Raw genomic sequence first — 140,808 nt, 5'->3', positions numbered from 1 at the left:
TAGGAGCTTATATCAGCAGCTACAAAGATTATCTTAGGGCTTCAAAAGTGTGGATGAGTATTTCAAATGGAGATGTCCATGATACGAGCTAATGTAGATGAAGATCGGGAAGCTACCATGGCTAGGTTCTTGCATGGTTTAAACCCAGAAAATGCTGATATTGTTGAATTGCAGTATTATGTTAAGTTGTTAGACATGGTCCACCAATCACTAAAGTGGAGGAACAACTCAAGAGGAAAGGATTGGCTAGGAGGGGACAACCAATGACAACTAATAGCACATGAAGGGCAACTCCAAGATAGGAGGAACAACTACAAAATAAGCCAAAGTTTGAACCCTTTAAGAAGCCCAAACCAACAACATCCGCTACTCAAGGTAATAACAAGTCTACTTCTTCCAAATCCCATGATATCAAGTGTTTTAAATGTTAGGGGTGTGGTCACAAAGCTAGCCAATGTGTGAGAAAAAGGATGATGGTGATAAACACCGAAGGTGAACTTGAGTTGGGAGACGAGGATGAAGTAGCTGATGAAATGCCACAAAAGGAGAATGACTGGAGACTGATTGGTGGTCAGACGAGTTCTCAATCTACAAGCTAAGGAGGAAGAAGACAACCAAAGGGAGAACTTGTTTCATACTCATTGTTTTGTGAATAACAAAGTTTGCAGCGTTATTATTGATTGAGGGAGTTGCACCAATGTCACCAGTAAAATAACTTCTATGTAAAAAAAGTGATATTAAAAGAGCTTTGTTTTCAAATCATCTGCCTCTTATACTTTTGTATAAGGAGGCACTCATGAACGATCTTAATGTTTCTTTGCCAAGTGTTATTGGTTTTCTCTTATAGAAATTTGAGGATGTTTTTCCTGAAGAGGTTTCACATGTTTTGCCTCTGACTTGAGGAATTGAACATCAAATTGACTTCATACCTGGTGTATCCATCCCAAATCGACTAGCTATTAGAAGCAATCCGGACGAAATAAAGGAACTTCAAAGGCAAGTTATTGAATTGCTAGAGAAGGGGTATGTTTGGAAAGCATGAGCCCTTATGCAGTTCCTATGTTATTAGTTCCTAAGAAGGATGACATGTGGAGGATGTGTGTGGATTGTTGAGTTATCAACAATATAACAGTAAAGTATTGCCATCCAATTCCTAGGCTTGATGACATACTTAATGAGCTATATGGTTCTTGTGTGTTTACAAAGATTGATCTTAGGAATGGATATCATCATATTAGGATGAAGGAAGGTGATGAATGAAAGACTCGTTTTAAGACCAAGCATGGCTTATATGAGTGGTTAGTAATGCCTTTTGATTTAACTAAGCTTCAACCACTTTTATGTGTTTGATGAATTATGTTTTACGTGCTTTCTTAGGAATATTTGTAGTTGTGAATTTCGATGATATTTTGATTTATAGCAAAAGCTTGTGAATTTTGATGATATTCATTCAAGTGGGGAGAGGAGCAAGAGAGAGCATTCAATACTTTGAAAGAAAAGCTAAGTTCCATTTCTTTACTAGTTCTACCAAATTTTTCTAAAATATTTGAAATCGAATGTGATGCTTCTTGGTATTGGTATAGGTGTTGTACCTACGTAGGAGATTAGACTCATTGCTTACTTCAGTGAGAAGTTGAGTGGAGCAACTCTCAACTATCCCACATATGACAAGGAGATGTACCAGTTGGTAAGGGCATTAGAGACATGATAGCACTTACGACCGAAAGAATTTGTGATTCACACATATCATCAATCTCTAAGACATTTGAAGGACTAGCATAAGTTGAACCGATGTCATGCTAAATAGGTGAAGTTCATGGAGATATTTTCTTATGTGATCAGATACAAGCAAGACAAAGAGAATGTAGTCGCTGATGCCTTATCTTGGAGGTATGCTTTACTTCCACTTTAGATGCAAAATTACTTGGATTTGAATATATCAAGGATTTATATGCTAACGATGCTGATTTTTCTGATGTGTTCAAAGTATGTGAAAAGGTTGCATTTGGTAAGTTTTATAGGCATGATGGATTTTTAGGTTGCCTATGTGTTCGTTATGTGAATTATTTACTAGGGAAGCCCATGGTGGTGGCTTGATGGGGCAGTTTGGTGTTACTAAAACTTTAGGAATTTTGCAAGATCACTTATTTTGGTTTCATATGAAACATGACGCAGAGAAAATTTGTGACAAGTGTATCACTTATAAACAAGCTAAATCTATGTTGAAACCATATGACTTGTATACCATTTGCCTATACCTAATGAACCTTGAATTGATATTTCAATGGACTTTGTTTTGGAATTACCCTGGACTAAGAGGGGGAGAGACTCGATTTTTGTTGTGGTAAATAGGTTTTCCAAGATGTCCCATTTCATTCCATGTCATAAAACCAATGATGCCTCGCATGTAGTTGACTTGTTCTTTAGGTTGTTAGGTTGCATAGCATGCCTAGAACCATTGTCTCTGATAGGAATACAAAATTTTTGAGTTATTTTTGAAAGATTTTATGGGAAAACTAGGAACTAAATTGTTGTTCTCTACTATTTGTCATCCCCAAACCGATGGTCAAATTGAAGTTGTTAATTGAATTTTATCTTTCTTACTTCGTGCTGTCATTAACAAGAATAAGAAAACATGGAAAGATTGTCTACGCATGTTGAATTTGCCTAGTATAGAAGCATATATTTTACAACTCAGTTTTTTCCATTTGAAGTTGTTTATGGATTCAATCCTTTGTTACCATTGAATTTAATTCCTTTGGCTGTAAGTAAGCATGTAAACTTAGATGGTAAATAGAAGGTTGAATTCATGAAGAAGATTCATGAATAAGCACAACTAAATATTGAGAGAAAAATCCAACAATGTGTTCATCAAACTAACAAGAAGCGCAAGAAAGTTATGTTTGAACCAGAAGAGTGGGGGTCTGGTTGCACCTACAGAAGGAGCGATTTCTAGAGAAACGACGTTCTAGACTTTTATTTCGAGGTGATGGTCCATTTCAAGTGATGGAGCACATCAATGATAATGCCTACAAACTTGAGTTGCTAGGCAAGTATGGTGCACATTATACTTTTAATGTTGCTGATTTGTCCCCATTTGATGTAGGTGATAATCTGATGGCAAATCTTTTTCAAGAGGGGGAGAATGATACACATCAAGGAGTTGTTCTCAATGATGCACATCAAGGGAGTATTTATCAGCTTAAAGCTGAAGCTATGAGAAATCATTTGCCACTTTTAGAAATTCCAATTACAAGACTTTGGGCAAAGCATTTCAAGGAAGCACTAAATGGCCTAATCGAAGAACATTGGGTTGATTATGGGAAACGAAAGACCAAGATAAACCCAAGTGCAGATAAAGACTTCATCCATGTGATCAGGCTTATCCATCCATGACTCAGCTTTGCATCTCATTTGGGAAAATGCTAAATAAATATGGGGGATTGTGTATCTTGGGTTGTTAAGTTGTTTAATTGTTTGCACTAGGCCTAATCCTCAACCTTGAGTTCCTTTACCTGAGATGGCCGAGTCTCCCATGATCTGAAACCATAGGTTAGACTCAACCATTTGCTCTTCTGAACTTGGTTAAGGTTCTCTAATCCTTGGAATTCATTTGCTAGGGTTAGATCATTACTCAACCCCAATTATTTGAGGTTGGCCGAACCCTTCATGGGCTTGGAACCAATGAGTTGGTTGATGTCTAACCACTTGGGACCTTAACCCATTATAAGGGTTCATTAGTTAGCCTTTCTTTTTAAACATTAAGTTATGTACTTCATGAATAGACGGCTCCCCGGGGCTCAATCTACTCATCAAGCATTTAACATATTTTCCTTTCATAACAAATTGATTCCCTACGTGAGTTAGCCTTTATACATTTGGTTTGTGACTTAACCCATGTGACCCTAGCAACATGTTAAGTTATCTCATGGCATGTTCAACATTTTCTAAGTATTGGAACACAAGTACAATTTTCCAAAACAACCTGATCATCATAATTTCTTAGCCAATTAACATGCTTGACAAAACATTACTTGGGGTTCTAATGATTAATCACAAGATAACAACTAATTTCTTTAGGACATTCTCATGAATCATCTATTCCAAAACTTATCAAAACATGCTTAGGGGTCCTTGATAGGTTTTCATGGCCGAATCTAGGTTTACATGGTGGAGCCTTAAATTCGCCCATATGGTAACCAAGCAAGTTAACATTTACATGCATTACATAAAGCAATTTCATTCAAGCATGTATTAACATCTAGTTTATCTCATGTACGAATCTTCCATCCTATAATTTTATGCTTTCTCAATCCCTACTTTAAGACACCAAAGAGTCATGGAACCTTCAAGAAACAATTACGTTGCAGGGGAGGGGAAACTTACTTTGATTTGGGGCCTTTTTACCCGTAAGGAAAAAAACAAGAAGAAACTATAGTTTCTTAGAGCCTTTAGCCTCTCTTGGTGCTCCTTCTAGACCTCTAGAAGAGCTCTCCCTTTGCACTTCCTTTTTGCTCGGTGAAGAGAAGGAGAAAGAAGCTTTCTTCTCCTTGAAACTTTCGGTCACTCAAGAGGTGGAGGTGTCTCCTTTCCTTTCTTCAAATTCCGGCCACCAAGACAAGGAGAAGGAGAGGAGAACTTGGTCTTCTTCCTTTGAAGTTCCGGCCACCAAGACTAGGCTTCTCCCTTTGAAGTTCCGGCCACCACTCTTCTCCCCTTTTGAAGTTCCGGCCACCAACACCAAGGAAGAAGAGAAGAAGAGAGGAAGGGACCTTGTGACTTCCTCCTCTTGCAAGCTCCGGCCACCCAATGGAGAAGGGGGTTTCGGTGGAGAAGAGAGGAAGGGGGAGGAGTGCTCGGTGAGGAGAGGAGCTCTAGGGGGAGTCTCGGCCAAATGAGGGAAAGGAGAGAAAGAAAGAAGGGAGAGGTGTTTTATAGGGCTAAAGGGGGAGAGGGAATGGGAGTAGTGGGAGGTAGTGGGGATAACTACCCAATAACTACTCCCTCCAAAATTTCCCATTTGAATTATCACTCCCTAACACTTAGCTAGATGGTTCCCCATCCTTGTTTCATCAATTCATTCTATCTCCCTTGGTTAGTCTTGGCTTGCTTCATGTGGGAGGTCCAAGGATCAATCCCTAGCACCTCCACATATTCATTTATTTTTTTTTTTTCTTTCTTTTTCCTTCTCTTTATTGCCAAGTCTCTAACCCATCATGCTCCCTTATTTGAGCATGGTTAATCCCTATTTTTATTTTAAATTTATCCCTTATAAGGGTAGCCCTTAACAAGGCCTTTAAACCATAGGGTCATTAGAGAAACTAGCTTACTCATGGTCCCTTAAAGTTAAGGGTCCTCTTGTCATCAAGGGCCGTTTAGAAAATATTCTAAATCCCTTGTTCAAACAATCATTCTTTATTTTCCAGAATTATGGAAGAAAATTTACGGGTATTACAGTCCTCTTCTAAAAAACTCCCGCCTTCCAAGTCCTTGCGCAGCCGACGTCTCTCGATTCCTCGATGCCGATCATGGAGGCAACGCCCTCGCGAGTCCCGAATGATGAGATCGCTGACTTCCCCTTTTCGCCTCGATGCGCGAAACCCAAGTCCTTTGTACGCGGCCACCGACTCCCCTTACTACTATCGAATTCTTGAGTCGCTGTCGACTCCTTCGAACGCGACACACCGGCTTCCTGAGTCCACCACGCGATATGCGTGCACTGCTCTGGTCGCTACTAACCTCTCGAACTTGTCGTCTACCCTTGCCGACTGCTCAAACCGCGTGACCGAGTCTATCACCGCCTTTGGCCGAGGCTACCATTTGCTGAACCGCCTTGGCCGCGCCGCAAGGAAGATCTCCCTGACGTCAACTCAGCCAAAACCTTGCCGAGTGCTTCCTGCCGAGTATGAGTCTGTCGTGCTTCTGCTCAACTCCAACTGCGTCGACTCAGCTGCAATCGGCAGCTGCTTCACTCGCGCCTGGCGCATGCTGGCAAAGCCCGACCACCCTCGGTTGCCGACACCGAGCACCCCTGGCGGCTGAGTGCTTAGCGGACCGCCCAACGCAAGCTGTTTCTTCCATCGCCTATCGCTTTAGCCGGCTGATCGGTGCCCAACATGCCATGGCCGACCTCCCGCGTGCTCATCGCCATACCGCGCAACTGACGTGGCGAAAGGTACAAGGTCACGTGTCCTTCGCTGATCGCTACTTCTCCACTCATCATGATTACCCAGCTATTCGAGTCACTAAACCGGACTTTGATACGGATCAGACTCGAGCAATGACTCGGTCTAGTCAGTCCGACTTATGCTCCCTTCGACTAGACTAGCGGGGAGGCTTATGTTCCGGGAATAACCCATGGGGGCCCCTGGTTTGACTCGAGTCCGATCCTGGTCCCTCCCGCAAGTCCGGTCAGCCACAACCACAGTCTCGATTGACCCGGTTCTCTTCCCCTACTTCAAAAGAGCCGAATCACCCCTCCGTCTCCTTCATGGCCGAATAGCCCACTCGGCCATTCGGCCATTCGGCCATGTCCCCATTCGGCCACCATTAGGCCATTCGGCCACTTGGCCATTCGGCCACTTGGCCATTCGGCCACTCGGCCATTCGGCCATGTCCCATTCGGCCATTCGGCCATTCGGCCATTCATTCGGCCACTTGGCCATTCGGCCACTCGGCCATTCGGCCATGTGCCCATTCGGCCATGTCCTCATTCGGCCACTCGGCCATTCCCATTCGGCCATGTGCCCATTCGGCCATGTCCTCATTCGGCCGAATCTGCCACTCGGCCATTCCTGCCCAGGCTCGGCAGCACAGCCTGCCCATTCAGCTCGGCAGCACAGCCTGCCCATTCGGCTCGGGCTCGCACAGTCTGCCCATTCGGCTCGGCAGCACAGCCTGCCCATTCGGCTCGGCAGCACAGCCTGCCCATTCGGCTCGGCAGCACAGCCTGCCCATTCGGCTCGGCAGCACAGCCTGTCCATTCGGCTCGGCAGCACAGCCTGCCCATTCGGTTCGGCAGCCCTACTCAGCCCACTCAGCAGCTCAGCCCTATCACAGCCCACTCGGCAGCTCAGCTCTGCTACAGCCCACTCGGCAGTTCAGCTCCTCAGTCACAAGTCAGTCTCGCTACATCCCTCTGCACTCATACCTCCGACTGTCAAAGGAGAATAATCAGATTTAACAAGTCTTAACTTGGATGTGACTTGTTAGAAGCGACCTTCTCTCTCTATTAAATGACTTTGTCAAACATTAAATGAGGACATGATTTGTCAATATCAAGATCTTTTGGAGGACTGTGTCTTGGTCTTATCAAGATCTTCTCAAGACCATATCTTGTCATATCAAGATCTTCCCAAAGACCATGTCTTGTCAGCATAGATCTCATCAAGATCTTCTCAAGGTTATAAAAGAGGCCATAGAAGGTATTCGGGGCTCTCTCTCTCTCTCTCTCTCTCTCTCATTCTCTTTTTTGGGCTGAGCATTTCATTACAGTATTTTGATTTTACTGTACTTCTTCTTCCTCCGTCCGTGGGCTGACTTGAGCGTCGGAGTGGCCGTCCGGGGGCTCCCCGGCGCTAGGATGACCTCTGTTTTCCGATGATGGTTCAGGACTCTCTCCGGTGGCTGATCGGCGTGGTGGCCCTTTCTGGTGGATGCACCCTCCTCTCTTCCCCTGCATGCTGACGGGTCCGGTGACGCGTCCGGAAGCCGATCTCGACAGGAACATCACCTCTATTATTTCCATTCATAATGGAGTCTATTTCCTTTTCATCTCTATTATTTTCATTAACAAAAAAGGAAGGGAAGGGAAGGGAAAGAGAGAGAAAGTAAAATATTTATGTTCTCCTTGTTTGGAAGGGATGGAAGATTCATTAACAAAATATATGTTATGTTGTTTGAGAGGAAAGGAAGGAGAATGAAGGTTAAATATATAAAGTTACAAAAATACCCTCCTTTCTTAAAATAAATCTGCATGTAAAAAAAATATGTATAGCTCATTAAACTTATGGATATAAGATTTTTTTTAAAAAAAAATCTATCAATATTGCACGTAGAAGTTGAAATATAGAAGGTCCTAAAAAAGATAATGCATGTTGTTTGGGTAAGTCCCTATTCCTATCCTCAGAGAAGGATAAGAAAAAAAATTAGGGTTACCTATTTCTATTCTCTTGAGTCCTATCTTCAGAAAAATATGTGGTGAGGGCTGACGCCGACGTCGTGGAGTGTAAGCTATTGAACACTGGGCGGTGACAACGCACGTTGTATGAGGAGCTACGATGGAAAGACGAGATACTTAAACAGACAAGTTAATTTAAAAATTAATATTTTAAAATAGGGATAAAATTAAAATAAAATATTTTTGAATTCCATTTCTCCTTTCTTAGTAAGAAATTATATCGAATTGTGAGTATGCAAGGGTGAAACTTATCTTTCTCTCCCCTTTCCCTCCTTAACTCACTTCATCCCAAACAAAAGTCAAAATTCTCCTTCCCCTTCCCCCACCTTCCGACACCGCCTCCCAAACAAAATTCATTTGAATAGAATTCCCCTCCGTTATCTGTCTGTAAAATCTTGATTTTTCTACACAATTCCCCTTCCATAGTTTCCTTGAATTCAAGAAATCTTGAAAATACCTTTGATTTGTGTTTCACAAAATAAACCCATGTGAACCGCGTATAATCATCCACAAACAACAACATATAGTGAAATCCAGAATAAGAAGCAGTTTGAGTAGGACCCATCAAATCACTATGGATTCATTCCAAAGGAGTTGTGCATCGTGAATTTGAGCTTTTAAAAGGAAGTCTATGCGCCTTTCCAAACTAACAGCCTTCACAAATTTTTCCATCCTCAATCTTTGATAGATCGGGCAAACCATCAACTAATTTCTTTTGAACCATAACCTTCAACTTAGTCATGTTTAGATGACCAACTCTTGCATGCCATAAGGAGGAATTATCATTGCTACTCATCTTTTCAATGTATGAATTTGATATAGATAGAACAAATAAATCATTCACACACATACCAGTATGAACAACGTCAGCTTTAATTTCTTTGATGTTTCAAAGAAACTTCACATCTCACGGTTCGAAGAGCATGAAATTTCCAGCATCCATCGCATTTGCAACAGAGAAAAGATTCTTTTGTATCCCCGACACATGATATACACTTTTTAGTGTTATTGATTCTCCACGATTGTTGTTAATAATAACGGTGCCTTCTTTCTGAATTTTATGAATTGTATTATTAGCGGTGATAATACCCTTACCGCTATCATGTAACTGAGAGCATGAAAAAGTCAATTCATCTCCTGTAAGATGATGACCACAACTGGAATCTACAATCCATTCATTATTGATTGGATGCTTTGTATGAGAAGTTCCTTCTGCTATTAAGCATGCTCCCCGTTGAGTATCAACAATATCAGTAAGAAAACAATTCTTTCAATCATCTTATTTTTCAGACTTTTTTTCCACATCGGCCAAATTTGCATAATTTTCTGAGCATAATTTTCTAACTTTCATTTAACTCGATAATTTTTTCTAATATGACCGAGTTTGCCGCACCTGTAACATTTGAACGTCTTCTTAGGTGCATTTGAATGGTCTGGAGTACCTTTTTCTGTCTTACCTTTAACTTTATAAAAATTGTCTTTTTTAACAAACAAGGCACTCTTTGACTCCTTCTTAATACTCATTGTAGTCATTTGCTTGGCCAACGATTCCTGCGACGAGAGAAGATTTTCAAGTTCTTCTAGTGATGATTGTTGAGCTCATCCTTGAATTGAAGTGATAAATGAGGTATACTCAGGTTGAAGACCACGAATAATGTATCACTTTTTTCTTGCTTCTGAGATTCGTTCTTTAGGATTTAGAAGAGAAATTTCTGAACATAAATTTTTTACTTTGAGAAAATATTCAGAAATAAAGAAACCTTCTTGCTTTGCAACCGCCAACTCATTTTCGAGCATTTGCAACCAAGCCTCATTCATTTTATTGAATAATCGATCGAGAGTTTGCCAAATTTCACGAGCAGACTCACATCCGATTATATGCTCAAATATTCCATCAGAAATGGATCTCTTCAAAACAATTTTTGCCTTAGCATTTTGTTACTTCCATTTCTTAAACGCTTCTACGTTCTCGATGATATTTGCCGGAGCGACAACTCCATTAGTGAAACGACATCCCACAAATCTTCACCGACTAGATATGACTCTATACACGTCTTCCAGATCCGGTAGTTGGACTGATTCAACAATTCCAAACCAAGTCCCGCTACACGACCAGTGCATTTCATATCGAGAGAGCAATAACCTTCTTCACGAAAATAACCGGAGCTCTGATACCATGTAGAGAAAACCAAAATCGATGAATCTCCTGTCACTCCAAGAATATTGAAGTGACTAACCATGAAGAAAACTCTTGATATGAAGAAATTTGAAGAGATTACAGAAAACAAATATCTGGAAGATGGAATAATAAAAACTCTCTTACATTATTACGAGAAAGAAAGAGCCTATAAATATGCTTTACAAAATCTATCACTAGATTCTATAAAATAGGATCATGTAAGATCAAATCCTATAAATTAGGATCACACAAGATAACGTAAGACCAAATCCTATAAATTAGGATCACACAAGATAAGTTCTAAACACCTAAAAACTTGGACAAAAATATCCTAAAGACTCGGACAATGATTAAACTTTCAAATTATAAAATAAAACATTAAAAAAATGAACCCAAAAAAAAACATCACTTTATAATTCAACAAAACTATCCACCAACCTCACACAACATTTACAAACATCACAAAATGACATAGTGTATATCTTTTATTGCAAAGCCGCACTTCTCATGTACTTGTTGTTAGTACCGATGGAATCAAAATATCTCCACAATGGTATGATATTGTCCACTTTGGGCCTAAGCCCTCATGACTTTGTTCTTGGGCTCTCTCATGGAGATACTTTCCATCCTTTTAACCCCATGATCTTTTCTATGTACTTTAGATGTGGGACTATGTTTGCACCCTTGCAACCCAACAATCCCCCCCCCTCAAATAAAGGACCACAAGCCCCCCAACATCGTTTTGATGTCTGAATCCTCGATCCATCAAGACTTTTTGCCCTTCGGTCCACCCGACCTACTAAGACTTCCCACCTAACCGCAGCTAGAACTTTTTGCCCCTCGGTCCACCCGACCTACTATGACTTCCCACCTAGTCGCAACTAGGACTTTTTGCCCCTCGATCCACCCGACCTGCTAGGACTTCTCACTTGGTATCTGGTCCTCTTGATTCAGACACGGGAGTACCCACTTCCTTTGTTTAAGGTTCAAATCACATGGTTAGATCTGGATCATGCCTCATCCGGCGGTTAGTCCGGTGAAGAGCGGTCTTGCTCTGATACCACTTGTTAGTACCGATGGAATCAAAATATCTCCACAATGGTATGATATTGTCCACTTTGGGCCTAAGTCCTCATGACTTTGTTCTTGGGCTCTCCCAAAAGGCCTCATACCAATGGAGATACTTTCCATCCTTTTAACCTCATGATCTTTTCCATGTACTTTAGATGTGAGACTATGTTTGCACCCTTGCAACCCAACACTTGTCACCAGAAGACTCTTCTTCATTAGATAAAGACATACAAGGAGGTAAAATGCTAGTTACTGTGTTACAGTGTTGTTCAGTCTCCATCTCTCCCTCTGAGATGCTGCAGATGGCATCACTATCAGTTTCATCTGAGTCCACTGAAATAATATCAAAATCTTCCGGCAAGTCCAGCTCTTCCAACATTGCTATTCTTTCCTTATTTCCCATTTTGCTTCTGCATTCCCTAGCAAAATGGCATTCCTCATTACAAATATAACACTTGCATTTTCTGACTCTTGCTTGGTCATTTTGATATTTCTTCTTTATTACCCGCACATGGGACTTATGCGGCTTTCTTTTGTAGTTATGAGTTTTTCTTAGCCCAAACTTCTTCCTGCTCTAGTAGTATCTTGGAATAGGAATTTGAGAGCAAAACTGTAGATCCTTCAGACTCCTCTGGAGAGTGGTCTGCTTGCACATCTACTAGCTCCTTGTATGCATGATGGATTCTTGGGAGGACTCCAATTGTATTTCTAGGGAACCTAGCTAAAATTTTTTGCTCCAGATAACTACCAATTAAAGGAGGCATTTTTCGATAGAACTTACTTGATAGTTCCTCGTTTATGAACATCCTTCTGGTCTTTGCAGCGAGCTCCTTATATTGGTTCATATAGTTGATCAGGTCCTTGGTGCTTTCACATGTCAGCCTTTCAAGATCAAGGTATGCCTGATTCTGCTCTGTAGTTGATTCTGCTGCTGGATCCTCCAAGGTTATTATTCTTCTAATCTGGGATAGTACATTCTGAGTTTCATCCGCAGAATTTATGAGTTTGTCATATTGATCAGGATACATCATTCTCCATTGGATGAAAGTTTTCTTTTCTATTTCTCCCAGTAGATTTTCAATGAACTGTACCTTGATTCTGTATGTTTCATCTTCATCAGAAGACTCTTCTTCATCAGATGGAACTTCAACATCCACCTGTTTGCTTACTCACGGCCATGGGATAATGTAAGTTCTCAATTAACATTTTCAAAAGCTATATATATCTAGACAAATACTCCACGTAAATCTAACAAGTAAAGAAAGACACATAAGAGCTAATTATGATATAACTAATAAAAATAATAATAAATCTTTCTATCGGAATCCACCATGCCATAGAATTATGTGAAAATTAGTATGAAATTCACTAAGCAAAACTGAAACATAGAATTTAAATAAATACATGTTAAATACAAAATCTGCAAATTGTGTGAAAAAATTATGGTAAGTTGAGAATATAGTCACCTCTTCTTCTTTCTTCTCCCAATCTAAAAACTCAGCATGAGCTCTCTCTCTGCCAACATTGCCTGCAACATTTTACCAAAGACAAGATGAGAAGGCTGAACTGAAGTATCCTAAGGAAAACATCTCCAAAGATTCAAATAAATGTATTCACAAAAAATTGAGAATTTGAACAAACCATTTCTTCCTCACGTTGTGCCTTTTCAATTGCCCTTTCTTCCCTCCTTTTCTTGACTTTTTCAATCTCAGCCTGCATCAAAACTATATATTAGTATGCAACAAACAAACTTTGGAGATGAAGCAAATAAAAAGAACTAAGTAAATTAGACAAAATTCTAACTCCTGTGCAATTTTAATAAGTTCTTTATCAAAAAGAGAACATAGAAGATTAAACTGAATTACTTAACAGAGACAAATCCAAGAAAATCTACTTAGGTATATGAAATGACATTACCAGATTAGAAAGATTTATCTTTAAAAATCAACAATAACCATCATTTATTTCCCTTGAGCACATATCTCAGGCCAGAAATGAAAAATCATGCTCCAAATTATAAATTCAGCAAATATAGACAAACGAACGGTCTTAGAAGTTACGATGTAGTAAAATTATATGCAGATGGAATTAAAAGTGTATATTATCTAACAGGAAACAACTCTGCATTTGATGCAACCATCTTAGTAATAGGTGGAGCAAACCTTAAACGCCACTATGAGTTTTAAGTCACATACTCATGAGTATCCAAACAAGGAATAGGCTTGGTGGACTAGGAAATTATACTTCTTTAGTTGCTAAAGCCATATGAAGATCATGAGATCTTCCTTGATCAATCCAAGCAAAATGAAATATACGATATAAAAAAATCTAACTATGCAAATTATACCACTATATATGATAATTACATACCATTTTTTCTCTTTGCCTCTTCTTTTCAGCCTCGTTTGCCTTGAGTTTCTTCGCGACCTTCAAAGCCTAAAAGAAGCAACCAACAATTTATCCAACTGAAAACGTCCACAAACCCTAATAAATGCCCACAAAAGAAATAAGACAATACCTTCTTTTGCACCTTCTTCACCATGTAATCTATGATCTTCCTCCTTGATATCCTGCTTAGCCCTCTTACCCTTACGTCGGTCTTCCTCGGAGTCTGAGTACTCACTTTCATCGAGCGGCGACGGCGTCGATCGCTTCTCTTACTCCCCTTCCTCTCGGTCATGGTGCTGGGAATATCTCCAAGTTTTGAATTCATCATCGTAGTGCGATCTCTGCCGACGATCGCCCATGCTTGTGTTCACGCTCAGCAGAAAGGTACGCACCAAAGGAGGAGAAAAGGAGGGATAAAGAGCAAGATCACGAGAGAGGAGAGATGATTTCTCCGGCGTCGCAAAGAGAGGATAGATGGGAAAGAACCCGGTGGTTTCTCCGGCGTCGCCGGAGAGAGGATAGATGGAAGGCTGTTCTCCGCGTAGCGAGATTAGAGGAGTGAAATCGGGGTTAGTAGCCGCATTTTCACATTTTTCATTTCCAAGCGGTTTATTTTCCACCTAAAATAATATTTTTATTATTTTTTATTATTTTAAAAAATAATTTTTTATTTTCTAAATAATGAGATTGAAAAACATAAATTAAATAATAATTTTTAAAAAAAAAAATATAAAAAGATCAAACCAAACATCCACTTATCTTTCTCTCCCCTTTCCTTCTTTAACTCATTTCTACCTCTACATCATATTTTAATTTATTTATTGGCAGTTTACCTAACTATTTTACTTTTTAAATTAATAAATTATGCACTAAATTTTTTAAATGCCCTTTTCTTTCTTCATCTTCTGTCCAATCGACAACTTGTTGAATTAGCAACAGAAATCATTTGACTAGTTCTATCTCAAATTTATGGGCGCCTCAACTGACGATGAAGACAAAGGATAATTTAGAAATTCGATTCATGTTTTTATAATCTAAAAAGATAAAATAGATATTTAGAAAATATAAGTATATGGTCTAATAAATTACCATTTTCAAATTAACAAACAAGCATTTCACTATAAATAATGGGTAATTTTTTTAAAAAAAATCCTTTATTTATTATAATTAAAATAGTGTCGTAATTTTAAAAAATATTAAATTATCTATTTTATTTTTAAAATATTCTTATTTTATTACCGTTGTAGCAATTTTGATAAAAGCATTACAATATAAAGTCAAATTACTTCTACTTAATTTTAAAAAATGATAAACTTTTATAATAATTTTTGAACTCAATCCTTGAGATGATTAAATCCAACTCAATACTAATCTAGTAATTTTTCACCGACCACCAGGGGCAATACTGTCCTACTTAATTTAAACTATTACACTTGTAGCACTTTTATATTATTTTTTTAGAATTAAACAAAAATCGATGCAAAGTGATTAAATCCAACTCAATACTAATTTTTTTAGTAATTTTATTTAAAACTATTAAAATATGTAGCGATTTTTTTAAAACTGCTACAATTCTTATTTTTTTAAAAATAAAATTATTACAGTTACTGAATAAATTATTTTTAGGAAAGATGAGGTGCTATGTTGATATTTTAGAAATTAAGATGTTTTTTTTATCAAAAAATTGATAGTAAACGTTTTTTTATTTTTGCCCAATATAAATTACATAAAAATTGCAACACATAATAAAAAAATGAAGTAAATAAATATGACATGAACTATAATAAAGATATTTTAGGTATATATTTTAATCCAACATTACTCATGTAATTTTAGATAAATTAGTAATATTTATAAAAGAGTTACATATTTACATATTAGCCACTTTGTTTTTTTTTGCCCTCCAACCCTTTTACTTCAATAAATTTGCACGGAGGACCCTCGACCTCCGACAACGCCGTATTCCCCTCTCCATCCTCGCAATCTTCTGGTTTTTTTTCCTCCCCTTTCGAGAGCCTCCTGGTGCGGTGCCGAGGATAGCGAAATCTTGAGATCACGGTGGTTTGCTATCTCCCCTCCCCTTCCCGAACCCTGCGACCTTCTCTGCGTGGCGCTGCGCCAAGGGTGACAGCGAGAGGGTTTCCTGTGTGGTGCGGCGCCGAGGACGAGGGAGCGAGTGCGGTAAAGGGCGGTGACGAAGAGGAAGATTGGAAAAAGGCAGCGGCGTAGGTTTGTCTTTCCCTTTCAACGTGAGATCTACGGTCTTCTCTCCTTTGCATGCATGTCGATTTCTATGTTGCTAGGGTTTCTCATTTCCTGTCATTTTTTTTTTCATTATGTGTTCTATACTATGACATTATACCGCTTAGTATCGTGATCATTCATAGGCAACAACTATGTCACTTCGACATAGCGTGTAAGTGGATAAGAACACTTCAGTAACAGCTGGATTCTGGTTCTTCTATAATTTTTTTTTTAAGAAAGAACAGGTTTTGTTTGAAGGTGTAAAAGACATCACAATAATGTATGAAATATATAGAATGCTTAATGCTTGTACATAGGAAACCTGACTTAGTCGTTATAGTCGAATCAAACTCCTTATTTAGGCTCATTTGTTAAACCGCACCATGCAATTGGTAGATTTTTCATGATTCATGGCGAATAAGAAAACAGTTTGAATCTGAACATAGATGCTCAATCTCTGAGCAATATAATCCCTTGCATAAAATGTAGGTGGGACTTACAGTTTCTTACTCATTCCAGTTTGAAGTAACTTATTTGTCAATTATGTGGATCAAGCAACTTACTCCAATGAGTCAAGTTTGGATAGGCACACACTCCAAATTGAAGTAATCTACTTGTGCTCATGCATCAATCATCGTTCTCCTTATCTGTCTCTTTTGTTCATTTTGTCCTCTCTCAGACACAAACTTTAATATTTTCCCATCCTTGCTCCCTCCAATTCATCATATGATCACTTCTAAGATCGTATGGTATTGGTCGATCAGAACCCTCCTCACCATTACATTGCTTCATAGTTTCCTTCATCAAATTGATATTTTCATTTACCTTTTTTTGTTTTAAAAATTCTTTTACTTCATGATCCTGATATGGCCGTAGATTTAGCCTTTTTTCCAAGCTGCATGAGAAAGGAGAACCACAAAATTGAACCTTGTCCTGTTTTTGGTTTTTACATTCCCTGCCAGTTTTTGTTTTGAGATTTTCTAAGTAAGAACAACCTAGTGACTCATCTCCTGTCTTCTTTTTCAGGTGGCAGGATCTTCTTGCCAACTACAGGAGCTTCATCGAGGTTACTATCAAAGAAGGAAGGTAATAATCTTCCAACTCATTTTAGTTTATTTCCAGCTTTAGTAGACAGGATATGGCCTAACTTACCCTAGTTTTGATGAGTTGTTGTTGACCAAAGGGCAATAAATTGATTTACCTGAAAAATTTTCCTTTCTCTTCCAGTAAAAAACTCTCTATGGCATGAAGCATTTGTTAATGAGTATTGGTACCATATATGACTTAAAGTGAGGGCGAGCATATGAGCAATATTATGGTTTCTTTGTAGGGGACCTGGTTGTCATGATTCTTAGTAAGGAAGGCAACCTCATTGCTGTGAACATTTTAGAGAAATCTCATTATCAAGGGTTCCTTTCATTGGCTTTGTTTCCTAACATGAATAACTTATCTCGTCCTGCATATGGACCTAGAGGTGTGTCCAATCCTTTCTTATCTTTCCTATGTGATTGATGAGAACACCAAACTTCTTCGGGTGAGGCTGAGTATGCCGACCCTCCCCAACCCTCACATTGGCAAGAACCTCATGTACAGAGGATTCCTTTTTTTTACCATATGAAGCCTAGGATGCTGGTCAAACTGTACATTATAGTTGTCAGAGGGTTCTTAGTGATAGTATATGAATGTGTATCTACATGTTGTCAATTGAAGTGTTACAGAAAATTATTGCCGTGAAAGCTATAATTGACTAGAGAATATAGTTTATATTAATATACTATTTCCCCCTCTTTCCGTCTCTCGGATAACATTAGTTTAATGAGATAATCATATTCAAGATCCATGCTGAAGATGTGGAACAACAACTTTATCCATATTTCATTGCCTTTTTTTCAAGGTTTAAGGGGGTTAAGAAGCATTATTTTTTTTGGAACCCCCTTAATATTGTACCTGTGGGTGTTCAAAATTTCAAATAAATAACTGCACTTTGTGTTTTGCTTTTGTTATTTTTTTTTTGTACTGCTACATTCATGTGACTGGAGCTGAGTTTAATAAACATTTCTTGTTCCATCGTCTTAGAACCCAAGGTTGAGAATGAATTCTCAACAAGGTAGGGTATCTACTAATGGGTATAGCCGCGGAAGAGTTGATACAGTTACAGGATCTAGGATGGAGAATAATATGCAATCAAGGAAGTCAGCCTCTCCTAACTTTGGTAATGTGAATTAAGTGTAGATGCCATACTTGTTAAATTCTTCAGTCCTAAAAGCTTATGACGATTTGCAAATGGTGTAATAGCAGGAAAGATTACAACCCCATCACGTGATCGGCTAATATATGTTTTGTCCTTACTGATTGGTCGCCATGTTGAAGTCCATGTGAAAAATGGATCTATAATTTCAGGGATCTTTCATGCAACAAATGCTGATAGAGATTTTGGTACTTTCCATACTTGATTTGTCTTGAATTGTGATATGCTTATGTACCACCATACCCTCTTATTCTAGATTTACATGTCTGGATTTGATAACAGAAATTGTTCTGAAAATGGCTCAAGTGGTTAAGGATGGCTCCGTGAGAGAGCAGAAGTCTTTTCGTGATAGTATCACATCTTCTCGGCTAATGATTGTACCTGCACGAGAACTTGTTCAACTTCTTGCAAAGGTTTATTGGATTTGAACTAAATTAGCTTCCATTCAATGTGTTAGCAAGCCTTTGCATGTATTGATTTATCATACACTGGGTCTCTTATAGATCATGGCTGGCATGAACATATTTTGCCATGTAATTTCTCTCATGCCAGAATCAATCTGCATGTTTGTTGTCCCTGAATCAAACTCATCCATGCTACTGCATGTTTTATGATGCTACTGTTAAATATTAAATAAATATATACAAGAATGCCATGCAGAATGTATTGACTCTTTATCTTGTTGTCTGTTATCATGCATGGTGTAGATAGCGCCAGGAAAATGTTCCTTATGTTTTACTTCTTTGTCAGATTTACATTCTTTGACATACTCCTGAATTGCTTGAGATTTATCCTTTATTTTTCTTGTTTTGCTCTTATATTATGAAAAAAAATCCAGGGTCTTGATAGTTTGTGTATATAGGATTTATTCTGTTTCTTTTCTCCCAAAATATCAGGATGTGTCACTTGATGAATTCACCAGTGGGCACTCAAATGAGAAGGGCAAAGACCTCTTGATTGATTCAGTTATTTCTCATTCACATCCAGAGACAGAAAGAGAGCTGACGCCTTGGATCCCAGATGAAGATGATCCTGAATGTCCTGAACTGGAGAATATATTTGATGGAACACTGGATAGGTATCTGTTATAACATTAACATTCTATTTGTTTATTAGGGTTGAGTGGATTGCATTGCCATATGCAACATGTATTTTGGCTCATATTTCCTTTATTTTATTCTGGAATCATTTTATCTTCTTTATTTTTTCAGTCATTTCTTCTTCAGTGCTTATATTCTGGAGTCTTGAATTTCTTATAATTAAAACTCCTTATTTCAGTTATTTACTAGGTATTAGTTCATTTCAATAACATCAAATGCACACACACACACACACACATATAAGTTTTAGTGATAGTTTTGATAGCGTGATCTTTCTGATTTTTTTTTTTTAATTTAAATTGTTCATCTTCTTTTTTCATATTTGTGTTTTGTTTAGATTTATATTCTGTGACTAAGCTGTTAGGATGGATTTTCTATTTAGGAACTGGGATCAGTTTGAAACAAATGCTGCATTGTTTGGAGTAAAGAGCACATTTAATGAGGAACTCTATACTACTAAACTTGAAAGAGGTCCTCAAATGAAAGAGCTTGAAAAAGAGGCTTCAAGAATAGCTAGAGAAATAGAGGGACAGGAAGCCCATGATTTTCATCAGGCTGAGGTTCTCTCTTTTTGAAATTATATGTAGTGATACATTCTAATGGGCTATAACTCATAAAAATAACAAATTCTAACAGGAAAGAGGCTTCAACTTCCATGATGATCTTGGCCTTGATGAGGAGAGTAGATATTCGGCTGTACGTAGGGAAAACAATGACACCAGATTCAGAGAAACTGAGAACACCTACAAACGTAGGGAAAACAATGACACCAGATTCCGAGAAACTGAGAACACCTACAATTCTGAAATTTTTTCAGGATCAGCAGGCGGTGTGACTTCTAGATCATCACATGAACCTTCAAGCACTAAAGTCAGTAATGAAGTGCAGGCAATACAGAATGAAACTTTGGCATCATCCAAAAGTTCATCACTGGTAACTACTAACATTTCTGTCCAGGAGTATCTTAGAATAACATGACAAATGTCAGGAGCAGTAAAATGATTTCACAATATGCTAATTATTGACTATTTGACAATTTTTCCATGTTGAGTATTGCTATTTCTAGATATCGCATCCAGAAAGCAACAGCGGAGCTACAATTTTTGATTGATCTGAAAAAGATGAAAAGATGTTTGCCTGAACATTCTTTTTACCATTCATAAATTGTGCAGGATGAGGATAAATACTTGCATGCTGACAAGGATTCAGGTCTCTATCCTATTAGTCATGATAGTCACCAAGCATCTGACTGCATTACCCAGAGTTCCCCACCCTTGGATGGTGAGAGCAGGTTTGTGCGCTGTATGAGCTGATTAATCATTTTTTGTTCCTTCAAAGTGGAATTGTTTGAAGGCTTGGTCATATGATGGCTAAGGAATCTTTGTCCAAGTATCTTGATTCATGTCTGTGGTATGCCTAGGTTTGCCTTAAATCAGCTGAAAGATCAAAGTGACAAGACTGAGAATACAGTGAGATAATTTTAAATATTTTATATGACTACTATTCTGTTTCTACTCGCTTCTGACATGATCTTTTCTACAGGTTCAGGAATCTCGAGCATCTGAAGGTCAGTATTGACTTTGTGATATGAACTGACTAAACTTTCTTGACTTACCTTGAATGTTTCTTTTCATTGATGTCCACTTTTCAGGAGAGTTGGAAGGATTATCTACAAATGGAACATTGTGTAGTCCTTCATCTTCTAGTCAAGGAGATCTAATTACTGAACCTTCAGATTCTCAAGTCCTTGTCGATGTGTCTACTTCTATCAAATCAATTAGTTCTAGGACAAGACAAGGTAGTTCTCCAAACAATGTGCCTGCTGACACATCAAATCGTCTTAGTGTATCCCCAAGGTCCTGCGGATCACTTTCTTCTGAAAAATCGACTCTTAACCCGAATGCTAAGGTGATTTCCTGACAGAAGTAGATTCCCCCCCCCCCCCCCCCCCCCCCCCCCCCCCCCCCCCCTCCTTTTTTTAAAATCATTGTGGTTTTGACTTTTGATTAACAGGCTAGTTAATTTTTCATGTGCAAGTTAGTATTTATCCTAGTCCCTTCTGCTGTTATAATCAGGAATTTAAACTGAATCCAAATGCAAAGAGTTTTACTCCTTCAACCTCTGAAAGGCCACATGCAGAAGTATCCGATGGCCCTTTCTATTATCCTAATAATGTAGCTTCTTTTCAGCATATGCATGGTCTACCTGTGGGAATGGGGGTAAGATTTAAAACTTGCTTTCCTGCTTTTCTTTTTTGGGTTTCTGTTGGAACATTGGTGAATGGATTCTGCAGTTAGCTCTACTTTAGTTTCCTTTTATAATTTATCATGTTCGATTCTCCATAATGATGCTGCAATTCTATGCTTGATTCTTAAGGTTAAATGGCTACTTGTGTTAAGTTAGTTTTCTGTTTTATTTCGTACTGGTGTAAGTGCATTATTAATCTGCATATACATACAGCTGTGATATGCCTATATTTAGTATGTGATCCACTGTTCTAGGAATACTGACAAACACTTAGAACCAATATTCAACCTCTTTCTTCTGACTAAGGAGATATTGTAATTCATAACAGTTTTAATAAACTGCATATTTGTTCTTTCAAACTAGTCTATGTATTGCCTTTTTTTTTAAGTAATTAGCTTGGTGCTCATGCATCAGAAATGTTCAAACTGTTCCGAATCATAATGTTGTGCTAGAATTTGCTAGTAGGATTAAAAGTTTAGAGTAGTTATATCAGCCTTCCATTTATATCTCTGCTATCCTGTTGCATTAATTTTTTCAGTTAAGTTGGAATTGCAAACTTGATAAAATCTACAGCAAAGTATTGATACTTTGGAAATTGCCTTTTAAAATTTGTCCAATGTATTGCAAGTCAACTTTAGTTGGGAATCACTAGAAAAAAAATTCATTCAGATGTGCAGAGATTTTTTTTTATCCTTCATGGCTACTGAACTTCTAGGAAAAGAACCCCTTGGATTAATTGATTAACTAGTGGTGTGAAAGTGACTTTACCTGATTTGCTCTACATTTTTATTTTCACCTTCTTGATTATAAACTTTACTTACTATCAGTATATACTGACTTGTGAATACAGGCTGCTCCATTTGGCCATCACCCTGTTTTTTACAATCCTCACGCTCCACCAATGCAATCCTCCCAAGCATATATTCACCCTAATGGGTCAATGGTATGTGATTTTCCTAAATTTACTTTCATGGACTATTCAAGAGTAATTTTGTTGTGTGTGTGCTCACAATTTTTCTCATGTCATATATTTCAGTATGGACAACAAATGATTGTTGGACAGCCTCCACAATTTTATTATGTGCAAGGCTATCCACCTGTAAGTTAATCTGTCTTGAGTTTTAGTCTATGCTATATAATTCTGCTTTTTTAATGTATATATTTTTTATTTTGTAAGCATGTTAGTTTTTTGGAGCTGGTTTAATTATAAGTTCTATTTGAAAATGTTCTCATTGAACTAGCATTCACTTGCCTTTTCAGGTTAATCCCAAAAAAATGTATTGTATTACATATGTTAAGTTCCAATAATCTCCTTGCCTTTCTGAATTGCTACTGTTGCAGACTGTTCAAACTGCTACTTGATAAATCAATGCTGTATAAGTTGCTAAAGTTTTATTCTACTTTATAATTCACTCTATACTCTTTGGCTCATGTATCTTGTGTGATTTGTCTTTATTGCTAGGAGTTGCAATCATTCTGGTTTCAAATATAAAATACTTTTTAATCTGGTCAACCCTACATTTCACACATTAATATATGTACTTTGAAAATACTAATACTAGAAGTACTTTTTTGTGTTTTCTTTTAAAATTTTCCTATAACTTGCAACTGCCTACCTGCGGTATTTGATGCATTCACCCACCCTGTTTTTGCTTGCATTCCACATTGAAGGATGGTAATGCAAATCTGCATGTGTATTGCTCAGTCTGAGAGGGTGGTAGGAAGCACAGTCACTGCATACCTCTGTAGATATTGCTAGAGACTGACTATTGTTAAGTGGTGGTTCTTGTTATAGTACACTACTCAAGCTGGAATCTGTAATGAATTTTTAAAAGATTTTGACTGTTCCTGTCTGACTTGTTGGAATCCGGCTAATTCTAAACCCGGAACAATTTTGATTATTCTGATCATTTCCTTGTTGGGGTCTTTCCATCAATCTCAGTCAATTCTTTCTGACTGAAAATTTCCTCATTGGTCTTTTGACGGTCTTGATTTATTTGATTGCTAGCTAGTTGTTTTGGAAGGAATTGTTTGTGAACCATGCAATTTTCTTTCATTTGTAACGTGTTTAGCATGGTCCTTTGCCATATCAATGCATCATGTCGTTACCTGGATTCTAGTGGCGAATGGTTTATTGACCATTAATAAACCATTCGAACATGGAGAAATGATATTCTTTCTGATTGCTTTATGTATTGGTTGTGCTTCTCCCTCTTGTTTTACTCTACTGATTGTTTTGCTTTCTATCTTAACTCTCAGGAGATGCCACACAAAGGGAGGAAATATTAAAGCGTTCTAAATCAGTGGTAACCACCTAACCTTCAGTGGATTTCACCTAATCTGCATTTGCTGAAAGACGAACCATCATTATGGCGTGTGATTTCTTACTGGCCAGCGCCGCATGGCGGGCATTATAACCATTTTAAATTGCAACAGGTCGCAGATGCTTCCATGAGTTGGAAATGGAGTTTGTATGTAAAGAATGAATATGACTTAGGCAGCAGAACAATCTTCTCTTCTGAGATGCACTGCTGTTTTGTGTACTGGTTACGTTGTTGGCTGTGCTGATCTAAATAAACCTAACAAAAAAAGGGGCTTAAATATGTATTTGATCGAACACATTTGTCAGATGTATTGCTGACCTTAGTTGGATTGCTGCCCTGCTAAATTACAAGTACCTGTGTTTTCTAACTCCAATTGCCCAAACACAGGGAGAGGCGGTTCCAGCAATGATTTTCGAATGTTTCTTAGGGGAGTGAGTTCCTCATTGTGGAACCTTGGAAGGAGCTCATTCTTGTGAAGCTGACCAAAGTATTCAAAGACGGTGCTCATATACAGCGATGTCAGGTGGTTCTACCCACATTTTCTTCCCTCTTACTTAATATTAACTGAAAGAAACCATTTGAGATGAGATGAGTGCAGTAACTTTTTTTTTTCCTATTTTTTTGAAAATATATATAGTGAACTAGTGAGGTTTTAGAGACACGTGTGCACAATTGGACGGGCGGGTCTAGCACCAGTTGATAAATTGAATGAGTTGGGTCTGGTAGATACGTCCGATGGACTGTGAGCTGTGGATTGAGGGAGAGATGAGACTGGCCAAATAGACGGATTGACGGGTGAGGTGGGTTTAGGAAAGAAAATTTGACACACACAGATATATATATTTAAAAAATATTTGAAATGATATTATCCCTGATAAATAAATTATGCAGGTAAAAAAACAACTACAAGAAGGGTTATTAATAAATCAAGTCGAATTAAATTTTATAATATTTAAATTTATTTTATTTGATAAGATTAGTGAGTCAAATTAAATTAAATCATTAAAATAAAATTAAATTTATTTTTTATAAATTTGAATATGATTTATTTAGATGTAATTGAGTTTTTAATTTAAATTTATTTGTGTAATGTTAATAAATATAATTTATAAAATTTTTTAAAATATTATGTATAAATATTATTCATCAACACTTTATAATTTTCATTCATTAACATTAATAAATTAAACATATTTGAATATATATATATATATTCATATTTATTCATTTAATTTAATAAATTATTTAATATTTATTTAATTAACTTTATATATTAAACACATATAAATAAATTCTTACTAATCTAATATCCAACTTACTTATAAATATTTAATTCATTTAAATCCTATCTTGAAATTTTGAAATAGATGCCTTAAATGATTAAATCCAAAAAAGATAAAAAGAAAATTTATATTTCAACATTCCATAGAGTATTCACTAACATTTAACCGGCTGTATATATTTGAACATAACTTATTCATTCAATTTAATTTAAATTTATTTATTTAATTGATCTACATTGAAAAAAATAAATTTTTATGAAATGGAATATAAAACTTACTCATAAATATTTAATTCATTTACAGGCTATCTAGAAGTTTTGATTCAGAGTGTCAATTCTCATTTTAGTTTCTTACCAGCTTCTGCGCATGGCACAGAGTTATTCATCTACGGATAGTGTAGCGATGAACCCATAGACAAAAATAACCTAAACCTGTAAGGACTGACTTACATTTAATAATTTACATATCCAGCCTCCATGCTATGGATGGTTAAACAGCTAAGAAAAAAAAACATCTACCAGATCTCAACTCAGACCCCGCATGCATATTTGAGGAAATAAACCACTTAACTGTCGAGATGCCTATTGAGAAGTTCATATCTTCACCTCGCGAACATCATTCTGTCCAAATGCGGTGCCACACCCAGGGCATTTGCGATGACGAATTTCCAGATTCCTCTGGATGCATGGATAGCAAAATAGATGAAAGCATTTGGTGATCACAACCTACCAAAGGAGGAAGATAAAGCCCTGTTATCAAGAGTTCAAGGAGCGTAATTATGAATAGAGGCATTGGATAACTACCTCCTTTGGTCTGTCAAAACATACACCGCATTTGAGAATCGCCTTGCACTCCTTGATCTCATCCTGGAGCTTTTGGATTGTGACTTCCTCACTTTCAGAACTCATTTCCAAGACTTCAGCTTTCACCTCAGTGAGTTCTTCCTCTAGCTTTTTCCTCTCTTTTCTGAGTAAGAATTCAAATGTTGAATAATGAGTGTGATACATAGGACAGCTATCAGCATTATCTACACCAATTCAATAAAGGAAAACACCACCTTTCCTTCTCTAATTCAATTCTCAAATCAGTTATCTTTTTTGGTTCCGTTCGTATTCTTTCTCAACGGAACTAACTGTAGATCGAAGCCACTTCAGCTCTTTCTCAGCATCAATCAACTCCAACTTATTTTTTTCCATATTTATATTAATGTGCCTACTTTCTGTGGAAGCTTTAACAGCTTGTGCGACGTGTGCTTTCATCTGTTCAATTCAACCAGTGAACAAAGAAGCCTTGCACATAGTGAAAATTGCCATACGAGGAGCCATAGAGGAAAAATCATTGAAATAAAAAGAGCACCTGCTCTTCACCATTAGTTACTTTTGTCTTCAAGAACTCTAACGAGCTGTTTACTTGTTGCAGTTGCTTTGATATGGTTTGCTTTTCAGAAAGAAGTGAACTATGGGTTTGCTTCATCTTCACACTATCTGAAACTAGCTGGCATATATAAAAAGAGTCATATAAAGATACCAAATTTCCACTTGTTGGGGATAGAACAACAAATCTTCCAACTGCTAAAATGGTATTGGTTAACCACTGTTTCATACTAGAGACTAAAAAGCACATGCACACAGCATAACCACCTTAATCTACATATATGATAAAAAACCAGAAGACAATCCAATCTGTAAGTGAATTTTGTATGCTTATGCCGCTTTAGAGTACTAATAGTTAATGCTGTGTAATGCATAGCAGACGGCATTTATAACTCTAATAATAACAAAAGGCCTAGTCACAGCATTGAATAATAAAAAAAGTTTAATGCATATTGACAACTTTTTGCAATAGAAAAACTCTATATAACGGTGGAAAAACCTTGATATTGTAGGCATCTCTATCAGCCACTAGTTGAAGCAAATGCTGGTTCTGTGTTTGCATGTCTTCATATGCTTGGCCAATTGTCTATTAGCAAAATAGTAGAAAACGAAGAATATTTAGTACACACACATAAACAAATTAAAGAGCAAATTTTACAAACCATGAGGATTATATGACCTCTATTTCAGAAATATAAGCCTCGCCTTCAGCTTCTTTTATTCTTATGGTCTCTTGAAGCTCTAAGACGTCTCTGGACAAAAAATACAAGTCAAACGACTGCAATATTCACATTTTAGTGTATCAACTCAAAGGTAATGGAATCTATCCGACAAACAAATATGCTATTCAAGAACCATGAAAAATTACCAAAAAGAACACATTTCTTTATCTTTTTTTTTTAAAAAAAAATCTGTAAAGTAAAACACGTCATTATTTAACAACAATATGCTACATCAGAAGTTAGTTGTTCTTCGTAAACAAACTGTTGGCATAGAGAATATTTCACATTATATTCATATTCAGAAACTTAGAAAATCAAACTTCATGAAAACTTTGCAGCATAGTAAAAGCTGAATATAACAATGATCATATTTCAGAACTGTTATTGGTGAATAACAGCAGACAAGATTCAGTTGGACCATGACAACTATCAAACCTCTTAGCGGCATCTAATCTGGCCCTTAGTTCTGGTGTTTCAGCTTCTGCAACAGAATGTCTTTGATTGTAAGTTGCCTCAGCATCATTTGCTGCTTTCACTCGTAACTCAAGACTGTTCTCAGCTAAGGTAGCTTTTAAGAGATCAGCTTGTACACGAGCTCTTTGTTCTGATTCCTTGATTTCGGATATTGTCCTGTGCAAAATCAGAGTTTCAAATGTAAAACCAAAATTTGATAATTAAATCTACATAAAGAATACCATACCAAGACCAGATAATTTAGAATACTAAAGATACTACCCATATCATTCAGGTTCACTATGATAATACAACCTAACAATATGCTCCTAACATGATGTCAGAACAAGACCATGCCATGGAAATGTAGACAGTGTCAGCTACCACAGAAACCATATTGGTAGGTACAGACCTATGCTAACCCAAACAACTATGGTACAAGAGTAATCTGGAAAGATGCAATTTTTTTTACAGCATTTGATATCATTGGCATGAGCAAAGGTTCTATACTTTAGTTTATTAAATGCAATTAATGGTTGCCCAACTCATTGAATGGGTTGGGTAGAAGATCCTTAAAAGAAAAATACTAGCGCTGTAATCATAACATGTATAAGGTTAAATCATTGGCATGAGCAAAGGTTATACTTTAGTTTATTAAATGCAGTTAATGGTTGCTCAACTCATTTAATGGGTTGGGTAGAAGATCCTTAAAAAAAAATACTAGAGCTGTAGTCATAACATGTATAAGGCTAAATCCCAGTTAGCATGTACCATACAACCATGATGAGGCCATGCCAAGGAAATGCAGACATAAAATCAGTTACCACTTACCACAGAAACCAGTTAGTGTGTACCATACAATCATGGTATCAGAATGAGGCCATGCAAAGGAAATGCAGACATAAAATCAGTTGCCACTTACCACAGAAACCATAGACAAAGATCCATGCTAACCCACTCTACTATGATACAACACTAAATCTTGAAAGGTACACTTTCTTTTTCCATTAGATATCACTAGTATGAATGAAGATCAAGAAGAAAAATTATTAGTCCTAAAACAAAATATTGATTTCCCTAAGAAAAAATGTGTTAACTTTTAAAAGGACATGTTCTTAGACTTAACCAAGAAGGGGCATAGATGCACATTTACATACTGGACAATGAACAAGGAGAAATGTAATATGAAGAAATCATTTTTCTCACTCTGCAAATACATACCGAGTGTCATGATATTCTTTTCCATGCATATCTAAAATGATTTGCAACTCCTGTTTTTCTTTTTCCAAATTCTCAACCTGAAGTATGTTTCAAGCAAAATTGATAAATCATAGCTGGAGTTAATCAATTATAAACATCCTTAATCATGTACTGGGAGGCATACCAGTTCTTTAAGCAATTTTCTCTCAACCATTTCTTTGGCATATTTATCGGACAGAGTTTTGTGTTCAAGAATCTAGAAAAATTGAGACTCAATAAATCAATAATAGAACATTGCTATATGATAAAATCTAGGAAGACATACAACCAAACACAAAAAAGATTCTGAACTTGATGACTACGAATGATTCAAACCATACAAAATCCACCATTCCAAGCAAATTTACAAACATAAAGGGTGGGTTGGTTCTCAATGGTATTACTGACTAATAAAGCTTCAATGATATCTAGATGAAAGAGCAGCTTGGTGCACAAGTCTCCAGGAAATGCAAGGTATAGGAGAGGTCCATATGTTAAAAATTAAACTTGCACGTGCATGCTGCTTCTATGCCCAATTCATGAAGAAAGAACATGTACCACAGAGCCGATGTCTCCCTATCATTTTTTTTCTCTGTATATGTAGAATAACTACTCAAAACAAGGATGCCATTTGCGAAAAGCATGCTGTTGTATGGAAGATCATTGACTACCAGAAATAGCATATTGGTATACAGAAAAAAAAAAGGCTCGAAGATCAAGACCTTCCTATTGAACAGGGACCTCAATGACTCAGCTTCTTCACGCAATGCAAGTGCTTCAGAAGCTGCTTCTTTTGACCTATTTAACTGGCTTTCCATCATTTCCATTTCCTTAGTCAAAGCGGAAGCCATGACATGAATTTCATCCTTGATATCTTTCCTACCTGTTGAAATAAAACACTAAGTATAGATTGTTTAAACAGTATCCACACTATTGAAGAATATGGGAAAGCCCACCTAAATCCTGCTCAGCTTCTTCAAGTTTACTTTCAAGATTATTTTTTTCGGCAATAAAATTCTGAATCTGAATCTCGAATTCTGCAATTTTTGCCTCATGATTTCTAATAGAAACCTTAATAGAATCAGCTGAATCTGCTTTAACATTTAATTCATTCTCTCTTAGCAAGTAGTTGGTCCTATCAGCCTGAATATAGATATACTTGTAAGAGGGAATCATTCATAAATTGTAGAAATTACTACCAAATCCAAAATTACCTGCAAGGATTCAATCAGACTCTTGTAACGAGCAAGTTCTGCATTCAGATGCTGAAGTTGATCATTTATCAGAGAGTACTGTTTTGATGAGATAACATAATTCTCATCCTTCAATTGGCTCTGCATTAACACAGTTGAAAGAATGTGCAATTAAGGAAACAAAAAGAGTTATCTAAGAGCACAAGGACAAATTGTAGTGAAAATAAGAATATAACTTGAAGATCTTCCAATTGCTTTGAAACAATCAGGAAATCTTCCTGGGCTTCCTGAAGCTCCAAAAGACGGCTAGCAGCCAATGTCTGCCATATTTTAGGAAATAAAAAAGAGTGACACATTCACATGAGAATGAATAAAGGATGATTCCTAAAGACCGAATCTCAAGTTACCATGTGTGCCTTAATTATACCTTAGCCTCCTCGATTGACTCTTTCAAATCCTTCAATCCCATGGTTCTACCTACACATTTATCTGGCGAACTACTTCCATTTGCAATTAAAGCATGTGTCGTAGATGCTCCATGAATATGCATTTGCATAATTGCCAACTTGCGTCGCGTTTCCTCGAGCTCTGCCATGCTCTCCTCTAATTCACCTACATAAATGACGGAAATTTATTTTAGCTTTAAAATAAAGATACTAAATATGAACAAAAGCAACTGAAGGAAACATAAATATCTTGTTCACTCTTGTATAATTGCAAGATTGTGATTTTACAATCTCTATTCAGTCTAAAAATTAACTTAAATCCCAGGTATGTCCACACTGGCTAACTTCAAACACTTGTTATCAACCGTAGTGCAAACAGGTGTACACAGGGTAAAATGAAAATCTCATTTAGTTGGCGCTATGCATCCACACTTCAAAACAATATGCTATTTTCTTGTCAGTAATGATCACATAAGGTATACACATTAGCATTCTTGATTTCAACATATTCCATTAGTAAATATTGTGTCAGTGAAGTCTGTCAGTTTAGTTAGTATAGAAATAATCTCTAAATTTATTCTTATTTCTTCATTCAAAAGAACATGACACATAATCAACACCAGTAGAAAACAAACAACTCTGAACTGTACTAGTTTTTGGTTCCTCAAGCACTTTTTCCATCTTAAGGTCTTCCTATAAATCCCATGATTCACCATAATGGCACATTGAGTTCGTTTTACCATAATATTTAACCATATCCATTACTCAACAATAAATTTTAACATTCTAGTAAACCTTGGTGCCAATTTTGATACTATACTTTTCCACCTCCGGGAACATTGATCATTTCTGGTAAGCATTACTAGTCATCCTTGTCTTAACATTCTGTATCCACCTCAACATCCTCATTCCTTAGTATCACACTTAACACCATCTACTCCTTTATGCCACTTCAATCAAACACCTTCATCACCATTCATGATGTAACAGTAGTGTGAAAAAACAGATTCGTAGCATCTATGAGAAAAAATGATTCAGTACCTGAAATGCGTTTAATCTCGGATTCTGTAGTTGAAAAGTTGATTTTGCAAATGTTTATTTCTTCTGTAATCTGTTTGTGTTTCTGAGAGAGAACATCAGCAGCTTGGTGCATGTTATTAACAACCTCTCTCAAGGATTCATCAAACTTCTGAAGTTGAGAAACAGCATCTGCAGATCATTATAGTAGAGAAAGGAATAGATTGAACCTCTAGCAACAAGCAAAATATAAGCATGAAAGTAAGAGTAGTGTGCTATTGTAACCTTCCGAGGATAAATTCCCTTGTAAGGCAAAAACTAAGCATTCATTTTTGGCCCGGCGTGAAGTAATCATATCCAAAACATATTTCATCAGATTGATAGTGGCTGAACGGCGTGAAGCAAGTGCTTCTTCAACAACATTTGCAAATAAATTCTCAAATTTTTTTTCTGTAGGGTTTAATCTCGTAAGCCTGAAAAGAAAAACCTCCTCTGGAGAACATGATTCAAGGGCATCTAGTGAAAGAGAAATCAACAAACCGGAGACAATTTTCAACTTCAAAAGCCCAGCACAAGAATAACTATTAAGATAAAATAAAAACATAAAGATCCATAGATAACCTTTGGAGTGATCTTCATAGTCCAGCATTTGCATGGAATGCAGGTCACCACCAGCTCGAATACAAAGAAGAATTAAATCCTCAACTAGCTATGATTTTAAGAAGAGAAGAAAGCAAACATATGAAATCAGCAACAGGAAAGGAAAGAAGATGAAGTAAAATAATCATAAGATAACCTGATTCCACATCTTGTGTAGTGTCATCAAAGATTTGTTGTAAGAACTTTGTTTCTCCCTCAACTCTTTAAACTTTCCTTCTAGTGTGTGCATGTCAGCCTTTTGGGCCTCCAACTGCTGGACAAGCCTTTGATTCTGGTAATGAAGAACAGCAGCATCCACCTGGATACAGAAAACTATAAGGTACTCACCAATTGCTAAACACAATATCTAGGCTAGAATAGTCAGCAAACTCCAAAAAAGACAGACTCTTAGACACTAAATGATCCTGATAACAAGCAACTAAAAAATACAGAAGAAATTATATACCATTTGAAACAATAGGCACAATACCCTATTGGGTAAATGATGTTGCCCTTGTGGTTGAGTTTAACCATGGGGTTTTAATATGTTGACAACACAACTTAAGCTGCGTAAATATTTGATGTTATATTGAGTGTGTGTAGGTTAGTCGTGCCTGAATGACATTGGAGCTCGAGGACAAGTAAACCCGAATCGAGTGGAGATGGACTTGAAAGCAAGTAGACCAAATCAACTAGAGATGGACTCAAGGGCAAGAGGCCCAAATTGAGTAAAGATGGATTTGAGGCAGAAGGCTCAAATCATGTGGAGATGGACTCAAGAGCAGGAGGCCCACATTGCGTAGAGATGAACTTGAGGATCGGAAGCTCAAATTGCATGGATATGGACTCATGAGCAGGGAGCCTTGTCGAGTGGTGCTTGGAGTATTCGAGGACGGGAAGTCCATATCAAGGTAGAGCATGGATTTAAGGGCAAGAGGTCTAGGTCGAAGGGATGCTCATAATACTTGAGGGTGGAGAGCTTGGGTTGAGGAAATGCTTGATGGACTTGAGGACAAGAGACCAAGATCGAGGAGATGCTCAGAGTACTGAAGACATGAATCCTGTTATGTGGTTACAATAATGTAATTTTTATTTTTAGGCATGCAAAATATATGGATGTATGATTGCCTAAGTAGTGAGTGAGCTATCTATAGTTTGATTGTTGAATCCTTTCAAATTTGGAAGGTACTCAAGTCATCTTTGTTGACTGACTCAAGTCTCGGATAAAAGCTTACTACAATTTATGTGGGTAAGGAGGATTGTCCAACCATTCCAATCGATTGTAACAAGGAATTCCAATAGATTGGATGAAGACACTGAGCAACAAAATCTTCTTGTTTGAGATTCAATCAACTAGAAAGGTTTCTAGTAGACTAAAGATATACGTGTTAGAATTCAACATTAATATTAGAGTTGTCCAGTTGACGAGATTGTTGTTCTAGTAGACTGAAGGTGCCAAGATCAGCTCTCTAAGTGAGCATTGTAATATATAAGCTCTTGGAGAGATTTTGGGTGCTAAGAACACATGAAAATATCTCTAAAACTCTTATGCTCAAAAATAAAGTTGCCAAAGAAATCCAATGAAGGTTGAAGGCTTTATCTCAAGTTTTTGGTAATTTGCCTCTTCTCCAATCTTTCATTTTCATCTTTAGCAAGAGGTTAGTTTTAATCTGTTTGTGAGTAAATTCTTGAATAGGCTAAGCTCAGAAAGAGCTTGTAAAATCCCCATTTCTAGGTCAAGTTGTCTCCTCAAAAGTTGTGAATCTCGATTTGTAGAGACTTACCCCATATTTCTCGTATTAAGTGGTGGATTAATGAATTTGCAGGAGAAACACACAAGATACGTTGTAGGTCGTGGAATAGGGGCAGAGCTCTAAACCACACTATATTTCATGTTTTAACATTATTTGTTTAATCTTTGGCCTTCAAGCACATAGTTTTATTGGCTTCGACTATCAATATAGATTGTAACTTGTGCTTTTTATTGTGTGCAAGAATTTGATGTCACCAATTCACCCCCTCTAGTCAGTTATAGACGGTCCTATATATCCATCATGAGATCCACACAAAGATTCTTATTCAAGACAAAATTTTGCTCATTGGTTTTAAGATATCATAAAATCTAGGAAACATATCCATGAAAATGACCAAATGCTAATTCAAAAGAGATTCTTATTCAAGACAAAAGCTTGCTCATTAGTTTTAGAATATCATAAAATCCAAAAGGCATAACCATTAAAATAACTAAATTCGAAATTACTCCCAATTTCCACCTTTCTCAAAGTCAAGACAAGCATTTCAAGCCCACGGCTCCTCTCCAAAATCTTTATTAAGGCAATCAATAAACAAATAAGTCAAATCATATCATGAATAGCTCCCATTCTCCAAGTCATTTAATGTCACTGACAATTTTTAAGCTCTTTAACCACTAAAAGAATAAAGACTGTGATCTTCTGTCTAGTAAAAACCCCATCTGCAGTTATGTGATGCAAGGAGAATCTATAAAATTATGTTAGTCACCATTATGGACTATTGATGATGGTAAGATTGAATAATTTTTTAGTAGGCCAAAAAATATATTTGAATAAGAGGGAAGCACATAGGTCATATCATTCATGGACCAAGACAATAACAATTGCATCATTTCACAGCCAACACAAAAGGTCCACACCAAACTGAAAACAAATTGGCATTTTAGAATTCTTGACCAACAATAACAAATCATGATTCTCAACTATTGTGGTCAATTACATGGATCCTACCAGCAAATGAATGCATTATTGCACTCTATGTATAGACTAGATTCACTATTGCATTCTATAAATTACGTTACTTCTATTTACACAATGTATAATTTTCTTTGGGCTCCCTCTACCCCCCAGAAATTTGACACCAAGCAACTCGATTTGTTTAACTAGCCTATTGATAATCTTTGAAAATGATTATACCCATCTTAAACTATTCTCTTATTTTGTCTCTGCTCGTAATTTCTCCCAAATAATATTATTTTCAATTTTATCAACTGGTAGAAGTTTTTCTTATGAATGGGAACAAAAAGAATTAAGAAGCTCAATCAATCAGAAGCAAAGACGTCTTTTGAAAATAAGAAAATTTTGAGCAACCATGAAAAATAATAGTCAATTACTTTCCTAAAACAAAAGCCCCAAGATATAGGTTAGTTTAATTGAAGGTTTTTCCCCCTCTCATTGTCATTTAGTATTATTTGAATATAGGACCTCGTGCTCGCATACCATATTAAGTTTGGAAGGGTGCCCATTTATGCCTACACTAACTATACTTTTATCTTCACTGAATGAAGAAGCAAAATACTTGACACTGATTAAACTTGACATAGAATAAAAAATACGAAAAAACGCAATACTAAATAGCCTAAACTCCAAGCACTTCCCTCATTCTTCCCTAAATGGGCAAGCCATAGAACCAAATAATTTCAAGTACAATTGCCCCTCCAAGTACCAAACGACTTATGTAATAACAAAGCCATCCAGAAGGGATAAGTTCAGGATGAAAAAAGGGCATCAAGTGAAAAAGTTAGGGCATGAACAGATACATACAAGGGCATTGCTAACACCTAGACTATAGAGAAAATTAGGGGAAAGGAAAAGAGTAATGGACTAGGCAGGATCATGAAAGAAGTCTTATCGGTAATATCTACAAGAAATTTCAAGTCCGAGAGGTTCTGCAATGAGAGGCAACTTTCAAAAGAGTAGCGTGAGGAACCTGCTGCCTGTCGATGGCGGACGCGGGGGCGTCTTCATCGCCTCCAGCGGCGGATCCGATCCTCGCCGCCTCTTCCTTTTCCATGCTCCTTCGCCGGTGCGTACAAACAACGCGGTCCTCCGGCCGGAATTCGCACCCCTGCCCTCGTTACGGTCTCAGCAAAGGGGCCAAAGGAAATAAAAAATAAAAAAAGGGGGAAAATATGAAAAATCCCCCCTCAACTTTCAAAGAATCTTTTAAAATTAGACGAGTAATAAGAATTTTAACATATTCGTTAATCATTAGCAAAATTACAAAATAGTATGACATTATTTAAAAATTAAATGAATATATATTTTAAAAAATTCAAAACATATTTCTCCTCTAATAATACTGTTATTTCAGCACATACCAACTAATATACCTTTAAATATACATACATTTTTTTAAAAATTAATTTAATCAAAATCATTATATATGGAAATTATTATATTAAAATAATCTTTATCAATTCAATTAAAATTATTTAAACTTAATCTAAATTAATCATTTTAAAACTTTATTATAATTGACTAATTGCTATAATAATACTAAAATAAAAAAATACTAGAGTGTTGTTTTGATAATTTTTTTAAAAGGTGTATCATTTTAATGAACAAATAATAAAAGTCGCTTTTTTATTTTTGTCAAGAAAAAAAAACCGAGTGTGTGTGATAAATTAGTAGCAATGGAGTTAAAATATTACTTGAACTTATCTTCTTTTTGGATTAAATAAATTTCAATCCATAAATATGATATAGTGGTAAAGTACTTAGAAGAACAAATAAAAGGATCAAAATTTGAATCTCATATGAATATTTTAGAGGTCAACCTTTAAATATATATAAATTATGTTTAAGACATCTAAAGCAAATACTTCATTCTTACATGAGAAAGGAATTGAAGATATACATGAGAAATAAGTATAACAACAGGTTTTCCATTTCCATTATGTATATATGTTTTTTTGTTAAAGTGAATTTCATCGTGTGATTTAGATATCTAATCAATAACACAATGCAAAAAAGAAAGGAAATTAAAAAAAAGGAAGATTTAATTATAGTTTGGTATCATGCCACTGTTTTCCACAAATTAATCAAACTAGCAAGCTTTCATAAGGTTGGAAGTTGCTCTCTAAGACAATACTTAAGCTCCTTGCCATGATTAACTTCCAAAGACAGAAACCTCAAAAGGTATTGAGTTCTTTCACCATGTTTAAGAATGAGAAATGAAAAGCACATGCACATTGATCATATGAATTGTTCTATTCAAGACACATTAAAAGCAATAATCTTTCTAAACGAGATGCTTGATATTTATGAAGATATCCTTCATTTGAATGAAAGAAGCAATTGTGGTGGTTTGTTATTTGTATTGATCAATGTCAATATAAATGTAAATGAAGGAAACAAATGAGAGCTAGTTTATTAATAAATCATCCTTTTAAACTTTTAAATCACATCTTAATTATTTTCACAATTAGATTATTAGGATGAGTAAAGTTGTAGTTAGAGAGTAATCAAAGTGGACTTCATTTAATTTGTGAAGAAAATAAGTTATCTTTTATTTGAATGTGATACTAAAATAATTTTATATATTCGATGAAAATGCCTTAGATCATCCAACTTGCATGGTCCGCTTAGATTGAATGATCCATTTGACTAGACTAGACTGTTTGACTCACCGGGCCCACTCGAGCTAGCATATTGGCTTGCTTGGATCAATCAGATAACCAAAATGAGGGAAAAGACCAAGGAAGGAGAGTGCTTCTATTCTTTCTCAAAAGAAGTTACTTTTCTTTTTTATCAACCAAACATGCTTATTTTGGCACTTAATCGAATTTCTATTAAGTTGCTTGGTTATAATTTTTGTTAAAAATTAATAACTTTTCTAATTGCTCTTTAATTTTGTAATTAAGCCTCATTAAGGATATATAGTTTTGATCACAATGTTCTATGAAAATATTTTGATCTAATTAAAAATTATGGTTACTTAGTAAGTCAACAAGATTCATTATATTGCTTGCAGCACCATGTTCCTCATCTTTATGTCCTTATCGCTTAATTGAGATGTACATATATATACTACTAATTGCAATAACAAGGCTGAGTCAACTTAATTAATCCTCTCTAAAGGCAATGTTGAGTGCTAGCTGTCCCAACTGTGTAGGATCGTTGGAGTGACGGATTTCAATTTTTGCGCTAGAAGAGTGTAGGACTTGAGTCAAAAACATACACCCAATTCTGTCAAAATAACACTCACCTTCAAGGTATAACTATCAACAAAGAGGATTTCCCTTTAATATGAAATGACTTCGTTCTTATCAACAATTAATCTCAACAATAATATATTATCCAGTCGTGAACGCTATAAATTTTGTTAGATATAAATTAAATGACTTGCAAATTAAACACTGTGCATGAAACTGATTAACTGTAGGTATTGATCTCCATATATATAGACAGGTATGCAAACCTAATTACATGTATTTAGTTTCTAAATTGTTCAGAGAACATGAAGAACTTCTAATTCTCAAGAAGTCAATGAAGGGAAGTCCACCATGTTTCCTCCACTGTTCATCTTCCTCCTCTTCCTGGTCTACACTTGAGCTGCACTTGGTTGCTTCTTCAGACTCTTCGGTGCTACTTTTTACACGAAGGAAATCATAGAACTCCACTGAATTCTCTGTATCTGAAATCGTACAAAAAGTATATATAAATATGTGAAAATGAGTAAACTTGGCGATTGGAACTACTCCACTGATGATCACCTGCATTAATACCATGTGTGTTTGGCATAGTAAACCCCCTTGTGGCCGGGTTATCAATATCCAGTGCTGCTTTTCTTGTGGTGATTGTCAAGCCAAGAGGCTTCTTTCGTCGCGCCGTGACGACATGCCAGTGGTTCTTGATGGCGTTGTCGGTGCGGCCGGGGAACAGCCTGGCGATGGCCGACCACCTGTTGCCGTGAAGGCGGTGCAAGGCCAGGAGCCGGGCTTCTTCCTCCTCCGAGAACGGGCTGCGGTTGATCCTCGGGTCCAACTGATTGAACCATCTCAACCTACAGCTCTTGCCTGTACATGTACACGCACACGCAAATTAAACAAACATGCATAGCAAAGGATGGATTCATGGAAGAAATTAAACTGAACCGCACCAATCCTTCACAAAATTATAACAGCTCACCTGTCCTTCCTTGAATGTTTTCTGCGATGGCGTTCCAGTTGTGAGGGCCAAACCTAGTGACCAGGTCCTTGAGCTTCTCGTCCTCCTCTGGCCTCCAGTGGCCCCGGCTCATGCTCATGCTCATGCTCCCTTGGAAACAGTCCGAGAAACAAAGAGATGAAACGGATAACTTAAATAGATAGATAGATGGAGAAAGAATTATATCGAAACTGATTCTGGTGCAACTATATGTTGACATCTATATGCCCTGAGAAGATCATGGATACTTACGCTTTCACCACACAGATTGATGCTACGTCTCACCTAACTCTGGTGTTATATTTTAATTAAGGAAGAGAGAGAGAGAGGGGAGGGAGAAGGAAGATTTGTGGGGTTTGCTTGGTGAGGAGAGTTCCGTACGTTCTCATCTCACCATCCATTTCTAATATTTCCAACCTATAACATCTACTTATAAAACCAAATAACTTGCATGGAATTAATTAATGCCGAGTTCCTGCAGGAAAAAGAAAGCTTATGCATGCAGGTTCTTGTTATCCACAGGTAGTTAACTGATTAGGGAATAACCTATGTATACTGTTCAACATCTACCTTAACCTATCAGTTAGCCTCTCAGGCCTTGGCCTAGAATAATTGTGCGTATTAGGTCAACTATATGGATTGTCAAACATCATAGAACCACCTTCGACTTCATGATTTTTATTTTTATTTTCCTTTTTGATGGAGGTGTAGGCATGAAGGTAGACATGCATTTTGTTGGTGGCATGGCCTTATTTCTCGAGCAAACACTTGTTCTGTTGGCCTAACTTACTCCGAGAAGGTAGAGAGGAATAAATATATACTTCTAAACTAAGCAATATTCAGGTTAGGTTCCTTCCATGTGTTCAGAGGTGTGAGAGGTACTTGAGACTTGTATCCATCTCTATATCTTACGTTGACCTCTGATGATATCTCTCACCTTGTATATGAAGATTTAAAGAATATCTGATTCAAGACATGAAAAATCTCATATAGAAATGGCAGAGGCTTCTATGACTGAAATAATGAAGCCCAACCAAAATGCCAACTTAATTGCATTGCACTACAGGAGAACTGAAATGAAGATTTTCATTTCATTTCATGGCCAGTGAGGGTGGTGGAGGTCATAAATTTATGCACCTAAATTTTCAACTGGCACTGTTAACCATTACAACTCTGCTGAGCTGACATTATAATCTTCATTGCATGCATTGACTGCTTCATTCAGTAGAATACAACAGTCACTGACTGACTCAACCACCTATTGCTTGTCTACAGCCTGTAGATATAAACATTAAGTTCCTAAAATCAAATTCCAGCATTTATGGCATTTGTGCTTCTCTTATAAATACTGCAAATAGTTTCTGATGAATTAGTTGTCAGCTCAGTATCCAATTTAATTACCTTTAGAGAGAGAGAGAGAGAGAGTGTGTGTGTGTGTGTGTTAAATTTACATATGGAGCAATTACAGCTAGGTCATCAGAAACTATTTGCACTATTTATGTGAAACTGAAACTAGCATTTAAAGTGTTTGTGCTGCTCTCTTTCTCTCACAGACTCACTGTTCTTCATCCAAAAGCTAAAAGCATTCACTTAATTTTAAGCTTGAGAATAATTTAATATTTATCCTTAAATTCATCACAGCTATTGATGTGATATTACATGATTTGAAAAGTCAGTGTACGAAAATCTTAAAAATCATGTAAAAAAAATATTAGTACAATATATATGCATGTTCAACTTCATCTTCATGTAAAAAAAAAACATGTAATTTATGTTATCTTTTGAAGGACTAACGGCATGATTCAACATGCATGCTTTCTCCTTTAATCTTTCCAAACATGATTCAACATTAATTTATAGTTGGCATCTGATTATGTTAGATTTTGGATTATGAATATAATTTATAAAGTTCAAAAGTAATATAATTAGAAAAATTATCAAAATGCATTTATCTTTAATGTTAAAATACCTAATTTTAACATTTTTTATTTTGTTGTCAAATGCTCTATGTTAGATTACTTATTTCATCTTTCACTTATTATTCTTAGGGACATTAATTTGACATAATAAGGCATCTATTTTTAAAAATATTAAATAATGAATATTTTTGAAAAAATGGAAATATTTTCCATAAACAGGAGCAAAGTTCAAGCCTCAATGAAAATTTATAAGTGCTGTATGAGATCAATTTTTTTAAAAATATTTATTTAGATAGTTTTAAAAATATGTTAGACACAATGTTTTAGAATATCTTATAAAATTTTTTATTAGTATCAAAATGTCTTTAATGCTTCTATTTTAATATTAAAATGTCTCTTTTAATTTATATATATATATATATATATATATATATATATATATATATATATATATATATATATATATATATATACATGCCTTAAAACATGCGACTGTGCACGATATCAAAATTGGAGCGTCCGAAAAAATTTTAGACGCTTGGAACAGTAAATATATATTTTTATTTTCATTTTAAAACTTTTTATGTTTAATACTATAACCCAACCTCTAAACTTTAAAAGGAAAATCTTAAATAACTTAATCATAAATCAAAAAAATAAATAAAAAATAATTTTTATTTTTATTTTTTTATGTTTAATATTATAATTCAACCCCTAAACCAAGAAAAAATCTTAAATATCTTAATCATAAATCAAAGAAAATAAATAAAAAATAAAAAATATAAAATGATACTATTTACTGTCCGGCACTCGGAATTCTTTCAGGCACTCCAATTCTGATGTTGTACATAGTCGTGTGTTTTAAGGCGCACAAATATCAATTATATATATATATATATATATATATATATATATATATATATATATAGTAAATTAAAATTATTAAGGGTAAATTAATATTAAAAATGAAATGTTAAGGGTTTTTTTAAAAACTACTAAATGTTGGGGATGTGTTAATAATTTTTCTATTTATTGCAGAGGGATAAATGTTAACATAAATGCGATGTAGCAATCTATCAGAAAAACATCGTTAAAAACCCTGGCGTTTGAAATCCCGTCGGTTATTGCAGAGAGAGAGAGAGAGAGAGAGAGAGAGCGAGAGAGATTGCGGAGTGAGCGCATCCACTCGAGTCGCAGGCAAGCGGTTGAAAGCGCTCATCGCCGCTTTCCTCATTTGGTTCACGTCCCAACGCCGAGAAGAAGTAGCGCAGTGGCCGGTGAGGAGAAAAGACGAAGAAAGGTTCCACCTTTAGTGTCAAAGTCGACGAGAACCTCGACATGAACTGGTTCCCTCGCGTCTTTTGCAGAGACTGGTAGGACTCAAGGGGTTCAGGCGTCGTTAAAGGTGCGACGGATGGATTCCGGCGACGACCAAGATGTTCCCGACCCACGCGGGAGGAAGAAGCGCTACCACCGGCATACGCCGAGGCAGATTCAAGCACTCGAATCGTATGATCTCTCTCTCTCTCTCTCTCTCTCTCTCTAATAGGTTCTAATGGGTTTCGAGATTGCTGTTTAGGATGTTCAAGGCGTGTCCGCACCCGGACGAGAAGCAGAGGATGCAGTTGAGTCGTGACTTGGGGCTTGAACCGCGCCAGATCAAGTTCTGGTTCCAGAACCGGCGAACGCAGACGAAGGCAAACCCCCGCTAATTCTTCTTCTTTCTGTCTTTGATTTCTTGTCTTTTGTGTTAAAAGTTGGATTTTGATGCGAGTGGAAGCCAAAAGGTGCCACCTTTTTGAGGAAATCCGCTTGCTTTTGATCGATTCCTCCTGTTGCTTAATTTGCATGCAGGCACAGCAAGATAGGTCCGACAACTGCTTGCTGCGCTCCGAGAACGACAAGATCCGGTGCGAGAACATCGCCATGCGGGAGGCCCTCAAGAACGTCATCTGTCCTTCTTGTGGCAGCTCCTCCTGCACTGAGGACTCCTACTTCGACGAATCGAAGCTTCGAATGGAGAATACGAGGTTGAAGGAGCAGGTGAGTTTATTTGAGCATGGCTTTCTTATTGCTTGAAGTAATTAAGTTCTTGGATGTGATCACAGTTGCCATTGCTAACGAAGGTTTACATTGTGTTACCACTTGAAGCTTGATAGGGTCTCTAGTCTTGCATCAAGGTACCTCGGAAGGCCAATGACCCAGCTTCCCCCAGTTCTTCCAGTATCGATCTCATCGTTGGACTTGTCGGTTGGGGGTTACAATAATCCAGGGATAAGCACTTCCCTCGATCTCAATCTTCTATTACAGAACTCTTCTTCTTCTTCTTCCTCTTCTTTTCCATATGCAAGCATATCCGAACTCGAGAAGCCTATTATGGTGGAGATGGCCAGTAATGCAATGGAGGAAGTTATCAGGCTCGTGCAGACTGATGAACCCCTGTGGATGAAGTCAGTAAGTGATGGAAGGGACATACTTCAACTCGAAACGTATGACAGAATGTTTAAACGATCAGGCCATCGACTCAAGTTCCCCGACGTTCGAATTGAGGCATCGAGGGATTCAGCGGTGGTTGCTATGAATGCTACGACACTGATCGATCTGCTCATGGATGCAGTAAGTTGGAACCCTGTTTTCCTAAGGAAATAACTTCCTGTTGATGGCATTTCAACTGTCTCACATTTTGTGGCAGAGCAAGTGGTGTGAGCTATTTCCGACGATTGTTTCTAAAGCAAGGACCATCGAAGTCCTTGGATCGGGAACTGTCGGCGGCATAAGTGGATCCTTGGCACTGGTAATGGCTCTCCTTAAGCTCCTTTGGTTGATTTGCTGATATCAACTTCGTCTCCTCGGTACTAACACACTCAAGAACTTGCAGATGTATGAGGAGCTACAGGTTCTTTCGCCGGTTGTTCCTACTCGCGAATTCAGCTTTTTAAGGTGTTGCCAGCCAATTCAACAAGGTGTGTGGGTGGTAGCTGATATTTCCGTGGATTTCCCTCGAGCTAATCAGTTCGCGCTGGCTTCTCAATCCAAAAAGCTTCCTTCTGGTTGTTTAGTTGAGGAAATGGCTGATGGCTATGCTAAGGTGATTCAAATATTGCCATAGTTGTTCAGTTATTTTTCTTCAACGTATTTTGTTGTTACATTGATGATCGATGTTGATGTAGGTAACTTGGGTTGAACATGTGGAGATTGAAGAAAACCATCTAATCCCTGCCCTGTTCAAGGATCTCATGGACAGTGGATTGGCATTTGGAGCACAACGCTGGCTCGCCACTCTCCAGAGAATGTGCGAGAGATTTTCTTGTTTAACACTAACTGGATTTCCAGCGAAGGAGCTCGGAGGTAAAACAAGATCTCTCACAAGTTTCAGCTTTGTACAAGAATGAATCTTTAGCTAGGTAGGTTGCCATTTGACCATGATCCCAACTGTCTTATACCAGTTTCTGTCTCGCACGACGGCAAGAGGAGCATGATGAAGCTCGCGCAGCGAATGGTGAACAATTTCTGCGCCAACATCGGCGCATCGAATGACCACAAGTGGATCACCCTCTCAGGGTTGAATGACGTTGGAGTCAGGGTTACACTTCACAAAAGCACAGACGCCGGACAGCCGAGCGGCGTCCTGCTCAGCGCGGCAACCACCATATGGCTCCCCATATCGCCGGAGAGCGTCTTCGCTTTCTTCAAGGATGAACGGACTCGAACTCAGGTGACACTTCTCGCCTTCCATTGTCAGTAACTCTAAGAACCTACTTACATCTCTGCATTCCCTTCCAAACTTCCAGTGGGACGTTTTATCGAACGGCAACAGTGTGCAAGAAGTGACTCACATCTCGAATGGTTCTCATCCAGGGAACTGCATTTCTCTTCTTCGCGTATGCTTACGTTCTCTTTTCTATATTTTAGATTGCCGGTAGCTTGTCAGAAAGTTTTAATTGTCAGATTTAATGTGAATGAATGAATGAATGAACAGGGACTCAATTCGGGCCAGAACACCATGCTGATACTCCAAGAATGCTGCACTGACGCATCAGGTTCGGTCGTGGTATATTCTCCGATCGACATTCCGGCCATCAACGTGGTCATGAGCGGCGAGGACCCATCCTTCATTCCCCTCCTGCCCTCAGGCTTCACCATACTGCCGGACGGTCGGGCAGCAGGGGCCTCGTCCAGCTCAAACCCACTGGCAGGCTCGTCGGGCTCACTGGTGACCATCGCGTTTCAAATACTCATGAGCAGTTTACCGTCCGCAAAGCTCAACTTGGAGTCGGTGACGACGGTTAATAGCTTGATCGGCACCACGGTTCAGCAAATAAAGGCGGCCTTGAACTGTCCTGATATCTGAGGCAGGGAGTGAAGAGAATTGAAAGCCCACATTTCACTCCTCACCAGCTCCCTCAACTGCTTCAGATCTGAGGCATTCAAGGTGGGATTTAAGGGGTGTGTGTGCTTTTGTTGGTTGGCCTTGAATGCTTCCATTGTTGGCTTCAATTCAGACTTTAAGATGATGATGCTGCTGCTGCTGCCGCCATTGCCAGCCTCAGGACGACACAATTTTTCTTACTGGAATCTTTCAGGCTTTACAGTTACAGGAACTTAATGAAGTCAAGAACGCACCATACCTGCTCTCTTCCTCTGCCATTACTGCTCTTCCTCTATCTTTCCTTCCCTTCCTCCCTCACTCAACTCCATTCTTTCGCTTCCTGGAATGGTTCGGGCATTGACTTCCGTGTTCCTTAGCTTTCACCAATTAGGATTTGCTTTAGACAATAGGCGGTTTTTGACTGTTTCTAGGATGATGAACGCATTGAGCTTGCAGCTTGATGTTGGGCTTAAAACGCTTCATCGTCCTTCCGTAGCTCAGAGACTGTGCCCTCTGTTTCGACTCTGCATTAGTTTTTTTGTTAACGATTCTAATTCTCCCTTAACTGTGTTTTTAACTGTGCGATTGTGCCTGCTGTGGTGTTTGCCCTTTTCCCATAATCGTCTATTTATAAGTGACTTCAATTGCAAAGACCTTTTCTCTGCATTCTTGTGATTTTATAGCTTCTCGCCAGTGATAAAGAAGGTTAAGTACTTTATTGATTTATCAAGTATTAGTAGAATTATAAAACAGATCAACTTACGGTGTTAAAATTTGACTCATCAATTTAATGGGTTGAAAAAAATCTAATCCAATTCAATCCAAGATGAATTGCGGATTCGATGAATCAATTCATAGGTCTATTAAAAAATAAAAAATAATAAAAATTTTAAATTTAGATTATAATTTAAATTGATCAAGTTGAAAATTTTAATCTTAAATTATGATTTAGATGGATAAGTTTAATTTATTGAGTATTTTACTTTAATTTTAATTTTTTTAAAAAAATCCAAGTATCTTCATGAGTCATGGGTCTAAATGGGTCAGTCCATTTGAATCCATTTTAAAATAGATTGATAAAATTTCAATCAATCTATCTAAATTATTTGCATCTATCTTGTTCCTGGGGCTATGGTGCCGCGGTAGGATATCCAGATTGTCACCCAGGTACCCGCGGTCTGATCCTTAGTTACGGCGTATTTACAGGAATTTTTTTCCAAATGAGGATCGCAATCAAAGGATGCTGGACATCTAGGTTGGTCGCTGCGTGCGCTTCCTGATTTATTCGGGTGGTCGATGAGTCTGAAAATTAAATATATTGTTTTTTACTTTTTTTTTTATTCTTATCGGATGAGTCAATGACTCCTGATTCAACTACTACACGGGCACTTGGGTACATGGGAGTATTAACTGATTTGGTACTTGTCAATTTTCTCAAGCATGTTCAGTTGTACAATTTTAATTGCATCTTCTGACAATAATAATATAATCCATATAAATAATAAAAAATACATGTTCTTAATTAAGAGATAAGATAAATAATAATAATAATAATAATAATAATAATAATAATAATAATAATAAGCTACTCGTTGTGCTTTGGATTATTCCGTAGAAAAAGGCTGAGCTAACTTTCTCCATCCATGTTCTCAATCTCCATGTTTAGTCCGGCAAAGCTCGGGCATCTAATTTTTTTAAAAATAATACTCTAGGGGTTGCTTATTTCTTAATAAATTACTATAAAAAGTAGTCTTGAAATCCATCACCTCAGCGGCCTCACACGATCGACCTTACGATTATCTGTGAAGAGGTAAATCGAGAAGCTACAGTTGGTCACGACGGATGAGAGCATTGCCTCGGCTTCGTCGAAATTCAATCTTTATCCACTTCAACTAACAATTTTATTCCGTCGTAACCAATTTAACTATGCCTCGGGACTATAAAAAAATAGTCTTAATATTTAATCTAATATATCATATAAAACTAATTGTATCCTTTAGCCACCAAAACCTTCTTTAGACGGTCATCACTGCCATTATGGGAATATTTAATCGTGGATATTTATTTACAACCTATTGAAACTTTCCTATAGGAAGTATAGGGTAAACGAGTCAAGTCGAATTCAGTTTTGTATTGTTCAAGCTTATTTAATAAGGTAACTGTACCAAATTGAGCCGTCTAAAATGAACTAAATCGTTGAAATGATTGTTTAAACTTGATATGCATTTTTTTATGAGTTTAAGCTTGGTTCAAGCATGGAACTTGGTTTGTTTAAAAGTTATTGAGCTCTTAATTCAAAATTATTTCAAACATTTACATTTAATCTTGTTTGATTTATTATTGAGCTTGATATTATAAATTTATTTATTTATTTTAAAAATTTATTTATTTATTTAATATGTTACGTTCCGATCAAATATCGTGGATGATCAAATCACCAGCTAATGAATTACTAATGTGTACGCTCCTCGGAGATAGTTATCGGAAAAGGCATAGAGATTTGAAAAATACTAAAAAAGAGAGTTAGAATGACACTGAGGATGAATCCCGACAAGCAACATCAATGCTCAAGTTAGGATTTTTGCGTGAGGAAGGATATTAGAGAGTTAAAATGATAGTGATCACCAATTCTTCCTTTAAAGGATGTAATCATCCTTTCTAGGTATATAACTCTGTGAATAATTATTCCACTAATAAATGCAAGAACAACAACGACTTTAGTCGGCCTTTAAATATTGCTTGGATATTATGCATTAGTCTATTACAATGCAAATTTTTTTCTTTTGGTAATAAAATTTACCAAAATAGATGAAGATGCTTCCTTAATGTAGCTCCATAAGAATGCTTCAATATGGGGAATACGGATACTGGGGCTTGAAGAATAACTGACCAGAAAAATTGACAATTGTAGATATGCACACCCTCTAAGTATGCCTGAACATCTTTGATAATATAAACTAGATCGGTCCCTGCCCAAGGGTTAGTAAAAATTGAAGGAATATATATATAGTTTGTCCAATTATGTCAAGCTTGTACTATATGATATATAGATATTAACCTCATCAACATTTTGGACATCAAGAGCAGGGGTGCTTTTGTAAATAGATGAATGACCAGAATAATACCACCTCTTTTAATAATGTAGTAATAGTAGGTAAGATCAACTCTTAGTGGAAAGAATAATCCATCTATTAAATATATAGACTGCCAGCTTACCGGTGAATTCAGGGCTTGAAGCATTGACAACTCCACTTGAAGCAAAATACTTTCTGAATCACAACTTGATAGATATAAAATACAGGGGTTGTATGTCCTCTAAGTACAATAGTAACTCCTGGAATGAGATTCTGAGTTATCTTCTCACCAAGAAAACTTGCTCACCAATCAATTTCCTTGTGTCATTCTTTTGCCATAAGCCATTCTTGCTATAAAAGATAAATTACCTTAACAGATTTGAGTGTGGAGGAATAGAAGATTACCAATGATATTTTATATTCAACCATCTGACTTTGTGAATCAGAATAGTAGTTAGAATTTGGCATGCTCTATTTTCTAGTACTTGTGTTAACATATCTCGAGGATCTAACAACATCCTTTGCATAGCTGCATCAGCATCTATGTTGACCTCAGACGCACTAACTGATAGTAAGTCTTCTTCCTCGACCAACTTTCCCTCCCCCTTATTTTCGTGCTATGCATTTTCTATTGTTTGATTCACTTTCCTAGCTTGATGTTCCGCAGGAATAGCCTCTATCAATATTCCCTTCTCTATCAATAATTGAGAGGAGAACCTTTCTTCCTCAACTTTCTTCTCCAAATTCTCTGCAAGCATGTTGACATCAACTCCATTTGAAAAGCCTTCATGAACACACTGAAGACCTGAGGAACATGTACTTTCCCCCAACAGAACCATCAAAATCTTTTCTCTTATTGTTTAAGTAAAGAAGGCCCCTCAGGAACTATCGTCGGAGCCTCCACTTCAACCCTCATTTTTGAGATGCTAGAAAGGGAGTTCTTCCTGACACCATGATTGGTCACAGCAGGTGCATTGGTCACGAGGGAAGCATTGGACATCGATGCGAGGCGGAGGCTCCGCCCTAGGAGAGGTGTCGCTCCAGAGCGATCCATCTTAGGGCTCGATTGATGGACCAAGGAGGATGTTGCAGGAGAGGGCATGGAAGAGTGGTTCTCATCGACGGAAGCTTCTATGGAAGACGACAGAGTGGTTTCTAGGGTTTTGGGAGTAGAACCCAAAGAAGCGATAAGAGACCTTAGGATCGGCATTGACACAGGAGATGCAACTGCCTGAGTGCGGAGGGAAGAAAAGAGAAATAAAACGGTAGCAAGATGAGAGGTTAAGCTACAAGGGGCGACGATAGGATTAGGGTTTTTTTTTTGATGGAGGAGGCTTTTCGACGTGACTTTTTCCTTCAGTGGAGTCATGATTGTCATTAGTTTTTTCAGGTTTAACCATCGCATCATCTTAGCTCAGATTTTCCATAGACAATGTCAATTTATTCTGATCAAATACTGTGGATGATCAAACCATCAACCAATGAACTATTGACGAGTACACTCATCAAAGATAGTCATCGGAAAAGGCAAAGAGGCTTGAAAAACACTCAAAAAGAGAGTTAAAATGATATCGAGGATAGATCCAGGCAAGTTACTCTAACGCTGAAGTTAGAATTTTTGCATGAAAAAAGGAGATTAAAGACTTAGAGAAATTAAGATTTTGTGTCTGCATATTTGTGCTCATGGGTATGGACAACCTTTTATAGAGTTAATCTCTTAAACATAAATGTCTGTTTAAAAAATATTCCGAGATGCATACTTCTTTTTCGATATATGCATTTCAATTGTCCATGTCTTCTGAGATATTTTTCTTGTTCTCTGGGTGAAATAGTCTTAGGATTTCCTAATCTTAAGGATGAATCGATTTTATAGGCCTTGCCTGAGATTGAGTAGAGGTTAACATTGGTGCCTCTTTGACTGACAGGTCATCATGACTTTACTCTCGCGTGACATGTGGAGGTAACAAATTTTCGCCACATCACAAGTAGACCCATGGTGGGGTGGAAAGAGAAGAGAAAAAAAAGTGTATTTGTCACCTCAGACGCATGGTGGGGTGAATGACAGGTCATGAGTTCTCGCTGATGGGAACTTGAAATTTTGCTCCGTTGAATTCTTGCCGGACAAAAATTTTTTGGAAACGAAATCTGATCAAGTAGCCTTCATATTCGATCAACTAGGAGCTTGATCGATGCATTAAGATCATTGGACTCTTATGTTTGGTATTCAGGGTCCATACAAAGAAAAATAATTTATGCAGTGGAATAAATAAATTGTACCTTTCCCCTTTGAGATGTGAAGGGGACTTTTACCCAAAGACCTCTTGATCTTCTACTGTATTCCTCTCCTCTTCTCGAACGTTGTGTGAGCAACGAACCTTCGAGATTACTCCACCAAATCTCTTCTATTCGATGACAAGCAAACACAAAGCCTTCTCTTCCTTTCCTTGTTCTTCCTCTTCCTTCTTCTTCTTCTTCTTGTCCGCCGGCCTTAGGAAGGAGGAGCTTGGTTAACCGCCGGCTCTAGCACAAGGAGATAAGGAAGTGGCTTGGGCGAACAAAGGAGGAGGCTTCTCAAGGGGGGAGCGTCGGCCCTAACTTATGGAAGGGAGGAAGAGAAGGGGCGCCGACTTCTAAGAGCAAGGGGAGGGGCTTATTAAATTGTATATTTTCCCCTTTCCAAGCCTCCTTTTTATAGCTAAGCCATCTTAGAAATTTAGAAAGATTCTAACAAATTTTCTTATCCAGATTTAGTTAGAAAAAATCTAATAAAATCTTTAAGAAGAATTGTTAGGAAAAATCTAATAACCTTATCTTATCTAGATTTATTTAGAAATAAATCTCTTGATAAGATTTTATTAGAAAAAATCTAACAATCTTATCTTATCTAGATTTATTTAGAAATAAATCTCTTGATAAGATTTTATTAGAAAAAATCTAATAACCTTATCTTATCTAGATTTATTTAGAAATAAATCTCTTGATAAGATTTTATTAGAAAAAATCTAACAACCTTATCTCATCTAGATTTATTTAGAAATAAATCTTTTGATAAGATTTTGTTAGTTTCTTAATAAATTTTCTTGTTTAAATTTTATCTTTATCTTAATAAAATCTCTTAATAAAATTTCATTAATTTCTTAACAAAATATCTTAATTAAGAAACTTTATTTTCTAATAAAACTAGTATTTCACCCGTGCAATGCACGGGATGTTATTTTATATAATTAACAATTAAAATTAGTAAGTATGAGTGTTTGAATAAATAATTAAAATACAAATAAGTTAAATTGTACAATTAGAAAAAAAATTTATAAATTTTGAAAAACTTCCTTAAATACAACGTTTGTTGTTGAATTTTTTTGTTTGCTGTCACTATCACATATTAAAATTTTTAGACCCATAGGATTCGTAACTCTGGATACAGCGACATACAACTGACCATGACTAAAAACGGGATTCTTTAAAATAAGTTCTATATGAGACAATGATTGACCTTGACTTTTGTTGATTGTCATTGCGTATGATACAATCAAAGGATACTGTCTTCGTTGGAATTTAAAAGGAAGTCTTGGATCAGAAGGAGTCAATGACATTCTTGGAATAAGTACTTTATGATCGGCATTACTTCCAGTAAGAATTTGTCCTTCTAAAACATGGTTTCCGAGCCTCGTCATGATCAATCTAGTGCCATTGCATAATCCAAGAGAATGATCTATGTTCCGCAGCAGCATAACCGGAGTTCCAACGTTCAAGTTTAACTCGTGATTTGGTACTCCAGAACATCTTATTCCATTTAAGAATTTAGGGGTATGCAGATGTTCCTAAAACAATCCTTTGCAATCGAAAGTTCTTCCAAGATTGTTTGTGCAGATGGCGCTGAAATAGTGCTGATTGAATTTGGGGTATTGCAATCAGCAGTAATCCTTAAAATGAACATTGCAATAATATTTAGTTATATATATAAAATGAATATATATTAATACAAAATTGAATAATCAAAATTACCTATTACGGAATTCTATAATTTCATCCAAATTTCCATTTACTATCATCTTGCTAACATGGAAAGTATTTGAAACACGTACTTCACCCCTAAATTTTTTTGCTCGACACATTTGTAGAACGATAACAACAGATTCTTCATCTACTTTTTCCAAGTATGCCATGATGTCATTGACAAAGTCTCCCCACAAGGTACATGATAGCTTATTGTTCCTAAAAATAGTAAAATAACTGATTATTAAAAAATATTAAAATAATAGATGTAAGATATCATGATGTCATTGACAAAGTCTCTCCACAAATTAAAAGAAAAATAAAACAATACTTACTCCGAATCTTCTAAGACAAAATCAAGAAGCTTTGTAAGACGACCACCAAATTCTTTACTTTGAGGAGAGTCTCGTGCAACCATTTTGCCAATGACATCTTGAGAAAAAAAAAATTTTAAGCTATAAGATAAAATGTTCGATCAATTAATCATGAAACAAAAAAATAAATTAACCTACCAAAAAGTATGTTCTCATCAACAGAATCTGTCTTCTTCAATTCACTAAAAGACTTGAATTCATATATCATCGATGGAAATGTATCATCAAAAATTTCGCATACATGAGTTTTTGCAATAAAATTAATCTTGTATTTATTTGTTGTTGTCTTATACTTCATTCGATTCTCTACAACAATGATATTTTTTATGGCAAATACATGACCTTCTTTGAGAATGAGTTTCACTCTCTCTATGATCGGGCGTTTTATTGTTCCATGGATGCGTTCACCCTACAAATATATAGAAAGAGTAAATATTTAATTTATATTTTCTAACAGTAATCAGATATATACGTAAAAAAAAATATACAACCTCTTTATCATGAAAGACACACTCCAAGCTAAAATCTCCGTTGTTTCCATATGCAGGTAGATCGTAACAACGAACTAATCGGAGTTTCAACGCCCATTGCATTTTCGAAGGGTTAACCTCTCGGATGAGATTAAACAGAGGAGCCATTTTTTTATTTCAGCCTAAAGTGAGTGAATGAATATATTGCAATCCTAATTTATAGAGTGTATGCAACCTCATCCTCATTTGTAACATGTGGTATTTTTTACCATTAAAGTTATTCAATATATTAGGAATCTATGTTTTACCATTTAATAATAATAATTTGAGCATTAAAGTTTATGCTTAATATGGATTAAAATGCATTTAAAAATCTGTGGTATTAATATGGATGAAAAGTTATATTTTTACCATTAAAGTTATTCAATATATTAGGAATCTGTATTTTATTATTTAATAATAATAATTCGAGCATTAAAGTTTATGCTTAATATGAATTAAAATACATTTAAAAATCTATGGTATTAATATGGATGAAAAATTTTATTTTTACCATTAAAGTTATTCAATATATTAGGAATCTGTATTTTATTATTTAATAATAATAATTTGAGCATTAAAGTTTATGCTTAATATGAATTAAAATGCATTTAAAAATCTGTGGTATTAATATGGATGAAAAGTTGTATTATCAATCAATTATAGCTGTGTAAGTTTGTTTCCATATAGATAAATATGTCTATTTATTGAAATGATGTTTAGGCGGGAAATTTTTAGACAGACAACTCTGTTTTTATATATAGTTATGGCCTCCTGATGGGCTTGGGCTTCCTGTGTTTTCCCTGAACACCCAACTCAAGTCCATCAATAATAACTCATACCACTAAAGGGTTATTATTGAACTACTGCACCAATCTCATATTATAGTATGGACTCCTTCTTACTATGAGTGCATTAATCTCCCTGTGTTTAAGATATCGTATGTCCGTTAATTAATCGAATTACTGACAACTCAATTAATTAACTTTCTGATTCCGAGAGTAGTACCACTCAACCTTATTATCATGCGGAACTAAGTCCACCTGTTGGATTTACATGATAATCCTTATGAGCTCCTCAAGGGGACATCATCAACCTAGATTATAGGACACAGTTTCCTTCTATAATCAACAACACACCATATACATAGCATTATCTCCCAACTCATCGGGCCTCTTGATTTAACGAGATAAATCTCACCCTTTGATGAATCAAAGAAATACATACTAAGTATATGTGCTTATTATTATATCGGGATTAAGAGCATGCACATCCATAGCAACAGAGATCTAGTTCGATTATATAGTCAGTATAAATCGAACGACCTCAAGCGGTCCTGCTCAATACACACAAAGTGTACTAGTGTAATTTAATAGTCAAGATAGACTAATACCAATTACACTACAACCACTTCAATGGTTTGTTCCTATCCATTTTGGTTGTGAGCTACTGTTTATAATTTATAAGGAACCTGATAACATGATCTTCTGTGTGACACAACCCACCATGTTATCTACAATATAAATTAAGTGGACAACTGCATTACATAAGAAATGCAAACATTCTGACCAAGGTGAATTCTCATTTCAATATTATTGCAAAATGGATGTTTATACAAAAAGCAAGACTTTATAGTATACATCCCAACACTCACAAGATTTGATCCCTAGCTATTATATCCGAAATGTCATACGCCCATTGTTTACACTACACCATGGGGGTATTACATGCAAAGGAGAGAGAAAGAGAAGAGAGAGAAAGCTAGATGCAAAAGAGAGAGAGGAAAAAAAGAGAAAAAAGTTATAAGTTATCAAAGAGCTAAAATGTGAATCAGATACACCTTTTGGGAAAAATGAAAGTTAGGTGCGCCTTTTGGGCATTCCCAAACTTTAGGTGTGCCCTTTGAAAATTTATCAAAAAAATAAGCAATTTGAAAATTAAACATATTTGCATAACACTTATAACTTGATCTATATCTTCTAGCTTCAAGCTTCTAATTTAACAAAAATACATATTAAACATGAAGCTATGAGGTTCTTGATGGACACAAGGTAGAATTAAAGCCATTAAAGACTAGAAAATATCTGCCATATTAGAATAAATTAACCAAAATACTTACAAAATATCAAACTAAGAAGTCTTTATTCACTCGTCTGTCATGAGATTGTCCAGCTCAACAGAAGAACATAGAATTAGAGATATTCTCATGTGATCATGATTGTTCGAGCATTGGAATTGCTTTAGGTACAGTATGCTACTGCCCTAATTTTGTGTAATAATTTATCTATCATAAAAAATACATGTATCTCTGCGAGCAAATATATATCTTTTAAAGAATCATTAATCATGTCGACTGCAATCGCTTATAATAGTTGTGATTTATAGAAAGAAAACTCATAAGCAATCATGAAGCGGAATAGTGACAGAAGAGTATGAAGAATCGGGTGGTCGAGCAAGTGAGGAGAAAGAAGAAATTGTTGGTGCAGGGAGCGTCAGATGATCAAACTTTAGTTTTGATAATGACAAAAGGTTCAAGTTAAATGTGTGATATTTATTGATGAGTTGATCTAAGTGTGCAAGTAACACAGGAAAGTCATAATTAAGACTAGGCACAGAAAAGTTCTAGTGGAGGCTAGGCATAGAAAAGTCCTAGTGGAGACTAGGCAGTGGAAGTCTTGGCTGGAGGCTCGGCAAACGTAATATGGAGGGTTAGGTGGGAAGATCTAGTCTGAAGGATTAGGCAAGGAAGTCCTGGTCAAGAGGACTAAGTAGGAAGACTTGGCAGATCAAGTGCACCAGGTGGAAGACTAGACAGGTCAGGTGGACTAGATGTCTAGCGGTGAAAATTCTGGGAGTCAAGGATCGAGGCTAAGCAGAAGTCCAACAAGTCTGGAGGACTTGGTTAACAACTAGTAAATTCTCCCGAGTGGAATGGGTGAGGGCGCGTTCTCGATAAGGGGAACAGTAGGCATCAGTCTAACACAAGATTTCACTAGAAATCTAAAATCAATACCAAAATAGTTGGTTAAATTGTTACACTTTTCTGTTAGATTTTGTTCTGTGCTAACTTGTAATGCAGGAAAGGAGGGGTTGTTACTTTTTATTCTGGACGCCCTTATCTGAATTCAAGCGATTGAACTCCAAGCGCCTGGATTGATTTTAGGCGACTGGATGTCAGCGGAACGGGGCCAGTGAAGCAGTGAGGTGACAGAGTCCCAGTGGTTAGGACACCTCAACTTTCAGGCATCCGGAGTGGTTCCAGGAGCCCCGATCTGGATAAGGCGTTGCAGAGTCAAGGTTTGATCCGAAACCTCCACGTCAGCATAGAGGTGCTCGGAAGGGATGCAGGTGCTCGAAAATGCCGAGTCAGCAGTGTCGATGGTGGATCGACGAACAGCGTGGAGGCGCCCAGAAAAACTTCTAGGTGCCCGAATACCCTAATAAAAGAGTCTCAAGGGAGAGCCCTTGGTGCATCATTCTACAAACAAGCGACGATCGTTTGCACGCGAAGCACACCGAAGAGCTGCACCAGAATTCTAGATCATCACTCTGTCGGTAATTTTAATTTGTACTTAATTTTTATTAGGTCAGTATAGTTGTTACTGGTCCTATATTATATTTTTGTAAATCGCTAACTCACTTTCGTAAGAAGGGAGTTATATAGTTGATTGTCCATCGGAAATGATCTTTTGATCATGCGCCTTGGAGTAGCAATCTGTGGTTGTGAACCAAGTAAATCCTTATGTCTATTTTCCTTTTCCGCTACATTCTCTATTTCTATTAACGTAAGGATTTATGAGTTTTATATGAACTGTGAAAATGCAATGAAAGTGATATTCACCCCCCCTCTAGCGCTCTCAATGATCCTACAATTGGTATCAGAGCGAGGGGTGCTCGAACACACTGTAACCACTGATCGAGCAAGTTTTTTAATTTTTAATTTTTTAATTCATTTTACTTTCTTCCACACTACTAATCCAAGACCAAGTCTTAGTACCTTTCATAAAATTTTGTGTGTGTGTGCAAGATTTCATTGGCCCATCAGGAAGAATATAGCACTGCACGGCCACCTCTGTTCTTTGGGGAGGATTTAATCTACTGAAAGAGTAGAATGGAGTACCACCTAAAGACTCAGGTGGACATGTGGATCATCATCCAAATCGGGTTCACGATCCCGAGCGATAACGACGGTCTTCCACAAACATGCGAAAAATGGAAGGTGGCCACCAAAAGAAAAATCAAAGCCGATGCTATGGCAACTCAAACACTACAATGTTGGTTGATCAAAGAAGAACTAAACAGAGTCAACCCATTCATCAACGCAAAAGATTTATGGGACAAGCTTATAAAACTCCATGAAGGAACGTCTGACATGAAGGTCAGCAAGCATGATCTTCTTCTCAACAAATTGTACAACATCAAGATGATGGAAGGTGAATCCACTAGTGGACAGCACACGTGCATATAAGATCTACTAAATGAGCTCTATGCAATCGACCAACACGTTGAAAATCAGGATGTAATCAGGTATGCACTGAAAGCGTTACCTATGAACACTTTGTAGGCATCCATGGTTGATGCTTACAAGGTCTCTAGGGACCTTTCAAAAATTAAGCTTGACGAACTATTTTCAGAATTTGAATTACATGAGCAGACTAACGCTATTCCGGACGAGAAAAGTATAACTCTTATAGAAGGACCAACCAAGGAGAAAAAGTTAAGAAAATTAATTGAAGATGAATCCAATGAATCGTCAGGATCTGAAAGCAACGACGAAGTCACAATCGAATTAGTAAATCTAGTTCGGAAGATGCTAAGAAAGAAGAGTGGACTTAGAAGGTCAGAAATGAAAAAGGCGGTACAGAAATCCAACTCTAACAAACCACCTACAAACAAGATGGAACTCACTTACTATGGATGCAAGGAGAAAGGACACTTCAAGTCTGAATGCCTTAACTAGAAGAAAAAGCACAAGTCCAAGAAGAAGGCGCTTAAAGCAACTTTGGACTAGTTATCTTCAGAGGACTCAGAAGAAGAAGCCAACATAAATTTTCTAGCACTCCCAACTTGAGACGAACCAACTGGAACAGAAAATGAATTAGACAGCGACTCAAGTACAAGCCATGAATCTGTATCCATTTCAGAAGGACCATCAACCTCTGTAAGTATTGAAAAATTATATTCAATTATTTACAGCTTATTAAAAAGGTGGGCTAAATTCAACACTCAAGTTGAATCACTTCAAAAGGAGGTAGCACTCCTTAAGGAGAGAGTCAACTCCAGATCGCCAACTGAAAATGTTTAAGTTGGAAACTCAACTCAAGTCAAACTTGAGAAAGAGAATTTCAGGTTGAAACTTCAAATGACGATTTGAAAAGATCATTGAAAAAGTTTACTTTTGGCTTTAAGTATATATCTTAACATGATGCTTGAAACTCAAAGGGCTGAATACAACATATCTGGGCTTGGGTACAAAGTCAAACACAAGTCATATATCTTTGTTAAATCAACCCAAGAAACCAAGAATTCAAGCATGGGTTCCTAAGTCCAACCTGACCAATCCAGTTGGACTGAACCAGTACTAGGTCCCCAAGGATTAAATACATTATTTGATCAGACCTAATAGGGATCATAATTTAGAAAATCTAAAATCTTGCATGTTAGATAAACTTATGTGTTTTATTTTTTATTTAGAATAACCTAGCCTAAGTAAGGGATCAAATTTGAATAATACTTTATCAACATAGTGCCAAGGTGAGTTGAGACATTAGTACGTTAGAAAATTTTAATCTAAGTGGTCAAGTGGAATAAGGAGTACCCTAATTGATTTACTTAGAATATAATAACCTAAGACCTATGAATTATAAAATATAATAACTATAACTCTTCCTTCCCTTCATTCCTTTCCCTCCTTTAACCCTGTCCTTTGGTTTGGATACTCAAAAACCCCAATTAAAAAGTAGAGGAGCCGGTGGCCACCATTTGATTTGGATTGGGCTAGTGAGTTCACGGGTTTTTGGGCGTTTCCGCCGCATGCACGTGATCTCCGCCTCCTACGACGTCCTCCTTCCTTCTCCTCCCTCTGCCATTCCAATGAGCCGTACAATGCCATGCTGCCCTGCATGAGCATCATTCCATTGCCAACTCAGCCACCACCATCGTCATTTAGAATAAGATCGGGAGATCTGCTCCAGTAACTGGATCTTACTGTTAGAAAGTAGTTAATCTAATGAGCAAGGGAGGCGAACTCTTCCTCGTTCTAACAGGTGGCAACATGCGTCGAGCAGGCCTCTGTATTAGTAGATTGAAACTGTTTCATTAACAACAAATTATTATTGAATTGACAAGGATATTTAATTGGATAAATTTTCATCGTAGCAGAAGCTATTCTTTAGACATGGCAATACCATGCACGAGGCCATGACAAGACAAAGAATTCCTGTTAAGGAAAAAAAACCCGTTAATGCAGTACGAGGTCAAGACGAGGAAACCAAATTTTTTACCTTCACCTAAATGTGATGAGTTCAGGGACTTTCATCACTATCTTTTTAAACAAGAACTTGCTGCTGTTGTTCTGCTGCAGCTCTGGGTCAACTTATTTTTCAATCGAACCAATCAAAAATCTAATTCATTCATAAGTTTCTATCACACTGATCGTATCGATCTAGTCTCCAAATCACATATAAATCAGCTGAAGCCGCCAGTTCAGTCCGATCTAGCTGTAATTACGTTACATGTTGCTGAGCAAAAAAATGATGCATTTTTGCGAAGTTCCACGTTGGCGCGAGTGCCTGAAATATATTTTGTACATGCACCAGATGTCAGTTAGGTTTGCATCAGCATCATGTCATCATCACTGATATTAAGCAAAATGAAATATCTTAGTTTTGGAATTTTGATCCATCCTGTACATAAATACCATGTTATAACTATGAAGAAGAGTTTGCTTTAACGGTATAAAGACAATTTTATACTGTACAAGAGGGAGGCACATCAGCAGCATCTGAATTCTACTTTGCAAATAAATAGAACTCAATCTCAACTTGTTAAACACCGGATCAAGAAGCTGACAAACCATGAAGATACGATCCAAGTAGTAACTACTGGAAAGGCCATCATCATACAAGCCTGGGAAGTAAGAAGCAAGATATATCTAAACTTGGGGACAGTATGATTTTAACTTGTAGGAAACAAAATCTTTGATGCAAAGGGAGAACTGAATATTTGAGACTACACACCAGAAAAAAAACAACAAAGTTGTTGCCAAGATCAGCAGTGAACTCATTCATTTTCAATTCATGCCTAATTGAATCTTGGAGCTGCAAGAAATGAAGTGATACTAGGTCTAGTTAGTGAGCGGCGAGAAATAGTTGTATAAAGGGAAATTGATAGCACGTGAGTAATGGCAATTTGATCTTATAGATTTCACAAGGCATGTATGTGTATCACGTTGCAACCAAATCAGGCCTACAGTTTGCATCGGCCAAATGCATTTCAACACATAAATCATGCAACAGAAATAGCACTTATATCATTCCCTAAGGCAGCACCTTCTAGACCTGGTCAAGGTATTCAACCTTCTACAGAGCTATCTAAGCTAACAACTAAAGGGTATTGTTAAGAGCTCTGATAGTGGTAGCTCACCTGAAAAATCTTCTTAGACCTGATTAAGGTATTCAACCATCTACAGAGTAATCTTAGTCAACAATTAAGGGTACTGTTAAGTACACATTTTGCTCCTATTATTTAGACATGGTTTATAGATTTTTTTAATACATGAAAAGGATCAAGAGTTCAGTTCAAAAAGGGCATGGTATTTGTTCTGCTTTATTGTTCAACTGCTTAAATTAATTCAGCAGCATTTATCATTAGATTCGTCTTGCAACAACATTTTCAATTTACAGTTTTGTAGGAATTAAGTTTTGTTACAGAAACTCTAATTCCAATTCACTACCTCCTTTTGTCTGGCCTCAAACACTTCCTGAGTAAAATTCAATTCTACCACAATAGGTTAGCATGTAAAGTACTCAAATTACCTAAGATAACTTCCTAAGCATTCACTCTTACCACAAAGTGCTTCACTCTAGCTGAATGTACCAGCAAATATTCCAACTAAAAATAATTAACAACCAATTATAGCTGTGGTGAAAATACATTAAATTGAAGATGTAATATGAAGTCTTAGAAACTAATATGAAGCAGAAATAGCAGCAAGAGAACTCTCAATCAGTTGCCCCATCTCTCAAAATTTTGGATATTTGTCCAATTCAACACAGAATATGAAAATTCCTTACAGAAGATGCCTTTAAAAGGTGCCAAGACAAACAAAAATTAGCATACATATTACATACTAGGAAACCATCATATATTGTGAAAATATTAATATTGTACAAACAAGCTCATAAGAATATTGTCTTAGTAAGAAAGAAGATAAATTCTAAAAACTTACTGATTTGCACACCTTTCTAACAAAGATTAGCAATTGAAGGATATAATTAACAATCAAAAGATAACAGGAACAGTATGATAAAAGTAACTCATGCAGATCACCTACCAAGGTAACTGAAAATATGAGAACAATCGAAAAGATTAGCACCTCATAGTGACATTTTTTGACAAATGACATAAAGACTTTGAGCTGTTTATATGCTTCAGGTATGGCTGATTTTGAGAAAGAAGCCCTTAAAAAGAATGAATCAGCTAGGATAACTTCTGAAGCATGGTGACCGATACTCCTGATAAACTGGAAAGCCTAGCATTAAAATACACAAATCAAAGATAATAAATTCACTGAATGTCAATTGCATCCATAAGCTTCAGATCAATCATATTAGACATAATAATTTAAGTACCTACTTAGCTAAAATTATGTGGACATAATGGCTGGATTCTAATACCTTGCTCACAGTTTCTTTGAAAGGAATTTGATTCTTGTGCTCTTCTTTTTGTCTATTTCTTTTGAGAACTTTCTTTGTTGTCATCTATAAAACACAACACAAAAGTAAAGTGGTTATAAAGGTGTTTAACAACTAAAAATATTAGTATGTATCTTCACCATATCGTGGCAGTTAGTACAGCAAAGTTATAGTAAATATTGGTAAGCCCCCTGTATTGTACCTTGGTTGATTGAAATGCCTGCTCGAGTTGGCGTATTTGAATCGACTGTTCAGTAACTATATTCTCCATCTGGCCACAGAATCACAAATCTCAAATTTGTTTCAAGTAAAACAAGCTTTTGACTCGATTAAAATTCAGTCTAGGAAGAAGTATGGATTTTTTGAGAGGTTCAATGGTAGCTTAAAATCTCTTGTAGAGGAACCAGGTGTTCTAGTAGCTAGGTCAAACTTTTTACTACTTTGGCTGTTGAACTTGTTGATTTAATATTTCTTTGGTTAAGAAACAAATCAATAAGCTTTGAGATTGAGAGCTAAATGGGAAGGATCAAACAGTTAATGAAGCAATCCTTCCTTCTAACACATCTTTATATCCACTTGATCATTGTTTTTAACTATCATGTAAGAACAAACTTGTATGACAATAGAATTGACCTTTTGAACTTCAGAAGCTGCAATCTCCATCTTTTCTTTTGCTTTGTTCACGTATGATTCTAAACTCCGAATGCTATCTGTGTTCATCATTGACTGCTCGAATAACAACTGGATCTATAAAAAATATCAAATCCACTTATTAAATCAAAATGTAGCTCAAAGACAACAGTAAAGAACTGAATCACCAATCCTTAGCGGAAAGAGTAAAATAAAATTAGAGGTCCAATATGTGGAGCGAGAGACTACATCTTTTTCCAGAGCACGAACCCAATCTTCAGTGTCCAATGAGTCACTACTCGAACCCTGTAAGAAGTAACAATACACATCAAAGGAAGAAGCAAGAAAATGCATGAGTTCTATCTTCAGTCCATTTGCCAAATAGGTAGGCAATCAGCTCCTGCATTTTACTGTGTGATACAAATGACAGTGTCTTAACAGAAGCATATTTTGTGTCACCATCACCACTACAGAGGGAATCAAAATTATAGGCGGTATCACAATATATTCCACAGTCATTCTGGCGCTAAGTTTTATGAGTTAATGATCAATGAGATAAACTGTCATGCAAAACTGCACCGTACATTGCTATTTTCTAGTGATGATGTCATTACCACATTCAGAATGTTGCCTACTAGCTTTTCATTGTAATATATATATTGTTACAGTGAGAACGATCAATCTGATAATCACAACTGCCTTCAAGTAATGTTGAAAGCATTCTCTGCCACTTTTATCACAATAATAACTAAAATTTGACAGTGATTGTGAACGAATACAAATTAGCTAGATTCCTAAAGCAGAACAAGAAACAACAAAAATAAAATCTGATGCTCAAATAAAAAATGTGGATACTTCATCCTACAAAGATTGAAAATATATATATATATATATATATATATTGAATTTTTTATGTATAATATAATGTTGAACATAGTGCAATAGGCTTATAAAGAGGATATTGGACACCATACTTTCAAATGCTCACCTTAACTTCATATATGGCATTCTCCATTAGTTGGATCTTCTTTTCCATCTCCTCAACAAGCTTGTCTCTTTGTTCTAGAAGAAAGGTTGTGGAACTCAAGGTTTTGGTCCTGTCCTCTAGAATAAATTCTGCAATAATTAACTGTTACTAATTTATCCAAATGTTAAAAAAAATTATCCAAAGATAATGACCCTCACTTTGTGATTACAGATACCATTTGAAACCACTATACATCATTATGATAAACTTAAGTAAACAAGCGTTCTCAGAATGTACATAAGTCACAACATTGATATGCTTTGCTAAATTTCTTTTGAGTAAAGCTAGGAGTGTGCTAACATGTCCAAAATCAATTTTATTTAAAGCTCAGCGGTAGAACATTACATCAAGCACCAGAAACAATCATAATCCTTGGGATATACTCCATAATGTCCCTACCATATCACCATGTCATACACCACAAAGCCCCAAAATATACAGTTTCCTTTCAGCAACAGACATAACCCAGCATAAGAGCTGGAAGCCTGGTTCATCCCTAGATCAGCGAGTATAGAGCTCTTCTTGCCTCCAGGTACCTTTAAGTCTCCAAAGCTTATTGATCCATCTTCGAAGTAAATTGTTTCTGTTTCAGTTTAACTTGATACGATCCCTAGATAGACTTATTCAAATAAGTCCTTCAAAATATTATCTTTTAGAATATGTTATTAGATTTGTTATTAATTTAGATAAGGTAATTAGATTTATTAATAATTATCCTTTGAATAGGTTATTAAATTTATTAATAATTTTTATATTGACTCATTATGTAATCTTTTGGGAACAAGCAATGAAGTAATTTCTTTTGATTAATCAATTCCATTTGATTATCGGAGGTTGATCCCCTCAAAGTGATTATCCTATCCCCGTTCTTATTTTTTTCTCCGATTTTCTGCGAGATAGGACACGAGTTCCTATCATAACCTCTGAAATCGAAGAAACTTTTTCTCTGTTTCAGTTTCCTCAGAAAATTTTCTGACATCTTGCCCTTCTAGATAGCCAAGAACCACCCTTGTATAGCTACATTCCCAAATGATATGTTTCACTTAAATAGAGATTTAATTATACTATTTTCACGATATTGTAGCATGATACCATGGTCATTCATTGCACCAAGATTGGCAACATCGAAGGCTCAAGGAGTTACTCCAAGCAACATAAGAATCCTACTAGAGACACCATGCTATGCTAAAAGAATTCCTTTGTTTCTATCTTCATGAAAATAAAAACCTCATCAAGTATCATGCAATTGGTTACCACGATGGACAAGTGTGGCTGGAAAATGCTCAATAAAAAGGAAGGCCCCCTCCTAACACTGTTTCATATAAGGAAACGCCGCTCCCTAATACAACTTGAACCCTTGAATTAAAGAACAGTAAATTTTTTTACAGATACAGTCCTTCCTACCAACTATATAACTTCCAACACCATGAATAAATATTATTAGTTTCCTTTACCTCTCAGTTTACTTAGGAAAAGTATCCACTTGACCCTTTCTAATATCCCGAAGGAGCAGGTTGACAATATAGTGGTGCTTGTGAATATCGAAGATTTCCATGAAATCCCCAAACAATACGAAACTTTCGAGTAAGAAGCCTAACATTGCACAAAAACTTATATACACCGGAAAGAAACAACCATTCCATTCAAGTCAAATAATTATACTTGTATAATAAGCATATATTAAAAAAACGAGAACAATCTAGCCTCAAAAAGGTCAACCTAATCGAGCGGTCTTGAGCCTCAAATCCTCCGTTTCCGCGATCAGGGCGCTCCTTTCCGAGGGATAGGTATCGGAGAGGGAGAAGATGGATGCAAGCAGGACGACGACAGAGACAAGGAGGACAACCGATCGGGCCGCTCTGAGCCGTCCACGCACAGTCCCTCCTCGAAGAAGACGGGAGCCGAGGTAGAAAATCCGGAGCGGGAGTAGGATCTCGACGAGAAAGAGAAGAGCTCTGTCCAAGGTAGGCGAGGCCATCGGCGGCGAGAGATCGGAAACGAGACACAAGACTCGTAACTCGGGAGAAGCTCCGGCGACCGAGATTTATGAATAAAAATAATTTACGAGTGGAAGCGTATATGACATATCTGAATACCCATTTTTTCAAGGGTAAACAAGGACACGAAAAGTTCTCAAGGAAAATAATTGTCCTAATTAAAATGGTCAAAACTTTTAAATTTTAAAGGTTAATATAAAATAAAATAAAATCTGAGGGACAGAGTGACAATTTTAATAAAAAAAAATCCTAACAAATATTTTTTAAATAAAATATTATTAGTTTTTTTACAAGGCAAAATAATAAGAATTAAAAAAACTAAAAATTCAGTTTACAAGGCTTTAAGGGAAAGGGGAAAAAAAAGTAAATGATAATAATAATACTAATAAATGCATTTGAATACTGTCTCAATTCAAAATTGAATCAATTGAAACAACATATTCAGTTTATTTAGCACTCAAAACTACACAAACACTTCATAGAAATCAGGAATCAAGCCATCAATCAAACATTTGGTGGATTAGAAAAGCATTAGAATTACTAATTAAATAATTGGACACTGTTAGGGAATTAATTTTTGTAATCAATTAATTAAGTAGAGTCATTTGCGCATTAATTGTTGGTTTAGTATACTTTGAAGTTAGATAATAATTAACAGATAGTTGATTTAAATGTCTAAAGACACTTAGACACAAAATCATTGTCAAATCGTGTTATCAAGGGTGCAAATGCTCCATGGTACAACACCCACCTTTCATATATTTTTAAATATTATTAAGACCCTTGCTAATCAACTTTTTAAATATTATTAATATTTTTTAAAAATATTTTTGATATTTATTTTACATTATATTTTATTTAAATAAAAAAATGGCCATTCTTCAATCGATCAGTTCAAATTGGCACATCAATCGGGTGGGTCTAACAAGCCTCTGAATCCGCCCGTTTGATTCCAAGAAAATAATTTGTAATTTTTAGAATTAATCTAAATAATAAACAATACTTTACTTTTCAAAAGAATAATGTTTACAAATAAATAGTTTCCTAATGAATAAATAAACAGAGTAGAATGAATATTTTTTAAATAAAAGAGTTATTTAAGGTACGCCACGTCAACATCAGTTAAGGAAAATAATTTAGAAGGATACGAAGTATGTGCATCCAATAAAATTATACAAATTTTTCTCAACCGATTAAATGTTGTTAGATTTGATGGAAATTTTAATAAAGGTAACGTTTTTCCTAATATAATTCGGAATCCCAATTCCCGATAGATTAGGACTGCAGATTATTTCCTAATTCGACTCAACTAATTAGTAAATCCAATTGTATAAATAACTACTTCGATGTCTGAGGAGACGCAACACACAAGATCGAACATAGAGCGATTGCTTGCAGAGATGAAGATCATCGACGTGTGGGAAGCCAACTTCCTGGAGCAGATGGAGTCGATCGCTGTTCTTCGCCGCTGCTTCCCGATCGTCGCCATCGACACCGAGTTCTCCGGCTTCCTCCGCTCCACGCCTCGCGACGCCGCCGAGGAGCACAGATACCGCGACCTCAAGTACAACGTCGACAACCTCCGCATGATCCAGCTCGGCATCACTCTCCTCGACGTCGCCGGCAACCCCCGCATGGCTTGGCAGATCAATTTCTCGGACTTCGACCCCGACGTCGACCCCTACTCGCCGGCGTCCATGAACCTGCTGAAAGACAGCGGCATCGACGTCCAGAGAAACCGGCGCGAGGGTATTTCTTCTGTTCGCTGCGCCGCTCTGCTATGGGAGAAACTGTTCAGTCACCACGGAGGTGCGTTCGTGACGTTCCACGGGCTGTACGATGTTGGGTATTTGATAAAGATGTTGTCCGGCGGAAGGCCTCTGCCGGAGACACCGAGGGAGTTTATAACCATGGCGAGTGGCATCTTTAACGGAAAACTCTACGACATCAAGTACATGGCGCGATTCTGCCCAGGGCTCCACGGCGGAGAAGTTGGCCTGATGAAGCTCGCGAATATGCTGAACGTGAAGGCCGACGGCGTGGCACATCAGGCGGGATTCGATTGCTTGGTCATCGGACTGTCCTTCCGCGAGATGAATAAGAGGTGGGCAGTCATGGGCGATCGAGACTCCATGATCCTCTATGGCTTGGAGAGTGTTTGCCATGAAAGCAAGAGAGCTTCTTCTTCTTCTAGTCCTCTTCGGCGCTGCTCATGGACTTTACCACCTGGGAGGTTCATGATTCCGCCGCCAATGACGCGTCCACCTTTGGCTTTCCCGTCTCCATGCTTTGTCGGCGGCCATGGCCCAGTTCCTCTGCTGCCGCCAGCGACAACGTGCGTCAGATGGTTCCAGCCGGTTCCGCTTCAATGGTCTTTTCCTGGTCCCTGTGTTGTCGTTCTTCAGAGTAGTTTTTAGTTATCGTGTTGGTTATAGTTCATCCTCCTGTTATTGTGGTGTGGGTCAACTATACCTTCTGTTCTGCAGTGTAGAAATTGATTTTATGATTTGAAAAGTTTAATATCTACAATTGATTTTATCATTCTGTCATTTAATATTTTAGTTTTATAATTTTTAAATTAACAAAATTTAAATTATGAGTCGTGAAGTGTTTTCTTAAAGTCTAAAGGAATGTTGATAGCTAAAGAGGACAAATAAATACAATAATTTAAAATATTCAAAGAATTTATTCAATGGAAAATATTTTAACGATGGCTTATGAATTTTCCAAGTATAAATATATATAAAAAAGATTTCAATTTAATTTCAGAAAATTTTATTTAAATTCATTAAATTTTTATATGCAAATTCTTCAATCTCTCTTTATCGCTTGAATAAAGTCTAGGATTCAGCTGCGTGAACGAACTTGAGCAACAGATCACAAGCCCATCTGGCCATGGATCGGGGCGCGACCGCCGCCCCAACCTCTTTCTAAACCCCACAACCTCTCTCTTATCGGCAGCCACCGCCCTCCTCCGCTTCCTCCCGACCTCCGCCATTCCACCTTTCTGCTAGACGAGGAGAGAGCGAGAGTCGTCTTCTCGCCGCCCGCTATGGCCTCCGATTCCGCTGCCGATGCCGATGCCGATGCGGCTGAAGTCGAGAGGCTCTACGAGTTCGGGGAGCGTCTCAACGAGGCCAAAGACAAGACTCTGGTGCCCCTCTTTTGTCCGCTCCATTTATTCCGTTGTCCGTCCAAGAAGAAGTGTCATCTCTTCGCTAGGGTTTGCGTTCTTAGCTGAATCTCTGTTTGTCGTGCGTTTTCGCAGCATGAGGGTGACTATCAAGGTATCATAGCGGCAGTGAAGGGGCAGAGCGTGAAGGCGAAGCAGCTGGCCGCGCAGCTCATCCCGCGGTTTTTTAAGTTCTTCCCCAGCCTCGCTACCGATGCCATGACTGCGCAGTTTGATTTAATTGAAGAGGATGAACTCGGGGTTAGTTTCCATTCTTTTCTTTAGACTTTATTCTTGCATAGTGGCAGATGGAGTGTTTTTGATTTCTGTTAGTGATTAAATAGAGGTAATTGTGGGTACGGTTGCTTTTATGGTTACGTGCTTCATAATTGACTGGAAAAATACAATGAGTTCTCGTTTGTGGTTACTCTGCCACTTACTCATGTAGCGTGTACATAATCTCCACTTGAACGCACTAAACCAAAAGTGGAGAAAATGTCTATTTGTTGTTGGTAGTAAAATAATATTTTTCCCTTTGCGGTTCTCTGTGTATGGCTTGTGCTTCTTTGTATAGGATCAGTTATTAAACATACACAAAAGAAGCTTGTCTCTAATGTGATCATCCATCATGGACTTATCTTTTTTGTAATTCATAGTTAGGAGAAAGTAGCTATATGCATATCATGGATTCTATTCAAATTTGGTGTTATCATTGATGGCTGTGTACAGTGGCTCATTGTCTATATTTTTGCAATATTTGATTTTCATGTCTAGATTTTCAAAAATCATCTGCGTATTCTTTGTCCTATTGTAATAAGTTAATATTGTTATCCCTTGACAACTTACACACACACACACACAAACACAAAATTTTTTGTGAGCTCATGTTGTTTTCTTTGAATGATACAATGACACAGATATCCTATCTTATACTATTCTCATGGTTGCCATATTGAGAAATGGAACACATTTTTATTGATTCTCTACCTTTAACCAGCAATTGCAAAGCCTCTGTAGTTTCATCTTGTTTATTGTGGCATTTACTTTTTAAGTATTTTCTTCTTCATATGCTTACTACTGTGTATATTTTAACAGATCAGAATACAAGCTATTCGAGGTCTTCCTCTTTTGTGCAAAGATACCCCTGAATATGTATCTAAAATTGTCGATGTTCTTGGACAACTCTTAATATATGGTACATATTTGTATTTGCTCACCAATTTGTGGCATTCAATACCTAATATTCAATTTGGACAACTCTTAATGTTGTTTTTTTATTTTATAACTTCAGAGGAAAATGTGGAGCGTGATGCGGTGCAAAAAGCCTTGATGACCCTTCTAAGGCATGATGTAAAAGGTAAAGTCACAATGCTCAAATCAATGACAATTACTGTGTATAATCTCATCATGTTTCTAAAATTACTGACTGATTTCTAATACTATTCATTATTTCCCTTTTTCTCATTGCTTCATGTTAGTCCACGACTATGATATATATGTTCCTGTGTTCCCTGTGTTTATAAAGGGATAAACAATAAAATTTTATAACATTTCTCTTCAATTCAAATTTGCTTCACCTGTGATACAGATAGGTCCAATTATTTTCTCCTCACCTTAATATATTCAAATAGCCATTTTCTCTCAATTTCTAGGCCAACAATAGTTTACTAGAATAGGAAAGAAGCGGGGATGCACCCACACAGTGAATTTATAAATGTAGATAGATAATCTCCTCATTTTTCCAATACCATTCTTCTTGCCCTGATATAATTCAGTTTACAAAAATAAACAGAAAGCAGGGACGATCCTACCTTTCCCGCTGTGTCCTTGCCCCTCACCAAGATCTAGGCTTACACGAGGAGAGGGAGCTTATTAAGATAAGTTCTGGGTTTTGTAGGAAGCAGAGACATGTACAATTTTCTTTCACTTATTGTTGGGCCTTAGAAGATCCCAATGGTGTAGAAAGATCCATATTGCCGACCTCACTTAGTGGGATAAGGCATAGTTGTTGTATTGTTTGGCCTTAGAATTTAAAGTACATGATGGTTGCTGCAGCTTGAACCGTCAAAACACCGCCTGTGGACCTCATTCCAATCCAGTGCAATTGACAATCTGGTAACAGATTTGTTGAGCCCCCAATTATTCACATTCTTTCCCTCGTGTATTCAGATTGGTGGCTTTTCCAGCTGAAGGCTGTAAACAGGGACACAATACCAAGCATACCACTGCCCTCTTAGAAGCTACATTGGCAAAGTTAGAACCATCATAAGTGGCCAAGAGGCCTGACTATCTGGTTATAACTACGCTGTTGTTATGCCAATTTCAATTATATTTTAGTTTGTCCTCATATGCTTTCGTCAAGTTTGTAACTTCCACAGCCATATTTAAGAAACTCTTGATTTATTTTTTCATGTCGAGTTAGTCTTTTGAGCATATGGTATTTGAGTTGAGTTTCAGATTGATTTTGGAAGTGATGTAAAATTAGGTAAATCATGACCTAGAGGCTAAGTAATTAATGCAAATTTTAATGTGGTTTTTGAAATTCCATTCAATGTGATGTCTAAATGAAGAAATGAAGGTTCTATACCAAACCAAGTCCCAAATGATTTAACTGATCTGATATCAGGAATTAATGAATGAGAATATAGATCTGTTCATAACTTTTTCTGCAAGGTATTTTTTGGTTACTTAGTGCAAGATAGAAATGCTGCCAGTTAAGGCTAACATGAAGTTTCTGTGTGGCTTTACTGGCTGTCCTCCTTTTTTCTGCAATATGAATTTATTAAGAGCCTTTTGACAAGGAAATCTATTCTTCTTTGGTCCATTAATGTTTTTAATTATCTGATTGATGGTTCTGGGTTTTCAGCTTCTTTAACAGCTTTGTTTAAGCATATTGAGATAGGAGCAGAGAATGTTCGTGAGAAGGTTATTTGTTTTCTTAAGGACAAGGTAAACTTGTATTGACCTTTGGATCTTGCTTGTAAATATATGTTTTTTTTGTTAATTGTAAAGGTGCATTGCCAGGTGTTTCCTCTCAAAGCTGAACTTCTAAGGCCGCAAGGGGACATGGAAAGATATGTTACTGATTTGGTGAAAAAGGTTCATCTCTATTCCCTTTTTGGGGTTTCCCTGTGTCTTTTCTAGATTTTAACTACCAACTTTTACATGATATGATTTCTTATTATTTTTTCCAGAGCTTACAAGATGTAACTGGTGCTGAGTTTAAGTTATTTATGGATTTTCTGAGGAGTTTTAGCATTTTTGGTGATGGCGTGCCTCCAGAAAATATGCAAGAACTAATTGAGATTATTGAAGGACAGGCTGACCTAGATGCTCAATTCAATGTAAGTAGTAGACATCAAACGTGAAAATAGATTGTGCATGACAAGAATCAAAATAATTGTATATCATTGCTGTCAAGTTAGGCTCCTTTTCTTTTTCTAAATGAAATTGCAGTAGTTAAGTTCTTTTTTTTCCAAATGCATAGATATGTACAATAACAGAGTTTGTTTCTTTTCATGTGGTAATATGTCAGGCCTTGTACGAGCTAGGCTTGTCGTGAAGTTAGTTTCGCTCTCTGCACGTGAATTGAATAATGTCAGAGCAAAATATAAACTAAAGCTAACTAAAGCAACTAAATGCATACCTCAAAAGAAACTCCACTAGTGTTATGTACCCATTCCAGCCATATAATTTGGAGGTCAAAAACTATAGAGCATGGAATACAAAATGGATGTAAGAAGGAAGTGCATGATATAAACATCTTATAAAAGAATCCAACGAATAACAAATAATTAAAGTTATCATTCATATCCCATTAATCTATTAACATAAATTTTCTTAAAATTTACTCTTAGCCTGTTTCGTGTTTCCACTTTTACACTTTTACAATTATTTCCCTTTTAAATTTCTTAAGGAATCAAACACGTAGATATGCACATTATATAGGAGCAAACGATCCGCAATGTCCCTAATGAAGGATGCCTTGTATATATGGATGATTGACCTGCAATCCGTCTAGAACAAAGTGCATCCTAAACATAAACAAATATATATATATATAGGATGAATAATCTACAATCCACCTAGTAAAAATGTATCATATATACATGGGGTGAATGATCCTCAATTCATCCAATACAAAATACATCATATATAAATAAAACATAAGGGTGAATGACCCGGTATTCATCCAAGAAAGATGCATCGTATATCAATCCACTTGTAATGAAATACATCATATGTATGCACATATACATATATATAGAGGGTGAACGATCCACAATTCATCTGAAATACATCTCACAAGGATAGGGTGAATGACTTGCGATCCACCCAGTGAGTAATACATCTTCTGTAATATGGTTGAAGCCTAGGAACATGCAAAAGGACTCGAGAATCCTTGTTGAGTGCAGAGCTAATGCTCCGTAATTATGAGAATTATTAGATTTCTATTCTAGCACAAATAGTCATGCCCCTTATAAAGCGTTGAGCTGAAGCTCCATGATGTTTGAGTTGGCATTCATTTTCTAGTTAACTTAGTTTGATAATTCACACGACTTCTTCGGATGGTAGAGCAGTAGTTCTCCTCATACAATTTATCTATCATTTGGCTAGTTTAGCATAATTGATTATTTAATTCAATTTACTAAAATTCTCATGGTATTTCCAATTCCTTAAAGGGACTACCCTATGTAGTAGTCTAATTGATAAGTTTCGACAAAGAATAGGTTAATATAAAGGTAACAAGCAATTTAGGAGAAATTTATCAAGCAGCAAGGGTAGTAACAATTATACCTAATTTCTTTTTGCTAAACTAAAAATCATAGATAATCTATAGCCTCTATTTTATCATGCACAAAATAATTTTCATAGAGAATCAAGTAGGAAAAATCCACTTGATAGATCGAATTGGCTAAATTACTTCAGTTGAGGTTTTTCCTTCGATATATCCTAACGCAAAGCAACACGGGACACTGGCGTCCCAAGATTGCAGTGTTGTGGGATTGCTGCGACAATGACATTGGCGTGCAACAACGACAACAATCACAATGATGATGGTGACAACAGTGTGCAGCTGTGGCAATGACGGCGGTGTGTGGCGGTGGCAGCGATGGTGGCGGCAGCGACGATGATGACGGCGATGGCATGTGGTGGTGGTCGTGTCAACGGCAGTGTGTGCAACAGTGGCGTGAGGAAAAGGAGTTAGGGTTAGAAGGAGAATAGGAAGGCTTGGAAAGAAGAGAGTAGGATTCTGTTTATTATATTGTATTTTTGCAGAAAAGTTCAACTATTTTCTAAAATCGGAAGTAGGCCCTACTGAAACCTTCAATAATATAGCATAATATGCAGTCTCTTGTTCTATCAAACTTCTTATGATGTTTGCACGTAAATTAACATAGCTAAATAACTTAATGTTTTTTTCTTTATGTCTCATGTTGTGCCTTGTTCTTTATGCTTTTTTGACTGTATGATTTTTTTCCTTCTTCTATCATACCTGTACTGACAATTTGAAGATCAAGTAGGGGCTGAAAGACATGAACTTTTTGTTGATTCCTTAAATATCTTTTCTAATATTTCACATAGACTTAGTATTGGATATAGAAAACTTCACCTTAGTGCTTATATAATTCTCTTTTCAAAGGGGTTGTGGTGGGGGTGGGCAAGAGCCCAGACCACGTTTTCCCTATTTTTTTCTTCTCATGGGGCTAGGTTTTCTATTTTGGAGATTCCACTTTTAGGTTTTGATTGTAAAAATTATTGGTGCCCTGATTAGTTTTGATGTGATCAACCAAGTTAGGTTAGGTTTTGTGTTGTTCTAATCCCTCTGTTAAGTATGCAGGAACTTAGGTATGGAGGAAGTCGAGTGTAAGACCTAGCGGACGAGAAGGGTTGTGCGGGGAAGTGAGCCGACGGACTCGGTGCAATTCGAGGGACGCGGAAGCTACGGAAGAGTACACCGGTGGAGCGAGAAGGACGTGCGCGAAGTTCGAGGGACGAGAAGTCGGGAGGAAGCACGCTCGAGAGGCAAAAGGCCGGAGTCGGATTCGGATGAGCCTAACTCCGGTTGGCTAGAAATCACTCAACTGAAAATTCTACAAAAAGTCAACAAAAGTCAAATTGTTGGCTTTGACCGTTGACTTTGACTAGAGAAGAAGATTTGGACCTTTTTGACATGGCGGTTGAAAAAAAAGGAAAAAAAAAATATGATTTATCTTTTATTATATAAAAGATAAATACTTAATTTTTATTAAAGATAAATCTCTTTATCTTTTATTAAAGATAAAATTTATCTTTATTTAATCAACGGCTATGATTAAAGTCTATATCTGATCAACAGTTAGGATTGTATTAACGGATCAACAGCCAAGAGAAAACTCATCTACGATCAACGATCCAGATATATTCTCTTATGCTATAAATAAGCTTAGAAGTTAGAAGAAAACTTAACACTGAAATTGTATTCTCTTCTAGCTTCTGTCTTGTGCTTCAAAGTTCTATAAAAGGCTTTTTCGCCAGAAGGAGATTTTCATAGTCGAGCTTCAACCGCCTTGGCTTACAACCACCTAGGTTGTAACCAAGTACATCTATGTGTATTTGTCTTTTATCATTTGTTTAATTTAATTAATGTTTGTTTATTTAATTGATTGTTGCTAACTTCTATCCTTGTAAGGAAAAGCAAGAGATTCGTGTTTTATTTTCGGGGGCAATTCACCCCCCTCTTGCCGGTCCACCTCGATTCAACAAAAATAAATTAGAAACCTACATGATTTGAGTTTTATTCAAAGAATAGTTATGAAGATATTCAACTCTCTTACTATATTACAAAATATTGTAACAGTTTTAGGAATAAAACAACACAACCTAGTTTGACTTAACCTATTAGGTTTGACTCAATAGGACCCAGATTTGTTTTAAAGGTCATTTCAAAGTTATATATACAAACATGGAAAATCTTTAAAAATTGTGAAAATACAATACAAACTTTGATTCCAATTTAAGGAAATCCAAATGTGGAAACAATCTAACTCAACTGCATCCATCCAGATCTTTTCCCTAAAATTTGACACAATGAAGAACTAAATGAAAGAATGGTTGAAACAAAGAAATAAAATAGTTAAAACTCTATGCATATGGATTTATAAAACTTATAAGATCAGTAAAAACTAAAAATGAGAAAAATTGATGGTTTTGCAATGCTCCATCTAGATCTTTTGAGCATGGCCTCCTAAACATTTACTTGATGATTCTTCTAAAGTTCACATGTGTAGCTAGAGATGTCACAATCCTCCTAGGTGAGACAACTAAATCATTAACCTGTTAAACCTAAAATTTTTCAAGTTCAAGTTAATAGTAGCTCTTTCATTTAAGCTTATAAAAATTGCTCCATTATTCCACAACTTATAATGTGAGACTAAACTAGCGTGTTATAATCTCACTCATTTAAGACATAACATCCTTTGTCAGATCCAAAGTTCAACAGTAGCCCTAAATTCTTCCTAGTTGGTGGCATGTGAAGCCCAACTCCACAAATCCAGCACTTTTCAAATATACCACATCACAGCATATCATGTGGGAATTAACTAGGGTGCAACAGAACCTATAAGGCTCCAATAGAAACACATTTGGTTTGTCCATGATTAATTTACCAAAATACACCCCTCGTCTCCTTCGATTTATCGAGACACACCCCTTTTCCTTTTTTTTTTCACTAAAATCACTTTGGCCTAAACATGTTGATTTCATTACCAGCTTGCTTGGCATGGGGAAAATTTGCAGAGAGTGGTCAGCAGGCTGATTTGAAATCGACTACGACAATAATTTTTATTTGAAATCTTATTTGTGTGTTTATTTGTACTTGACAAATACATTTTGAGAATTGCTGCACTGTAGTGGTGCCTACTTGCATTCGTTTAAACAAGCAAATTTTTTAATCAACTTGCTTGGGGAAAATTGAACAGAATGGTCAACAAGATGTATTTAGAATCAACTTTTGACAACATTTTCACTTTGAACCTTATGTGCAAGTTCTTTTCCATCTAAAATTTGCATTCTGAGGATACTCACATCCTAATGATGCCTAAATAATCCACTTTTGTCCAAACAGGCTGATTTCAGGATCAATCTGCAAGCTGATTTCAGAATTAACTGGTAAGAGGGAAATTTCAAATGGAAGTGTATAATGAGAAAAATGGGCCAGGGCACATTTTGGGGGAAAAAATGGAAACATGGGGTGTTTTGAATAATCTGAAAACTAAGTGCATGTTCTGGTAGATTGCCTTTGATTTTTTGTGCATATGGCTGTTGTGCCACCACTTTGTGTGTGTGGCAATACTATTGTGGATGCATATGGCCCCATTCAAGACACCAACTTAATCAAAGCTCAATCTCTACTCATGGGCACGTTAGGATCAGTTCCTCTAGGTTGCTGCTTTGTCTTATCATTGTATATTTGGCTTCAGGGTTGTGTAAAACTGTATATTTGATATGCCAACCCAAACCTTCACTGAGATCTCTTTCAAACCCTTGGTCTCATTGATCACTTAGGGCTCATCCTTGGCGTGAATGGCATTGTGCCATTCACTGTTTCCTTTGTTGGCTACTTTTGATGAGTTTAGAAAGCTCATGTCTTGAGGTATGCCGAAGCACAAGCAGTTAGTAAAGAAAGTTGGGAAAGATTCATACCGACTGAAAGGAATGAACGTACACTTTGGCAAATTCTATTTTTCAGGCTAATGCTTTTACCAAATAAATTATTGTTGAGGAGTTTGCATTACCCAATGCTGCATCCCAAGACACATTTCTCATTTCATCCTTTATATGATCTTTAGTGTTTAGCTGATCTTTTTGCTATGCCAGCTGGCTTAAACACCATTGGAAACAGCAAAGTTGGATCTCATGTGCGTTCTATGACCACAAAGTTCTGTCCACAAAGAGAAGCTTCATATTGGCTTATTATTTTCCCCTCACTCTATCTCTGTCTTTTTCAATTTCTGTAGTTTGAATTTCGAGCATGTCAAAAAGAACATTGGATTATTTTTCTGTCCCTCGCTTTCTTCATAAAATTATAGAATTTACTTGTCATAATTATTTAATTTTACTTTTGGAGCTGACAACTTTGTTTATCCAGATAATTAGTTATGAAAGCTTACTGGAATCTCTGTTGCTTCAGGTTGAAGATGTTGATCATATTGATAGATTGATTTCTTGCATGTGTATGGCTCTTCCTTTTTTTGTGGTAAGTGGCAAGATTGCGTGTAAGTTTATCACAGTTGGCAATGAAGTGTTACATTTGACTGCTTTTATTGTATCAGAGAGGTGCCTCAAGCAGCAAGTTCCTCAATTATGTCAACAAACACATATTACCTTTATTTGATAAGGTAACCTTTGTATGCATGTCTACATTTTACTTATTCCTGTTGCTGTACAATCTTCTAATGGTAAATTTTGCATACCTTGCTTTTCTAGTCTAAATTGTTCATCAAATTTTCACCAAGGATGTTGTGTAATGTCTTAATCCAAACTGTCTTGATGTTTTTGTTTAGTCAAGTTATTGCAATTTTCTGGTAGCATAGTTAATTCTCTGTACCCGTTTAGATGAATTCATGATGGTCCGTGAACAAAATGGTGCCATTTGCTTTTTGTCTTTCAGGCTAACTCTCTCTATAAATTGCATACATCCTCGCATTGACCTCTAGTACTACAATTATCCATTCTTTGTGGCATGTTTTGATCTGTGTGATGGATGCTGATCTGATCTTCTCAGCTTCCTGAAGAGAGGAAATTAGATTTGCTCAAGAATCTTGCTGGAACTTCACCTCATGCAAGTGCTCAGGATTCACGTCAACTTCTTCCATCCATTGTAACACTATTAAAGGTACTGTGTCTTGCACCAACAGTTCCTCAAAAGCACATAGCATTATATCCCTTGCTCCCACCTTGCAGTCTTGATCATCACTTTTTCGATTATCCTGTTTTCTCAGTAGGGTGATATGGGATGTATTCACCCTTTCATGCCATATTTATTGCTGCAGTCACCCTTTCTTTATTTTTTCTTCTCGAAAGTTGTATTTGCTTTGCTTCTAAAGTAATTTCTTTGTGCTTTTTATATGAATATTTATTTATTTGACAGTTTTATTCATCTGTTACTAGTTTATTTCCTTTCCTATTTATCTAGGGAGTCCCTTTTTGATGGAGATTTGTTATTCATTCACTCTCTCTCCCTCTCTGCAGAAGTACATGCCTCTGAGAAAGACGGAAGAACCTAAATATAATTATCTTGAGTGTTTACTATACTCATTTCACCATTTAGCACATAAGGTTATCAACTAGATTTTTTGTTTCAGTCTACCTTCATATGTTTTTCTTTACTGTTAACAAATATTTTTATGTTGTCCGATATCTTGATTATGCAGACCCCAAACACTACCAATAGCCTTTGTGGGTACAAGATTGTTACCGGTCAGCCTTCAGACCGGCTGGGAGAGGACTTTTCAGAGAATTACAGAGATTTCGCTGAGAGGTGAGATAAGCTTACCATTTCCTTTCTTTTCTGAATCAGTTGACCTGGAAAATGATATCATACAGGAGTTATATTTTCATGCATATAAAAAATTGTTATAAATTTGGTAAACATGTTAATGCTTATGATAAAAATTTTAAAAATACAAAAATTTATATATTAATAAATATCAAAATATAAAATTACATTAAGATTTTATATTCAAATCAACTGCCTATTCGGACAATTAATTAAGGAAAAGGTTGGCATGAGGTCTGGCATCAGTGGATGCAATCCCAAACACAACACCGGCAGCTTCGTTGCTTATATTTTGGTTTGAAAGTATATTTAAAGTGTCAAAGTTGATTGACCAATCACTGATCCCCCAAAACTGGAGTTGCTAGGAAAGAAATCTTTATATATTTACATTGCTAAAACTCCATAAATGGGTGAGTATATTTCACCATCATCATCATGGGTTGTATCCCTACATTCACCTGAGTGCAAGGCTATATCAGCATATCCCCTTGCCCTCACCTCTGATTCTAAAATCATAGCATATGCTACTGTTCCTCTCAAACTGGAACAATGCATATTGCCGAGCACATTATCAGATGATTCTCTATTGTTTATCCCTTAAATCCCGTGACAACATAGAGATCATACATAGGTTTGTATCTTTTTATTTAGTGGTGGTAATTTGGAATTTTTTGCATTGCCATTGGGGAGTTCTATTAATCCCATGAAAACACACATCATTCATAGCGTTGAGTGGGTTGTTCAATCTAGCATTACATTTAATTCCTATATTTGATTTGTTGATGTGTTACAGGCATATTGTGATTCTAAAGCTTTGTGCAAATCATCCTTGGTGCCAAATGTTTCTCTCAGTGTGATTTCACTTACTAATTCAAAAACTCCTGTTGTATGATCATCCATCATCATCGTGTTTGGTGCACATTGAAACTACTTCCGCCTCCTTTGAGTTTGAGGGGTGTTAATCTCCTACCTGAGTCACATTGATTCATATCCAATTCTTTCCTTATTCGTGCTAAGATTCCTTCCTGATTCAACTTGTTACCATGCCATCTCAACATCTACCTCCCTTTACGTTTCCTTCCATTATTGTCATGTTGCCACCCTGATAAAATATTGGTTTTGTGTCATTGTTTCATAAGAAAGAATTGCTCCAATGTTAAATGTTTACATAAACAGTCTGGTTCTACTGGTTTTTTGTTTTTTATTTTTCTTAATTTTCATTCTATGCATCAAAATGGAGTGGATTGACCTTGTGTACTTTGTACTCCATTTGAGCTGACTGGTCCATACTGACAATTATCTTGGAATAAAATATATATTTTTAGGTAGTGAAATAGATTATGTCTATGCATTTCTTAGTTTGATATATAGAATAGCAATACATAAAAAGAATATTTGTTCTTGGGATTCATAGAAGGAATACTAATTTAGTGAGAAGAACAATTCAGTTAAAATTACTATTCCAGTTTCCTTTTGTAACCTAAGAATAACTATTCCATCAACATTCATCAGGAATATATTGCTATTCCTGCTTCCCAACATGTTAGGTTTCACATAAACATATCTAATAACAAAAAATAATACTCAATAACATTCTGAGTAAGCGCAAACCCTCCATTGACTGATTCCAAGCATAGTGAACTAGAATTTCCTTTAAAATGTTACCTCGAGCTCGATTGCTGGTGCAGCATGCTAATTCCAAGAAAATGTGGAACCTTGCAGCCATTATTATGGTGGAATTGATTTTGCCTAAAGCTTGTGCTTCTTAAAGTCATGCATTTGACATCTTACTGGCAACCTTCATGAAGCAGATTGAAATCCACGGAGGAATTTGTGAAGAATTCCATGAAGAAATTAAACCAAGCAATGAATAATCACAACAAAGCAATGTCTTCAGCAAAGACACAAGAGGCAAAGGCTAAGATAGTGAGTTTTTCCTCATCATTGGCAATTCAAAATAATTTTTCAGTGAGACTTAGGTTCACTTGAATCCACTGTATACTGTGCAGAAAACCGAGCAGCAACAAAGTACATCAGCATTACGCATCTGCAACAATATACTGGCAATGACCCAGGTTCGCTAGGAGGTTCATCATAAGAAGGTGTCGAACCGTTCTCAACTAAATATAATATTATAATCTTTTTCTTTCAGCCATTACACGCAAAAGCACCTTCATTTATCGGAGATGAAAAAATAAACCTATCATGGAAAGAATCAGTGAAACAATCATCAACTTCAACTGCTACAGGGTGCGTAAGAAGCTCTTCAACCTTCTCAGTGCTCTACTGTTTTTGTCTCCTCTTCCTTTCTAAAAACTACTTGATGCCCAGGGGTAAGAGGAATGCACCTGTCAATGGGTCAAATGCAAGCACTGGAACCGACAAAAAGGCACGTGGTGAGGGAATTGTGCAAAACCAGCTCGTCGACAGAGCATTGCAAGGTTTGTCCCAGGGTGGTGGTAGGAGAAATGGAAGAGCAGGAAGAAGTTGGGGAGGTCGAGGTGGAAGAGCAAGAGGTTTTCGTTAAGTTTCCTAGGAAATCAATCAATAGGATAGCTCCAGAAGGAAATGCCTCATCACGCTTTTTTTATCAAGATGGATACCAGGCAAAAACACTGATGTTTATTCCGCTGTTTGTATGGTTGTAGCAGGAGACAGCACACGCTTCACTAAACGATTTGAGACGAGTAAAAACGTGTTGTAACATTTGTTTATTCATCGTAGTTCTCTTTTATAGTGTGATTTGAAAACTTTCTGCTGTCATCTGTTTTGCTTTTGTATTCCTAGACCGCTATGTATACTATTGCCCATATTTTTGCTTTCAAAATGATGTAATTGTCCAAAACCAAGTTTACTTCGATTGACATTTTTTCAGTTGACCATCTGCATTTGTCATTGCCAAGCCAGAACACTCTTCTTACACAACTATTCATAAAGGTTCCATATCATTTCTATCAAGATGTATATATTTCTATCTGCAATTTTTTTTCAGATCCCTGGAAGAACCAAAAGTTGGGAGTTCTGATGCGATCGAATGCGGGGTGCTGAAACTGCAAGTTTGACTCAACAAATACAACAACTAAAGCTAGAGGCACAAGAGAGAACAGAGGAGGCAAGAGTTGCTGGCCTAAAGGCAGAAGCTCTCAAGAAACAATCCTAACACTTGCTTATCGACCAGAATCTATCAACTCTCCGAGGGCAAGAAATTGAGAGAGAGAGAGAGAGAGAGAGTAAGCAAGGAGTTGCTGAGGGGGAAATGCCTTTGCATTGTGTTGATTGGATATTTGGTGTGTGGAAATAATTAATCTTGTCTATGTTCTAACGAACAATCAAAGAATACGATGATCAAAAGTTGTTGAGCTGAAAGTAAGTCAAATGACACCATTTTAGTTTGCTCAGTTTTTTTCTAAAATGATCCTAGAACAGCATAAAAAATATATCTTCATCATGGAACTATAATTCATCTTAATTGGAAGTTAGTCCACCATAAGCAAGATTATTACAAGTAATATATTGTATAATTGCTATTTTATTAAAGGTGGTACAAATAATAATAGGCAAAAGAGTTGGTGAAAAAAAATACAAAGGATCTCACACAATTACCATCACTAGTGTGTGCGGGTTTAACCTTGCATGAGCGGTGGCTTTGGTTGTGGCGTTGACGGAGTTACAATTGTAGCTCTGAAGAGAAGCATCAAGGAGGGAAAGTAGGAAGTGTGCATTGAGGAAAAGGATGATAGAAGGATAACCGAAAAGAGAGATCGAAACATATCCTAGTTACTCTTACATACAGGAGTTTTATACCTTGAACTGTCGTTTTATTAATTTTAATCAGTTTTTAACTTGTCAAAAAACACATCAAGATTTTTTACTTTGAAGAAAAAAAAAAATCTTATTTTGATGAAAAATTATAGGCTAGCTCATTTGTGCAAGCGTGTCTCAATTTTATACTAATTTTAATGGTACAAGGTGCTAATGCCACTGAGTTTAATCTAAAAAAATTAAATTATTTTGATTAAAAATGTTAATTCTGTGCCAATTTTGATCGCACAGACTAATTTAAAGATTAACTTATGGTCTAATAATTAAATACTATAACCACTTAGCAATATTATTAGAATCAAGGCTCATTTTCAGAAGAAAATAATCTCTTCTTATACGTTTAACATCTGTGTATTTGAATGAATCTTTCTTCATATCCATAGGACTAACTCTAGGGGACCATTGAGAATTGATCCACCATCTATGCTCAATATTCTTTTGGAATGAAACTTGAACACTTGAATTATCAAAAAAAAATCCCAAAAATAAATGATATTTGATATTCTAATATGTTCTCAATATTAACTTAGAAAGAATGTTTTATTTTTAAAAGATGAATAGGATGTCTCTTTTTATTATTTTTTGATAATCTAACTATCTAATTTATAAGATTAATTTTAGAGGTAATCGATCTGATACTATAATTTTTATTACCATATAAATTAAAAAAATATAAATAAATCGTGACGGACTCAACATCATAAATTTAAACTCATCAAAAATAATATATCTTAAATAAAATTTAAATTTTTATTATCTAAAAAAAAGTCTATTTTATTTTTTATCATGGCATCGTGCCACAAGGACGATGCCCCTCTTTTTTTTTTTTCTAAAAATAAGAATGTCAAAGGCTTATTTTGGTAACTTGCCAAACTACTTATCTAAATAAAATACATTTGTGTATGAAAATGTAAATGGAAGGAGGACGCTTGCCCGGCTGTCATAGTTGGTCTGGCTCCGATGCCGACCAATAACGAAGCAGGTGAGAAAACGGGTGAAAATATTTTCCCCCTGTTTTATCTTTTAATTCCGTGTTGCCAGTGGACAGCTTTTTGACACGGCCGTTTGGCCTTCCTGCTTGGTCACCTACTCTTCTTCAACGCTACTGATGGCGAATTAGGGCGGAGAAGTGGAGGAGAAGAAGGTTGTCGGTCACTTGTTTGGGCTGTCTGCTGTTTCCGTCCTGCATCAACTGCGCTTGCTTTGCGTGGAGGCTGCTCGAATCCCGCGGAGTCACGAGGTGGTTATCTGTCCAATCGTCCGATCCCTTTCCTTGCGCAACGATACATTTCCGACTCCCCGGTGCAGGGTCGCCTCTGGAAGTGAAATAGAGAGGGATAGAGTCGCCTTGAGGATGGGAACCGAGGAAGCGAGTGTGGTCGGTGCGTTCTTTTTGCCACTTACCTGTTTGCTTTCGTATTTTATTTTAGTTTATTGGAGTTTTCATTGGTTTCGCTGCGTTCTCTGGATGGATTCCTTTGCGTTCGACCTTGCTGGTGTTGTTGATTTTGTGTGGGGGATAGGATATTTTTTTGATACAGTGTTCACGGTTGTTTCGATTTGTGCTTATTTTTTGAGATTCTCGTGGCTTCTCCTCTTCGTGCTTGTTCCAAGATTGTATTTTGTGGAGCTGATAGCGATCTAGATGGAACTATCGAGTATATGGCTGTTTGGCTTGTTTGCTGAAGTAAAACTTCGGCAAATGATTGACGGCATATGTTAAATGAAAATTTAAAAGAAAAAAAATTTAGAAGGATGGTGTGTTTTTGACTCCTGTTCCTATGGAAGTTGTTAGGAGACGAGATTTGAAGAGACTAGCTTGAAAAATATAACTGTTGTTTGGGATTGTGGGTGATGGTTCCGAGCTTCATAGTGGATCAAGAAGAAAGTCAAAACTTTGAGGTTTCATGTTAGAACCTTAAGGTTCAGAATAAGCAATTCAGGTTGGAGTTGGGAAATTTTTACATGTTCATAGGAGACTGAGAATGTGCCCAATGGGGTTGTACTCTGATACTCAACTTAGTCATACTCTCCGGGGAAAAAAAAACCTTAAGAAACTTCAATGTTCTTATCCAATCTCATTTCTGGTGGGAGGGAATTTATGTAGGCATGAAGATGGTTTGTGGCCAAACAAGTCCAATAATTTTCATCATTTTTTTCCATACAAGGCATCACTTTGATGTATGTTGAATCATTGAGACTTGACATCTTCTGTTTATTACTTGATTTATGTTTGCATGTGTTTAGGAAAACTCAGCCTCATAATATCCTAGTCAGGTCTTCATGGTTGGAGTCAGGTTTCCTGGTTAAAGTCAGACTTTCGAATTTTGAAATGGGGAGTTTTGAATAGGTGGTAAATCATCTTCACAGTTTGGTTCATTTTAAGTGTGTGTGAAGTTATACTTCGTCTTATTGGCCTAGGATGTTGGTCTTTCAGCATGGTTCATGTAGGCATGTATAGAATCGGAGCTTCATCTTAACATCTTAAGATGGTGCTCTTATTAGCATATCCCATTCAGGCTTGTGCGGGGCAGGAATTTTATCTTACCAATCTAGGATATTGCTCCTCTCAAATATGGTCCATGTTAGGGTCACACGAAGTTAGAACTTCTTATCATCCTATGCCATTGCTCTTCCCAACACAGTACGTGTTGGACTCATGTGGAGTCAAAATTCTTTATTACCAGCCTAGTATGTTTCTCTTCCCAGGAGGGTCCAGGTTGTGTTCATGTGGTGTTAGAACTCCATTGTATCAACCTTTTACATTGCTCTTCCTAGAGTAGTTCGTGTTGGGTTTGAGAAGGGTTGGACCTTTATCCTATTGGCTTAGGATATTGCTTTTCCTATCATCTTTCATGTTTTTGGCTCTTGCAGAGTCTAACTTTGTCTAACCAACTTAGGATGTTTTTTTTCTCAATTTGGTCTATGTTGGGCGGGCCTAGTGGCAAAATTCTAACAATCGAGGATGTTTCTCTTCTTAACTTAGCCCATGTTGAACTCACATAGAGCTGAACTCTTACTGATCTAGGATGTTGCTCTTCTTTGTCAGGCTTTAGCCTCATAAGGAAAGGCCATCTTCCGACTTAATCCTCATAAGAACAAGAGCTCAATTCTCAAAAGATACTAGGATCACTTAGAATGCTTTGATCATTCCATCCCCATTTATCCACATATTTGTAGACCACTATTGGGACTTACAGAGGCTTTTTAACCTACATGAATGCACAGATGGTTTGTTTGGATTTAAAGACATATTCAACTGCAATCATGGCAAGGAAATCTTATGGCAATAAAATATTTGAAAACTTGCATTGCTTGATCTCAATTGTTTCTTGGATATGCCCTTTCCAAAGAAGGCCCTTTCTCTTGTGCCAATGATGAAGTGCAGATGGCTGTTGTTTTGGATCTCTAAAGTTGATCACTTAGGGTCAAAGTTGGAAATTTAGGTTTGAGTCTAACTTCTGGGTTTACAGAACAGAATGACATCAAGGATGGCTGCAACAGTGCCACACTTCAACACTCAAGTTGGTTGTAATATTCAAATAAGTGAACTTAAAAGCTTGAATGTGCTTATTCAACGCATGAGGGTGAAGGGTTTATATAGGTGCAATTTGTAGATTGTTCTGCTTTTCTTCCATGCAAAAATTACTAAGATTTTGAATTGTCACATGGTTAATCATCTGACATGTGGCATCTCTTTGTTAACACGTTATATCATGCTTCAGTATTTCGGGAAAAACAGTCTTGTAATATCCTTGTCTGTTTTATTGAAAATTTTCTAATTGGAATATCCTGGTCTGAGTCAGTGTTTTTCAGTTGGAATTCTTTATTGAAAATGCTGACACAGGTTGTAAACAATTTCCCATCAATATCCCATTTCTATTTAAATAGTTTACAATGCCGGTCTTATTTAAAAATCATGCTTGTGTAGTGGTTTGTTTGCTGTTGGATAGCTGCATTCATTCTCTGCATATTTCTCCATATGTTTTCTCACTTGCTGTTTAAGTAGAGGGAAAGTTTTTTTCTGCTAAAGAGTCGCAAAGAATTAATTGTATTGTATTTTTGGCTTGATAATCACGCTTCTAAATAAAAAAGATTTGTGAAAAAGGGCATCTAAGTAATATCTTCTTAGACAATATAAATGCATTTTGGTGTCATTGAGTACTAATTCTCCCAGAAATCAAAGCCTCTAACACATGTATTCTATATTCTGAGTCCTTGCGGCTAGTCATAGTTATTCTAGAGCAGATCTTGAAGATGTATTTTCAATGCACATTCATGGAAAGCACATCGCTCAAGTTTCAATTCAAAGCTTAGACCTTGTTCATTTTACTTGTTCTTTTACAGTTCCAAGAAATTTCAGATTGCTGGAGGAGCTTGAGAGGGGGGAGAAGGGGATCGGTGATGGTACTGTCAGCTACGGAATGGACGATGCAGATGATACTTTCATGCGTTCTTGGACAGGGACTATCATTGGTCCTCCTAATGTATGCTTCTGATATTAAAGTTTAGTATACACATCTGAAAAATCAGTCTTCCTATGTTCTATATTTGTCACATATATATAACATTCGTTGAATTTTTTCCCCTTTCTAATTCTCTTGTAGAGCGTTCATGATGGCCGGATATATCAGTTGAAACTGTTCTGTGACATGGACTATCCTGACAAACCACCGATGGTTCGGTTTCAGACACCGATAAATATGGCATGCGTAAACCAGGAAACTGGATTGGTACACTCATTTATTTACACTAGTAAGCAGAAAATTATAAAACCTCTTATCATTACCACTATTATCTGTCCATCCAGGTTGAACCAAGCTTATTTACAATGCTTACAAACTGGCAGAGGAAATTCACCATGGAAGACATTTTAGTGAGCTTGAAGAAAGAGATGTCAGCTCCCTACAACCGGAAGCTTCACCAGCCTACTACCCAAGGTATAGTCATCAATAATTGCACTATTATAACTTCCTTCCCATTGTGGCATAAAGATTCATAACGACAATGCTTTAGGCAATGACGATCGAAGGACAGAACAGAAGGACATAGTACTAAGATGTGCCATCCTTTGAGGAGGGCGGCATGTGAGTATCTGTTATCATGGAAGATGATGTTATCTGCTGAGGAAGAACAAGAACAGCGAGAGAAGTAATAAAATTTTCATGTCATCTTTGTCGATACATTTGTTCATACAGAGCTTGTCTTGCGATCTGTATCCAAACTAGTGCGTTTCAGTTTCTGCTGGTTTAGATGTGCCATTTCATCTTAAATTTTAACTGATGTTGTGAATTATAATTCCAAAGAAGAGCGTTATTGAGAACTGGTACATAATTCAAATGCTTAGCTTAATTTTCATTCAGGCTTTTAGCTGATTAAGATGAATGAGACTACATGATGGATCAATTATTAATCCCAGATGCTTAACAGCATTAGCCACTTGCAACAAAAGATTTAGACATTTTTAATGTGTTCTTTTTGTAATACATTGTATTTCATCCTGTTAATTTAATGTATTCAGTAATAATAATTTTACTTCTCCTAATATTGTGGTCATAGATGGTAGAATATTCATGTCCAATGTTTTTATTTAGTTTTTTTGTTTTATATTTTATTTTTTCAGACTTACTACACAAGTCGTGCCTGTGTCTAGACTTCATATCGTGGCCAATGAATCATTCGTGACCAAAGTCCTTGATAAGTGGCCGAATATTTTTTTCAAACCATCCGAGTTCAAATTTAGTCAACATATATATATATATATATATACAGAAATGATGCATTGCAGGAAAAGATAGCAGGAAACAGAGCATGATACACATGACATTCCACGTGTATCATGTCACGTGGAGTTTTTAATTCCTTTCCATCTATGCACGCTCTTCGTTTTCGAGTAGTGATACCTTTTCCGCCTCTGCGCCAAATCCTTTTCCCCCTCCCCGAAACCTTTTCCCTCCTTCCCGAAACCCTACCTTCCCCTCCTCCCCGAAACCTCTTCCCCCGCCGCATCCTTCGCATCCCACTGTCGCCGTCGAAACCCTTATCCTTCTCCAACGCGACTGTCGCCGCATCACTGTCGTTCGTTGCCGATCACAAGAGGAGACCGTACAAGAGTTCCTGTTCCGGCCGATTGGAGTTAGTCGGGGGGCCACGTCCAGTGCCCAACCAGAACCGTCCCTTCCCTCCTCCCCTTAACCTCTAGTTCTAGCTCTACCCATCCCAGCCTCTGGTTATGGACGGATCCCTTCTAGGCTCCGCTCCCCACCCTGGATTCGCCAGTTCATTCAATCTGTCTGCGAACCAATAGCAGTATCCTTACGCCCCTTCCATGGCTCACAAGCCACCACCGCCCTCGGGTGCTTACCCGCCTCCACCCCCGCCGCCGCAACCGCAACCGCAACCGCAACCTTCTATGTACTACCCTTCTTCACAGTACCCTCCCCAATATAACCCTCCTTCTGATCAGCCGCCGTCGCCCCCTCCGCCAGCATCGCCACCTTCCAACCCTTCTATCCCTCTGTCGCCAGCAGAAGCCGTCGCTCCCCCTTCACTGAAGCCTCCCGCTTATTCCCTAAAACAATTTCATCGATTGTGTGAATGTTTTACATTCTTTTTGTATTCTCATGAACTAGGCATGCTTCTGTTCTTATTGCATAATTTTGGTTCATCAACATTAAATTTTCTTGCATGATTTCAGTTCAAAAAAAATTCATACACTTGTGATACAAGTCTCGTATTCATGTATTCTGATACAAGTTCATTGATTTTCACCTTGTTTGAATTTAGGTCTTAAAATTGTCATGGAGCTAGTAAGGATTGAATCATGTGTGCCATTGAATGATAGTGATTTACAAGTATTAGGTGATTCAACAAGCAGTAAGGAAATTGATACTCCACAAGTTGACATGTTTTTTTCATCTGAAGAGGAAGCTCGTGATTTTTACAAAACGTATGCTCAAGGTCTTAGATTTGGTATTTAAAAAATGTACTCTAAAAAAGGGGATGATGGTCAACAGAAGTATATTTCATTTGGATGTTCAAAAAATGGTAAGAGCGTTCAAAAAGGTAAAAATTCCTTTTATCCTAGACCTTGTAGCAAAACGGATTGCAAAGCACACATGAACATTAAAAGTCCAGGATGATGGGTTATTTCTCATTACTAGTATTCATCTTGAACACAATCATACGTTAAGTCCAAGGAAATCAAGACATTTTAGATGCAACAAAGTGTTAGATTCCCAAACTAAGAGGAAATTAGAGTTGAATGATCAAGCGGGAATAACATTGAATAAAAGTTTGTTAGGATCGAGGCGTTCGCTAGAGGGGGGGTGAATAGCGTCTTTCGATTTTCTCTGCAAGTTTGTTAGCGGAAGCAAAAAGATAAAGATAAATCACAAAGAACCAAACGCTAACCCGGTCGATTTACTTGGTATCCACCTCAACGAGGTGACTAATCCAAGGATCCACACACACCACACGATCTTTCCACTATGAAACTTCTCCTTTTCAAAGAGCACTTTGAAGGCGGAGAAACCTTTACAAATCGAACTCTTCCTTGTACAAGATTGGTAGTGAAGTATAGAGGAAGAGAAATCAGAAAGACAAGTATTGGAGTTCGTGCAAGAATGAAAGAATATGAACTGCTACTTCTCCAATCGTCAAACTGCACTTTTATAAGTTTTCTGGCATCAGTCGACTGCTCCTAAGGCCAGTCGACTGATGGACTTCTAACGGCTCTTTAATCTGCATTTAATTGGCCAGTTGTCACCCAACGGTAGTCTACCAGTCGACTGATCACTCGACCAGTCGACTGCTGACTCGACTGATCTTTTTGTGTGCTTCGATATGCTTCTGGTCAATATCCAGTCGACTGAAACTACAGTCCAGTCGACTGAAATTCTGATCAGTCGATTGAATCACAATCTCAGTCGATTGAAACTCTTGATCAGTTGACTGACTCACAATTCCAGTTGACTACCAAGCTGAAACTCCTCTTTCAGCTTCTTCTTCAACTCTTAGTCTTGACACAAGCCTTCAAACGTCTTTCACAAGCCTCGTGTCCTTCCTTGCACTAGCTTGAGACGTTTCCCTCAACTTCGTTGTGCTAAGTCTTCCTTTGCCAAGAGGCCACGCCTCCGGGACTTTACATTTGCCAAGAGGCCACGCCTCCGGGACTTCACCTTTGCCAAGAGGCCGCGCCTCCGGGACTTCATCATTTGCCAAGTCTTCCAACCTGGACTTTCCTGTGAACTCAATTCACACACGTTAGATCACCAACATTGCCCAACTTAAACTGATTCAGCTCAAAATCGGGCAATTACGCTTATCATGAGACACCCCTCTGATGGCCACATCCATGACATAACTTGGATTTTGAGATTGCCTTCTCCTTTGCCGATTTCAATCTTTTTCCACATCCTTTTGCTCTTACTAAAGAAGGATCAATAATACCAAGGGTGTCATCCATGGAATTATTTCTTTGACTACCAATGTTGCATGTTTTACTAATGTTCATGTCTTGAATTTTGCTGTGGATACAATTGAATTGTTCCTCCAAAAAAGATGTCCCCTCATCAGTCAAAGATGCATCTTCAATTAATAATGAAGCTTTATAGGATAACCTTGAAAGCCTTGACATCAAAAACTTTTTTGGATCATTGATGGAAAGTTGATCTTCCCCCAAAACATAATTTGCTCCAACCTTTGCATCTCGTGTCCATCGTTTGAGTATATACTGTTCAGGTAAATGAAAGACTTGGGTGACGCGAAAAAAGGCTAACATATGCCTGCATGGAATGCCCTCAAACTCAAATTTTCTACAGCTACAAGATATGTAGTCCTTTTGTTTGTCATGAGTGAGTAATCTTGATTTGGAAGAAGAACAACTTTGAAATTTCATCACATTATAAATCACTAAATCTTCTCCTATAGATGCTTGTTGCACATAATAACTATGGCTCTCACTAATTTCATTTTGAAACTCCAACCATTTCTTTTTTGTATACACCTTAACCATTTGAATTTCCATTGGCCAATTTGTCTTAGTCCTGGGATGCTCATTAATATCAACATGATCAGCAACTAATTCATTGTGTCTTATATGTCTCACTGCCCTATTGAAACGGATAATAAAATCAATCAATGAATTCTTATTTGATATGTACCTCTTAAAAAATGCATGTGAGCTTTCAGATCTCTGACTGCTTGACATTCCAGCACAAAATACATGGCTAAAATAGGCTGGCACCCACTTTTGTCGCAATTCATACATCAATGACAACCAATCATTATTCTGTAAGTTAGCACATTTGACAACATCTTCCCATGACTTCTCAAATTCATCAGGCGTTGTAGAATTTGCAATGACATTCTTTAGGCTTTGATAGTAATCACGAAAAATCAAAGGAGGTAATTTATCTGAAAATTTATTCAATATGTGCCACAAGCAATATCGATGCACCGTATTAGGGAAAACTTGTGCAATAGCTTTTGTCATAGCAAGATCTTGGTCGGTAATGATCACATTTGGTGCTCCTTTAGGCATGGCTTCTATGAACTTGTTAAACAACCAAATAAAGGAATCACTTTTTTCATCACTTATAAAACCGCAACCAAAAAGAATTGTCTGATGATGATGATTAACTCCTACAAATGGTGCAAAAATCAACCCATATTTATTGGTGTTATATGTCGTATCAAATACAACTACATCACCAAATACAATGTTAGCCGTCCTTGATACATGATCAGCCCAAAAACATCTACTAAATCTGTTATTTGAATCAGTCTCATAATCAAAGAAAAACATTGAATTTTTTTCCTTCTCAGATGCAAAAAAACTCAATCAATGTTTCAGCATCAATACCCTTTAGTTCATCTCTTTGTTGTTGGTCAAAGTTTCTAAGATCTTTTTCTGTACAACCTACCCGCTCGGGCCCCCCACACTCTATCTCAAAAATTCGCATTTGTTGACAAGTTGGCACATTGGCCTCAGAAAATTGTTGAGTCAATGCTTTCTTTGCTGATGAAATATGACGATGTGAGCGAAGCAAATGTACTTTTGAAGGAGTCGAGAGTGTATGATTATGACTCTCCATGATGTTACTGATAACCCAATTAGGTCCAGTTTGTTCTTTTACTAATGAAATATGTGACTTACAACCAGTTCTAGTATCACTGCGGGCTCTTTCCGTAGATTGTTGATCCCTCATTTTATCTGTTTGACCTTGTTTAAAACAAACAAATTTCTTCCATACAACTTCATTTGTAATCTTATTTTTTTTGCTATTGCTCATCCTTGCACTAAAACCAGCTTCTCGTGCATATTGGTTATAAAACAAAAATGCTTCATCTAGAGATGAGAATTCCATACCAACTTTGGGCTTCCGATCATCTGCAACTTGGGGAATATAAATCTGATCATGACCGTAATTTCCTTCCATTGCCGAGGATTAGGGGGACTCTGAGCAGGTTGATATATGCCTGTTTATGTTGTAAAACACAGATTAGTATAGGACAAAAACAAAAAAATCACATATAGTTTACTGGTATTACTAATGAAACTATTCCTAACTTCAGATAGAATCCATAAGATGCCAACATACTAATGAAACAAATAATACCACACTGTTTAATACAAACTGAACCAATAGGCTATAATTCGTACATTCCCAATTCCTTGATTGTAAAAGCTATTTGTGACTAAAAAAAATAAGAAACTATCAGAACTATTAGAGCAAGTCATAATGCCAAGGGTTAATACTCTGATGGATGCAGTAAGCAATGAATTAACAGTAAGGACCGAACAGTATCAATCCTCAACATTCTAAAATAATCACAACCCATAGTAACTCAACATTCTACCCAATTAATTACACTGATCATGTTCCTCTTCAATCTAATCCAACAAAGCAGAACTAATTAAAACAAAGCAACACCAAAATCCACAGCCTTACCTCAGATCCAATTCCTTTGCTCTAAATCAGGATTTCGTTCCTCTGCTTCTGCTTCAAAATCGAAGCCAATGGAAACCTCTGATCGGTGCCTTGTATAAAGCCTTAGATCCAAGCTTAGGTTAACCCTAGAGCAGGGAGTGGCAATGAAAAAGAGGAGAAAGAAGAGGGTCCGGGTGGCAGAAAGGAGGATTGGCGAGCAGCGCGGCCGGCGGGAGAAAACCCCTAGCCGACGGGAGAATAACCCTAGCCGACGGGAGCTTGGCAGAAAGGATCGGCGAGTAGAGAATGGCGACGGCGGAGTGGACCAGACGAAGGCGACGGCGGCATAAGGGAGAGGTCGGGTGCCACGGCTGACCGTCGGCGGCGTGGAGGTTGACGGCGAGGTTGACGGCTTCGTCGCAGGTTGACGCGATGGGTTTAGGGCACGCGAAGAGGAGAGGCGGGATTTCTTCGCTGCGGCGGCGTGGAGGTTGACGGCGACGATCGCCGAAAACCTTAGGCGAGGAAGAAGAGGGTCGGCGCGGGTCTTCGGCGGCGGTCGAGGAAGAAGAGGGTCGGAGGCGAGTGGAGGGTCCGGAGTCGAGGAGCTGCGGAGGAAAACCTAGCTTCGTGAGCAGGCGTGATTTCGATTTCTCTATTTTGGGTTTCGGGGACTCGAAATCACTGTTGCGGCTTCGTTGCCACGCACGCGAAGAGAGCCACGTCCTACACGCCACGTCAGCAGGCGCGCAGGAGGCGCTCAAACAGGGCGCTCATAATAGCAGGATTGTATATATATATATATATATATAGTTCGTCTATCCTGAGCACCGGGTTCTTACGCGCCCCGTGCGCACTCCTCCGACGTTCGCGCGCTTCCGCCGCCCGTTCATCGCCGTCCACCCACCGTCGGCAGCCGGACCGGATCCGTTGGAACCGCAACTCGACGGCGCACATTCCGGCATCGAATTTCGGCCGGATTGGGCCGGAATCCGATCGGAATTCCGGCCGAAACACGGCAGCAGTGGCTGGCGCCGCTGTTGCCCGGAATTCGGCCGGATTCCAACCGAATCGCGGCCGGAGACCGGCCGCGGTCGACGTGCACGGCGCCGGCGCGTCGACCGCGGCCGGTCTCCGGTCGCGATTTGGCCGGAATCCGGCCGGAATCGGCCAACAGACACTGTTGGCTGATTCCGGCCGAAATCGGTCGGATTCTGGCCAAATCGCGGCCGGAATCCGGCCACCGACGGACCGCCGGCGAGTTGCGGTTCCAACGGGCCCGGTCCGGCGGCCGACGGTGGTCGGACGACGATGAACGGGTGGCGGGAAGCGGCGGAGGTCCGAGGAGAAACACTGTGCAATCGACGGCTGAGATTGAGCGCGCGATCGGATGAATGGCCGGGATGGAAGTGCTCACGGACGCTCAGGAAATCGGTGCTCAGGATAGCAATTTCCTATATATATATATATATATATATATATATATTATATTATGATCAATATTTCAATCGGTAAGAATTCAACATAGTTAATTAAATAAATAAATATTTTATTTTTAATAGTTATAAATAGAGTTTGTGAATTATATTTATCAATAAATTTTTTATGAAAGTATAAATAAATAAATTTACAATATTAAATTTATTAAAAATAAATTTTTTAAAATAATTAAATAAAATTTAAATTAAAAATTTAATAACATTCTGATTGATTTGACTTTATTATCTTATTAAATATAAATTTGAATACCATAAAAATTTTCTTTTGACTATTTAGCCCTATATGTGCAGATCGTCCATTACTTTTTAATTTTCAGGACGTGACTAAGTTGATTATTATGGAGTATTTGTTGGAAGAGTTGAATTTTAATGAAATTGAAATAATATTTTCTTCGTAATAAATAATTATAATTTTATAATTTATCTTTTTATATATAACTGTGAGACGGTAGTGACGGATTTCAATAGTTTTTGCTTAAGGCCACTGCTTTTCAAAATTCTCCATGGCCGAAGCTGGACCGGGCCGCTGATAATTTCGGTCCAAAAGCTCTGTATAGGGATGGATACCTTTTCTAGCTCTATTCCTTTCTTGCGTCTTACAACATAGTTCACCTTCTGCATAGTTCATCCTTCGCCCTTGCGCGGACATGGCAACTCTCCGTGTGCATCCCTTCTCCTCTGTACCATTCTTCTCGCTGCGCACACCGCGCCGCGGGATGGAATTGGCTTTCCTTTCTTCGGGATCACTGCCTTTCGCCGGCTCCCAGAGCTTCTTCTTTAGGTCGAGCAGCCGCCGACGCAGATGCGCCCCGATCAGTGCCAAGACGGCGGATTACTACGCGACTCTGAACTTGAGCAGGGGTGCTACCCTCAAGGAGATCAAGAGTGCTTACAGGAATTTTGCGCGCAAGGTAAACCTTCCGCGCTTCCGAAGCATCTTCTTTGTCGAGAAAAATGTTTTGATTACTGTGCACGTTTCCAACATCAAAAGGAAAGAAGTTCTTTTTCTGGGATTATGCCACGATGAATATCTTACTCGAGCAACAGCTGCTCAACGAGAACATTGAAATTGTAATACCATGAATACGTTTCTTTCAATAATCCGTTGTTGAATCTTCATTAATCTCTTCTTTCCTTTTTTTTTTGATAGAGAACAAATGGTCATTGAAATTTGAACGCATAACAACAGTGTGGTTGATTCATACAACTGTGCAAAGTGTTCTTTGTTCCATTTTTTTCTATATACTAGAAGGGGAGCCGGCGCAATGGTAAAATTCACAGTTTTGAGTAGTGGAAATAGCCTCTTGCGGTATGACCATGTCTAATAGATCCAATGTGGTCCGACTTTTCTCCAAGACTCTGCATTGACTACCCTTTAAATATGTCTAGAGAGAGACAGATGCACTTAGGGGCTATCTTGGGAGCTTTTTTTTTTTATATTTTATTATCTATATAATTTTTGTTAAGTATTGAATTTTTTTAACAAAACAAATAAATAAATGAATCAGACACGAAATGAAGGTGCTGAATTAAAATTGGATTGGGGTCGAACAAAATCCATTGGGTAGACGCGAAGATAAGGAGTATGTTGGTCTAATTTGGCTAAATTATAGTCGAATCAAGTTTAATTGAGTTCAATCGGCTCAATCGATTTAAATCAAGTTAGGAAATTTTTTAGAAAACTTGTTCTCTCTTCTTTTTTCTTTTTATTCTCTTCCAGGTACGCAACCTCGCTCCCACCGCCTCATGCTCAAACCTCCACGCGCCAACTTCTTCTTCTCTTTCTTCCTCCTTATTTTTTTCTTCCCAACCATAGCTTAGTTGTTTTTCTCTTCTCCTTCTCCAACAACAACTCTCTTTTCTTCTTCCTCTTCTCAAGAGGAGCATCCCTCTTTCTTCCTTTCCTTTTGTTATTTTCTAGTCGACCAACAACAACCCTATTCCTTCTTCCTCTCCAACAAGAGCAACCCTTATTTTGCCTTTCTTGTCATCGAAGCTAGCTGAGATTGTTGGAAAAAGGATAAGACTTCTGTTCTCTTTTCCTTCATCCTTGTGGTTGAGCCAAATTGATTGGCTATTACTTGTTTATTTATTTGATAGTTATTTTTTTACTTGTTAGGGATATAACTTGTACTATTTCAAAATAGAACATCAATCTACTGCAAGAAAGGAAAGACATTGATATTCTCTTTTTTTAAGAAAAGAGATTGTCAAACTAGTGAAAACACTTTAATTCCTACCGTCTCTACAATGCAACATCAATCTACTGAAAGTCTTCCAATTGTGTCCAAATTTTTTCAATTTCCTCTCATAGCGACAACTATCAGTCATCTTCTACTTATATTGAACGTGATCTGGAAAAAAGGAAATAGATATGTGAATATCATATTAATGTACAAGATGAGATAAAATGTTCATATTTAAAATATGTTGGAGTATCCGGGTACAAATTTGGAAGTCAGAATTGCCAGTTTCAGAAAAAACGATTTTAGAAATTTGATTGGTTGGAGGATGACTTTCTTGAAGATTGTTTGACACTCTATATTAAACAAGATTTAACTAAAGATATAGATGTAGATTCTATTATAGATGAATTTTATATTTCAAAATCTCATAGGGCACAACTTTTTTGAACAGTATAATGTCTTTTTTTGTTATATATATATATATATATATATATTATATTTTTTTGATAATAACATATAATTTATTATCTTAAGTTCAAGCCCCCTTCAATTCTAATTTCTGAATCTGTCCCTGACTATGTCTACAACTGATATAAACAAAAACACAAAAATAGGAATGGAGGTGAGAAGACAAGTTTTAGAGGCAGTAAAATTACAAAATTAAAGAAGGATGAGAACCAATACAGTCATTAGGCCATTCGATTGTATGCTTTAGTTGGTTGTGTATATATGTGCTCCCAAAATGGACCCTATTGTTAATTATGGATTCATGCAAGTAGCAAGTAGAATCAATGCCACTCATCAAGTACTGGAATGAAAATGTCACCTAATCAAGAATCAGAAATCTAGGATTGCTAACTAAATTTTTTGATAGCAGTCCATGAATATACTAAAACTAAGAGTTTAAAATACATAAGAAGTTTAAATGATCACTTCGACTAATTGGTTCAGTTTAAAGTTCTCATCAATCAATTGACGTGAACCGAAAAAAATTTGTATGGACTATGGACGTAATCACTATGATATTGCATTGCATCTTCTAAGAGTTGCAAAAGCTTGTGATTTTTTTATAACTTATTACTTGTGCTGTAAATTTTGTACTTTGAATTGTTAAATGCTTATGTTATTTTCTTTCAACCTTATCAGGTGCTATTTTAATGTATATTTTTTCTTTGTATTTTAGTATCATCCAGACATGAATAAGAACCCTGGAGCAGAAGAAAAATTCAAAGAAATTAGTGCTGCATATGAGGTAGTTGTTTTTTCTATGATATTTATAAACTGTGGACAGGTCAGGTTACAAGATGAATTAATGCATATTTTTTTCAATGTTTTGGTTTTTGTACATAATAATGAACTTTGATATTTCTGCACGTAGTTTGTTAAGATAATTGATAAGCCAATCAAAGCGTACTGACATAAAAAAATACCTAATAAACAGGAAATTATTCCTTGTTCTATGTGTACTTTCGAAATCCTTTAGTTTCAGTTTTCATTTTTTAAATTGAGATCATGTTGTCCTTCCATTATTTTTTTTTTTTGCACTCTAGTGACCAATCATCCTTGTAGGTCCTATCAGACAAAGAAAAGAGATCTATATATGATCGATATGGTGAAGCAGGCTTACAAGGAGAATATGGAGCAGAAGGTGTTGGCCCACAGGGAGTAAGAATCTTGTTACATCCTTCTAAGTCCTATTACATAGGAATTGCAGTATATCAGTATCTTTCATTTCTTAGTAATTAGTTATGCAAGAACATGATTACATGTTATGGATGTATGCATGAAGCAACTTATTGATTGCCCATCTACAATTTTGTAGGTAGATCCTACTGAAGTCTTTAATGCTTTCTTTGGTGACTCAAGTAGATTTTTTGGAGGTGACCTATATCCTGGGGGATTGAGTACCAACTCACATTTCAGTCACGATCAGGAACTTGATATTCGGTAATTCGCTACACTATTAGCTTTTCCCAATTTGTGCTACCTTCCAGGTTCAATCTGGAGCTAATTGTTTATTATTGGATATGAACATTGCCACATATGCTTTTCCTCTGTTATTTACATTTTCCAAGTCCTGGTTTCCTTTTGGTAAATTACTTATGAAATGCTTAGGAAACTAAAAAATGTGGAGTAGTTGATTGTAAATGAAGTAGTAGATATTTTTTATGACACTAACCTTTTAGTACTTAAACTTTTTCTCTTTGCAAATTCACTCTGTTTTTCATTTTTTCAATAGATTAACTTTTCAAAAAATGTAGAAAATTAACCTTTTAGTACTTAAACTTTTTCTCTTTGCAAATTCACTCTGTTTTTCATTTAAGAAATTATTTCAAGAACCATTTAAGAAATTTCTAGCTCAACTCAATTGCAGACTTCCTCTCTGAGGATGTTATTTGCTTGACAATAGCTCATACTTTTTTAGTGTTGGTTTGTTGTTTCTATTTTGGTATTTGGAGGCTTTACAAACTTTTGTGTGTTTCTATGTTTCTTCTTCAGGGATGACTTAACTTTGAGCTTTGAAGAATCAGTTTTTGGATGCCATCGCAAAGTAAATGTTACCCACTTTGAAACTTGTGACAAGTGCAATGGCACAGGTGCAAAGTCTAGCAGTTGCATAAAGTCTTGTAAAGAATGTGGTGGTAGGGGCCGAGTGATGAATTCACAGAAAATGCCATTTGGAATAGTATCTCAGGTGAAGTAAAGTTAATTCTTTGAAATAAGGCTTCCTTCCATGTAACCTTTCTTGTTATGTCTGTTACAAATTGTGAACATGTGTAAATTCGTATAGAACTTTACTATTGAAGAATATGAAAGTTTTGAGAAATGTACAAATGTTTGATAGGGTTCAACTATGAATATCATATATATTGTGCTCTACACCTGTGTTATTGCTCTCTTCCTTAACATGATCCTCTCAAAGTCACACCTTAAACAATGTTGTGACAATGTTGACTTGAAATAGCACTGATATCAATATCTTATCAAGTTATCAATTAATGCATGCTAATCTTCAATCGTGTCAGTTAATACATATCATGCTGTAAAAATGCTTGGCACTATTTCAATGAATAGATTATAAAATATAAATGCGTGTTTCATATGGTCAGTACAGGTTTGTCCATGGGTAAGTTGGTATACAAGTTTTTTATACTTTGTTATACATATTGACAGATATTGTTTAAATGCTATTTATTGTGGGATGCCTTTTATCCCACAAGATTTTGCAATATGTAGATCAAGCATTGCGTGATTACAGTTTCAGGGCACTCAAAAGCACTTCATTTGCTTTGAGTTCTCTTGTCTGATGTATATACATTGACATATGTTTTTTAGGTATCTACTTGTTCAAAATGTGGTGGTAATGGCAAGATTGTTACTGATTTCTGTAGAAGTTGTAGTGGAGAAGGAAAAATACAAGTTCAGAAAAGCATCGAAGTAGATTTACCTGCTGGTGTTGATGATGGATATACAGTTAAGATTAAGGGAGAGGGAAACTATGATAAGAAAAGGTAATTATGTCGTTGAACCATGATTATATGTTTATAATAGTAAGACCACCTTTGGTTTTAGTTTTATATACGTGTTCTGTAACTTTATTTGTAATGATTGTTTTCTGTCAGAATCCTTTTATATTTTATTGGGTTGAATGAGTTATGGAAATAATTATTAGAAATCTGGCTATGAAAACAATAGGTATGTCTTTATGCATTTAGCTATGTTTCACTCCAGTATTTATTGCTTTCAGAATAATGAAAAGAATAGGTGTGTCTGCACTACTCTAATGTATTTCAGCTGATCATTCTCAATTTACCATTATGTTGCATTATGGTGCTTCTTGTATTCTCAACGACTCTTTTAGCTCATTAAAAGTCAAGACTATTAGAGAAATTTTCGTCCTTTTTATGAGTGAGTTTCTCACATGATAAAATTGGAACTAAGGTATAGTACGTGGGCAACCATGCAAATCTGGCAGAATGGGAAAAAGGGGGAAGAAAGATGTAATCCTTTGCTTTTCTGTTATTATAGCAAGGTGTTCTCTTGGGTGTAGGATACTTCTTATCATGTAGTAAGTAACATCATGTCTTTTTGTTTTGGATCTAGGATAGGACAGTCTACAGATAGTGACAAAAACAAGATAATACACATAGTGAGAAAAACTGTCTAAAGAAGCTTGAGGCCTCTTCACTGTCTGTTGGTTTCTTCATGTCATTGATTTTTCTGTGAAGCTAGAGTACGCTAAAAATCATGAAGTTGAATTTGGAAAATTTGAATATTTGTATTGATTTCATGAATATTAGGCCTTGTTTGTTCTAGAATTTTTTTATAAATTATCTTAAAATAGAATTTAAAGTTGAAAACAAAAATAAAACAAATACTTAGAATGAACTTTTTTTTTACACATTTAAGTTTATTAGAGGCGAATGATGTGATGAATATTTTTTTTCTATTTTTTATTTTTAATAACTTGAAATTATAAACTGAAAATAGAAACTTTTCAGTTGCCAAAGAAGGCCTTAATACTTGAAATTTCATGGAGGGTTGTGGCTCTTAATGATCATTCATGTTGGATGTTATTCTTTTTTTGCATTAAGCAATGATCACAATTATGAACTGTTCATCCTTTCTCAGTGTTGCATTATATGAATGACATGGTTAGTATAACCGTTCATCAAATTTTAACTTTTAAATAATTGGTGTGTGAATATTTGTACTTGTCTTGTGTTGTAAATCCTATTATTAGTAATTTTGTATGATATATTTGGTATGCGTACAACAAAGGCTAACAAGCCAGTCGTGGAACTCTTGATTATCATTTATCATTTTTTTGCAGAAATGTAGTTGGTGATGTTTATCTATTCCTTCATGTCGATGAAAAACCAGGCTTTAGAAGAGATGGTCTCAATCTATACTCAGAAGTCAGCATAGATTATACCGAAGCAATTCTGGGAACTGTAACAAAAGTAAGTATTCTTTTAATATATTTCTGCAGAGGTAATACTACCTCTTCTTCAGTAAGCTGCTGTCATTGTCTGGGATGTCAAACGATTAGGATGGTTTTTTCATTCTTTATTAAGTAGTAAATGCTTAGAATGTTTAAGAGTTGTCTTAAACAATATTTATTAATATCCTTTATTTTTTGTATTATATAAATGTTTGATCTACTGGAAAAGCTACAGTAAAGCTTTGGTGATTTCTTGATTTTTTGTATTGAGTAAATTGTTTCACTTGGTAATGATTCTCTTGTTAATTTCAGCCAAGGGGTATTGAAGAAAATTATGATGTCACTGATATATAATTTTGTACATTCATTTGCTGCTTGATTTATTTTAGTTTGTCAGTTCCTGCAAGCAATGTTTTGAAAAGTATATTGGTGCTTGAACTGCCAAAGTTAACAAGTTGAAGTTTATGGTTCAACTGTTCTAATCAGTCAAGGCAATTAATCCAGAAATAATATAATATATTAATAATATTTTATTTATCAAACATTCATTTTTTCAATTATATAATTATGTTAAGTAAAATATATTTAAAAATATATAAAAAAGTCAATTATATATAATTGAAAATAAGTTAATGATTGTGTGGGACCATACAAATTTTAGAACTTTCCAATTCAAAGAAATATTATCATAATTCAAAAATCTATATAAGTAAATGTCATGCCTTGGTACAATCTTGACTCGTATAAGGAGATGCTTGTTTAGGTCACAATTCACAGAAATAGGTATCAACTTGAAGCAATCTAATACCATATAGTATTGTTTGTATTTTGTTTAATTCTCAAAATATTATAAACAAGAATGCCCCATTAAAAGAAATATCCTATACAAAAAGTACTCTTCAATAACGAAAGTACATAGCATGTGTAATAATATCAAAACACTAAACATATGGTAAAATAAGCACAACATGTGTAGAAACAAAATCCGTTTCCAGGATGTCTTGGTATCTCTAAGCAACTCTATGATTTGAGTGGAACCAAACGATGTCTTAAAAACCATTCTTTGCCTGTAAATCTAGAGGACAATAAGAACATGGTGTAATATAATCTTATTTAAGATTTCAAAAAGTCAAAACGTATATTCATTTTTCAGCTTTTAAGTATTATTGAACATACAGTGAGCCTTTTATCTTAATATCACTTATTAGTTAATACACTTTTGTGTGTATTGAAGTTAACTTATTTGTGTACCTATTTTAAAGCAAGTTTATGTATATGTATTAAGCATTGAATCATCAAAGGCAAGTCTATAGGGTATATAAATATAATGTCATTTAACACGTGGGTTGTTGCCCTTATTGGTGATAAACAGCAATATAGTGAAGCATTCAATAATTGGCCACACACACATGATGGACATTATGAGGAGTTGATTGGTGACTAGGAGCTTGAGTATCGCTTATCTTGAAGTATTCACTTTTTAGCAATTTTTTTACCATTTACATCAGCCATTTGTTGTAGGCACGTTATTCATTTTATCTTTCCACATGATATAACAATTTCGCATTTAATGAATAGTTAATTTGAGGGACTAATCTATATCACTATTTATTAACCATTGTGCTTATGTTATCAGGTAGTCTCTATCTATGACATAAGAAAAACATACAAGTATCCACATAAAAAATCTAATACGTAGCATGGAAGCTAAAGCAATTTAAAAGATAGGTATTTGTCTAATAGTAACTAAGAGAAGAGTGCTACATGAAGAGACGAGAGGAGATGAGTTTGTATTCTCCTAAGAAAATCAACTTTCCTACTAACCCAAGCAAGCACGTCTAAACCAGTCTAGCTCAAGAATAAACTTGGTCCAACCTTAAACTAGTCGATATACAAATTGAGTTCAGTTAATCTCCTTGGCTACTTGATGAACTCAACCAAATTTTAATTATCCCTCAATGTTACCCCCAAAGCCAAAAGTTGGTGCAATTCAACTTATTTGATCATCTAAAATTTAATAATTAGGATGAGCAATTTAAATAAATAAAAATTCAACAATAAGCAGCTAACAACTGAAACAAAAACTAAGAAGACAGAAACAAGGTTATGGTTTTTTGATTTTTGTTCCATTTTTTATTTTTTTACCATTTTTTAATAATCTGGTTGATGTGGTAATTAAGATATTAAAATGGTTTCAGGTGGCAATCAATCAATTAATAAAATAACTTCTATAAAGATTTTTATTTGAATTATGACAGGTATGTGCAAATAAATATTTATGAAAGAAAAAATAAATTACAACTTTCTTATATGAGAATCATTTTTATTTACTCTTTATTAGTTATTTACTTATTTTCTCATAATTTTAGTTTGGATATATTTATTTCAGGTTGAGACAGTAGAAGGACTTAGAGATCTTCAAATCCCTTCTGGTACTCAACCAGGAGAGACACTGAAGTTTGCTAACATGGGAATACCAAACTGTAGGAGACCATCGGTCAGAGGTGATCATCATTTTCTTATAAAGGTGGAGATCCCAAAGCATATCAGGTTGGAGTCTTTTTTGCTATTCACTACCATTACAATATGTCTCTGTTATTGATACGGATATATCTGGACAATTACACACTTCTCTTCGGAAGGAATGTTGCTAGAATCCATGGAATTAAGTTTATCCATGATATGCTTTTTGCGTAAAACACAATTATGCAGGATTAGGAATCAATATTTTGATGACTGAATTTTTCACTCTATTAATTATCATTCTAACTGTTGCAGTGGGGAAGAGCGTTTGCTTGTTGAAAAGTTGGCATCTTTCAGAACTTCCAAGGATAGTTCTGTTGGATCAAAGGGTATTGTGGACTATCTAGTGGAAAATTTTGAAATTTCATTCTTATATAAATATTCTTATATGTAAGCTTTGTTTTTTATTTTTGTTGTTGGGTGTTTTTGATAGGGATGCATCAGGATAAGGAAAACTTCTTCAAGAAAAGAAATACCCGTACTTCGGGCAGAAAAACTTCATTTTGGAGCTACATGAGGAACTTGTTTGGGTATGTAAATATTTGATACTTGCTATGCCTACTATCACTAGTCATCTCGTGTGAAATTTAATTGTCATCTAAACTTGAGTTTAAACTTATCGTTATTTTCTAGTTCCCTGGCATATAGCAATTGAAAGTGTCATACACACATTTAACATCCTAGGTATTTTGTAGCTTCTGCATAGGTTTGGATATATCATGCATCTAATATACAGTTCTGATATATGAATGTCAAGGAAGGGCACCTTGAGATGCCTTCTCTTCCAGGAAGTTCTTTGGTACAACTTTAGTAGCATTAGAGGTTATCTGTAACTAGGCAAGACTGATATACTAACTTCTAATTGAAAAACTACTGTATGATGTTTGTACCTTAGAAGTCAATCTAATGTAGTCTTTGGATGTGAACTGTTTTTTGGCCATAGTGACTTTTTAGCTAGCTGCTATTCTAGTTCCAGCTATTATTGAAAGATAACGTGTTGTTTTCAATTGTTAATCCTTAAAATTGCCACTTTTACTTTAGAAAGTTGCCTTTCTTAGGGATAGAGACATGTTTCTCCTTCAGATTTATATAGGGGTTAATTGTGGGCTGGCTCGAGCAATTAGATCAATGTTGAAATTAGCATCAAACAGTCTACATTACTGTTTTATGTCAGAGTATTCAAAGAGTACGTGTGGCAGTTTTGTTTATTGGTTTGATAAGAAAAATCAAAACAAAACCAAATTATTCCAATTTGAAGAATCCAAACTGAAACCTAGCCTAAACTGTTAGTGAAATTGTCAGTTTCGTTTTGGTTTGAAACTAAAAATTGAAAAATAAAATATCAACAAAAAATCAACTAAAACCTACTTTCTAAGCAAGGTTTTTGTTAAAATAACAATAGAAATTACTGTGTATATGCATGCACAAATATGTAACCAAATTGAATGATAAAGTGAAAAATTAAATTGGTCTCAGGTTATATATTTCTTGGTTGCCAATTCTAACCATAGAATGAGTTTTCTCAAAAGTCAGGTCAGACATATATGCTACCTTTCAAAGAGATATAATCTGCAAGAACATATTTGGTGGTATAAATTAGATCCATGAGTGAAATTGTTCAAGTTGATCAGTCAGGTAATTTATGAGTTTATGATTGAAAAAGGAATATAATCACTGTCATTATAAATGCAACTGTTATTTTTTACTAATCACTGCCAGCCATCTGAATCTATGTCAGGTTATGAAAGCTCTGCCTTTTTTTTTGTTACGATAATTGGTTCTGTTTTGCAGCGGAAACTACTCTGGATCAAGGTTTGCATCCATTAGCCTACAAGCACCTGTGCCAGGATGGATTTCTCCTGGCAGAACTGAGCAGACACTCATAGCTTCTGTTTATGGGGCTTTTGTATTGACATGCACGTTCTGCCTGATATTTAGGATTAGTGGCTTCTTACTGGTAACACAAAATAAAATTTTGAGTTGGAACAGAACAAGATGAGTTATAACAACACATTTGCACTTTACATCAAAACTGATCATTCAGATGCAGGTTTTTGTTGTGCCTTGGGATCAATCTCTTTGAATTAGGTACGAAGATCTTTTTCTGGTTTGGGTAAATCCTTCAAATTGTCATTTTCTTGAGGTCTACAATGTAGAGTGGGAACCAGTCAATAGTTCTACCGACTGTGATATGAGGCCCTAGATACTTGATAGGATGATATTTTGGAGGTCAAATTTGTTGGAAAGTGTTTTTGAGATGGCTAGCTTGGACTCATGCCAGCAAATCAATTAGAGAAACTATTTTGTGGTTATTGCACTGATGATTACTGCTTCTATTGTTTCAAATTGGTTACTTTGCCCCGAGTCAGATAAGTTTGTGACCCGAAGAAAGCATTGTAATGGTGGATGATTCTTAATTCTTGCGTACGTAATATTTTTTTTATTTCCCTTTTTTTCCCAATCTTTTTTCTCGTTCTAATGTTTATTTCGGAACTTATGGTTGCTTTATTGGGATACCTTTTTTGCAGAATTAGCCTCAGAAAACATGTAGACAGGTAAGTTCTGCACTATTCTAAACTGTAGTCTGCTCGACTACTTAGAGACAAGGAGTAGCTGAAGTAGCATCACGACCCTACAAGACATCACCGGGCAAACTTTTTCTTTCTCTTTCATCACAACAACAATAGTACACACCAAATTTAGGATGTGTCTCACATCATGTGTTTTTGGAACTGTATCAAACATCTTGATTTGATTTTGACTGTACTAATGCTAACTACCTTACATTCAAGATGTATTATTTCGCTCCCGGGGTATAGTTGAGTTAGTTATAATGAAGCAGAATTACATAAGAGGATAAGGGTTCGAATTTTAAAATCGAGATAATACTCTCTTCCGTTGTGATTAATTGTAATTTCTCGATTTACTTTTTCACAGATGATTATGAAATCGATCGTATGAGACCGTTAGATGGTGATTTCAATAAAAAGATATATTATTTCTTATCAGCACAACACATATAGTTACAATTTCATATGATAAAAATCAGTTCCTGTATTATATATAATTAGAGAACACATATTACATACAACTAGAATCAAGAATCCAATTCTCACCAGGGTTGGAGTAATCACAATTCTCACAAGAAGCACAATCAGAAGCAAATAGGAATTATCTTAAGTCCAGCTTCATTAAAAATTTCCCCATTTGATTAACAATAACCTTCTTTTATTCTGCAACTTATATGCGATGGAACACTAAGAATGAAATGAATACAATGGGATTACAATGGGATTAACTCTATAGCTTCATTATTGTACTAAACCTCTATGAAATGATTTCCATAAAGGCAGTTAAGTGATCGTCTATAGGGTGGTAAATGAATCAAACGTTTGTGAACAAATTTGATATTTAATTTAGTAAGAATTTATTTATATTCATTCAATAAATAAATAAATAAATAATTTATTAAATTAAATAAATAAGTTTGAACATATATGTCTCGTTAATGTTCATGAATAATATTTGTGAATCATGTTCATCAATAAAATTTTTATCAACTTGTTAAATAAAAATAAATAAATAAATTTATATTATCAAATTTAATGATTAATCAAATAAATTTAAAATATAAAAATTTTAAATAATTGAATAAGTTTGAATTGATAACTCAATGATATCTTGAATCGAGTTCAAATTATATTTTGAATCAAGTTCAAATTCATAAAAAAAAATTAAATTTGAATAATTATTTTAAAATTTTGATTTATTTTAAATTCAGTTTGACTTGATTTGATTACTTTATCAAACAAGTTTGAACATCATAGAGCTCAGCTTGACTTGTTTTACCGTCTGATTGTCTAGATATGTGCTTTCAACAAGTGGGAATGCATTTGTTGCTTTGCTCCAACTTCAACTACGATGCAATTACAAATATCATATCTTATTTCACGATTAGTGTTGGTGAAGATCAAACGTATTATGCTCTCGTATCAATTCGTAGATTTTTTTTTTGAAAATAGATAACCAACACAAAGAAATACATATGTTTATATAAACAGAATTAAAATCGGTAGAAGAGGAAAATTTAACAATTTACATCACATAACAAAAAATTATATATAATATGAGCGCTCATATAAAAGCTTAATTATCTTATTAGCGAGATTCAACAAAATTTGATTATCTTATTTCAATTCAAACGTATTCACGTCTATTATTTTTATCTTATAAAGTTCAAAATTTCAACTTAGCTATATCTTATTATTATTATATTATCTGTTGAATCAATGATTCAGCTTATTATAAATACAACCATATTTACTAGTTGTGGATGAAACAAATTCTCTCCCTCCCTCTTAAAACCATTTGCGGATATGGAAAAAACGAGGTCTTTTAGTCCCACATCGTTAAATCGTCTATTAGATTTCTAAATATATTTCATTTCTAAATATTATCATTAATAATAATAATATTATTAATTTAATTTAATTTATTTTTTAAAAATAATTAAACTCAAATTAAATCAAGAATAATATAATAAATATTAAATTAGATTATAATATTTTTAAAATTAAATTAAATAATATTTAATAATATTTTATATTTAATAATTTTAATTATATGATTATCTGATAATAAATCAAATGATAATTTGACAAACTCACTCTTATACTAATTTCACAAGACAAAACTCCTAATTTCAAGTACATGCAAATTTGATAAAATTGACGCATAATAGACCACACAATAGATCATGGTCGTCGCATAAAAGTCGGGTCGCGATGTGCGGATGCCTGCTGCTAACTTGCCGCGCGGTAGCAGCGGTGCACGGAGCGAATACCTGCATACGCCGCTTCCTGCGGGTCATTCTCCTTTTATAATTATAAGTCACTCCTGGAAGGAAAGAAATCGAACGAAACCGACGAGAAGAAGGCGAGAGGCAGCGAGGGTTTGCACTCCACGATCGTCCTCCTTTTCTTGCCTCCATTTGGTATTCATCTAATCTTACGATTCTCATGCAGTTTATTGACATGCTTTCTATCGTTTTCTCCAATTCGCCGTTGTGTTTTTGGAGGGGATAAAGTTGTTTTTGGTCAGAGACAGAAAGGGGTTTTCTAGTTAATTCTATTTAGGATTGAAATGCCCATACAGATTGCTTTAATTTTTACAGTTGCATTGTATCACTTCGATCGTGAATTCGTTCATGTGATAAATGGCCATTCTCAGTTCCGTGAAGAATGGGATCTGTAAAACCGGTAGTGTACCTGTTGCATGTGTTGCCTTTTTTTTTCCGGAAAGGAAAGACGGCCAATATAAGCTTTTGGGATTTCAATAGATTGGCAATTGTGTATTACTATGATTTTTGGGGAGGTGGTTGTCAGGTTGGATTCCCAAACTATCATGCATTTTTGATGAGGACTAGTATTTGACTTTACAATTTTCAATAAAAGTAACATCTTTGGTAGAATAGCTTGCACTGATGTTTGATTAAACTGACTTATCAGAACGAAAACAAAAATTGCAAGAATTTATTTTCTTTATGAGAATAAGTTATTGCTGCATCTACAATAGCCATTTACCTTATGTCACTGTTTGTTAGGAAAAGGAAAATGAACAAATGGACCAATCTCTAATGGTTTTAGAGTTTCTGATGGTCATTAAATGTTGAAATGATGAAAATTTGTGAATATGATCCATTATTTACAGGAAATCTTTTATATAGACAATGGCTGAGGGCGAGGATATTCAACCTCTTGTTTGTGATAATGGCACTGGAATGGTTAAGGTAAATTAAGATTCTTATTTATATGCAGCTTATGCTTGAGTAGTTTCCAAGTTAAAAACACTCCGATAAACAAAATTACTATAGAAATGAAAAGAATATCTATTCTATTTTTCTCTTGTTAGGCTGGATTTGCTGGTGACGATGCTCCGAGGGCTGTTTTCCCTAGCATTGTTGGTCGTCCACGCCACACAGGTGTGATGGTTGGAATGGGCCAAAAAGATGCATATGTTGGGGATGAGGCTCAATCCAAGCGAGGTATTTTGACCTTGAAGTATCCTATTGAGCATGGTATAGTGAACAATTGGGATGACATGGAAAAGATATGGCATCACACATTCTACAACGAGCTTCGAGTAGCCCCGGAAGAACACCCAATTCTCCTCACCGAGGCTCCTCTCAATCCGAAGGCTAATCGCGAGAAGATGACCCAAATCATGTTTGAGACCTTCAATGCTCCTGCGATGTATGTTGCTATACAAGCAGTCCTCTCGCTGTATGCCAGTGGACGCACAACTGGTACAAAATTATACTAAAATTGGCAACAAATTTTTCTTTATGATTTCCCATTCATGAGATATGCAAATTTTCTTTTTGTTGGATGAATTTTTTGTGTAGGGATTGTGCTGGATTCTGGTGATGGTGTTAGCCACACAGTGCCAATCTATGAAGGCTATGCCCTCCCGCATGCCATACTTCGTCTGGATTTAGCAGGACGCGACCTCACCGACAACCTCATGAAGATTCTAACAGAGCGCGGTTACTCATTCACTACCACTGCTGAGCGTGAAATTGTCCGAGACATGAAGGAAAAGCTTTCATACATTGCTCTTGACTACCAGACAGAGCTGGAGACTTCCAAGACTGGCTCATCAGTAGAGAAGACCTATGAACTCCCTGATGGACAGGTGATCACAATTGGCGCCGAGAGGTTCCGCTGCCCGGAGGTCCTTTTCCAGCCATCCCTGATTGGGATGGAAGCTGCAGGCATTCACGAAACCACCTACAACTCCATCATGAAGTGCGACGTGGATATCAGGAAGGATCTCTACGGAAACATCGTTCTCAGTGGAGGAACCACCATGTTCAACGGCATTGCTGACAGGATGAGCAAGGAGATCATGGCTTTGGCTCCAAGCAGCATGAAGATCAAAGTGGTAGCTCCTCCTGAGAGAAAGTACAGTGTTTGGATTGGAGGCTCCATCTTGGCATCACTTAGCACCTTCCAACAGGTGCAACACACCTTTCTAGTCTAAAATATTCAACTATCATGCTTTCTTTTACATAGTTTCTGATGTATATAGTTTGATTTTAATTGCAGATGTGGATTGCCAAGGCAGAGTACGATGAGTCTGGGCCATCAATAGTGCACAGGAAATGCTTCTAACTTTCTGGATCTAGGCATCAAGTGGAACTCTCTTGCTGCGTTTTGTTTTTTGCTTTTTTGTTTTTGTTTTGCACATTTCCTCTTGTTTGTTTTTCATATGTTTTGGAAGTCAATTTGTTGGATCACATTCTTTATGAACTATGAATTTCATTTTACCTTTATCTCATAATTGTTAAGGAAGAAATTTGAGTCGAGGCCTTTAAGAAAAATATAAATAAATAAATAAAGTATATTAATTAAAATAGGCGCTAGACTCGTGAATTTGGGATTGGGTCGGCGTTGGCCATTAATGTAACTTTCGGGGGGCATTTTAGAAGAGCTCTCCAAATAGATCTCGCTTGACGATGGCGGCCGCCCCATCGAGGGAGAATCCTCGTCGTCTCCTTCGTGGCTTCTTCTCCCTCGAGCTTTGTAAGGTTCTTCTTCTCCGCCTTTTTCTTCTTTTCCGTTTCCTTCTTTGACGGGCTGCGCTGGGTGGATGTTTAGGAGCTGGAGTTCATTCACCGGAGCAGCGGCACTGTGGGCTACAGGCCCAGCGTCTTCTCCACCACGCTTCCCCACCTCGCCGCCACCGGCTGCGGTCACTTCATCCTTCCCTTCCTCCCTATACGCGACCGCCTCAAGGATGCCGTGGAGGAGACGTTTGGGTGCGAATTTGAGCTCTTTGTTGAGTTCACCGGCCTCATCAGGTGGGATCCTTTTCTTTCCTTTATCTTGAATTGGAGTCGCATCGCTTAGCAATCCCTGATTTCCTTCGTATTGTTGATACTTTTAAAAGAATATTAGGCAAAGCATGATTTAGGATGGCATCGTGGAAGCGAGCAAAATGTAAGAGGAGTGTCATCTAAAGTAGAATTAAAAAGAAAACTAGTTTTATGACATACTTGCGTTTCAAGCTAGAAAATTTTAAAAATTCAAAGAAAAAAAGGAAAGAAAGGGGGATAAAAATTTCCTTACTAATCATGATAGGTTGATGAAAGGGAGGTAACTTGAAAGAGTTCATCTTCAACAAATCAGAATCCACCAGCGAGAGAGGAAAAAAAGGAAACTTCGTACCTACTGAAGTTGTGGAATCCACCATGAGAAAAGTGTTAATTTTTTTAGTTGCTGGTGGGTCAAAATCATGACTTGTTAACTCATACCAATCAACCATCCTAAGCACATAGTCACTTTTATTTAGACTTAATTCACCCTCATCGATAGTGTTCAATTGGTGCCTAACAAATTTCTTATAGGATATGCAACAAGGAAGAGTCCACAGTCCTCCTGACTTGAAGATAAGCTTACCAAAATCTACCTATTGAAGTGCACAAATCCGATTGTTATAGGTACGATTCAATGAAGAAGAAGGACGTAACTTTGAGAGAGAGGAGTGTTGCTGCTTGTCATGAATTCACAATTGAATTTGTTATGATTCTTCTACTCAACAGATCAACACTCTGTTAGCCCTTGTATAAACTAATACATACCCTTTGGTTAGATTGCGTATCTTGAACTACACCTATCCAAATTTATCCTAGCTCATTGCATTGCTTGGATGTTCTAGATCACATTGGTTCACTAAACACAATTGGTCAATCGGTTGAACTACTTGAGCCAAAATTAGACCTCTTGGCATCATGTCTTGTTAGCCAATCAATCAACCTGCATAGCGAATGAGGTGAACAAAGACTTCCTAGATGATGATAAATTAAATGCGTGCCTCAACTTGACTCGTGAGAATGTCTATGTGTGAAGTAAAAGGATGCCAACAAAGTTTCACAGTGTCACCTCTTGTGTGCCTCATAAGCCTCATTTGCCATGTGTGCTTGTGTGCGCCATGTGGATGCAACATTGCCTCAACACAAGCAAGTGAGCAATCATGCACCCATTTATTGTGATGTGGTGCACGTATTGCTCATGCACACATATCATTGTCGCGTGCCTCACATACAACTCTATAGTATGTAAAGTATATAATGCCCCTACCAAGTATACCTTGCCAATACTACTTTTTGTAAGAATTAAATTTAAATGCCTCTATCTCCCGTAAAATTTTAGATGAGAGACTAAAGTTTTTATGAAAATCCCAAGAGCTTTATGATCTCTTTTTCTTCTCTATGATTTTGAAAACCTTTTTATTTTTGAGAAAATCTAATGTTCTCACACTGTTTTCAAAACAAAGCAATCTTGAAAAATATATTTCTTTCTCTTTTTTTTTTTATTTTTTGTAAGCATACATGTCTTGTGACTTGAATCTACACTTGAGTAAGTCAAAATAATTCCCCATCATTAGATAAAACAATTATAAAAAGTATATATTTAGACATTTGGTGATTTCATTTGTCCTTTTGCCTAGGCATAGATGTCTTGCGACTTAACTCCATGCTTTAGTAAATTATCTCAAAGTTAGATGAAATTGCATGTACACAAACCTTGAACAAGCTATTTTATTTATCTAACTAGAGACAACATACACAAAAGAGGGATCTATAAATCAGGTTCCTGAAATGTTACCTGACACTATTATGGCCATATGTCCTTATCCATTTTGGATTAAACTCTTGAGTTCTTGGAGTAGACATACTCTAACATTCACAAGTGATCCTTGTAGATACTGATATTTAACATTTGGTCCTTGGTTCTTTAAGAGAAACAACTCATCCTCTTTTTATCCTTTGAACTTTTATATGTTCTTTGACAGGAAGGTGAGTTATTGCTTTTGATGAATCAAGGACCAAGTCAAGTATAAGTATCTATGAAGATACTTGTGAATGTAGAGTATGACTGCTCTAAGGATTCAAGGGCTTAGTCCTAAATGTTATGGACATGACTGTATTAGTGTCATGTAGTATTTTTGACACTAGATTTGGAGGATTATCCTTCATGTGTAACTAATCTTTGGTTAGAGAAATGAAATAGCTAAGTCGACTTGTCTATTATGTAATTTTGTCTAATTTTGAGAAGATTTAGTAAAGTGCGAAGTGAAGTCGTAAGACATCTATGCTATTCTAAGCACAAAAGCACTTTGAATTGACTTGCGAATGCACAACAAGCAACAAATCTCCGTTGTCCATCTGACAAAGATCCTTCTTTCTCCCTGTAGAAGAAGCTTTGGCCACTGCATTTGCACACTTAAACATGTGAATTCTAATACCTTGTCTTCGATTTAGATGGAATCTTGTCATATCTTAGAGAAAATTTACCAGACCACAATTGCACACCATTGGCAGAGGTGAATTAAGCCTCAAGTAAAATGACTTCAACCGTTACGAGTCAACAAACAATTATTCTGATCCAGTGGCAACTAAAGCTTACAACAAATATATTAAAAAAATATTTAATGGCTCAGTCTTAAATGGAAAGCCTGAAAAAAAATTCAAGGGAACTTGTAGGTATGAGAAGCATAGTTCCTCCACCAGTTATAGAGTAATGCGAGATTGTGCCGTGTTAATCTAAAATCTCTAGATCTTCATCTTGGGTAGACCTTGCAACAAAGTTCCAACTTGCCAATTCTCTCACCACTAGAGGGGTTTTCATATATTGTTTTCAAAGAAAATTTCTCCCAAATTTATTAACATCCTTAACCACCCATTTAGGAAGAAGTTATGCATTTGTTTGATAAGAGGATGTGACTGAAAATGCTATTGATGAGGGTTCTGCCATATAAACTAAAGGTTGTTTCCCTGGATGTAACTTCTTGGCCAATTTCTGAATTACCGAGATCTAGTAATCATTCTGTGGTTCTCTAACCCCCAATTGAGAACCACATAAGGAGTTGGATGAATTTGAGAGACATCCAAACAAACTGGCTTACACCTCTCCTTTCTCACCTTAGAGTCCAAGTAGATGAAGGATGACTTGTTTAAGTTGGTGTACAGCCTGCTAAAGAGAGTGAATGCTGCAATGATATCTTCAAGAGCAGTTGTTCCACAGCTTGTACAAACATCAATTTATGATCAAGTGTGCAAGATCCTTAGTCAACATTTCTAAAACCTTGTTAGTTACTGAGCATTCTAATAACAAGCTGATTCAGGATAAATTATATCTCTTGGAGCTAATAGCCATTTCTAGAACCTTATTAGTCGTTGAACATTCAAACACCAAAATGTTGAAAGGTAAAGGACATACTTTGCATGCCAAATCGGCACATTGGCAGCAAAGATAAAAAAATTAGATGGGTAGCAGCTGGAAATTACCAGTCCTTTGATTTTAGCTACATTGGCTTCAACTCAGGATGATTCAAATCCAACAAAAGTGGCAATACGAAGATGGTGTCTTCGAGTTGCTTGACATTGCAATCTCCTTGGAAAGTTGTAGATACCCTTTCAGTTGCAGGACTGGCTAGGAGGGCAGTCCCTTTTCCATGGAAATGGTTTACCAAATCTAAGGAACAATGGGGATTTTAGGGCCTTTGGCACTCATGGGCTTTGCATTCGTTCATGGTTTAGGGATAGGACCCTCACTGTTTGGACCAATTCACTGCTTGCTTGATTTCTCTTTGAAATAAATAGCTACTTTCTAAAATTGCCTCACTCACCCATATTGGAGGACTCTCCAACAAGTAGACCTTGTATGGGAGCAATAAAGTCCAATTCATTCAACCAATGGAAGGAAGCATTAGGATACGATGACTCACCCAAATCTTGATCAAGGTGCAAGTTGTCATCAAAAGTACAGAAGCAGAGTTGTTCAAGTTATGTCTGATATTGGACATAGGAGAAGTTTCATAGAACAGCAGTTGCATGGAGGTTGTATCCACCTGCAGGGTATCAGGTTTTTCTTTTTTGATCGTCATCATTACATGTGATCCTAGAACCCTCAGCATCATCTTCTCTAATGATTGAGTTCGCCAGAAAAGCATGAACCATATTTTGTCCAAAGGAGACTTGATGCCTAGAACCAGGAGGAGCAATTTTCTGGTTCTTAGCAAAATCTGGCAAAGAATCAAAAAATGAAGCTAGCAAATCATCTCTTGTTGGCTAATGAAGTCTTGACATATGCCTCAGATTAGAAGTATTTTATTGTAAATTTTGATTTTCTCAGGCTATCAGCATTCCCGAGAAGGATGTGTTACATAGGCCATAGTAGTAATCCATAACTTCCTCGCACTGAGATAGATGGGAGGATTGAACAAATATTCATTGGCTATACGTTGTTGATAACTTCCAGGTGTCACGAGGTAGTTCGCATGAGGCCATGCGATTAAGGAAAACTGGGAAATTAATGGTAAACTTATATGGAGAAAATATGGTAACTAGGATGGGTTGGGCTCATAATCTCTTTTTCAAATTTGAGTCTCCTTGGCTCAAGTTGATTTATGATGAGTTAAAGCATGCTCCTTATCATTCTATCTAGGAAGACACTGTATTGACCTATGAGACTTTGTGCTCTTAATAATATTAAGAGTATGTGGCAAATAAATACTTTTCTTTGTTTTGCTAGGACATGATTAAAATGCAGTTGTGTAGGTCTTTTGCAGCAGGGGACCACATTGCATAGGGGGCATAAGGCCTCCTAGTATATGATTGGCTTCACTATGCTGAACCAAGCTAGGCTACTGCATATGTGCCTGCGTATGTGAACACTAACAAACTGAAACTGTAGTTCACTCAAACTGATCACTTTAAATACTTGTTTTCCATGCGTTTAGTTATATGCACATTTTATATATGTCACATTGCACATTATTGATCAATATGGATTGTTATATAATGTATTTCTTTTTTCTATGATTACATATATATTTTATATGGAATTATTGCTTAAATAGCTTGATTAGTACACTGTTATATCTATGTAAGTATATTTTGTGAATACCAATAAATTATAATAAAATTTTAATATGGACACCACATATGCCCTTAAATATGTGCTTGTATACTGCATGTGCTATACTGTAGGCTGACTGCATACTGCATATGTTTTTTTAAGAAAAAATGGTCAGGGATATGGAAATGTTAAAAATAAACAGTTTGTCTACATCTGATGTCGTGTGCTTGTGGATCAATGCTATGGTAAAATGTTTTAGATGTACTTCTCATGATGAGACTTACTCCCAATTATTCCTATTCATAACTTTCTTCAACTGGTTTTAGCATAATGAGCTTTGGAAATATGAACTCAGGAACCACTGGACATGAAGATGAAACACCTACTATTTTAGCTAAATCAGATTTGATCGTTTTATCTGCATGTTCAGTCTTGATGAAAGGCTGATGTCTTATGGTAATCTTTCCATTTTTTTTTAAAATTGTGGTATAGGCACTAAATTGTACAAACAAATGCATGTAATTGGTTACCTATATGAACTATGGTTGGTGGCATGTAAAGCCATTGCCATCTCTGTTCTGTTGTTGACTTGTGCTATTTGTGTGTAAAGCATAACAAATTATATATTATATTGTTTATTTATGCTTGTTAAAATCAATCTAATTACCAAAATGCTACTTGGTAATAATTTACTTATAAATTCCTTTCCTCATTGTTTGTAGTTGGTGTAAGGGTGCATCTATTGGATGGCATAGTGATGACAATAAGCCCTATCTAAGACAAAGAGACTTTGCGGTGAGCATACCTAATTTTCTTTGAAAGTTATGGAATACTGAAAGTCTAATTCCACCATCATATGTTCTTAATACTTGCTGAAATTGCTAATATAATTTTATTTCGTCAAAAAATCATTAATGCTATGCAAACATGACTTTTACTCAAACATTGTAGCATATTTTAGTTTAGATTTTATGATGTCATTTTGGTTTAGAGAAGATATTTAGATTTTAGCATACTTTTGTTAATTCTTTTCTTCGAAAGAGCACTATCATTAGATGCATATGATAAATTGTCCTAGAGCTAAAGATGTACAGTGTGGGAACCAAACACCAGTATCCTACAATGTCAGGAAAAACCTAGTTTTCAACTGATTGTGTATTGATTAATGGTACTTGTTTCTAACAACTTTCAACTGGCACCTGGCACCTGGCACCTGGCACCTGGCACCCAATTTGTTCAGGAGCATCTTTTTCTCATAGCACAAGTATCATTCTAAATTATTTCTTTTGCTTCCAATTAGAAGCCCCTCAATCTCACATTTAAGTTTCATCATCTAATTATGATTAAAAATATTTTATTATAATGAAAAAAAAGGTAAAGCACATTGAGTAATAAATTGTGATTTGAGCAAGAGAAATGTTTTTTTTCCTATAATTATTTTTGGATTCTGTGTTCATTTCTGTTTCTGAATCTTTGTTTAAAATGAGTTACATTATTAATTGGTGGTAATTGCTTTGAAATAGGCTGTGTGCTATTTGAATAATCATGAGAGGGATTTCAGAGGCGGTCTATTTCATTTTAAAGACGGTGAACCTTCTTCAGTTGCACCAACTGCCGGAGTAAGCAATTCTTAAGATGTTCCTAATTCTTTATGAACAGTATGTCATTTGTTAATGTTTGCTACCTTTCCTTTTTTGCAATATTCCATTTTTTTCATAATGCATTGTACTTATCAATTAGCAACTCTACAAATGTGGCCCTTTAAAGTAACAAGTCTGCATTATATTCAGGATGTTCTGATCTACACAGCTGATGAACGCAATATCCACTGTGTAGATGAGGTATGTATGAAAATCATTTCAGCAACTAAATATAATAGTTATCGCAACTAAATTTTCTTTAATTTTCTCTATTCATTTTTCTATCTACTGATGCATATTGTTGATGCAAACATATTCTCGCATTGGAAATCACCTTTCTCTTTGAATTTCTATGCTAATACTAGTGTAATCTGACAAGAACAAATATATATTATAATGTGATAGCTTGTGACCTGAGGACAACTCAAATAGGTTAGATGCCACCTACATTCCATGTGTTGGTTATAGTTCACTGTGCTTTAAAAGAATGACTACGCTAACATATAACAGAGGTTGATATTAAGTCACAAATTACTCATTCTTGATGATCCTGTTTCATAGACCAACCTAATTTTAACTCCAATAAGATTTCCTGATCAGGACAGGTACTAATAAGTTTACAGCTCCCTTCTGATGATCATCAAGTACCTGATCAGGACAGGTACTAATAAGTTTACAGCTCCCTTCTGATGATCATCAAGTATCGCCTGTTCCCATTCATCAGAATCCACTATCATAATATGTTAACAATGTTAACTGAATGGAACTATTTGTCCATTTTAGATAGTTACGTTAAGATTCGATCTCTCCATACAAAATTGTTTATATGTGGCCAATCCATTTATTCTGCTACAGGTAATTGATGGCGAAAGACTGACTTTAACTCTTTGGTTCACACGTGACTGCTTACACGACGAGGATGCTAAGGTTATCAATATTCTCTCTCAAAGAATACAATATGAACCTGACTCCTTCCTACCTTTGCCAGCATCTAGTACCATGTATTGGTTTCAGAAGGACGGGTCAGGCTTTGATGTGCGCCATGCTAGAGTGAGGTTCCTTGGTTATGATTTCTCTTCATCAAAAGAAAAGTCTAGAGCAGACAATTCATTATGTGATCCTTTAGAGCTACTTGATGGGAGATTGTATCTTGCTAGGGGAGATGAAGTTCTTGTCAAAGAATTCTTAAATAGTCTGCATGCTTTGCAGGTAATTGGGGAAGTAGACCTTTCAATGAAAGGACTCTATCTCATTAGACATAATCACTGCCCTGATTTCTTGTTTGTGCTGCTCTTCCTGTGCTGGTTTACTTTTCCTTCTTCTCGATCTGGTGTTCCCTAAAATTTCTGGTTCACTAAAGTTTTGTTTATATTAGGTTCTACAATTCTGCTACTGGAGAGCTTCTGAATTAGCAAAAGGAAGGGAAGAGGTCCATCTTGATGGATCTGCTCGACCGGCGATTTTAAAGAGAACAAGCAATTTGAAATTGTCACTGCCACATGATGACAAACTTGCCGTGGAAATTTTAGGTGGCACTTCTTGTAACTGCATAAAACTTCAATTCAAATGGGAAGACTTGGTGTTAGGAATCACCAAGTGGGAGGAATACGCGTCTCAATTGCACAGAAACATGCGAGCGTGTATTCCTAGCTGGTTATCCAACCACACTCTTTCTTTAGATAATCCTACTGTTGAATTCGTACATGCAACATGAGATGCAAACCGCAGTCATTTTTTGTTTGAACTTGTGTATCGTTTTACTTTCTTTACCAAATTTTTATCTTTTAAATCTTCTGTTGTTAACATTATTATTTTATTTGATAGAATGATGATGTGGGGTGTTTATTAGTTCCAATGAATACGATGTCATTTGTTTCTCTTTATATGCCTCGGGAATGAAAATATTCTCGTACATATGATAATCTACTATCTGAGTATCAATTTGAAACTTTTATTGCATGGAAATCATCCTTCCCTTTTACCATCACATTGTGTCTTAAAAATGTTTTCACCTCCGGGGCATAGCTGAGTGTGTCCCGGGGATAAAAATGTTCTCATACATGTGGCAATAAAGGTGAAGTCGTCATCTTAGCAGCTACTTCAAGGTGGTCTTATAAAGGGGATAAATAAATCATGGAGGATTTTGTCCTAATGCCGCTGCCCTTTTGCATGGGAGAGGTCAAACACCCAGCGAGATATTTTATATCTGTTGAAAATTGACTTCAAGACACATTGTGACAAACACTCATACATGTACCAACGTGATAAGAGTATAGTCGTTAATTTGGATTGGATTCGTCGGGTTGGCCCGTCCCGTCAAACAATTTAGGTGGATTGGGTTGAAATTTTATCAATCCATTTTAAGATGAGTTCAGATGAGTTGATCCACCTAGATCCGCGTCCACATGGGTTTGCCACGGGTTGAAAAAGTTTATTAATTTATTTTAAATTTTAAAATTAAAATAGAAAACTCAATGAATTAGTGGACTTGATCCATCTAAATTATAATTTAAGCTTAAAAATTTCAACTTGATGAATTTAAATTATAATCTAAATTTAAATTTTTAAAAATATTTTTATTTGTTTAATTTTTTGACAAGTCCATGGGTTGGCTCGCCTAACTCGCAACCTGTGTTGGGTTGGGTTGGATTGGAGATTTCCCAAACTGTCAAGTTGGCGGGTCGGCCCGCCCCGCCCCATCCCGCTATATGATAGTTTTTTAGTGGGTTGACCTGTTTAACAACTCTAGATAAAGGGGCTAAAATGTTCTTATACATTATAGCAAAGGTGGAATCCGCCACCTCAGCGACCTCACGACCATATGTGAGGAGGTAAATCAAGAAATTGTAGGACATGTAAGGGAGGGCATTTTTCTCGACTTCGATGAGATTCAACTCTTGTTCATTGTAGCAATACTAACCATAACCAACTCAATCTTATCCCGGGGCAAAAATATTCTTGTACATTTCAGCATAAGGTGGAATCCGCCATCCCAACGGCCCACATCAGTCGAGCCCACGACTATCTATAAGGAAGTAAATCGAGAAGCTGCAGTTGATCATGATGGAAGAGGACATTGCCTTGACTTCGCCGAGATTCGATTATTGCCGACTTCAACAACTCTGCTCCGTCGTAACCAACTCAACTATGTCCATAAAATAAAAAAATACATTTTAATAAAAAGTAGAATACCGTCCTAGCAGCTCCACGAAAAAAAAAATCTTGTACATTTCAACAATTGCGTGGTGTCCATATTGAGTATATACCTATGTGTTGAGTTGCATTGGTATTTAAAAAATGCTGAATCGTACAGTTGGCTTTATAAATTATATATTTTAATTTAAATGTATATGGTGATGAATTGGTTAACATGTTCAGCATTGATATTTAAAAAATGCTGAAACGTACCGTTGGCTTTATAAATTATATATTTTAATTTAGGTGATGAATTGGTTAACATAAGTTCAGCTACAAATTCGATTTCTATATAAAATAATATGATTTCAGCGTAGAAATTAATTACATTTCATTATGTCGATCCTAGTTAATGTTTATTAAAGCTTGATAAATTTTGATATTCTAAAAGTTATTGTCTCGTTAACAAGTTGTTGAGTTTGGGGAATCACATAAGTTTGCCTTGTGCTCGACCTATGCTAATAGTTATTGTTAGCAATATAAAAAAAATGCTTGGAACAACAAATGACAAGCATCTACAAACCACTTTTGGAGGAATTTAGTAGTGCACTTATGAAAGGAACGAGAGAGATCTAGGATACATTCATCGAAGAACAGCAAGAAATTACAGAACATATGAAACATTGTAACTGAACAGATGTTTCCAAGTGCATTTTTCATCTTCCCAAGAAGAAGATCTCATCGGAATAAGAAAACAAACAAACAGAGTCTTCGTCCCTTCGACTGGTGTACCCTAATTAATGATGATACCATTTGCCAATTCCGGAGCTTGTAGTGTTTTGGCATGGCAATTCATCAGGTGCATGCAAAACACAAGGTCCTCTCTATTCATTAAATAAACAGCAACTGGAAATAACAAAAAAGAAGATAAATCAATGTTTCATACTTTTCAGAGAAAGAAAGAAAGAAAGAAATTAAGCAACAGGTGCTTCTAGACATCTTCAATTCATTTATCTTCCATTATAGTTTGAGGAATGAGATATCCACTATAAGCTGAAGTGATATGAAACCATTTTGTACGAGGAAACATCAGAACATTTAGAAAACCCCATTATATTATCCAACCTTGGTTGATGAAAAATTACTATTGGATGATGAGTATTATCTTGTTTGGTTAATGCTACTACAATTATCAAGAGGATTCATGCTGTTTTATACAATGCATAATAATAATAAAATAAAATAAAAAAATAAAGGAAGGTGACATACTAATATTCCTACTTTATAAACTCACCACAGAATTATAGTTATTAGATACGTTCTTAATGTCTAGTAGGAAACATGCACTTAGACTACCTAGAATTTTCAACAGTTTTAACTTCCATTCTATTTGCTAATTTTGCTAATGATCAATAGGTCTTTAAGAATCAAGCAAGTAAATGTACGCTAATCTTTTGAAATCACTGTGGAGACTATTTCATGCTGACCATCAGATAGAAATACACAAAACATACTTTGATTACCAAAACAATAATTAATGACGAAACTATCTCACAATTATCACATATTGAAGCAAGCATATTACTAAAATAACAATTGATGATGAAATTATCTCAATGAATTAATTATGATTTTGTGCAAGAATGGAGTGATTGCTACCCTTGGAAGTAAATGATTCCAGTTCTACATCATGACTAATGAAATATTCATGTTAACTTTACTTTAAAGGAAGGTTAACTCAGATTTTTGGAGATTTCAATTCTGTTAGTGTTTGTTTATTTAATTTTTTTAATACAAATACATAAAGAGTATTATTCGTTATTTTTTATATCTTACTAATTTAGAATCTTTAGTTATACATATACAAATTTTATTTATACAATTCATAGTTTAAATTATAAGGATAGCTCTATCACTAGTTGAGCTCGGTAAAAACTCAGAAGACTTGGCTTGGTTCGTTTATAGACAGCTAAGACTTCAACATTACCACTGACAGACTACAGCACACGAGTATTCTGTCCAACAATTTGATTTATTCTCTCTTGAATGTTATGGGATATGAGGCCATTCATGGAAGAGAATCAGCAATGTTCTTCTAAGTTCTTATAGAAAAATTATAAGCATCACTAAATGACTCACTAAGCACAATTCAAGCAAAACAGATGCAACCAAAATATAGCATGAAACGCGATACCATCAAGGAAAGAGATCCTTGCAAAAAGAAGCACCTTCGGGATTGGGCATTCACCTGTCTGTCACAAGGCGAAATCTTTGAGGTAACTGGGATCCTTCCGGGCTCGTTCCTGGAACTTCTTGAACCAGCGGTCAAGGATATCCATGGGCACGACGAGCCGGCTTCCGTCAATTCCACAGAAGGACTGCATGAAATTGAAGAGGTTCTCGCCAACCCTAAGAGCGAGGCGCTCGGCCCTCTTCTCCGCGCCGGCGTCAGCGACGGGTGGCAGGGAGGCGAGGTCTTCGACCGAGACGCCGATCTTGGCGGCGGTGAGCGCGAGTTGGAGGGGATTAGGGTTAGGGTCAGGAATGGGGGGTTCTTCGGCGGGGTCGGGCCAGGGGAGGGAGAGGAGAGCGGATGGGCGGGCAGGGTGGACGGCGCCGCAAAAGAGGAAGGGGTGACCAGGGGGCTGGACGTAGACGGCGAGGGCCTTGCCGGGTGGGAAGGAGGAAGCCGCGGCCGGGAGGAGAAACACACAGAGTTCTCTGACGTCGCGGTAGGCATCACCGACGAGGGAGTTCATGTCGAGGATCCAGTGGAGCGGGTCGATCTGCGCGAACGCCGACGCGTCCATGGGGAAGCTCCGCTCCGGGAAGACCACGCCAAACATCGCTGTTTTCTCCTTCGAATTAGGGATTCGAGAAAGAGGCGCCGAGGACAAGCAGCGACTCGGCGAGGAAGATGAGAGATCGTCGATTATGAAGGCTCGATTGCGGCTTCCTGATCTTTCTGCAACAGCTTGGAAGGTTCCAGAAGAGGAAGAATGCTGTCAGTGTAGTAGCATTTAATATTAGGAATATATATTTTTTAAAATATTTTGAAAATTAAAACGGTAATTTTTCAAAAGGACATGCAAAATTTCAGAATTCCTAAACGACACGTTAAGTTTTTAGAATTATCAAAAAGCACATCTAATTTTAATTTTATCCCTACTATTTTTTTTAAAATTAAACTAATAAGTTAGACTTTAATAAACTTTAATAAAAAATCTTTTAAATTTATTTAAGTTTAATTTAAAATTTTTAATAAAATTTTTAAAATATAAAAGAAGATTAACAAAAAATTAAAAATATTTTTTTCTATTTTTAATATTTAATTATAAAAAATTAAAAATTAAATTAAATTAATAACAAGAAATAATTTTAATAATAAAAATATAAAAATAAATAAAAAATCATTTTGGTGTTGATCTTCAAAAATCAACACTATATCTTAAATACCAACATCATTATGGTGCTGGTCTTCCAACACCACAATATTAATTCTTTTCACATATTGTGGTATTGATTTTCAAAAATTAACACTACTATAGTGTTGATTTTTGAAAATCAACATCATAATATTTAAATTATTTTCAATTATTTTGAGCGAGAGCTTTAAAATAGTAAATAAAGATTTATTTGTATTTAGGTTTACCTAATAAACCAATAAGATTTAGAATTGGTTTGATTGAAACTCTTTAATCAATGAAACCCATTGATGGACCTAAGGGATGTGAATTTTAAAAAGTTTACATGTTGAAAGAGGATAGTGCAGTGAAAGTATTTATGGTGTCCATGTCTAAATCTGACAACCCTATGATAAGTTATGTGTATGTGTTAATTGTCAAAACAATGACAAAAATATTCAAAGTCTGTGCCCATTATGGGGTTCTTTATAAGAAATATAAATCTCTGAATGAGTTTCGATGTGACGAGTAGCACATGTTGGAAAATATACGAGGCTAGTGCTCGAGAACAAGATCACTCTAGGCTCCAAATCATGTTTCAAAACATTGTCCTTAAGGCTTTATTTAGTCTATAAATTGTGCAACACAAAGACTAAATATCCTTTAGGATTAGATGAAGCTAATTGCCTTTACTTTGTACTAAGTAAGACAATCAGAAAACAAGGGAAAGAAGAGCAAGAGAGTGTGTTTGTTTTTTATCCAACTTGACCCTTTTATAGACTATCATGACATTGAAATGGTCAAGGGTTGTGACTTTTTCCAAGTATCATTACTTTTCCCAAAAGTCACAATTTTTCTCAAAGGTAGCAACTATTCCTTTGAATTATTTTAATTATTAAAATATCCAACAATCCTCCACCATTTTCAATAATTGAAATATCCTTTATTCATGGATTACAAATACATCTTGATAATTTGCGCATTAATAATGGTCTCTTTCGATTGAACCACTATCTTAGTGAATGTTTCTTATAATTTGTAAACCATTTTGGTAGCTAAGCTTTGAACCAAAGGTTTATGTTACAAACCACATGAACAACACAGATTCACTTCTTTCCAATTGTTACAAACAACATACATATTATATAATGCTACAATCCTTTCATGAATGTGTCAAAGTTTAAGTCCAGAACTTTAATTAGATAATTAAATCTTACATTCATATAGGCAAGTTCTCAAATGCCCCCACTATTTGTGGCATTTTCTGAGACTTGTTAAGAATCATTAAGTTCATCCTCACTTTACTAGCAAGAATTTAAACACTTATCTTTGATATAGTGTTTCAACCTTTGTCCAATGTACTTTTCACTACATTGAATCAAAGACTAAGTAATATGGTAGCGTTGGATTGATGTTTTCATTGTTAAAGGTTTACCGATTCGCCCCCTTGGATCCGCCAGTGCTTACCGATTCGCCGAGTTGGGTGAGTCCGGAGATTAGCTCCTTAATTTTGGTGTGAAGTTCTGCCACCGTTTCTCCTTCCATCATTCGTAGATTTGTCAGCTGATTTCATAGAAGGTCCTTCCTCGCTGACTTGGCTTCTGAGGTACCCTCATGAAGTTCTAAGAACTTCTCCCACAGTTCTTTCACGGAGTGGTAGGTGCCGATTCGATTTACTTCTTGAGTAGGTAAAACCGTTAGTAGATGAAACTCAACCTTACCATTGGCGACGGACTCAGATTGCTCCTTTTTATTCCATAAACATTCTTCTTTTTCATCCCCGTTCGTATCTTTTGGAACTGCAAAACCATATTTAATAGATAATAATATATCAAAATCGGTACGAAAAAATACCTCCATTTTCTTTTTCCAGACGGTGAAATCCCCTTCGAATTTGGGTGGATGGATATGCGCTCCGGCCATCGTCCTGTTGCTTTATCGGGCGGTTAGTCCTTCAAAAGCGAACCTGGCTCTGATACCACTTGTTGGATCAGGTTGGACCGGCTAGAGGGGGATGAATAGACGGTTTAAGCAAAGTCCAGTAAGACACTCCTTTAAAAAAAAACTTGGTTGCAACTCGGTCGTTGCTTCCAAGGCAATTGGCGCTCAAATAAAAACTCCTTGAGGCGGAGAAACCTTTACAATTAAAGCAGAGAGACTTAGAGAGAATGACAAAAGTAATTGATGTTCTAACTCTAAAACTCTAAGTCTATTTATAGCCCAAGAGAATAGATCTAGATCGTTGATCGTAGATAAACTTTCTCTTGGTCGTTGATCCGTTGATGCGATCCTAACCGTTGATCAGATATAGGCTTGATCGTAGCTGTTGAGTAAATAAAGATAAACTTTATCTTTAATAAAAGATAAAGAGAATTATCTTTAATAAAAAATAAGTATTTATCTTTTATATGATAAAAGATAAATCTTATTATTTTTTCTTCTTCTTTTTTTTTACAACCGCCACGTCCAAACGGTCCAAGTCTAAGTCTTTTTCTCTTGGCAAATCAATGGTCAAAGTCAATGGTCAAAGTCAATAGTTTTGACTTTTGTTGACTTTTTATGGAATCTTCGATTGGGTGATTTCTGACCAACCGGAGTTAGGCTCACCCGAACCCGACTCCGGCATTTTGCCCCTCGAGCGTGCTTCCTCCCGGATTCTCGTCCCTCGGACTTCGCGCACGTCCTTCTCGCTCCACCGGCGTACTCTTCCGTAGCTTCCGCGTCTCTCGAATTGCACCGAGCCGTCGGCTCACTTCCCCGCGCAATCCTTCTCGTCCGCTACGTCTTACGCTCGACTTCCTCCGTACCTAAGTTCCTGCACACTTAGCAGAGGGATTAGAACAACACAGGACCTAACTTAATCTAGTTGATCACATCAAAACTAACCGGGGCACCAACACACTATAGTATTCTGAAAGTTTAAATCATTTTAAATACTATTGAACGATGGCTTATTTGGACTCTGGTTCACCTAATAAACCCACAGGAGTTGGATTGGGTCTGATCAGAGCTCTCTATGTCCATTAATGAGTTTTGATTGAAATTCGTTGATAGATGTAGATGATTTGGATTTTTGAAATTTTGTAATGAGATGAAAGTGTGGAGTATGTAGAAGGTAGATATGGTGAGAAATCCTACTCCTGAGTCTCCTATACGAAGTTATAAGTTTGTGTCAATTAGCATAAAGTTTTAATCTTTCTGAGCCTTCTTAGAAATATTAGGAATCCTTTACTATGATAACGGAGGTAACCCTTGGACTTCCAAGCACTATAGAACCTACAGAAGTTGCAATGAGTCCGATCAGATCTCTCTTGGCCCATCAATGAGTTTTGATGTAAATTCATTAATGCACCTATGATATTTAGATTTTTAAAATTTTGTCACAAGATGGGAGAGGTATGTGTGTAGAAGGTATATGTAATGTCCAATCCTAATCCTAATACACGTAGACAAAGTTTGTGGTGCTAGTTTTCGAAGACCAACACTGTAGTGATGTTGGTCTTTAGGTTTTTATCACACTTTGTGGTGTTGGTTTTCGAAGACCAATATCATTGTGTTGTTGGTCTTCGAAAACCAGCACCATAGTATTTTAAAAATTTTTAATCATTTTGAACACCATTGGGAGAGCCTTAAAATAGTAAAAGATAAATTATTTGAATTCAGATTCACCTAATAAACTTATATGAGTTAGAATATGTCCGATCGGAGCACTCTAGGTCCATCAATGAATTTTATTCAAAACCCATTGATGGATCTAGACAACTTGAATTTTTGAAATTTTACAATGAGATGGAAGTGTAGAGTGTATAAAAGATTGACATAAGATGAGAGATATGTGTGTAGAAGATATATATGGTATTCATGTTTAGTTCTGACATCTCTATAATATATTATGTGTATGTGCCAAACATCTAAATCCAAAAGTCATTACTTTTGACTCGAGTATCATAATGGGACGTCCTACATGCCAAATCGAAGCTTGTTCTGATATCTATATTTATTACTAGGTGAAATCTCATAACATGCCATATTCGATCCCAAAAAATATTATTTAAGGCCTTTTAATAGATTTAAAAGAAATTTTGTCTTTTTAAGTTAATTTTTGTCCATAACATATCATAGGAATGTCAGAACCAGTCATAGACACCATAAATATCTTCACAATACTACCCTCTTCCATTTCTTGTTAAAATTTTAAAAATCCAAAACACCTAGGCTAATCAATGAGTTTTGATCAAAATCCATTGATAGACTTAAAGAGCTTCGATCAGATCCATTCCAAATGCTACAATTTTCTAATGTTTTCTGGAGTCTATATATGTCCAAAGATATCAATTTGAAGTCCTGCCAAGGCTCAACCAACTTGGTCTTCGGCCAGTTGTCAGGCTCCGCGGACCCAACTGGACTTCCTGCCAGGGCTCAACCACCCTGGACTTCAGCCTGGTGTCTGGTTCTAAGTCTTTCGACCCTGCACACTTAGTAAAGAGGTTAAAACCACAACAAACCTAACTTTAACTTATTTGTCATTCATCAAAACTTAAGTTTGACCGTTAGTGCAAATTGCACCAACATATATGTTGTCCATGTCTGGTTCTGACATCCCTATAATAAGTTATGTGTATGTGTCAAATGTCTACTTCTAGAAATCATAATTTTTGACTCGAGTATTAGGACGGGACATTCTATGTGCCAAATTGAAGCTCGTTCAAAGATATATATTTGCTATTAGGTTGAAACCCCACAACAGGCCATGTTTCGACCCCAAAAAACATCGTTTAAGGCCTTCTCGGAGGTTTAAAAGAAATTTTATCCTTTTAAAATTGATTTTTGCTCATAACTTATCATAGAGATGTCAAAACCAATCATGGACACTATAAATACCTTTACTGCATTACTCTCTTCCATTTCATGATAAAGTTTTAGAAATCCAAAACCCTTAGGTTCATCAATGAGTTTTAATTAAAATTCATTGATAGACCTAAAGGGTTTCCATTAGAACCATTCTAAGTGCTATAGTTTTTGAAGTTCCTCAGAATTTATGTGCCCAGAGATATCAATTTGAAGTTATTAACAATAGTGATTAGAGAGTTTTTAAAGTTTCAAACTTTAAGGCAATTGACAAATATACAAATATATATAATTTATCATAGGGATATTAGAATTAAGATTGAACATCATACATAATTTTACTGCACTACCCTCTTTCATTATATGTAACTTTTTAGAAATCCAAATTGTCTTGATCCATTAATTAGTTTTGATCAAAACCTATTGATAGACCTAAAGAGCTCCAATTGAATTTACTTTAACTTCTGTGGGGTTATTAAGTGAATCTGAGTTTTATAGGTGCTAGTCTTTATAAATCAGTACCACAATGATGTTGTATATGGTACTATTTTTAAAAATCAATATCAAAATAATTTTGTATTATTTATTTATTTATATTAATAAAATTAGTTGTCGTTATTATTTTTTTATAATTAGAATTAAAAAATAAAAGATATTAAGAAATAAAAAAATATTTTTAATTTTTTATAATCTTTTTTTATATTTTTATATTTTATTTAAATTTTAAAATTAAAAATAAATAAATTTAAAAAATTATTTATTAAAGTTTAAACGTCGTTTAAATTTATTTAATTTAATTTAAGAGGAAAAAAATTGCATGAATACAAAGATAAAAAATATAAAAAATCATCAGAGGTGAAATTAAAATTATGCGTCTCTTTTAAGAATTTTGAAATCTTAGTGTGTGTTTTCAGAATTTTGAAATCTTAAGTATGCTCTTTAGAAATTTACTGAACTTACTTAGTATAAAATAGAATTTTTTTAAAAAAATCATAAAATTCTAAATAATAATAAAACGGTGAGCTGGGGATACCTATTTTTCTTTCTTTTTGTTAATTAATTTTACTCAAATTGCATACTTAATTGATCATTTTAAAAGAACCGTTGACGAGCGATGGTCAACGTCAATCACTCCACCCAATCATCATCTGCCACGTCATAAATCTGGCCCACACGGCACTCAAAAATATCTTCCCAGTAATTCTAAGCCCGCCAGCCGACGGATACCCCAACTACCCTCGTCCCCATGCTTTGTGGGACCTGCTTGCGTTTTTGAGCTGCGTGGACTAAGAAGGTAAGAATAGGGTAAACTTTAGGGCAGTATCCTAAGTGTCCAGCGCGGTCATGAACCGTTGCCGTGGCCACAGGGGAAAGTTTCACGGGAATGGTCACGTCTCAAACAGTAGGCTGACTCTCACATGCCACGTGTCCGCGTCTACTCCCCCATGGATGTCAGCCTACAGAATACTCACCTGATGATTGGTTCAAAGTGAGGTCCCACTCATCTCCAAGCGTGTGGGACAAGTGAGTTAAGACAAGTACAAGCTTTCCGAGTTTTAGGATTCGTCTTCGCCTCCGCCTCCGCCTCCGCCGTGAATAGCCAAGAAAGGAGCCGTCTTGGCCACGGTAGGGTACCTACCAGGAGACAAGTCTGAGCCTCTTCTTCTCTCTCGTTTGGCTTTTGGATCCGAGACGCTCCCTGAAGATTCTCTCTTTGATGTTTTGGAGTTCCAGGCGATGGAAAGATCCCGCCTTGGCTCCTACCTAAAGCCCAATTCAAGTGAGATCTAGTCTTGCTTGGTATTTCTCGCTTTGACGGCTTCTGGGGTTAGACCTATAAGGAAGACGCGGCGTTGTTGCCGTGGAGGCCAGTTGATGCGGCTGTGGCATATTGTAGATCCGCGGTGAGTTGGGCTCGCTTGGATTTGGGGCAGCGATGTTTGGGTCGAGGAGGGTAGACGACGAGACGGAGATTAAGGAGAGAACTATAAGGTGAGTAATTCTAGTAGAATCTTGTTTTTTGTGATCTCGACAATATCTGATTGAAAAAAAAAAAGATCTGAACATGGTGGAATTCTCTTTCCAGGAAGAGAAATCAACCGTTCTGAAAAATAGCATATTAGATAGTTAGAAAGGAACAATCTTTTAAAATCAAAATTAAATTGACGAAGAAACGACTTTATTTCTGTTAGTACCCTAGCTTATAAAGAATAATTTGCTGGAATATTTCGGATTATTCTTGATATTATTCAGAATTTACATATTAGCTAGACTGATTTTAGTTTTATAACTTTTTCCATGGTTGCTTGCTATGTCGTTTCAGATTCAAGCACGAGGCCTTTTTTTTCGTTGTTTTCTGAATATTTTGATATCTATTTTCAAGGTTTCTTACAATAGACTGATCGGTTATACAGGTTTTATCCCGATGGGAAGCAAAACCCAGCTAAAACTACAAACCAGGGAATGAGGGCTGGTGGAAACTTATCCAGTAAAGGCAGTAGCTCCAACTCTTGGAAGTCCATAGTTTTTGCTGAAGATCATGAGCCCTGGAGCAAGCGCATATTTGACCCAGGGAGTAGCATTGTGTTGAAATGGAATCGAATCTTCCTTATCTCATGCTTACTTGCGTTGTTTATAGATCCCTTGTACTTCTATTTGCCTAAAGTGGAGACAGATAATGACAGATCATGTGTTAAGATGGATGACAACTTAAGTGTATCTGTTACCCTGTTGCGGTCGCTAGCTGATCTATTTTACATACTTCACATAGTGATAAAATTTCGGACTGCATATGTGGCTCCAAGTTCAAGAGTCTTTGGAAGGGGGGAGCTTGTGATGGACCCTAAAAAGATTGCTAGGAGATATTTGACATCAGATTTTATTATAGACCTAGCTGCTGCACTTCCCTTACCACAGGTTTGGCTTAACACTTCTTTCAAATTCGTTATTGGAAATGATTATTTATGTGTGTCACTATGCCTTTATTTATACAACCAAAACTAGCCTTGATTCAAAGAAAGTTAGATATTTGGATAGCAATTCATTGCTTCACATTGCTATTAAATTATCAAAAGATTTTATGATTTCAAGAGATAGATATAAGCATGTGATTGTGGTAAAAGTAACATTGAGATGAAGTTAGGAGCAAGGTTTAACATTCAAAACATTCCATTATTTAGTTGTAAATTGATTATTTTTTTCATGGTTATACTTGGTTTGATCAGGTATTTATGATGTTAATAGCTACCTTCTATATGTGTACTTCCCTGAAAGATTTGTAGTGCCACAATGACCTTGAAAAGAAAAGTATGTACATTGTGGTTACCATAAAATAACTAGATATGTTCACAAAAGGTTGTTTGGAGTTAATTAATTATATGGTTAATTATTTGAGAAAGCTGTAAACATCTTTGATGAAGTTGATTTGACTTGGTGGCTTTCAATCCATTTGTTTTTTTTATGTCTGTCGATCCAGTATGTTTATATACTAGGATGTATTGCAAACAGGAAACTTCCCTTTCCGTACAATTTACTGAAGCAAATTGTTTGGTTTTCCATTGTGGGACAACCATTTTCTGACCTTTTTTCTTGCAGATTCTTGTCTGGTCAGCTGTCAAAAATTCAAGAGCTGACTATAACAACACTACCCTTGCTCTTATTGTTCTTGTGCAATATATACCAAGGTTGTATCTCATATTTCCATTAAGTTATCAAATTATTAAAGCCGATGGCGTTGTAACAAAGACTGCTTGGGCTGGTGCTGCATACAATCTACTCCTCTACATGATTGCTAGTCATGTAAGTAACAAATATTTTATTTTTTAACCCAGTAATTCTAATCATCCTTGTGATCATTGTATTTATGCTCTTTGTATGAAAGATCAAGCTTGTTGTCTTTTTATTTTATTCTCTCTAACCAAGTATTTCAGGTTATTGGAGCTTCATGGTATTTACTGTCAGCAGAACGGCAGATGACATGCTGGAAATCAGAATGCAGGAAAGAAAATAATGTGACATCTTGTAACACTAGATTTTTAGATTGCAGTTCTACAAGTGAATCAGCACGTCAGAATTGGACTTTTACTACTCAAGTGTTCAACAACTGTGATCCTAATAACAGCACTTCTAGTTTCGAGTATGGTATTTTCAAGAATGCATTAACCAACGGAGCTCTCTCTACTGAATTCATCAAAAAATACTTTTATTGTCTTTGGTGGGGTCTGCAAAACCTGAGGTACAAATACTTTGCAAACATATTGTTATAATGACAGTATAGTTCATTTTATATTTCTCAGTATTGGCTGGCACGGATTTGGACTAGTTTCTTCTCTTTTCTTTTATGTAAACATAATGTTCAGATCAAACTTCATCCTAAAAGGACCAGGTATAGTGTCTTTAAAGATGTTGCACCATATGACTTGAATAAATCATGCAGTATGAATATTTTATAGAGTGACACTCTGATATATTAGTTATATTGTTGTTTAGTTCTAGAATGTAATATAGTTCATGGTCTCTTTTTGTCCCAGGATCACATTACCGTAAGTCTCTGTTTACCTCATATATTGTTTGCTTAGTTAGAAAGTGAAAAAAAAAGAGAATCTTTCGCTTAATTTTTAGCCTTTTATCATTTGTCAGCTTATTTATTTATTTGTTCATTTGTTTTATCAGTTCCTATGGTCAGACTTTGACGACAAGCACTTTCGTTGGGGAGACATTATTTGCTATTCTGATTGCAATTCTTGGACTAGTTTTGTTTGCACACTTGATTGGAAATATGCAGGTAGCATATTAAACTCTATCTACTACTATTTTCTTGAGTTAACCTTCAATTTCAAAAGCACAATCAAGCTGCACTTTTTTTTTTGTGGAAAATGATAATAACAGGATTTGCAAAATGATTTAGTTGATTGATTATGGTGAATGTGATATTAATGGCCATTTCTATTTTATTTTATTTTTGCCTAGTAATATGAACTATTATATGTTTATCAAATTACCCTGGAAATTTTCTGTTATCACATCCTGCATGCTTCTTATGCCAACTCAGGATTTATTCTTGGACACAAAACTCCATTATTACTGGTCCTGTGGAAGGGAGCTATAGTATAATTGCCTCTTGAGTTTATGTTATCCTTGTCGGGACATAACACAAGTGCTATTTCATCAAATACTTTGGTTTTATAAATGAGATATTTTAATTTGGTAGGCATCTTAAGCTTTACTAAGACCAAATGATAAATACTCTTCCCTTGCATTGCATCATGCCATATTGCATTTGCATAATAAGGTTAGATGATTTTGATGCAAATACAACTTCATGATGCTGCAAGTAAAAGATTCCATATATTTTCTTAGGATAATAATCTGTGGCAAATAGGTAGCATTAGATCGCATACTTCATCAATGTATGCACATTTTTCTATAACAATGGTGATAGTGGATTACGAATTAGGGTCTAAACAAATGCACTCATGTTCTTCAAAGCATGAGCTAACCACTCAAGTAGGTATCCTTGCACACAAGTCAAATTCATTCAAGTTCCTTGGAATCAATTTTGGCCCATTCTTTTTAGATTGCTGTGAATAACTTAGGGTGTCTTTCTTGGCTTTGGCTGATTTGATAGGAAGCTATATATGTTCAAGAGTTTCTTAATTCTTCTTACCTTGCTAAACTAAATTTGTTAATTTTGCTCTTTTATGAAACTTGTCTATTTGAAATGTAAATTTGCTGTTTGGCATAGTTTGCCCACATAATTTCCAAAGAGTTGTTTCCATAATAGATTCACTTTGGCTCCTTTCTTTGTTTCTGCACTCAAGACGTATCTACAATCCATAACTGTAAGACTTGAAGAGTGGAGATTGAAGCGGAGAGATACAGAAGAGTGGATGAAACATCGCCAACTTCCACATTATCTACAGGAAAGGGTTAGGCGGTTTGTTCAGTACAAGTGGCTTGCTACACGTGGAGTGGATGAAGAATCTATATTGCAGGCTTTACCTGCAGACCTTCGGCGAGATATTCAGCGTCACCTATGTTTGGACCTAGTCCGACGGGTAAACTTGCCTCATTTTATTCATCTAATTTGCAAACTTGACTAAACTTAAATGAATTGCCATGATACAAAATGCTGCCTCATTTTTTTAACATATGACAAGCTTCAACCTTACATGCCAAGAGTATTTGAGCAATTTTTCTGCAACAAAATGACATGACAAACAAGCCAAGGCAAACAGAGTTTGGTGATGATGATCCCAGTGATAAGGCATCAGATTACATAAATCTGGTGTCTCCTAAATCAAGAATAGTTTCAATTAGTTCCTAGATGGAAATATCAATCAATAGAAGACTGTTAGATGATACTTAGACCTCTTATCAATTTGACATGAAACCCACATAATCTTGCCAAATTTCTAACCATTTTCTTTTCTCCTATTGATTCTACTATTGACCATAATGAAAACTCAAAAATTTTGCAGCCTTTATCAAAGTTCCAAGTCTTTGCTTATGATTTATTTTCCACAATTCCAATTTGCAGGTCCCTTTTTTCTCTCAGATGGATGATCAACTTCTAGATGCCATATGTGAGCGTCTCGTGTCGTCTTTGAGCACAGAAGGGACCTACATTGTACGAGAGGGTGACCCTGTCACTGAAATGCTTTTCATTATCCGTGGAAGATTGGACAGCTCTACTACTAATGGAGGCAGAACTGGTTTCTTCAATTCCATAACACTGAGGCCTGGTGATTTCTGCGGTGAGGAACTGCTAGCTTGGGCTCTTCTTCCAAAGGCTGCCGCGAACTTGCCTTCTTCCACGAGAACTGTGAGAGCCCTCATTGAGGTTGAGGCCTTTGCTTTGCGAGCTGAGGATCTCAAGTTCGTTGCCAGTCAATTCCGGCGTCTCCACAGCAGAAAGCTGCAGCACACCTTCAGGTACTACTCCCATCACTGGAGAACATGGGGTGCTTGCTTCATTCAGGCTTATTGGCGAAGGTACAAGCGGAGGAAGATGGCACATGATTTGAGCTTGAGGGAGTCATTCAACTCCCGAATAGATGAGCAAGTTGCCGATGAGACCGTTCAAGAAGATGAACAGCCAACTCAAAATCTTGGGGTTCCACGGATTGCTACAACCGCTAGAAAGGGTGTTCACAAGAGCAAAGTCACAAGCATGCCCAAGTTACAGAAGCCAGATGAACCTGACTTCTCTGCAGACCCTTCTTATTAGTTAACATTCACCAAGTTAAATAGCAATTGGATTGATAGAGGAAGAGTTTATAGTAGCTTGTAAAGTAATTGTTTTGGGATATAAATATTTATTAAAACCAATTTACACATATCAATTATCCGTGTATATGGTTTTTTCTGTGCTAAATCTAATTGCATTTGGAGTCAATGACTTGAATGAGTTTTGAGCATCCACTGTGCCTCTTGTTGTAGTATCAAGATCTATTCATCTGGATGTGATTCCTTGTGGAAAAACAGTTGATGTCTCTTGGCAATCAACATCAAGTTTATTGTAGTTTGGTATCATTTTCTTTATGAAACACTCTAGGACCTAGGATATGCTTCTCAAATAACAAAATCTACCTAATAAGTTAAATCCTATTAATACAATCAATCTACTTGAAACAAACCCAAAGGTAGGTAGGTACATACACACACACACAGTTCATTAGTTATATGCCTCTGGGTTTTCCTTTAAGCTTAATAATGACTATCCTTGGGATCTTAGTCTAACCTTGGTTTCTTGCTTGATCCACAATGTCAATTATTCAAGCTCAAGCTACAATCTTCAGTTTTGGCATGCCCAAATACTTACTATACACTTAAAAGATGGTCATTGAGTTTGTAGAAAGACACTTAGGGTACATTTGGCTTAGAATTATCATTGATAACCTTGATTATCTGTTCAAGTTTTACAATTATAACTTTGTTTGGTTTAGATTATGATCGATTTTCAAATAATGCAATATCACCGTCGCATCAGCAAAATATTAGCAAATGAGTTATAAATCAGGAATGCGATTACCTCGGTAACCTAAGATTTTCTACGATTTCAAAAATTAACAAAAATTTTTCCATGATTATCCTTATTTTAAAATTGAGTTAATTGAAATATATTATGAAATTTAATTGAAATCAAGTTAATTAATTTAATAAATTTTAATTTAAATACTTATAAATTTAAAAGAGAATTTAAAAAAATAAAATTAATAAATTTATTTATTAATTTAATGAATTATTTTATTAAAATAATTATTCTAATGAATTATTCTATTAAAATATATATAAATTTATTTTTAAATTTTAAAAAATTATATTTATTTTTTATATATTATCAATTTATTATCATTATTAATATTAACATTAATAATTTAATTTAATTTATTTTAAAAATAAATTAAATTAAAGGTAATATAATAAATATTAAACTGATTATGTTTTATTCTATCTAAATAAATAAGTTGAATCAAACAATATTAAATTATGTTGTATACTCTTGGGGCATAGCTGAGTTGGTTAGTGTGGGCAGACTTGCTGAAGTGGACAATGGTCAAATCTCGGCGAAGCCGAGGCAATGCCCTCCCCGTAGTGGTCAATTGCAATTTTCTGATTTACCTCCTCATAGATGGTCGTGGAGTCGATCATGTGGGGCTGCTGGATAGTGGATTCCATCTTTTTGTTGAAATATTTTATACCCCATAACTTTGATTATGTGATTATCTAGTAATTACATAATTAAAGTTATGCATGATAACTTGAATCAAATACATCTTTAAAGACATGTGACCTATGTTGTGGTCAATTGATGTAATCTTGGGTTTGTGTCTAAGGTGAAAAATATAATGATGTGTTGACTGCCTTGGTAGAACTTTAACTAACTAGGAGATAGCATAAGGCTTCGGTGCCAGGGGTGTAGTAATGCCACTAAATTACGTTGACAATACGCGTTATACGGCCCTAACATCAGCTATTGTACTTCTACTAACATCACAGCCACCCTTTAGGATAAAAGACTGAAATCAGGTGGTATAATCAATGCCCCTCTGATTTCAAAACAAGCCTATTAGTTGGCGGTGCCCGCGCCATTTACTCTTTCCTATCGGAATTTAGATT

The 140,808-nt window shown here is 36.3% G+C and overlaps 13 protein-coding genes and 1 pseudogene across 25 annotated transcripts; 9 read left to right on the top strand and 5 right to left on the bottom strand.

Moving 5' to 3' along the window:
• The first annotated feature begins 15,815 nt into the window (after nucleotides 1-15,815).
• On the top strand, nucleotides 15,816-24,330 carry LOC141848117 (polyadenylate-binding protein-interacting protein 3-like). 4 transcript variants are annotated; one of them, XM_074736248.1, is made up of 17 exons: nucleotides 15,816-16,046; nucleotides 17,088-17,147; nucleotides 18,138-18,273; nucleotides 18,357-18,497; nucleotides 18,592-18,722; nucleotides 19,206-19,387; nucleotides 19,792-19,969; nucleotides 20,046-20,342; nucleotides 20,582-20,700; nucleotides 20,830-20,878; nucleotides 20,952-20,976; nucleotides 21,061-21,317; nucleotides 21,485-21,628; nucleotides 22,507-22,599; nucleotides 22,693-22,755; nucleotides 23,916-23,962; nucleotides 24,093-24,330. In XM_074736248.1, exons 3-16 carry the CDS (start codon nucleotides 18,153-18,155, stop codon nucleotides 23,943-23,945), a joined length of 1,830 nt encoding a protein of 609 aa, XP_074592349.1. In that variant the 5' UTR covers nucleotides 15,816-16,046; nucleotides 17,088-17,147; nucleotides 18,138-18,152; the 3' UTR covers nucleotides 23,946-23,962; nucleotides 24,093-24,330. The 4 variants fall into 4 exon arrangements, with proteins under 4 accessions (XP_074592349.1, XP_074592350.1, XP_074592338.1 ...); XM_074736249.1 differs by having other exon boundaries at nucleotides 18,360-18,497; nucleotides 23,916-24,330; XM_074736237.1 differs by having other exon boundaries at nucleotides 23,916-24,330.
• Nucleotides 24,331-25,519: 1,189 nt separating this feature from the next.
• Nucleotides 25,520-36,216, bottom strand: LOC141831564 (E3 ubiquitin-protein ligase BRE1-like 2). The gene is given in 20 exon segments (XM_074718949.1): nucleotides 25,520-25,988; nucleotides 26,067-26,229; nucleotides 26,321-26,354; nucleotides 26,357-26,522; nucleotides 26,620-26,757; nucleotides 27,136-27,222; nucleotides 27,316-27,388; nucleotides 27,794-27,988; nucleotides 29,033-29,109; nucleotides 29,196-29,267; nucleotides 29,773-29,933; nucleotides 30,007-30,193; nucleotides 30,265-30,384; nucleotides 30,480-30,563; nucleotides 30,671-30,855; nucleotides 31,731-31,898; nucleotides 31,992-32,222; nucleotides 32,328-32,415; nucleotides 32,503-32,664; nucleotides 36,087-36,216. Coding segments are annotated over 20 exon segments (2,607 nt in total). The 5' UTR covers nucleotides 36,171-36,216; the 3' UTR covers nucleotides 25,520-25,856.
• A 2,254-nt stretch (nucleotides 36,217-38,470) lies between these two features.
• Nucleotides 38,471-39,427, bottom strand: LOC141811465 (transcription factor MYB52-like). Of its 3 annotated transcripts, none has more exons than XM_074699497.1 (3): nucleotides 39,290-39,427; nucleotides 38,875-39,177; nucleotides 38,471-38,795 (listed from the first exon to the last, which is right to left on the bottom strand). In XM_074699497.1, exons 1-3 carry the CDS (start codon nucleotides 39,411-39,413, stop codon nucleotides 38,584-38,586), a joined length of 639 nt encoding a protein of 212 aa, XP_074555598.1. In that variant the 5' UTR covers nucleotides 39,414-39,427; the 3' UTR covers nucleotides 38,471-38,583. The 3 variants fall into 3 exon arrangements, with proteins under 3 accessions (XP_074555598.1, XP_074555604.1, XP_074555612.1); XM_074699503.1 differs by having other exon boundaries at nucleotides 38,471-38,789; XM_074699511.1 differs by having other exon boundaries at nucleotides 38,887-39,177.
• A 3,213-nt stretch (nucleotides 39,428-42,640) lies between these two features.
• Nucleotides 42,641-45,577, top strand: LOC141843254 (homeobox-leucine zipper protein ROC8-like). Of its 2 annotated transcripts, none has more exons than XM_074731313.1 (10): nucleotides 42,641-42,735; nucleotides 42,806-42,923; nucleotides 43,081-43,269; nucleotides 43,378-43,842; nucleotides 43,919-44,020; nucleotides 44,105-44,314; nucleotides 44,397-44,574; nucleotides 44,631-44,941; nucleotides 45,018-45,107; nucleotides 45,206-45,577. In XM_074731313.1, the coding sequence occupies exons 1-10, from the start codon at nucleotides 42,641-42,643 to the stop codon at nucleotides 45,575-45,577; spliced, it is 2,130 nt and encodes a 709-aa protein (XP_074587414.1). The 2 variants fall into 2 exon arrangements, with proteins under 2 accessions (XP_074587414.1, XP_074587422.1); XM_074731321.1 differs by having other exon boundaries at nucleotides 44,397-44,595; nucleotides 44,673-44,941.
• Nucleotides 45,578-60,292: 14,715 nt separating this feature from the next.
• Nucleotides 60,293-66,170, bottom strand: LOC141836288 (uncharacterized). 2 transcript variants are annotated; one of them, XM_074723753.1, is made up of 9 exons: nucleotides 65,840-66,170; nucleotides 64,082-64,209; nucleotides 63,343-63,399; nucleotides 63,097-63,210; nucleotides 62,666-62,734; nucleotides 62,446-62,529; nucleotides 62,145-62,291; nucleotides 60,787-60,867; nucleotides 60,293-60,676 (listed from the first exon to the last, which is right to left on the bottom strand). In XM_074723753.1, the coding sequence occupies exons 1-9, from the start codon at nucleotides 66,096-66,098 to the stop codon at nucleotides 60,587-60,589; spliced, it is 1,029 nt and encodes a 342-aa protein (XP_074579854.1). In that variant the 5' UTR covers nucleotides 66,099-66,170; the 3' UTR covers nucleotides 60,293-60,586. The 2 variants fall into 2 exon arrangements, with proteins under 2 accessions (XP_074579854.1, XP_074579846.1); XM_074723745.1 differs by having other exon boundaries at nucleotides 60,296-60,676; nucleotides 62,145-62,300.
• A 1,293-nt stretch (nucleotides 66,171-67,463) lies between these two features.
• LOC141826372 (putative CCR4-associated factor 1 homolog 11) lies at nucleotides 67,464-68,534 on the top strand. The gene has a single exon (XM_074713616.1). It carries the CDS (start codon nucleotides 67,464-67,466, stop codon nucleotides 68,532-68,534), a length of 1,071 nt encoding a protein of 356 aa, XP_074569717.1.
• Nucleotides 68,535-69,013: 479 nt separating this feature from the next.
• Nucleotides 69,014-82,563, top strand: LOC141836276 (apoptosis inhibitor 5-like protein API5). Of its 2 annotated transcripts, none has more exons than XM_074723725.1 (16): nucleotides 69,014-69,271; nucleotides 69,386-69,550; nucleotides 70,385-70,484; nucleotides 70,581-70,646; nucleotides 72,156-72,238; nucleotides 72,314-72,388; nucleotides 72,484-72,633; nucleotides 78,462-78,527; nucleotides 78,604-78,669; nucleotides 79,056-79,166; nucleotides 79,523-79,609; nucleotides 79,705-79,811; nucleotides 81,641-81,755; nucleotides 81,839-81,904; nucleotides 81,982-82,079; nucleotides 82,161-82,563. In XM_074723725.1, the coding sequence occupies exons 1-16, from the start codon at nucleotides 69,170-69,172 to the stop codon at nucleotides 82,354-82,356; spliced, it is 1,653 nt and encodes a 550-aa protein (XP_074579826.1). In that variant the 5' UTR covers nucleotides 69,014-69,169; the 3' UTR covers nucleotides 82,357-82,563. The 2 variants fall into 2 exon arrangements, with proteins under 2 accessions (XP_074579826.1, XP_074579833.1); XM_074723732.1 differs by having other exon boundaries at nucleotides 69,254-69,305.
• A 2,203-nt stretch (nucleotides 82,564-84,766) lies between these two features.
• LOC141837860 (ubiquitin-conjugating enzyme E2 variant 1D-like) lies at nucleotides 84,767-88,974 on the top strand. Of its 2 annotated transcripts, XM_074725232.1 has the most exons (6): nucleotides 84,767-84,891; nucleotides 84,960-85,033; nucleotides 87,999-88,138; nucleotides 88,259-88,384; nucleotides 88,462-88,591; nucleotides 88,668-88,974. In XM_074725232.1, exons 2-6 carry the CDS (start codon nucleotides 85,006-85,008, stop codon nucleotides 88,724-88,726), a joined length of 483 nt encoding a protein of 160 aa, XP_074581333.1. In that variant the 5' UTR covers nucleotides 84,767-84,891; nucleotides 84,960-85,005; the 3' UTR covers nucleotides 88,727-88,974. The 2 variants fall into 2 exon arrangements, with proteins under 2 accessions (XP_074581333.1, XP_074581339.1); XM_074725238.1 differs by having other exon boundaries at nucleotides 84,775-85,033.
• A 3,003-nt stretch (nucleotides 88,975-91,977) lies between these two features.
• Nucleotides 91,978-94,093, bottom strand: LOC141826362 (protein FAR1-RELATED SEQUENCE 5-like; annotated as a pseudogene).
• Nucleotides 94,094-96,719: 2,626 nt separating this feature from the next.
• Nucleotides 96,720-108,537, top strand: LOC141841601 (uncharacterized). Its single transcript, XM_074729784.1, has 12 exons — nucleotides 96,720-96,995; nucleotides 99,454-99,522; nucleotides 99,840-99,935; nucleotides 100,093-100,217; nucleotides 100,770-100,965; nucleotides 101,607-101,782; nucleotides 103,105-103,234; nucleotides 105,605-105,765; nucleotides 105,994-106,067; nucleotides 106,172-106,268; nucleotides 107,530-108,162; nucleotides 108,267-108,537. Exons 1-11 carry the CDS (start codon nucleotides 96,732-96,734, stop codon nucleotides 107,735-107,737), a joined length of 1,596 nt encoding a protein of 531 aa, XP_074585885.1. The 5' UTR covers nucleotides 96,720-96,731; the 3' UTR covers nucleotides 107,738-108,162; nucleotides 108,267-108,537.
• A 2,123-nt stretch (nucleotides 108,538-110,660) lies between these two features.
• On the top strand, nucleotides 110,661-112,943 carry LOC141827460 (actin-like). Its single transcript, XM_074714713.1, has 5 exons — nucleotides 110,661-110,731; nucleotides 111,448-111,526; nucleotides 111,649-112,042; nucleotides 112,142-112,755; nucleotides 112,845-112,943. Exons 2-5 carry the CDS (start codon nucleotides 111,467-111,469, stop codon nucleotides 112,908-112,910), a joined length of 1,134 nt encoding a protein of 377 aa, XP_074570814.1. The 5' UTR covers nucleotides 110,661-110,731; nucleotides 111,448-111,466; the 3' UTR covers nucleotides 112,911-112,943.
• Nucleotides 112,944-113,220: 277 nt separating this feature from the next.
• Nucleotides 113,221-122,136, top strand: LOC141840322 (uncharacterized). Of its 3 annotated transcripts, XM_074728285.1 has the most exons (9): nucleotides 113,221-113,326; nucleotides 113,397-113,599; nucleotides 119,384-119,456; nucleotides 120,185-120,280; nucleotides 120,452-120,502; nucleotides 121,157-121,228; nucleotides 121,290-121,351; nucleotides 121,459-121,510; nucleotides 121,677-122,136. In XM_074728285.1, exons 1-9 carry the CDS (start codon nucleotides 113,255-113,257, stop codon nucleotides 122,013-122,015), a joined length of 1,020 nt encoding a protein of 339 aa, XP_074584386.1. In that variant the 5' UTR covers nucleotides 113,221-113,254; the 3' UTR covers nucleotides 122,016-122,136. The 3 variants fall into 3 exon arrangements, with proteins under 3 accessions (XP_074584386.1, XP_074584378.1, XP_074584368.1); XM_074728277.1 differs by having other exon boundaries at nucleotides 121,316-121,510; XM_074728267.1 differs by having other exon boundaries at nucleotides 121,157-121,510.
• A 1,865-nt stretch (nucleotides 122,137-124,001) lies between these two features.
• Nucleotides 124,002-126,412, bottom strand: LOC141846422 (protein OPI10 homolog). Of its 2 annotated transcripts, none has more exons than XM_074734476.1 (2): nucleotides 125,665-126,412; nucleotides 124,002-124,342 (listed from the first exon to the last, which is right to left on the bottom strand). In XM_074734476.1, exon 1 carries the CDS (start codon nucleotides 126,280-126,282, stop codon nucleotides 125,692-125,694), a length of 591 nt encoding a protein of 196 aa, XP_074590577.1. In that variant the 5' UTR covers nucleotides 126,283-126,412; the 3' UTR covers nucleotides 124,002-124,342; nucleotides 125,665-125,691. The 2 variants fall into 2 exon arrangements, with proteins under 2 accessions (XP_074590577.1, XP_074590571.1); XM_074734470.1 differs by having other exon boundaries at nucleotides 125,685-126,412.
• A 6,855-nt stretch (nucleotides 126,413-133,267) lies between these two features.
• LOC141821727 (cyclic nucleotide-gated ion channel 17-like) lies at nucleotides 133,268-139,096 on the top strand. Its single transcript, XM_074709073.1, has 7 exons — nucleotides 133,268-133,680; nucleotides 134,103-134,604; nucleotides 135,283-135,486; nucleotides 135,618-135,922; nucleotides 136,360-136,471; nucleotides 137,508-137,744; nucleotides 138,227-139,096. Exons 1-7 carry the CDS (start codon nucleotides 133,625-133,627, stop codon nucleotides 138,914-138,916), a joined length of 2,106 nt encoding a protein of 701 aa, XP_074565174.1. The 5' UTR covers nucleotides 133,268-133,624; the 3' UTR covers nucleotides 138,917-139,096.
• Nucleotides 139,097-140,808: the final 1,712 nt, after the last annotated feature.

The sequence above is a fragment of the Curcuma longa genome, chromosome 1 (genome assembly GCF_044706935.1).
Source record: "Curcuma longa cultivar G26 ecotype Majalengka, Jawa Barat chromosome 1, ITB_CL_G26_1.1, whole genome shotgun sequence".
In the NCBI taxonomy this organism is placed as follows: Eukaryota; Viridiplantae; Streptophyta; class Magnoliopsida; order Zingiberales; family Zingiberaceae; genus Curcuma; species Curcuma longa.
Note: the sequence above shows the minus strand (reverse complement) of the source record. Positions and strands in the feature narration are given on the sequence as shown.

What these genes read in the sequence shown, in the direction of transcription:
- LOC141848117 (XM_074736248.1), top strand. Translation starts at nt 18,153, where the DNA reads ATGAATTCTCAACAAGGTAGGGTATCTACTAATGGGTATAGCCGCGGA. An exon ending in GTCAGCCTCTCCTAACTTTG is followed by an intron (nt 18,274 to 18,356) that starts GTAATGTGAATT and finishes ATGGTGTAATAG; the next exon opens with CAGGAAAGATTACAACCCCA. An exon ending in GTGACAAGACTGAGAATACA is followed by an intron (nt 20,879 to 20,951) that starts GTGAGATAATTT and finishes TCTTTTCTACAG; the next exon opens with GTTCAGGAATCTCGAGCATC.
- LOC141811465 (XM_074699497.1), bottom strand. Translation starts at nt 39,413, where the DNA reads ATGAGCATGAGCATGAGCCGGGGCCACTGGAGGCCAGAGGAGGACGAG. An exon ending in AAACATTCAAGGAAGGACAG is followed by an intron (nt 39,178 to 39,289) that starts GTGAGCTGTTAT and finishes GTACATGTACAG; the next exon opens with GCAAGAGCTGTAGGTTGAGA. An exon ending in CACACATGGTATTAATGCAG is followed by an intron (nt 38,796 to 38,874) that starts GTGATCATCAGT and finishes GTACGATTTCAG; the next exon opens with ATACAGAGAATTCAGTGGAG.
- LOC141843254 (XM_074731313.1), top strand. Translation starts at nt 42,641, where the DNA reads ATGGATTCCGGCGACGACCAAGATGTTCCCGACCCACGCGGGAGGAAG. An exon ending in TCGATCTGCTCATGGATGCA is followed by an intron (nt 43,843 to 43,918) that starts GTAAGTTGGAAC and finishes ATTTTGTGGCAG; the next exon opens with AGCAAGTGGTGTGAGCTATT. An exon ending in TGGCTGATGGCTATGCTAAG is followed by an intron (nt 44,315 to 44,396) that starts GTGATTCAAATA and finishes ATGTTGATGTAG; the next exon opens with GTAACTTGGGTTGAACATGT.
- LOC141836288 (XM_074723745.1), bottom strand. Translation starts at nt 66,098, where the DNA reads ATGGCCTCGCCTACCTTGGACAGAGCTCTTCTCTTTCTCGTCGAGATC. An exon ending in CAGCTTCTGAAGTTCAAAAG is followed by an intron (nt 62,735 to 63,096) that starts GTCAATTCTATT and finishes TTCTGTGGCCAG; the next exon opens with ATGGAGAATATAGTTACTGA. An exon ending in AGGCATTTCAATCAACCAAG is followed by an intron (nt 62,530 to 62,665) that starts GTACAATACAGG and finishes TGTGTTTTATAG; the next exon opens with ATGACAACAAAGAAAGTTCT.
- LOC141826372 (XM_074713616.1), top strand. Translation starts at nt 67,464, where the DNA reads ATGTCTGAGGAGACGCAACACACAAGATCGAACATAGAGCGATTGCTT.
- LOC141836276 (XM_074723725.1), top strand. Translation starts at nt 69,170, where the DNA reads ATGGCCTCCGATTCCGCTGCCGATGCCGATGCCGATGCGGCTGAAGTC. An exon ending in TCTAAGGCATGATGTAAAAG is followed by an intron (nt 70,647 to 72,155) that starts GTAAAGTCACAA and finishes CTGGGTTTTCAG; the next exon opens with CTTCTTTAACAGCTTTGTTT. An exon ending in TCAACTTCAACTGCTACAGG is followed by an intron (nt 82,080 to 82,160) that starts GTGCGTAAGAAG and finishes CTTGATGCCCAG; the next exon opens with GGGTAAGAGGAATGCACCTG.
- LOC141837860 (XM_074725232.1), top strand. Translation starts at nt 85,006, where the DNA reads ATGGGAACCGAGGAAGCGAGTGTGGTCG. An exon ending in CTATCATTGGTCCTCCTAAT is followed by an intron (nt 88,139 to 88,258) that starts GTATGCTTCTGA and finishes ATTCTCTTGTAG; the next exon opens with AGCGTTCATGATGGCCGGAT. An exon ending in TCACCAGCCTACTACCCAAG is followed by an intron (nt 88,592 to 88,667) that starts GTATAGTCATCA and finishes ACAATGCTTTAG; the next exon opens with GCAATGACGATCGAAGGACA.
- LOC141841601 (XM_074729784.1), top strand. Translation starts at nt 96,732, where the DNA reads ATGGCAACTCTCCGTGTGCATCCCTTCTCCTCTGTACCATTCTTCTCG. An exon ending in AAATTAGTGCTGCATATGAG is followed by an intron (nt 99,523 to 99,839) that starts GTAGTTGTTTTT and finishes TCATCCTTGTAG; the next exon opens with GTCCTATCAGACAAAGAAAA. An exon ending in GATCAGGAACTTGATATTCG is followed by an intron (nt 100,218 to 100,769) that starts GTAATTCGCTAC and finishes TTTCTTCTTCAG; the next exon opens with GGATGACTTAACTTTGAGCT.
- LOC141827460 (XM_074714713.1), top strand. Translation starts at nt 111,467, where the DNA reads ATGGCTGAGGGCGAGGATATTCAACCTCTTGTTTGTGATAATGGCACT. An exon ending in ATGGCACTGGAATGGTTAAG is followed by an intron (nt 111,527 to 111,648) that starts GTAAATTAAGAT and finishes TTCTCTTGTTAG; the next exon opens with GCTGGATTTGCTGGTGACGA. An exon ending in TGCCAGTGGACGCACAACTG is followed by an intron (nt 112,043 to 112,141) that starts GTACAAAATTAT and finishes TTTTTTGTGTAG; the next exon opens with GGATTGTGCTGGATTCTGGT.
- LOC141840322 (XM_074728267.1), top strand. Translation starts at nt 113,255, where the DNA reads ATGGCGGCCGCCCCATCGAGGGAGAATCCTCGTCGTCTCCTTCGTGGC. An exon ending in TAAGACAAAGAGACTTTGCG is followed by an intron (nt 119,457 to 120,184) that starts GTGAGCATACCT and finishes GCTTTGAAATAG; the next exon opens with GCTGTGTGCTATTTGAATAA. An exon ending in ATAGTCTGCATGCTTTGCAG is followed by an intron (nt 121,511 to 121,676) that starts GTAATTGGGGAA and finishes TGTTTATATTAG; the next exon opens with GTTCTACAATTCTGCTACTG.
- LOC141846422 (XM_074734476.1), bottom strand. Translation starts at nt 126,282, where the DNA reads ATGTTTGGCGTGGTCTTCCCGGAGCGGAGCTTCCCCATGGACGCGTCG.
- LOC141821727 (XM_074709073.1), top strand. Translation starts at nt 133,625, where the DNA reads ATGTTTGGGTCGAGGAGGGTAGACGACGAGACGGAGATTAAGGAGAGA. An exon ending in ATTAAGGAGAGAACTATAAG is followed by an intron (nt 133,681 to 134,102) that starts GTGAGTAATTCT and finishes TCGGTTATACAG; the next exon opens with GTTTTATCCCGATGGGAAGC. An exon ending in TCTACATGATTGCTAGTCAT is followed by an intron (nt 135,487 to 135,617) that starts GTAAGTAACAAA and finishes CAAGTATTTCAG; the next exon opens with GTTATTGGAGCTTCATGGTA.